Below are 144,179 nucleotides of genomic sequence, written 5' to 3'. Positions count from 1 at the left end.
CTCCAAAAAGCACGCAGGGAGTGTTTTCATAGTCATTGAGGTATGCAGCTATTCCTATATGATTAAATACCTGATCCTAACATTCAGTCATGTTACTAAATTATTATGCCCAAATCTTTGCCTTTTAGTCACGTATGACCTTTGTTTTATGCAGAAAAATTGCTAGCAGTATACAATAATTTTTTTTATTCACTCTTCTTCTGAAGGCAGAATCAATATCTGGGCACAGTGGCCCCTGTATTTGTCACTAGCCACTCTCCTCACCTTCCTCGTTGCCAAGATACAGCATACCACACCTTTCTCCTCTCAGTAGCAAAATTAGGTGGGATTTCATAGGGAAAACTGAAACCATGAGGCTATTACCAATCTAGGGAAGAAAAGACTTTAAAAAAATCTGGGGTCCCACGTGTGAGCAACCTGACAGCTATCTCTTCCCTCTTATAATGATGGGACTTCAGGTCCTTCACGGTGCAGTTGCAATCAGTTTATCATTAACTGAGAGAGGCTTTCTCAGGCAGGTACATCACAGGTCATTTGCCTTTTACTCATCAAAACATCCTTACATTGATCTGGAAACCAAGCAGCAGCCAGAGTGGCTGACAGAATACAGGTTCGGTAAGTTCCCAGGTACACACAGCCCAACAAGCTCAACATGTCCTATCCTGCACATTTGGTAGTGATGTGAAATTAAGCCCTGGAAGTTATCTGTGGCTTTTTTATTTTTGTGGCTATGAATAGAGAGGCTGTGCTTGGATGTAACTGAAAGTTACCCTGTGCACGTGCATGCTCTTTCCAGCCATTTCTGAAAACCCTTTATGCCGTCCAGAGCATTGTATCAGCTGTGCTTTGCTGAACAGCACCTTCCAGAGAACATTTCTTTAAAAGGAAAATGACATTGATCAGTTCTGTTACATTAGACATAATTTTTACTAAACATCCACTCAGCTGTCTGCTCTGTTCAAACCAACCGACTGCCACTCTCTTTAAAGCAGGGAAGTTACGCTGGAGGAACCAGCGAAAGAATTGCAATCATTGTAATCAACTGCAAAAAGTTCAGAGCCAGCTGGAGACTGATTCAACACCAGGATGCAACTTGTACATCAATCCTAATTAAAAGAGGAAATGGATTTGTTGGACAAATACAATGTCTCAGGGCAATTCCTATTCACAAATGATAACAACTACCAATTTTACAAATTGCCTAGTCTAACACCGCCATCAGAAGAAAGCTGAAAAGGGTAGAGTTGCTTGAAGAATTACATTTGAGCTAGGTGGAAAACTCTGTTAATGATTTCTCTTGCAATTTCTTTTATAGCCAAAAAGAACTGTCTTTTTCAAAAGTTTGGAAAAGTTTTGGACAGTTTTGGAAAACCAAAACTTAAAACTGAAAAAAAGAAAGTTGGCCTTCTACTTTTCAGTTGTTGATGAAGCCACAAAATTCCAATGTATTTTCACTAAAGTATTTCATACTGGAGACAAAAAGAAAAAGGTGGAGTGCTTCCAGTTAGCTTTACTGTCCAAGTCAGGAAGAGGAACTTTAGTCACTGCTCTGCTTTATTGCATAAGAGATCTAGTTTCTAAAATTCCAACTCTGGCTACAGGAAAATACCGACTGGGGCACTGTAGAAGAATAGAAACAGTTACCTGTATGAGTTCAAGCTCCCCGAGCTGTTTAGTCACCACTCTGCAGCAAGGACCTCGGCAATGACTGTTTCGTTCCCCGTTTCCCCTGTGCACTAGGTACTGCCCAGGCAGTGCCGAGCACACTTTTCTGAACAGCCCAGATGCCACATAGTTATTCCCCAGAGCAGCCTGTAAATGACAAGTGAGCAGTGTTCACATAACACGGGATCCCAGGAACTTCCAGCCTGTCTGCTAACCCACCTTAACAACAATGTCCAGTTAGTCCATGATGTTACTGACACCTGAACTTGTATGCCTCCTCCGATACGTGAATACTAACATCAAGAAGCAGCAACTCATTTGTTTTGGTAGTGCCATATCGTACCACATGCATCCCTCTGGTGTAACAGTCTCAAAGTGCAGCAGGATAATGCGTGCAGAACTGACGTGTGAGGGCACTGTCAGCTCTGTAGTAGTCCAGCAGTAGCAAAAGCACCCCCTTCTGAGAGGTTCTAAAGATATCCTTATTTATTTTGGCTTCTATCACTTCAGGATCATACCCCTGGATAAGATAAAAGAACTGGCATCCTTCTAACTCAAGAAGTAGCATTCATACCCTTGTTACTGTTTAACTGTGGCTCTACCTCAAATATTTCTTTAGCTGATGTGTAAATAACACTCTTCATCAGTTTATCTTCTATTTTTGAGGCTTTTATCTTAACTCTTTTAATACAGTTTCTGGGAAGTGTTTTATGTGTCAATGTGCAGCTTTGAAATAATAGCTGTCATATTTACTTTCAGGTTGAGAGTCTTCATATTTTGGCAGAGCATTATTTGTTGCTGCTATGTGGAGTTCATCTGAGCTAGAGGCATACTTGTCATCCTTTGCCCGTGCTGGCCACACTCTGGGAATGTCTGCAATCAATTAAAAACATGGTGCAACCCATTGCCTTTTTGGATATATATTTCTTTTTCTGGACACCATCCTTTTAAGTGGTGGCTGTCCATAGTATGCAAGCTGCTGTGTTGTTCTTGTTTTGATCCAAGATGGAGCTCTGTATTCTTTTTTACCTTAAGGAGCTGGGGTTTTCCTGACATTTTTGCATAGCACATCAGGCCTGCAGTGTCAAACTGTGGAGTTTACTCTGTAGACTGTGCCAAGTGACTTCCTTCCCCACTAACATGCATTAACCTGCACCTTACAAGAGCTTTGTTCAGCTTCACTCTGGATTTTCCAGCAGTTTCTCTCAATTTTCTTCCCAGCTCCCATTAGGACCTGGTCTCCTCTTAGTTAGCCCTCAAAATTGCAAGATTCTGCTTACTCTGAGCCAATCTCCCACATATGTTTCATTTTTACATGGAATTCAGGGTTCCTCACATTTCTGTACTACCACTTCACAGTCAGCCTCTGCTCTACTTAACAGAAAATTAACTGCAACAAGCTTTTCAGAACCAACCGCTGTCAAAACCAAGGCTACCTTCTGAATGTCTTCATTTCTACTGGCACTGCTTGCTTACAAACACAGAGCAAAGTGCCTACTGAATTTCCTTCCGTTGTCTTCCACATTTCCAGAGAGTTTTGGCTCTGATAGAGACTTGAAGTTCTCCATTCCTCTACTTAGGCTATTTTTATTCTTGGTACCATGTGGTGCTCCAACCACTTGGAGGCAAGGTGTTTAACACAGATCTATTCCATCCAGTGTCTCTGCTCCAGCTGCCTCTGTATTACAGCAAATGAGTCCTTCACAGATATAACTCCCCACATCTTTAACTGATTACAAACTATATTTGTGTAGGTATGTTCTTCTGAGGAACAGCATTTTCTGAGCAATCTACAGGCTGTATATCTGTGGGACTGTTCACTGTAACAATTTTCTGTTCTTGCTGTGTGATTTAACATACTGTAGCTTTTGCCCCATAGCTATTGCTTCAAAACTTGTTAGCTATTTGGGTTATTTTTGTAAGAATATGCAAGAAACTTCAGATTTTACAAGACAGTTTGCAATACCAGCTTATTTCTTTGCAAACAAGCTCCTATGAAGATTACTAGAAAATACAATTAAAGATGTTGGAACTGTAGCTGAAATAAATCAAAGTTATTCAAATGGATAGTTACAATCTACTTTTTTGAAACACGTTTTTGCAGCACACATTAGCACACAGCTCTTTTGTTGCTCTGGGAAAAGTGGGAGAAAAAATAGGGACATTTTTGACTGCAAAGATAAAAGAGCAATCCCAATGGAATTTGAATCACATATCCTTCAGGAGCTGTAAGAGCAAATAGGAGGCATCCTTAGCTGGTTCAACTGGTACAACTCCATAGAATTTCAATATTTTATCTCAGAAAGTAGTGACCAAAGCAAGAGAAAATTATCTGCTCTTTAAAAAGTCAAGGCAGTAAATAGCATGATATGAAAGCAATGACTCCACAAATCTTCCTGTAGTGATAAAGATAGATTTCATGCAGCTTTACATCCCCTGCCAGCAGCTGAGCTGCAAGTTACATTGCACGACCTGCCTGATGTATTTACTGAGAACTAGAGCTTCAAGTTCTTACAAAATGCTGAGCAGTTTGATGGGACAGAGTCTTTTTAAAAAGTCTGGCTGATAAAAATGCACGTGTGTTATACTTGTATACAAGTGAACATTTTTGTGTGTCCTGACCAGCAGAGGCTCTGAAACTGAAGATATGTATGAGAATCACAAGAGATGTCCTCTGCAGGTCTGGTTAGTCAGTGAAGACCATGGCTGCTCTAACACCAGCTGATGATTTCCCATACCAGCATACTCCTAGACAGGACTCCTTAACTTTGATAAGACAGCTACAGGTGCTCCTGAGAAGGTTTGCTGGGACTAGGCAGAATACAGAACTCTGTACATGCACATTTATCTACCAACTAGAAAAGTTCCTTTGTGAGCTCTTATCTTAGACTGAGTTGGATGGTATGTTTATGGTCTATGCTTCATAATTGCTTTAAAGGATTTCTTCATTTTTTTTTATCTCCTCTTGCAATACTTCGTAATTTCCATTGTTCGTAAACTATTTTATTAGGGCTACTTTATGGTTTTGTTTTATACATTGAGCCCAATGCTCATTTTTCTGAACAGCAAAAGTCTGGTGTTAAACACAGCCTTCACATTACATATGTTACACACTGCAAAGACAAAAAGAAAAGGGAATAAGAGGGACTAGGCTGACTTGAAGGGGAAAGTAACAAACTGCACAATGGAAATGAATATTGCAATTACCTTGCTCTGGGAGCAAGCTGGAGGGCAACTGGTATAAATTTTGTACTCAGCAGCTATAAAAATCTGTAAAATTGGTCTGTCGTGTAGCCCACCCCACCCTGAGCTGGAATTAGAGTCCTCAGTTCTGTCCTGAAGTTAACAAAAGAAACACTTCAGCATAAATATGTGACTATTCAGACTGATTGAACTAGAGAAACTACTGAAAAAAATATTGTCCAAGTGGTCAGATCAGAATGTAGTCTCTGTATCAAGAGCATGTTGTTCACATAGATTGGTGACAGAAGATGAAGGTGAGGTTATGTTTGGTTGGCTCTTTGCCAGGAGATTCCTCAGGCACAGGCACAACTTTGATGACCTGTAAAATGCTTGAATATTCTTTTCTTAGCAAGATTTATATTCAATGGAAAAGGCCTTGATGAGTTAGATTTGGCTTCCATGGGGTATAAGAGGTACTGAAGCACCTCCTTAACCTATGTAGATTTGCTGCTGTGGTGGGCAAGACCACCTAATTTCTAATTACACCTTTGCAAAACTGAGAATGTTTGTTACTAAGCAGCTTCTTCAGATGGTCACAAGCCTATTTAGCTGATTCATTTTTATTTTAGATAACAATACAAAACAGCTAAATACTCTCTCGTCCTTGAATTAAGGTCTTACCCTTTTCTCAAGAGAGTCAATAGAAAAAATCCCCATACACTTCAGTGAGTACAGATGGGAACCTCCCCTTGGCAAGTGGGAATCGAATCCTTTTCACTTCTGATTTACATTCTGTCCACTCTTAAAGAACCTGGCCTCAGAAGAGAAAAAGCATTATTTTCTGATGACTTGGAAGAGAGAAATATTCATACTTTCACAGCTCTATTGACTCACTAGTGTTAACAAACACAAAAAAACTTCAGTAGAATATGCAGCAAAAATTCAGAGGACTCCTACCTAGCAGATAGATTGAGCCACACAGTGCCATTTTACTGCACAAAGTTGCTACTTTTAAGGTATAGTAGTGATTCCAGCTAACGAGAGACAGCACCAAGATTGGATAGAGTGACAGAAATTACAGTAGGATATTCTTTCAAGGTCTCCTTTCCTACAGGTTTTCCAAGTAATTGATTTTGGATGAAAGTTAGTGAATTTGATATTCAGTTTATGAGAAATTAAAAAATAATGAGGAAAACCAACATCCTCTCCCACTATTAAATCACATGGAAACCTTTGGTAATGATTAAAGCTAATGTTCATGTTTTGATATCAGCTAGGCTGAAACATGTTGAGAGAAATTGTGAATATAAATCAAATTGAAATTCTAGGCCAAAGACCTTCATTTTTCATGAAATGGAGATTAAAAAATGCTGTGCAAATAGTGTCTGTCTATCAGTTTAAAAATGTCACATAGATTAAAAAATACATCTATTTGTCCCCCTGCAAGAGGCTTATAAAGAATGATGAATTTATAACCAAAGACACATTGCCCTAAACAAAAATGGGTCAGCTACTCAGCTGCAAATTGGAGAGCTCCAACAGAGATCTCAGAATTTCCCCTGATAATGCTAGAGCCAGCTCAGAGGAGTCTCTGCCAAAGAATTATGAGATGAACAGGTTGAGGGTCGGAAAATATAGAATAATTACAAGTACTTTCCATGTACTGAGACCCAGGGTCATTTGTGTGTCAGTCCTCAATACCACAGCAAATGGGTTTGGGCTATCGTAATGCTGATACATTTAGTGCACTTGGTTTCTGTTCAGAGGTATGCTATGGTGCTTGGGTAGAATATTAGACTTTTGTAAAAAATTATCTTAAATGGGTTCACCTCAAGTATCTAATTTTTAAAGGGTTACTGTAAACCATTAGGCTTGTATAGACAATCATTTGCAGGTGATGCAAATGGAAAATAAAGGCAGGCAGTTATAGAGAAGACCTGCATTAAAAGGGCTGAGAATAAACATTGCATCAGACATCTTAAATGTGTTCTGGAAAGATCATGCAGAACAATAGATTAATGACTTAAAATGAGCTTAATTAATTATTAGCCAGTAGGCTTCATGAAGGCTCATATCTTTGAACAGAATATAAATCATAAGTAAACTAGATGTAGGGCCTGCATTATGCTGAGAAATAAAACTAGAATTCATTTAGAAGCAGACAAAATTGAAAAGACATTGCTCAGTATCATCATTTACTTAATCAGGGACAACAACACAGAGTTAAAGCTGCACAAAAAATGAAGCCCAGCAATAAAATGTCAGTAATTCATGGCTGAAATACTCGCAGGATCTCCTTCACAGACTATGGCTTCTGCTTCATAGCTCACTTACAAAAACAGAGAGATGGAAACTTAAGCACAAATAGAAGAAACTGAAGTTCAAGCAAGAAATGTGAAAGAAATTCTTCCTGGCTGATGCTGAGGCTGGACTATTAGGCCACTCAGCCTGTAGTGAAACTGTCACTATGTCATCGATCCTCAGCAGTGTTGGGTTTTGCCCCAAATTGCAGTTATGAAGACATAACTTGCATGGCTGGTTAAGATAGCTTCCTGAAGGTCTGTTTCTCAGACTCCATGGGTCAGCTCTCCCTCTACCATACAGCTGCTAGTCTGGCACTGACGTTTAAGTAAACTAATTTGGGAAAAAGTGCTGAATAAATTAAAAGTTACTCTATCCAAGACCCGGGAAGCCAACTCAAGCCTGTCTTATCTTGAGAAATAGCCATGCACAATGATGGCCAATTCAGGACAACAGCATTTCTTCCCTCCTTTAAACATACAGTTTGACCACCACATTAAAAAAAATCTACTCTGAATGCACCATTTATATCCATCTTTCAGCATCAAACTCCCATTCCTGAGCAAGATGACAAACTTAAATCCTTAGCTTCATAGCTAGGTAAAGATCAACATCAAACTTCTCTAGCTGAAGTTAGCATGAGATGTGTTCCCTTTTATTTCTCATAGGCTTTGTCTATGCTTAAAAGATTTGCCAGCATACATATGGGTATGTCTACATGCTATTTTCCAGGCAGATGTGAACTCCAGCTGCCTGTGCTTTTCTTCAGACATATGTGAGACAGCTCCGAAACAGAAGCCATGTTGCTGTGGTTAGTGCAGAGCCCAGGCTTTTGTACTCCAGAGCATATTTATTCCCAGGCTAACTGCAGCTATGTGCTTTCTTCTTCAGAGAAGGCTCACATCATGCCACTTGCAGGACAGATAGAAAAAAATCATGATTTCCTGCAAAAAAAGCAGTGTTGACTGGCAGCATGACAAGAAATCTGTCTTTATGCAGTCAGAAATCTTACTACAGCAATCGATAGGCAAAGAAAGTCCTATTGCTGATGTAGGTTATTCTGTTGGGTATTTAAGTTTGCCTCCTGGCAGCATTACAGTTAACAAGGCTGGCTTCAGGGGACTTACCCTCAGGGATGGCTGTAGGCAAGCAAGATCAGCACAGTTGCAATAGGCCTCATGCTTTGTAGGACCCTGGGCTACGTGCCCTTTCATGTGAGCTCATGCCGTAGACGGCTCCAAATTTAGCAAGTGCTGCAAGTCCTGCCCTGACACACATCCCCTCGTTAATTATGTGCTCTCACACGAGGTAAACCCACTGACAGTCACCCATTTTGTCTGTTCAAACATACTTGGTCTGCATGTCCCAGCTTAAGCAGAACAAAGTGAATAAATAATAAATAGTAATCGGGGTTAGAGCACAGCTGCTCTGACTTCCCAGGTCTTGTCAGCTGGCTCTTCCTACACTGCCAGCTGACCCAGTTGGTTGTAGTGCATGTACTGTGGACATGTTTTATGAATGATGTTTTTGTTTGATTCTCCATCATCAAACCTGGGCAGACTACAATTACCTGCTAGACACAAAGTCTTTTGACTCCATTGTGAAAGTCTCCAGGAAATAATGTTCAGTGCAGTTCAAACAAAATCTTTCCACATTTGCCTCTTGTGTCCTTTCCTTTAGGTAGCTGTCTACCTACCTGCCTACCTCCCTATGTCCCTCCTTCCTGTGCACTCTTTCCAGTGACAAACATTTGTGAGACATCTCTTTCTGACAGTGGAAATAATGAAAAACCAGAGTATCTGGGCTTCAGAAGCATATTCATGTCATTTGTTCACACATATTAATATAATGATTTCCGTTTTGATGCTTGGCTTTTGGCTTTCCTCTGTCTAAGATACAAAATGCCAAAAGAGTGGCAGCTGAAGAGGCAGGGACCGCTTCATATAACAGGTCAGACTAATAGTTCTTGTCACATAGGATGGCTGAGACCATGTCTGCTTAAAAATGCAAATTAAAACATAGTGTACAATTGTTATTGCACACACCAAGAAACTACAAGGCACGGAGGGAACAAAGAGAGGTGCTGCTTCATAGCAGCACAAAGTGCCTCAGGGCCTGGTGGGGCACATAGGGTACCAGGCACACAAGCTGCCAGCAAGCTGCACTCATGCTTAGCACCATATACGATTTCCTATTCAAAGTACTTTACAAACAATAACAAAGGGAAATGTGTGCATGCTTGCATGCAAAAGATAGCTATTGTTGGGGGGAACTGTGTTTGCTTGCATGTAAAATAGAGCTATTACAGGGTGGGAGTCGTGTTTTCCTTTTATGAAGGAAAAGAAAATGCTTTTTCATCAAAATCAAAATGCTTCACAAGAGTATTTTCCAGTGAACTTTAACCTGCATAATCTCTCTTGTCCAGTGTGTCATTTTTGCCAAAGGGAGAGTGGAAGAGTCCGACTACAGAAGCCTCTCCCACCTGAGAAGCAGAAAATGGCAGCACAGCCACTCCAATCCAGGCTCCCTAAAGACTGGGAAGATCCTCCATGGACCTACCTGCCAGGAATGACCTTCATGCTTCACAAAAAGTCTTTGTAGATTTTGGATTCCATTCTGGTGAAAGGAATGGGAAGGAGAAGAAAAATCTTAAATTCTGCAGGATGGGAAAACTGTTTCCTAGCCAGCTCAAACCCAGGATACTGAAATTCCAACTCTCAGGAATTAGGTCATCTGCTGGATCTGCTTGATGCTAGTTGTAACTCTAGACAGGTATTGAAGAACAAAGGCATTGTAACAATTTATTTTGTATTTGCTCTCTCCCTCTGGATAATTAAAGTCTTCCCAGTGACTCCTGCTATCTGCAATATATAAGAGTTAGGAGACAGAAGATCTTCCATGACTAACCTAATCCTACCTTTTGGGTTTATCTGGGCATGTTCCTGCAAGATTATTATTTTCCTTCCCTAACTGAATTGATAGCAATACGTATGTTTCCAGTGGTGGTGAAACTTCTTGTCTCTGGCTATAAAATCCTGGTCACAGAAACCTCAGGGGGCTTGTCCTAAACATAAAAATGAATAGCCCAAGCTTCAGTTATAATTAACTTCAAACTTCAGTTATTATTAACTCCAGCTGCTGGTTAAAGAACATAAATATATGTATTTTTATATTAATTTCATGTTGCTGCTTGATATAGAAGATCAATGTAATTGCTGTAAATGTCTTTGCATTGCTTTAGTCCTATACTATGACAAATAACAGGTGTGCTTATAAGGATAACTTAAAACTTAAATATAATGGGGTGGATATTATGTCAAGCTTGCCATCTGCAAAGTTACAGTAAAATATTTTTAGTGTAATAATGAGAGCAGACTGGAGATCCTGGTCTAATCCATTTAGTCTCCAGTCAAATTCAGAGAATCAGAAAATGGTCATAAGCATCTTTGTGATTCCCTGATCTTTGCTCATTACACAGCAGGCTGGACCCAAATTTCAACTTAAAAGACATCCGAGACTGTTACTGTATGACTTTGACTGCAAGAAGACCATTCTGGCACCACAGGAGAGTGCACAGTACAACTGCAAGTCCCTCTTTGCCATAGGTACAGAAAAGGAACCCTGAAAGAAATGGTTTAAGGCAGCTTCAAGGTTATTTGGGTCTTAAAGACCTTCTGATTTAGTTGTCCTGCCTGTAATTCCTGTACTGAATACACATGCTGGCTGTTGTCCTTTTTCTGTGCATGGAGTTTTCCAAGACACTAACAGCACTGAGCAGTATTTCTAGACACCCTTTGATTTCACATTCGCAGTAGCCTGGAAGCGTCTTGACAAGGAATGGTCTTATCTCAATCTCTCAGGCAATCACTGACCTTGTATCAGCATGGAGCCGATACACAGCAGACACTATATGTCCTGCAAATGCTGTCAGCTGCCATAAGCCATCTTTATCCTCCCCGCAGCGAGTGCAGTATAGCTGGAACATATCACCCAGGCCATAGATGGCGATGTGGGTCCCACGCTAGTCCCGCTGCTCACTGAAAGCCAAAAAAGGTTACTGCACTTGTGAACTCCCAGTGCTGCCATCCCTGCTGGAGTTAGGGCCTGATGGACGCAAGTTTTTCACTCTGAAAAAGATGAAGTAATTGCTTGTACTCAGCTTGATGGAGCACAACTTTCTGATGCCAAATGGACAGCCAGTTCCCATGTAAGGGATAACTGACTGAACCCGTTAAAAAGAGATCAAATTAAAGATGTATGTTTTCTCCCTACCAAAAGTAACACACAGTATTTGCTTTCCAAGGTACAATGATTTTTAAAACAAGGCATGATGGGGTGATCATACGCAAGATCCACTTTTCATACCAAACGTGTCCCCTGGATGCAATGCCACCCTTTTTTCTCAACTTGATCTCTGCTCTCCAAATGCAGGTGGGCATTTGTGCCTGCAGTGGGCACCTGGCGGGGAGCAGCCGAGGCAGCCATGCACCAGGGAGTGGCAGGAGGTCCTTTATTTGGCTGTCAAGTGAGGGTAGGTGGGTCTAAAAAAAAGACCAAAAAGCAGTTACCGGCTCTCAGTAAATAAATTTTAAACCATGGGCCCGAGTTTCATGTTGAGCTTTGCCAGCATCCCTGGAAGGTGTGCGAGAAGGGGAGGCTGGGCAGCCCCGAGGCCACCTGCAGCCTGCGGCCCCAAGGCCAGCAGTGCAGGGTGGGAGGGAAGCGGGGCCAGGCTGAGCAGGTGCATGGCCAGGGCTGCTCCTTCCCCTTGCTTAGCTTGGGCTTTCACTTACACATCTCCTTTAATCCACTAACCATCCATGCACAAAAACCTCTTATCCAAGGTTAATTTGGTCCTTTCAGACTAAGTTAGTTGGCTTGCACACAGCTACAGGCGAGATTTCCCCTCAGACTGTGAACATTCGCTCTGCTGAGAGGATTTAGGCTAAATCATGCAAGTGCTGACAGCCGTCCAACATTTTTCCACAGTCTCTTTAAGTGCCCCCAAAATAATTTAATTTTCCCTCAGTTCACCTGGGAGGACTCACAGCTTGGCCTGATGCAGGTCAAGGACCCAGGGGCTCCTGGACCACCGCAGCACTGGTAAGCTGGCACTGGCTGGCTGTACCAATGCTGCAGGGTCACACTGCCGCAAGGCTCACTGAGCACCCCAGCATGATTAGCACATTCGTGCAGACCTCTGTACTGCTCATCTCCAGCTCCTGGATGCAAACATAGTTGGTTTTGAAAGCCTTTCTCCCCTGGGCAAATCCTGGAGATCAGCACCCTGCCTCAAGCCTGCTTTGGAGAAAATCACGGCCCCACAGCGAGTGGCCCAGCAATAGGAGGGGTGCGACCGTACAATCAAGATGTGACATGCACCACCCTGAAACCAAGGATCTAAAAGTGTGATACATATCCTGTTGGGTTTTGGGATACCTTTGTTGGTAGGGGAAGTGCCTCTGAATGTCAAACCAGCAGGTGATTTGCTGGGTCTTGTTAATTTTTGGTGCACACCCGGCCCTGTCCCTGCACAGGAATGCCTTGATTCATTACTAGTTACTGAAACAGTGCCCACCCTTAGCCGCTGAGCTTGTCCTTCACAACATGGATTGCACACCTTGCACTTACAGGTGTTGTTTTGTAGCCCTTCCTTGGTCAATAGCTGTTTGGAGTCCTCTTTCCCTCCTGAGCTCAGTGAGTAGAGGGCACAGAGCATTTGGCTGTTCACACCAAGGGCCCTAGTGACCCCAATCCGCATGGACTTAGAAATATTTCTAGTAATTCTTGGCACTTGTGTTCAAGTCTGGATTACTTCTGTTTTAAACTCCTTGTATAACTTAAAGCAAACACTATGCTGATGTTTCCAAGATCCCCTTTGGAAACTTTAGGGAAAGATGAGGAATGCTACAGAAAATGGGAGTAAATCAGGTTTCTTTAAGGAGAAAAGGCAACAATTTAAGAGTAACTATCCCAGGTAAAAATGACAATAACCTTAGTTTTCAAAATCAGTGTTATAACAACACTAAGATTCCCATCCTCTTCCTTTGAACCAGAGTTACTTTCCAGGCTCCTTAGGGGTTAGAGGCTCAACCACAGCCAGGAAATTCTTCAAGCCAGAGCCATAAATATTACTATATATCTGCTACCATAACATACAAATACAAATTTGTATTTTCAATACAAATAATGTATTGAAAAAGGAAAACCAAAATCCTGTCTGGAAAACCTCAAAACAGTTGTGATCTGCAGAACACTATGGGTCAGGCTTGAGAAGTGCCTGCAAGGGGCTAACTGGCTGCATAAGAGAAACACTGTTCCCCACAGCAGCAATTGCTGCTGCCCATTTGTCTTATCATGCCATTGTAGAAGATGCACTGAACCCAAGTCTTCAGAGCTTTCACCCCAGCTTACTGGCCCTAGATCCCATCTTCCACTTCCACCTATGGCAAAAGTGGCCAAAATCTTTGTGCACCCTTGAGACAGCCCAATTTGGTTTTACTAGCACTGCTAGGAGGTCACCTTGGGCCACCCCAGGATAAGGGTGTAAGGTAATGTATACCAGTGAGTAAACTCAATTATGAGTGGGATGTGGCCAAAGTGTTGGAGGGATGTGCTGTTTCTCCTGCATCCTGCTGACCAGCATCTTGAGAAAGTGTTTTTTCAGCTGTGAAGACACCACTTCAGACAGGAGGCTTAAACAGGCCATAGTACTGCAGGGAAGTAACTGGACTGGGAGCAGGCTACTAATGTGAACCAAATACCATGACAAATTATTTTGACTATTATATTAAAGCAGTTGGCCAGTTTCAGATCTGCTGAAATGCCGCAGAAAACAGGCTGGTCACAAACAGTGAGGACCTGACACTCCAGGGACTGACGCTCTGCCATCGTGAACTCTTGCACAGAATAGGTACAGAAGGCCCCCCCTCAAATCAGCAGTATTTTCTACTCTGTATTATTTTAGAGGCTGCAGAAGGGAAACTGCAGGTCAAGGTATAGAGAGGCCTTTCTCTTCTTTTTTGAGGCTGGTGACGACTATGCGGTCAGAACTTGTACATTTAAAATTCCCTTTTAAATACACTTTTGCTCATCCAGCCAGAAGCCTCTCATTCTGACATCATAAGGCACTGCCGCAGGGCACATTTTCCTGTCACAGTGGGAAGATTAGAGATGAAAGAGGGCTATAAAGAGTAAGACTTTGATGCAAAGAGGTTGAATTTGCTCTATAAGTTGAGTGATTAGGAGAGATATCTAGAAGTAAGACATCGATGTTAGATTACTTTCTTGGACCAGGAGCAAACAAGATATAAAAAGTGGAGCAGAGACAGTGGCAAAGTGAGACACACACGAGCACTAAATGCAAACAGGCATCCTCCCAGCTTTTCAACTTCTTATTCACCTGGCACAGTGGAGAGCCTTGAGTGTCAGAGCTTTAAGCTCTGTTTACACTGCCCACCCCTTCTGCAAAAATGCTTGAAACACAGCAAAAGAAAAATGAGACCGAGCACTAACCTTTCAGACGCAGATGAAACCTCATATTCCATAGCCTTGCCTTTATGCCCTTTTGACTGTGCATTAGGGAATGCCTCTCCCTGTTCACTCCTCTGTTGTCATGTGAGTAGCCCTGCTGGGCTTATAGCATATTCATATAAGTAAATCTTCCTTAATTGCACTTTATTGTTACTCTTAAGACACTTGCATAAACATTGTGTAATTTCTATAATTACACACCTAAGTAGTTAGGATGCCTGATTGAGCAGATTGTTTACTGTTATTCTTTTATAAATCTTCTTATTTCAGTAGTTTTCTTTTTAGTAACATGATAATATGTGCTTTCACTCTAATACCATACAAGATGCATGCTAGGAGGAGCAGATTGTTGACTGTTGTTTTAATAAATATTTTTATTGAGCTAATTTATATTAAAGTGATCTCTTCTATGAGCAGGGAAAAAATGGTTTCTAGAATGACTAGCCAACTGCAACAGACATAGTAATAGCCATCAGGTTTATAGCAGTACCTTCAAACAATCACAACTGAAGACATATGTTGTTTCACAAAAAAGCATGTATTATGAAACATGAAATTGCATCATGTTTAAGGTATTCTGCATACAGTACATGTTAGTGAAGTGAAAGGGCACATCTGTGCTGTACTTATTCAGATTACTATTTTATTCACTGGATGATGGCAATTTATTCATTGATTTCTGGATCCCAGATTGCCAAGAAGATATCAGATATCTGGCTGATGTTAAAAACAGTTGGACTTTGTATTTGAATCTCATTGTTTGTAGCTGTTTAAAAATCACCATTGGACAGCAAGTAAATTAAAAAGAATGAGGAAATAGAAATAAAACATCACATATAATTCTCTCCTCTCTGATCCCTGGGAGAGAACAATATGCACAGACTTACTCACAGGAGATTCCCCACACACTTCATTAAAACTGACGTGGCCTGTGCAGATACTCAAGTTGCGGTCTGGACCATAAAGTGAAGATGTTACAGGGGATGGTCATAATTCACATTTCTGCCTTGCAGTGCCATAGGCAGTTTGCCAGCACCTAACAAACAAATAATAGACATGGTGGAGGCTTATACCTGCTTTAATTTCCACTTTTCGCTTGAAGCCCAGGAGAGGGGAACTGTCATGCCTTCCTTCCCAAGCTAAGAGCAAGAGGATTGATGGGTACATTCTGCCTGACAAACAAGGTGCAATACACACTGCTCTGTCAATGTGGTAGTTGCCAGAGCACCAGTACTCATCCTGGTTTCACTTACAAATGTGTGGGCTGGGTAGGTGGGGAAGAATTGAGGCTGGTACTTCAGCCACCATGTGCCAGGGTCCTCCTCATGGTCTGCTTGGCCTCCGTGAGCGGCTGTTACCTCCCTGTCCCAGGGACCATATCCAACCGCCCTGCCTTGCAACCTCAAAAGGAAAGGTCCCAATTCAATTTTCACACCTGAGGGGTAACAAACCCATAGGAAACAGAACTCTGCCCAGAAGCAAGAGAAGATCCTACTTTCCCCCACGATTGCCCATTATCATACAACCTTAATGACATTGAACTCAGAGGGACAACACAGAGGGATACATCAAAGGGCCATTGGTGGTCTGTAAAACTAAGATTAAGACACGGTCCCCCTTGCTCTCATTGCAATGTGCAGTCTTTGTAAGGCATCTCTTCCAAGCCCACATAGCAGAACATGGCTTCACGTTTTAAAAACAGAAAGTATACTCCCAGCTTTCATTTCTGTACCTCAGTCTCCAAATATAACAAAAAAGTGAAGTATATTGAACTGATATTTGGAGCAGAAAACAAAAAGTTAATTTCTACTAGCATTCAGATATTTTTCTATGCAAAGTATTCATTTCATTGTGGTAGAAAGCATCAATGTTTTCTCAAGTTATTTTACTCCTCTCCCCCTTGGGAAAAGAACATGCAAAATCCCAGCTTTTACACACCAAAATAGTTCTTGATGGAAATATTAAAGGTAGAGGAATGATGTTTCTTCTGAGGCAATACACAACATTGTATTTACCTTTGCCTGATCAACTCCACAGAAAATACTGTTTATGTTTAGATATACCAAGACAAAATTGAACATTTTTCCATTTTTTTTCTGGCCTATGTGGTTAAGGCAATCTCAAAGCCATAGTGGATTGTTTCTATTAAGAGGAAAGAAGAATGGTATCAATCAGATAATGTGGAAAACACAGTGCCTTTACCACACTCTTCCTTTGCAATGCCAAAGCAACCCATCCACCACCAATGTGTTTCCAAATATACTCACAGCTGAACAAACACAGAGGAAAACAAGGGGATGCAGGGAATCGCAAGGCATCCTGATGCGCTCCCATGTGGGCCAGCCCATGGCATGGGCATGCTGTGGAGAGGAGCCCCAGGGATGGTGGTGGGCACTGAAGGGCAAGAGTTGGGGGGAACCTGCAGCACCAGAGTGGGCAGCCTCTGCCTGCCCCACTGATTTGGGCAGGAGCGTGCCAGCCTCAGCCGAGTAGCTGTGTTATTTCTCTCTCTCTCCCCCATATAAGTGTGTGCATGTGATTTAGCTTCTAATTGGTCTGACCACAGCAGGCTTTGCCTTGAGCTGTGGCTTTCTCCACTACCACTACTCACCAAAGCATTTAGTTGACCTGAACAAAAGGTTGCTCATTCATTTTAACCACATCTTTGACTGCTCGGTAGACGTTTGCTAGAAGCCATTAACATCTTTCAGCCTAAGAAGAGGAGAAAAAGCAAAACTCCTCCACCTCACTGTGGATAGATTGTCACAAGTCATAGTTACAATTAAGCAATCATTGTTCTGCCACTAGCAATGGCCATTGCCCATTTCCCCAATGACAGAGCTGTGACTATTAAAAATGTTTGCTGGAGGGGCATCTTGGAGGTGATCTAGTCCAAGCCCCTGCCTGTAGCACTAGCTCAGGTCAGCCATGACTGTGCCAAGGCAAGTCTTGAAAACTCCCAAGGACGGAGGTTTCACAGTCTCCCTGGGTACCATGTTACAGTGCTGCACACTCCTCCTAGCAAGGAAATTTAACTGTTACTGACTTCTTCCCTATGTTGGGAAAAAAAAGGTATGAAAGCTATGCCTGGCACACCAGAGATTACCTCTTGCAGGCACTGCACATTCCTGGTGATACCAAAAAGTGACGAAGCCAGGGCAGCGACCCCTCAGAGATGAGCAGGCACCCTCTCCCCGGTGTGACTGCTGGCATGGCCAGCCCACACAGGAACAGCACACGACGCCTTGCAGCTGTGTGGTTGTGATCTTGTGAATGTATTTGAGAGAGAAAGGAAAAAAAATTGGCATTATAGAAGGAAGAGTGTGGTAAAAGCCATAATTTGGCTGGGATTAAAGAAACCACTGGAAGTTCCTTAGTTTTAAATTTTGCACAGATGTCAACTATACTTGTTCCTACTGCCTTTAATTTAATGTCTGGAATATTGTGGTAATGTAATTCAGATGACATATGACTGGGAAACAGCCAGACCAACAGATTTGTGAAATTTTCTTTTTATGTTTAGATTTAATAAAAAAAAGATCTCTCATGTGTGGCTTTTCTACACAGCAGTGTAAGAAAATGTTCTAGAAAGCTATGAAAAATATCTACGAAGTGCACTTGAACATGCCTGCAGACAGACCAGAAGGCAGAGGTGCATTGTAGCAGTGGTGGCAGCTGCCATTTTCTTGTGTTTTCCCAGTTCAGCATGCCACAGCTCTTCCTCTTCCCACCACGGAGAAGAAGAGGCAAATGCCGGCATGCTCTGCCTTTCCAAGCATTTGCAAGCAATGCAATTCCAAGCAATGCATTTCCAAGCAATGCAATACCAAGCATTTCCTATCTCACCCTCATTATAAAAAAAAAAGGGGGGGGGAGGGGAGTGTGATTTTAAAAAAAAACCTCTTGGAGTGACCCTGCACAGTCCTTTTTAGCCTTTCAGCTCCTTCACGACTTATTATAAAATATATTTGGAGGGCATCATTCTTTTGGAAGAATAATACTAGTATATAAGAGAATTAAGACAAAATGAACCGAGTGCTGATTCCTAAAGTTGTTTTGTGTGCATATGAGATGATCTTACCATCACTGTGTCTCCAGTAAGGTCCTGCTTAGCTTGGAGCAAGCTATGAGTATGTGGTCCTGTGAGATTACAAGTTAAATTACCCTCTCCACAATGCATTTATAACTACTTTCTCTCTGTCCATGATGTTTTCACATGGTGGAGGGAGCACTGGTTCCCTAGAACAGTCTTCTGCATGCTGGAGGGAACATTAGCTTATATGATGCCTTGTGGCAGAGGTGCCCAGGCACAGCTGCTGCAGCACTGCCTTGCAAGAGCACATTTAGGTGAAATAAAACCCCTTGGAATGGTATGTTTAATACTAAAGTTTGTGGAAGAGTTTGAAGAATTCTTCAATAAATGACTTTAAAATGCCAATCTGGTCTCACTCTGCATGCGACTCGTATTGTTTGAGATCTATTTGCATTTGTTGTACTATGCAACTGCAATAATACAAATTTCTCCTCAGAAAACACCTTTGAGCCCTGTTCATATGAAGCAATAGACTCCTAGCTCTCTTCATCAGCTTTCTGAGTTAACTGCTCTTTCACTTGCTTTAAATATGAGTTTATCAACATATTTATTGCCAAATTCTCTTCTTTGATTTAAAAAAATACAGTAAATTATATGGTTCAAAATTTAGCTGCCAAAAGAAAACCATGGCAATCTACATGTATCTTTCTGCTGATCTCTTTCAAGAAAATTTAACAGACACAATGGCCTCAGCAGCTTTGAGAATAAAACTGTTATTTCAGGAAATTTACCCTTTCACCATATTACTGTAGGTCTACAAATGCATACATTTTTTGACTTGAAACGTTGACTCGGCTTTAATCTTAAAACATACGGATGTCATTCTCTTTTTGCTCAGAGGCACTGATGCAACTGAAGAAAAACATTAAGTTTCTGGAGGGAGGCCAAGCTGGATAGCGGCAGCATAGAGTATACAGTGCTTCCATTGACATCAGATCTGGAAGCAGATCAGATATGAATGGAAGACCCATAGTGAGTCAGGTTTGCATGTAAACCTCCAGTGAGTCTGGATTAGCTCCAAAAGCTAATGTGATATCCGTGAAAGAACTGCATTGTATCCACTTTCAGATACTTTTGCTGCAAAATCAGATTGGTTCATGGATTAAAATTCGGCCAAACTGTGGGGATAATTTTTTTAAATGGACCCATCAAAACTTCATTAAAGGATTGTTAAGGCATTACACAAAACAATTGGAGCTCAGAAATCCATGGTTAAAGAGGACACTGTGACATGCTTTAGTTAAAAAAATGAAAAAGAAAAAAAATAGAGATATTTTGAACTCTGCTTTCTGTAATACCAATTTTACCTTTCTACATTTGACAAACATTTATTTTCAACAGAGACTTCTTGTTATTTTCTTTTATTTCCTATTGGCAATTTCAGGTGGTTTTATCCCTTGGCTGTTGATTGATGGATTTATTAGTTTCTGGAATCCAGGAAGATTTTAGTCTTGAGATTAGTACAATTTAGAGTGAACAAAAAAAGTAATTCCTTTCTGAACAGCTTTCAATTATAAATATGTAGGCTATCAAGTATTCCCCTGCTTTTAAAAATATATTTACTCTTATTGTTTTATGAAATGTATATTTTACGATTACATCAGTGCTGTTCTCCTGCTCTCTCAATTCTTGCACCAAGTTTTTGAAAAAGAATAAAGCAAATGGAGAAGCCAGGAAGAAACAAAAGCAGCCCAATTCCCATTAATAAAGCAACGCCTTCTCTTCATTTTGTGGAAAGCAACATGCATGTCATGCTCTGCAAACTCAGAGCAAAGTATATAAAAGTTACCAGATCCTCACTTCTACTGGGAAATTAAGGGTCTTGGTTTTTACAACCTTGCAGTCTCAGAACTTCCTGCTTCCCAATTTCTTTCTGTTTCTGCTGAACAGGAAGGAAAGAAATACAAATCCATTCTCATTTTAATGGGTAGGTTTAAAGGTGCTCCTTACCCACTCAGAAGTAAGTCCCTGCTGTGCAGCCCCATCCTAACCCACCATGCTGATGTCTCCCTGGGTCTCTCAAATGTAATTTTGTAGACCACAGTGAACACAATATTTGCTTTTTTGTGTGTGCTGTACTTTGTGTCAGTTACATAATATTAAGGTATTGCAAAAACCTATTATATTTTATGGCATCAAGTCAAGTCCAGAATAAATTTTGCTACCTTTGCAAGAACCCAGTACAATTTAAATGTGTTTAAATGTGTTTAAATGTGTTTAAATGTGTTTAATTTAAATGTGTTTAATTGCATTCACTAGGTTAGATGTGAGCAGAAGGTATAAACTCATTTGCTTGTGTCCCAGGTCAGCAGTAAGTGGGTGAATTCTACATTGCCCCTATAATTTTGGAGGAACTCTTTCTGCCAATAATTACAGTTATTTATGGCACTATATCAAAGCTTTTAGGCTTACAAATAATTAACACTTCAAGCATCACATTGTGCATACAAGACATTTGAGATTGCAAGGAGGTCAGAGAGACACAGGTCTTCCATCAAGACCAGAAAGCCAACTCACCACTCTGCCTCCTCTTCTCAAGTTTCAGGTATACTATACATATCCCTTTCTGTACTTTTCTCTTGACCCGAGCTCTGGGGCTTCCCAGATGTTTTGCTGTTTGATGCCTATGTTGTAGCAAGGTGGCATCCTTGAAAGACATGAATGGAGACGCAGGATTTCTTGAATAATTTTGTTTTCATATTTTTGTACCATGCATAAGAATGTATTAACAAACAGAGATTAATTCTGTCCTCGGGAGTAGACGTTCAGTACCACATTTATTCATTCCTTTGTTCATCTTATGGTTATGAAAGAATACACTCCCACATATTAAAAGCATGCTAAATATCAGCCATGGTCCTGGTTTTAGAACCGTAGTTATATAAACTGGTTCTCGAATTCTGCTGAAACCTCTGGGAAAACACTTACTTCAAACAGACTCTCTCTTCAGGAAGCAGCAGGGCTCTCTGCTCTTTCTAGTTTGTGAATTTACTGGGTTCTTCATTCCCATCCACCTCCTCTCTTCTCTCCTGCCATTACTCATGGACCCAGGGGATCATTCCTGACATGCCAGTTGGATATAGCCTTCTCTTCCCTTCCTTGCAAGGGAACCTAATATGCTCTTGTTACATGCATTGCTGGGAAGTTTTTTAATGGTGCTTGAATTTCCAGGCTCACTGCAAATGCCACACCTTTTCTTCAGTACATTTGTGAAATTCAGCTTACTGTTTTTATAATGCAGCATAGACAGAGTCTGACACTAGAGTCTTTGCATGTGTGAACTTTCTAGGTAAATGCCAGCTTGATTCATCCCACAACTGAAACTTGTCAAAAGGAGATCCCAGTTTATATATTTGAGCAGTGTTATTGTTCAAGGAACAAGCATAAGCAATTCATCTCAATTTGAGATGGCAAAGAAATGAGTGAGAAAGACTAGCAACAGATGTACTTTTGTTTTCTTTGTGCAGTGGAAAAACAAAACAGAAACTGAATCCCTGAGTTATTATTTTTGTATGCATATTAAAAAAAAATCAGACTTGAGTCGAGGTTTTATCTAACCAGTACATTTCATGCATTAATCCATTCCTTTTATGCACTGCAGGCTAAATGATGTCTCCCTTCAGTTGTGCAGGAGCACTGTATGCAGAGGAAATGGTAACAATTTCCTCTTCCCTCCTCAGTGTGCAGGAAGCATCATTCAAATCCAAGTATAGGAATAACTAACCACTACTGATGACCATATTAATGCCAGAGAGAGACGGTATTATTAATAAAAGCTGAGGATGGCTCTACAGCTCCAAAAGCTTTCCTACATCCAGAGGAATGTCTGTGCATACATGACTCAATTCTAAAACGTGCCTTACTTTATCAATTTCCCAACACATGCTCTGGAAATATCCTGTATTGGAAAGGAATAATGCCTTGGGAGTACACATCCTTTCTGCCTACCAAGGCATTAGGCTACCATGTACGACCCCTACACGTGAGGCTGATGGGCATGTAAAATCCTTTTGACTGTAGTAACTTTCGGGTGAGTGTAATCTTGAGAGCTGGTCCTGTGATGCATAGTTATTTCAGTGTGTCTACTTACCTGCCTACTTTTGTCTCATGTCTGTACTTTTGTCTCATGCCCCACATGGGCTATAACATGAAAAATCAAAAATCCTGTTGGGGATAAACTTTCATTTTTCTCTACATCTGTAAGAGTTAGAATAACTCCACTGACACCTACAAACCACCACTGAGTAAAACTTGTGTAAATAAAAAGATTTGACCTTTGCAATCAGATACAATAAACTGAGTTAATCTACTGAAGATAAAAGGATAACTTTATTCCTTGGTACTAATTTTTAAGTCATAAAAAACAGTTAAAAAGTTGCTGTACAATCCCTTCCATTTGAGCTCTCAGAATTTCCAGTCTCACCCATTGTGTTGATCATATGAGTTATGTACACCATCCTGATGATATCCTTAATACTTTTATTCCAGAAAATACCGATAAAGGCGTATGTGGTCTTTTTTCTAGGCTCCTCTGATGTCTATGCCCTTTTTCAAATATATCACAAACTTGCTGTCTCCAATTCAAATGCTCTGTCACATTTTTCCTGTCTCTTCAGAGCCTCCTCTACATCTCATTTTTCTTTCAGGGCAGCAGCTGCTGGGCTCCTTCTTTGAGGCTCTCGGCAAAGCTCAAAAGCCAAACAAAATACACAGAAACCTCTGAACCAGATTTCCATTTTTCTACAGGACTATTGACCTATTGGTCTTCTCAATCTTAAGGGTCAATCACCGCAAGAATTAGCTCCTACCCTGTAACTTAATCATGACCCTTACTGTAGACAAGTTATTCCTTGTCACCATTCTTCTGGCAAGCACATAAAACCTGCTGGCTTCACATCTCTCCTCCCCACATCACCAGCCCCTTTTTATCGCAAACACCCATCTTTCCACAGCTGCATCCACAGCTGTAGGAGTGGGGCCTGACACATCTGCAGATGCAAGGTGGCAGGCTGAACCCTCAGGACTCACTTAATTCATTAAGAGCTGCCAGACATGGATACTTTGTTGTCAATAAGGGGGAATTCAACTTTGACATATAATGTTTCAGGTTGTAGACCTAAAATCTACCTTTAAATCCTAATCTGCTAAACAAGTAAGTTTACTTAAGTGTTGGGATTTAAAAAAAAACCCCACTTAGATATCACAGATGCGTAAATACTCACATCTGTGGATGTTTATGGGATTATAGGCTCAGGGCAGGAAGGCATAGGTCCTGACTGCAGCTGAGGTCCAGAATTCACCTCTCACTGAAAAAAATTTGGTCCATGAGAAGCAAGCGATACTTCTTATAAATGGGGTATATATGTTATTGATAACGGACTATAACAATATGTCCAAATACTACCAACTGCTGCAGTTTAAGAAGTCATAAAAGACTTGTAAAAACAATTGAAATGCCAGTTCGCTCAGGGCATTGCACATAATCGGTGTGTCATCCAAACAAGTGTGTTTGTCATTAAACGAATGGATTTTCTCAGGTGAATTAGTATGAGCAAATTCATTGATGATACTGGTAACATCATGTTCATTTTCATACATGAGTGTAACACAGGGTGACCAGGTGGTTATTTCTAAACGGAGGTTTGCAAACACACACTGAAATGGTTAGGCTGCAATACCAGTTGTTGATCTGAGGGATTTCTGTTGACTTCTCCAGAAAAAAGGAAGAAAAAAGATGGATCCAGGCATCAGTCCTTATAAACACAGTTTAAACAATGTGATTTCACAGTTGCTTAAAAGTCACGGAGCAGCTGCGTTGAAATTGTAAAATCTGCAGTTTTATTATGCCAATGACTTTCTATTGGCCTCAGTCATAAAATAACATACTCCTCACTGAAGTTCTCTGCTAAACAAAAAACACATCCAGACTGACTAAAAATCAAACTCAGACAAGCAAAAAACAATTTGGCCTTCATCTCGCCGGGCTCAATTGGTCCAATAATAAACAATTTTATTTTTCTTCCTCACTGCTACTCCTACTGATAAGTACCTTATTCCCAATGGAGAAAATAAAGCACTGAAAAGTAACTATTGCTCAGAGGAATTCACAAATAGTACTTCATCCTCCTGCAGGAGTCAATGGCATGCTGAAATTTTTCTAATTTTTTCTGTTACTATTTTTGTACAAATTTCAAATTTGCCAACTGCAAAAGAGGATCTGCTGAGGAGGTTTCTCGCAGGCAGAGAAGACAAGCGAGTCCTCATCATTCACTACTGCTTGGGAATTCAGGTGATGGCTTTCAAACAAACTATTGCTTCTAGAGTAATAACTATTTTTAGCCTCCATCTTCCGTGCCCATGTTAGAGGGTACATTAAGGTCTAGTGTACTGTATACTTTAGGCAGAATAAAAATAGGTTCTAAATATAGCGCTTGAACGCAAAATAGATGTTCCAGATAATACTTCAGGCAGTGAAACTACTACAACACTGTACTGCTTATAGGTATAATGTCAGGGAATTGAGAAAAACAGCCCTTTTCATGATTTCCTTGATAACAGGTAATGTTTGAATCACATACTTCAAAACAAGGAAGACATAGGTAGGAATATTGCCCTTTGCTCATTTAAAGATAATCTTCTAAATCTGATTTCTTTGTGCTTTTTAGCCTTGATTTTCTAATATTGCATGTGTTTTTTTCCTTCTTTGTACTCTCTGACAACAGTGACTTGTCAAATATTTGAAGGACTGCATGCCAGGATAGATGGGGTACAAAGCCTTCTTGAGGAGTCTGTAAACAATCTACCATGATTTGCATCAAATTATACTTGTATGAGATTGAGTCCATTAATTTTGTATTTGTAATAGTATTTACCAGCCATATGACAGGATAAAAGATAACATGGTACACTGTGGCTATGATCAGAGTATCAAATATTGAATCAGTAGGAAGCCCCAAAAGACATTCTGATTATCCATTTACATTTCTTAGTTTTAATTCAGTCTGTTGTTATGCATACCCTTAGATTTAGAAAACAGTGAATATTAATCTTCTGAAAGCATAAATAAAATTGATCTCTGTGGACATTATCTGATGACTCATCTGTTGGACTACGTAGAAATTCAGTTACTATCAAATAAATTTTATTTTTGGAACAGCTACAGCTAATGCAGTCATCATGCTGACAATGACTACCATTTAACCTTAGGGCTTATATTAAATTTACAGTGGAACTAAAACCATAGACCACAGTCATTTGACAGACTACCTAGGTACACAAGCATTGAGCTGAATCTAGATTTCTATGCACTCAAAAGGACATCGAATTGCTACTGTTCGGCTTTCAGGGTTAGTAGCCTATTGAATTGGAAGGGGCCTTTTTACCTCTGAGAGATAAGATTTCAGATTGCTTGCAGACAGCCTGATCCTCTTAAACTATTTCTGGTTTTATATTTGGATGGCAATGGCAAATGGATTATCACATTCAGGTCAGCAAGAATTACTCAGCCTTCTGTCTGAATCCTACCTTGACCTTCCACTTCAAAACAAGCACTCAAAGACTGAGAGCACCATACAAGTCCCTGCTTTGAGACCCACATCACAGATGAGTTACACTCCCTCAAGCATCATAAACCTGCACTGTGAAAAAAATGACAGCTAACAAAATTGATTTTTTTAATTATCTGATGCAATGTGTCACATAGATTCCCAGGCAGTTCACACCTCCCAGAGCTGTTGTTTCAGGTATGTGGAAACACGACTATGAATGCATTAACTCTCTGAAAATTAGTGACTGATGTGTTTCTTACAAAGCCAGAGTTGCCAATACCAAAGGTGGCAAATGGGAAGAAACGCTGGTAGGGTGCACCACCATGTGTCTCCATTTGATCTCTGTACGGATGGAAAAGGAGGTGATCACATGGAGCGCAGGATGATTCCTGGAAAGCTGCGATAAATCACACAGAAGATGATTCAGAGCACTCTGCTGCTGGAAATTGATGCTTCACTGCATTGCCTTCTGGATTCTCCATTAGCCATACAGGCCACCAAGGTTTTAATTTAAGTATCCAAGCTCTCACATACTGTATTTATATTTGGCATGTAAATTCTCTTGGGCAAAAATACTGAGCCCAGGTTATATAGACTGTGATAAAAGGCAAAGGTTCATCCCAATCATTTCTTTTTAAATTCAGTAAAGCTTCCAAAAATTCTGGATGGTAAAAAACTGCCAATGATGATAATAATAAAACTACAATTTATTAACAATTATAGTTTTCAGGTAAACTGGATGTTCTGAAATATCCACATCTTTATCAGAAATGCTGTATGATTTGCCTTCCATAAAACAACAGACAGACATATCTTAGCCAAAGCATGCTTCAGCTTCATTTTGAAATGTAACGTTTCACAGAATTAATCTCTCTTTTGTGTTTTATTTTCAATAATCAAAGAAAAAAAGCCATCATACAGCAATGGACTGTAAAGCAGGCTGTTATCTAATGCACTGAAACACAATGCGTGATTTGTGTTTTCTTTAACTGATTTAAATCACAGCTGAATTGCAAATTCCTCCTTGTCAGAGATAATGTAAAATCTGGGCAACTCTAGAGTTCTAGCAAACCTGAACGTTGACCTTGCACATCTTTTCTTTCCCTTTTTGAATGCTCGTGAACTTAATTTGAGTGTAAGTGTTTCAAGGATCAGTCTGAAACATTGTTTTTGAACTCAGCTGGGTCATAGGAACTTTCTCAGCACTCTATTCTAATTTGCAGTTTTGCTATAATAAAAGCCCCAAATATATTGCTACTGTCTAGACATTTTATCTGAAACAAGTGTCCTTTGTAGTCTCAGAGGACTTTTCTATTTTATTTCCAGTAAATCAAAGTCTGTGAAGAGCTTTGGTTCTTATTAAGACATACCCTTCACAGTCCAGCGACTGCCAATGGAGGCAAGCCATTGACAGTTCATTTACATATAAGTGATGACTTCCATCAGGTAGTTGGCTCAAAAATACAATGGACATTTAGAGCATATCCAATATTTCTTGTTCTTTGATGAGCATCAAGTGCCAATTTATACATAGAAACCGACTATTGGAAAGTGAAGGCTTCTCTTCACTGACCTTACACTGTCTTTTGCAGATCCGGAGTGACATTGTCATTCCACTAAACTCAAGTTCATTCCTCCAAAGAGGCATGTAGAGCAAGCTGGTATCAAGAAACATCAAAACAACCGTAAGTTTCATAGAAAAATGCCCTGGCTGCATTAATTGGTAGTGCAAGTCACTGCATTTACTGTAAAGCAGCCAGCAAGGTTTGGATTCGGGAGGGGGCTGACCCCTGCCGTGCCACAGCACCCAGGCCAGGCAACGCAGAGGTGTGGAGCTGCTGCTCCTTTGAACACAGCTGGACAAACAGCCACACTCTCCCCTGGGGCTGGAAGGAGTGAGGAGAGAGGGCAGCTGCCTGCCAAGGGTAACCTGGATGCCACTCCTAATAGTGGATGCTAATGGATTCACAGCTGGAACAAATACAGCTTGACAAGGCAGAGGGAGGTGACCAGCCTGCTGTGGGCTGCAGCTGCTCGGGCAAACGCAAAACTGGGTTCAGTCCTTGATACGGTTTTGCACTTAGATGCTATGGCGAGTGGAGGAGTGGAGGAACCAGTGGTGAACGGTACCCAAAGGTCTGGCAGTGATAACAGATGACAGATGTGTCCTCACTGTCTGGAGAGGATGAGAGAGAATAAACCACCCAGGTTAATGTTAATTACTTTACTTAGGGTGTTCACTATTGGAAAGCATTATTTACAAGGTCAAAATAATTTTTAGAAAATAATAGAAATATAATAATAGAAAATCTTAGTTAATAATAAAAAATAATAGGAAAAAAGAAATAATAGAAAATAATAATAATTAAAATATTGAAAAAGACTGAAATGGGCAAAGGGGAACACATGTACCCTCCTTCTAGTAGCTGGACAGAGCCAGAGTACATGTCCCACAGTAGCACCTATTCAGAAGATTATTTTTGACATTTGTGTTAAAAAGGATGAAGGAAAGAAGAGAAGAAGCCTTCCAATTGCCCTACTATTTCCACTGAGAGAAAGCAGGCAGAATCCATGCAGCAGCAGCAGCAAACGCTTCAACTCTTCTCCAAATTTTCCTCTGCACGCAGGTTACCCTCAAAGCTGCAGCATCAGTTGTTCATTGAAGTTGAAAGCTTATACCATCAGTCGAAGGCTTATGCCTTCAAACTAATCAGGAGGAAGTTGGTTTACTGATAACCTGGTAGGTAATTTTTAATCTCAGAAATTATAATTGATTGACTTCCTTCTGCCAGATGCTTAAGCACCTTGTTTTGGCAGAAGGGGCATGAACAGCTGGGGATGGACAGTTGGAAACTCCTAAAAGGCATCAGCTGGCAGTGGATAGACACTTCTCCCCAAGCACCACATCTGTTTTAGAGGGTCCCCATTGCCTCTCACCTCCAGGTGGGCTGGATGCTGAACCAGCTGCTGGTGTGCCTGTGTGGCAATGGGGAAGAAAACCCTGTGAAAATAATATCCTTTAACAATATTCTTGCATCAGTTGTCAGCTGTGCTTACAGGACAAAAGAAACAAGCCCTGCCTGCAGTCCTCAATACTTGCTTCCATGTTGCACAACTGATTTATGCCAGTTTCAGGGACAGAGTTACCACTGCACTCACTGAGAAAAATTAGAGGTGCCATTTACTCTTTTAGGTCCCAAATTCTGAAATATTTACTGAATTTTTACTGAAGGATGTTACCTCTCCATTTACAGGAAGACTGTCAGAATAAAGATTTGTCCCTTATACAGGTTAAAGAAAAAAGACCTAAAAAAGAAAACCCACTGGCTTATATGTTGCCCTAGGAAGGTTGGTACAATTTTACATTTTTCTTATTAATTGACTATGCAGTAGTGTTTTGTTCTGTGAATGCGCTATGTACACTGCACACTGATTTACCCTATCATATGCAAATTGATACATACGTTTTAAAAAATGGTCTAAAATTATGTAACCTGTTGGATTTTCACACTTATTTTTATGTCCTCATTAAGGAGGTCTTCAACATGAAGGAGTCCTGCTTACTCTGAGATGTAATATTCTTTCCCTACAAAAGAGTCTCTCACTGGAACTTGATTTCTAAAGACTTCACCAGCTACTTTTCATGCAGTGGCACGAGAAATCCTGATCAGAGAAGTGATTTTCTTTTCCACTCTCTCATTGAAGAAGTTGCTAATGCAGCTGACACTTGAAAATCAGTTTTCTTTGACTTTTGATGGGAAAATGCTGCAATAAAAAATAAACATTTATTAATTAGAAGTATATCAGAAGTTTAATAATTAGAAGTTTGACAACAAAGGCCAATAACATTTCAACATTAAAAACCCCAAATTCTACATTCTTGGGAGAAGACTGATAAACGTCTTTTCCCAGCTGAGATTATTCAGAAAACCTAGGATGAATTTTGAGACTGTTTCAGGGAGACCAAGCTCATATTCTAAATAAAGAGATTATTAGCCAGAGTGACTTGACCTGACTCTCTTTACGGAACCATGTTGCATTTGCAAGCAAAGCTCAGTTCAAGTGTCCAAGTAAGACATGAAATTGCTAAGTTATTCCTAGTTTCAGTTACTGGATTCCCCTAAGTCACTAAGTTTGCAGGCCATGTAGAACTGTTTTCCATGTGATCAAAGAGAAATTACCGCTGTTTTGGATTACTCTCAATTCTTTATAAAACTTTTCTTTTTTAATTTATAAACCTCATAATACATCCTCAATTTGGCCATGCTATAATATACGGCTTTTTAGTTTCAGCATTTGCTAACACAGTTGCTCAGTAACATTTTTTAATTTTTTAGAAAATGAAAAGTTGAGCCAGATATGTAAAATGCAATCCCTACAAAAAGAGAAAGAGCAATTTTTAACATTTTACAAAGCAAAATAATGGAAAAGGAAGATATTTACCATGTGGTCCTGTAACTTCAGCAATCTCCCTATTTTATTTATTCTGGCCTGAAGTGGGGCCTTGTTTTGGTGTATAGTAGAGGAATGGGAGAGCTTGTTTAAGAAATTTTTCTCATCCTGACCAAGCCAAGGAAGAAAAATACCACCAGCACATGACAAGAGGAAAGACTTATTAGCACTCATCAACAGGGAAGAAAAATAGGACCAAAAATACACTCCTGTACCTCAGCCAGTTATACCCATAGGAGGATATAAGAGTTGACACAGAAGCTCCGCAGTACTAACACTTTACTTCCCCCAAACCGAACACTTTTTCGTAATCTTTATGTCCCCTGAAGAGACACTCCTAAAATGGAAGTGAAAGGGCAGTGCTAGGGAGTCAGGTATGACTGCATTAGGTACACAAGGTCATGCTTGGCATGCTTCACCAAGAATAGAAAAATACATACTTTTACAATTAAAAGGTAAGTTCACAGTAAGAGGAGGAAGAAATACTGCTTTCTGTACTGCATTCATAAAGCAGCCCCTTACCAAACTCAGCTTGTTGCACAGAAGTGCCACACACAGTAAATACTCATTTGAAAATAGGACCAACACCATCCAGAGCTATGTTCTTGGTATGTATTTTGGCTTGCTTTAAAGTAAAATAAAATAACATATATTTAGCTTTAAAATGGCACATATTTGGCACAGTTTTGATGAATAGGAGTTTACCATGTGGATATTACTTTCTACAGAAAATAGTCTATTCAAAAGAAATAACAAGAGCAGGATGCTTTCTAATATGTTCCAAAAGTAGAGAAAACAAACACACACACACAGAGACAAACAAACAAACAAAGGACTTCGTTCTGCAAATACTTTCACATGTAAGAAAACAGCACTTCGCTGCCTCCACGCCAGTTGTTATTTTTGCAGGAAGGAGGACCGATTCACTCCTGACAAGACTAGGATTAATGCCATCAGAGCAATAGGTAGTCAAATGACTTCTACAGACATAAAACTTTTTCTTTTTTCTTTTAAAACTACCTGTCATTAATACAATAGAGGATTCAAATGATGCACACGGACACACACATGCACACCCCCATTTCATGCATTTAACCAGTACCACACCATTGAAGAAGGTTAGGGCAGCAAGTCCCACAACTCCCATTATTGCTGATGGTGAACTTGCAAGGTGAAATTGGCAGGAGGCTTTGTGTTGCAGACAGACTTTGTGGGGTAGGTTAGAGACTAGGCAGCAAATGAAGACCTATTTAAAGAGTTTTCCTTCCTGCACCACTCTGGTCAACACAGCCAACACCATGTTGGCCACTGTCTTACTCCTGCTGTGTCTCAATGTCAGACATGTTCCTTATGAATCCTCTTAAAAGATTATTTGCACCTTTAACATTCTGACTGAGCAATGCAGTTCTCAGTGATGGTCTCCAACTGGAAAATACAATTGGAATTGCTGGAGAATAATTATTAAAAGTATAGAAAGAAACAATTGCCAAGAACATTTATATTATGATTTCAAAGTCCAACCAAGCTTCTCCTCCATTAGTAGTGAAAACAAGGAGACAGGAGGAGAATAACAACAGAAGGGATAAGAAAGAGAAGCAGCTGGAAGAAATAAGCAGGAAGCCCTAGAATGGAAACCCTCTTGGCAGGATCTGTGGAAAATATACCCATATCCATAGAGCTGAACTGTATAAAATAATCCATTACCAAATAAAGATTTAAATAATACACACATTTAAACTTTGCTATTACCTATTCTGCTCAAGTGAAGAAAAAAAATGGACCTTTGATAGTTTAGAGAACAGTCCAAATAAGAAGAGTTAAATGAAATTGATTGGTCCACTTGGTCTCTTCAGGTTTTGCACATGGAGACTGTCTCACCAAAACTCTCCTTGCTGATAGAGTACTTGTGGCTTCTCAAAGCCTCATCAGCAGTGAGACGTGTTAGAAGTGGGACTGGGTAGTGGGAAGTACAAGAAACAACACCAGAAGTATTTAATTAAAAAAACCCTAAGAACCAGCATGTTGTTAAACCAACAAAAAACTGACCACACAAAGTATCCTTCACGATTACTCCTCCAGATATGTATAGAGCAGATAAACAAAAAGCTGCTGTAAACCAGCTCTCCAAGATAAATCCATGCTACCTAAAAATTAACTTGTAGTGTTCACACATGAAGCTGTACAAGTATACCACACAGCAGAGGCAGCCACTTTACAACTTCTTAATGACACATTGAGATGAGATACTGATACTGAATATTTTTCCTGTGGGCAAAAAAATTAGGAAAGTCTAAAACAGATCATTTAAGTGAAGTGGGTTTGATGCGTCCATTTCTGCAACTGTTTGTTGCTTTTGGTAAATGCCTCCAACACACTTTGTGACTGTGGTAGCGCAATGTAACGGATTGCCTCGGTCATCTGCCTCAGTTTCCTCATCTCGAAAGTTAGGATAATACTGAACCCTTTTGCAACCATTGTCTACTATTAATCATCTACTATTTTTTTAAAAGCTATAGAAAAATTGTGTATCACTTGGTGTTGAAAGTGCAGCAGCAAATATACATGCTACATTGGTCAGCATCAGAGGTACAGCAGCCTAATTCACCCTGGACAAAGTTACCCTGAACTGAATAGAGGCAGAATTGTATGACTTTGTCACACAGTCGGGCACAAATCTAACTGCAAGTTCTAGTCACAGAAGAAAGATTAAGAACTACAAATGATTCTTAAGGGAAAGCATTTTTAGGTAGTATCACAAATACAGGTATTCAGATTTTGCATAGCTGGCCACTGAAAACTGCTGAAATTGAAGATGAAATCAAGCATGACCTGGAACACTGGAAGGCAAAGCAAACACTTTGGATCTTTCCACAAAGAGGAAGCTATAGGCTGAAATCTTGAGTGATACCTCTCTTGAGCTTCCTAGGTATTTCTTGTTAGCATGAATGAATCATATATAAGTTGCTTTTCAATTTTAAGATATTATGTGCATTAGAGAGGCGTAAGTCACCTTGCCTGTTTAGATGGATGCTATTGCATCTGTTTACTGCCATTAGAAATCAAAAGTACAGTTATAGTAATTAAAAAGGACTATGAAGACATGCCATTTTACCTTGGAACCACTGGTGTTCCTGTAACTACTTAGGATGATAACTATTTATTTTTATAACAAAAATAATGTCTTGGTTTTTTGCTTTTTTACTTCTTTCCTTTTTCACTTCAGCTCTTTGCAGAAGCAATGGAGCTATAAAAACAGCCCCAGTCCTGTGCTGGCTCAAGTTAGCAGCAATATTGTAATGTAAATTTCTGTTGCAAAAAATTCATTAAAAGCAAAGACAACAGCTTGACTTTCAGATCACAGGCAGAGTTACAGGGCTGGCATGTAAAGAAAAAAAATGTCATATTCTTATTGGATATGGAATTCTTTAAGATAATACATAAGGCAAGCTGTAATGACATTTTCGGTCAGTCTCCTGAATATTACTAATAATCAGACAGTCTGCTGTTTCACAACCTTGGCTGCAATTTACAGTTTCACAGAGGCAGATTTCCCAACTCACCACACCGGCAACACAAATAAAAAGTGAGATGTACAGAAGGATGTGAACAATGGGAAAAAGCAAAGAATTCTAGCAGAGAGGCAGAGATGGGTGAGATTAGAAAGCTTAGACCTTTTGTCTACTTTTGTTAGCTAAATTTGGGTTTGAGAAGAGAGGGCTGGCCCTCACCCATGAGGAATGGCATTGCCCCACAGAGGGTCAGGGGAAAGGCTGCCAGCCCATGGAGACACAGCCTCACCTTGACTTCAGAGCAGCACCAGTGACCAAAAGTTCAGGAGTGTTGCCTGCCTCCAATGAAAAAAGGTTCCTCTACCTTAAGCATGTCTTTTAAACTTGGCAAATCCAATGTAACAGCACTTGGAGAAAGGCAACTGGAGTGACCTGAGTCTCTGAAAGCTCCTGAGAGACAAATATGATAATATTTTAGAGGAAGCCTATACTTAATACTATAAACCAATTTCAAATTCACAAAGTATGAATACATACAGTGTTATGTATGTGATGTGAAGTCATGGGATCCTCTTACAATATGATTCTGTGATTCTATGATCCTCTTAAAATACATGCAATTGAGTACCAGCTCTCTCACTGTCCAGTTTCCCTAATGGGTCCAGTGATTACCATGTATATAAGATTGCATTATGATCTAACAGCTTGGAAAAGCTGGTGTCTCAAATTATTCATTATTATTTTAAATCCAGAAGCACAAAAGCTGGAAGAATGTAATTTCAAAATGAGTAGAAGTGAAATGAAAAGAAAGCAACAAACAATAAAAGACAAACAATACTGAAATATTAGCTAAGTTACAAACTTGAAAACAGTCTATTCTATTTTCTTTACATATAATACAAAGCTGCTTCATCAAGTCTCCATTAGGACTTCCCATATCCTAGCTACAGTATATGTATATTGATATGGGATTGTGTTCCGTGCGTTATGGCTGGTTATATATTTCTCAAAAGTTAATCCACTTTGAAATTTATTAAGCCGTAAAACTAAAATTCTATTAACCTTAATGGGATTTACATGAGGGAATTCACACTTAATATGGATGCAACACTGGTGATTAAAACTGTTGCCAGGAAAAAAAAGACAGGCTTAGTGTAGTTAAAGCAAAGCCATCACGTTTTCTATTTATGTAGTCCTTCACAAGGGTAATGCTCTGTGTATTAAGGAGAGAAGAAAAAGCCACAGACTGGTTAGTATTTAAGCTTCTCAGATGCCAAGTGAGATAACAGCATTTGCCAATAAAGGGTGGTCTTACTGGTGTGGGACTAATAAACATTGGTAGAAGGATGGGAAGGCATTATCTTCGGTTTTCTTATGAGTCCTGAAAGTGCTATTGCTCATATTTTCTACTGTATAATACTGTACACTAACACTGCTGTTGGAATATGTTCCCTGTAATATAATATACATGTAATATAATGAATACAAATTCACATTCTCCCTGTACCAGCCATTCCTCACAACCGAACTAAAGTAAAACTCCTCAGATTTTTCTCAAGAGAATATTCATCTCTATTGTTTTCAGGGTAAAATTAATTGTGGACTAGCCTCTAAATCATCTAGTTAACACACAGGAGATGATTGACTTAATTTAGAAAGGCTGAGTAAGCTCTGAGTATGTGATTCTGAATTCAGTTTTCCATGAATAAATTTATCCGATGCAAAGTACCAAAATGTGAGATTGCTGAAGAGCTGAGATTTCAATGGGAGAGAACAGGAGGTCCTGAGTTTTGTTCAACGGGGACCACTTACTTGTGCAGCCCTCAGAGTGAGGGCTGCACAAAAAAACATAGGGACCCTGGGGCTTGATGCCTCACCTGTGCCAGGGAGGAATGGCATTTGGAGCAGACCCTGCTGCAGGAGTGACAGCAGAAGCTGGAGAGCATTTTGGCTCCTGCAGGTACAACTGTAGGACTCCCTGGGCTTTCAAGCTTTGTGGGATGACACACAGTAGCGGTAACAAGCAGTTAACTCTTCTGAGGATGGCCACAGTTAAGAAGATGGCTTTGAAGTGGTTTCATGAGTTTCAAAGTGGCACATCAGACACTTTTTGGGTACTCATGTCATAGAAATGTTGAATTATTTGTCCTGGCACTTTGTCTCAGGAGTACGTTTCACTCAAAGCAAGCAATGTTACCCAGGTAGTATCTTGCCCTAGCAGCCTTACATAACAGTTCCAATGCAAACATTTGTAATATTGAGGTCTAATCTTCTGCAGAATAAAGTCAAATAAAAGCCCTTGGAACAATCATGAAGGAATTAGAAAAAGAAAATCTTGTGTAAATTACTAGAAACATCTCAGACTTCACAAGGTTCCTAATTTGGATTCCCTGACATAAAAATAGCAGCCTGAAACAAAACTACTGAAATAATGCTGTAGTACAAATAAATTGGTACTTTTAGAATAAACCACATTGTAACTGCACTTGGATATACTGACATTAACATGCAGCCTGAAATTATGAAAAAGAATCACTTCCTTTCTTATGCTACTTTTTTTTCGTTAGGAATTAAATATTCACAAAATAAAGCGTTTCTCATGCTCTTAGCATCTTTGCCCTTCTTTGACAATGCAACCCTTATACCCTAACACTAACATAAAGCTTTCTAATATGGATTTGCAGCTAGAAGTCTGGTTTGTTATTCCATTCATGTCATTCTGCCGAGAAGTGTTTTGAAGACAGCCATTTTAAAGCCCGTAAAGTTGAGTTCCTCTCTGCGCAACATGATCTGCTGTGTCAACATTCTTCATTAGCTAAGATAAACTATGCAAAAATCTGAAAATGAAATTAGACGGTGCAAAGATGAATTTAATAGTAACTATCTTCTGAACACAGAGGTAATTTGATTTTGGTCTTACAGTAAGCTTTCTTATACGTAGAATCAGAGCCAGGCTACATACTGTGAATTTAAGCCTGGATCTTTTCTCTCCATGTGGGTAGAGGGTTCATTTGCAAGGGCATTTGCATTTGAAGATTTGGGGCTTCTGTATTTTGGATTGTGTTCTCCTTTTCATCACATAATTGCAATAATAGAAGCATGACAGAAAGTGATTCGTCTTCATCCATGTGTGCCAGGAAACTCGAAATGGTGATTGATTTTGGTCATAGCAACTGGTCTTCCTAGAAAAAAGAACAGGAAGCACAGGAAGAAAGTCCTCAGCCAATGTTTTAATAAAACGTCTCAGACTGGACAGGCAGGTACCCAAACCTTCATTTGAAAAACCACTCGATACAGCATGAAATAGAAGAGATTTTTTTTTTCATAAGCCCACCAAACTTAATGGAACCTTTCTCTGACATCCAAAACCATAGGATCAAGGCTCTTATCTGTAAGCAGCACCCTGTCAGACCAGTGATGGCTTGGAGCCTTTCGGCATCGCAGCGCAGAAACGCGCTAGCTACTGACTGCAACAAACAGGCAGGACTAGGCATGAACCCACTAATGTTTTCGGTACTGGCTGCCAATGCAGAACATACCAGCTTCTTGTCAGAGATATACACACTTGTTGATGGCCTAGATCGCGTAGGCAGGTGAAGTGCCTGTGTGGTGGGTGAGGTCTCCATTCACTCGCTGCTCTCGCAGACAAGCATTCAGGTTCCCACCAAATTCCTTTAATACCTAGTCCCATGTTGGATATGAACAGCAAGTTGTTCCCCACAGTGGCTGCACTCTCCAACCAGGGGTTAGAAATAGTGCCTACATGCCTATCTGGTTTGGAAAAGCAGATTAGCCATCCCACAGAGCTTTCTCTTGAACCATCTAACATGCAGGGTTAGAAAACTGAATACCTCTGAACATTTATGCCATAGTCCCTTGCGCTGCACTGAACTTCACACTGAGATCATTGAAACAAATACTGCATTGCTCATCTTGTATTTCCATTTTTTGTAGTGATATTGAGGGATATTTTACATTCAAATGCTATCTGTCTTGAATTAATGAGGATAAGAAGCATGCAGTACATTGCTACGTATTTTCAGTAGTCCTTATGTTGTTTTCACCCTGTGAATGTTCTTGAGGGGAAATATACCACAAGAAAAGACATATATGAAAGGAAAAAGTAGTTATACTGAGTTCTTTCTCCCTTCCTACTCATATATCTGTCTTTATTCTTTCTGCAAAATATCCACATGGCTGATGGGCCACACGAGAAACGAGTGAGAAATATTGAGCAAGAAAAAAAAAATTGAAAAGGTTTATTTCTCTTAAAAAACTGTGCTGCAAATGGAGAACAGACACCATAATTCTTTCTTAATATTCTAAATTCTTTACCGTCTCCAATCATACTCAGTGAGGACACAGCCACTGCATCTGTACTGCCTTGCTAATTTGTCATGCTACACCATGCTCCAGTAACCAGCTTCCCCAAATGTCCAGATCAGGCATCAGTCTGGATCAACACATATCCAGTCATAATTTCCTGCTGCTAAAACCTACATACCAGGAAATGGAGATGTGAACAGGTTCGTGCACAGGGATGCAGGAATTCAGAAGACCAGTAATCTGGACAAGTGTAGATAGGACATCTGTAGGTTGGCTGTCCAAGAACAGTTTATCTTCTGCTTTATTTCCTGGTTCACCAGTCATGTTTATATATATGTGTGTGTGTGTGTATGTGTGTGTAACATCCACACATCCACACATAAATATGCATACATATAAGTATACTTATACAATCTTTTCTTCTCAAGTTTGAATCTATATTACCCTCAAATATACAATTAAATTATTATAAGCTTCACTGTATTATTTAAAATACTACTTACAAGTTTCTATATATTTCATTGCATCCCTTTTTAAATAAATTCACTAATTTTTTTTCACATAGCATTGCAATTAATTTTAGTTGAATATTCAGCCTTAATGGAATTAATATTTAACAGATTTCTGCAATCTGTCCAAGACTGTTTGCTAAAGAACAATATTATTTCTACTGCTGCTTTTGAAGCAAGAATTCCTTGAACTCTGAGAAACTGAGAAAATTAGGATTTCACAACAGAATAGTAGATCATGTCCTCATACAACGCTCCTGAAACATGCAAACATACCCACACATCTGGGAAGCTGCTACTATAAAATCTCTCTCATGCAAGTAATCCTTACTCAGCCTTTAGTCAAATTCCAACCATTCAACAAAACTTGTAATTTCCTGAAAAGTCAACATTTTCTTTCAGAGAAAGTGGCCAGGCAGTCAGGTGATGAAATCAAAATGCTGAAATAAAAATGCTAAATAAAGAACTAAAGGGATAATGCATAATACTCAATTAAATCCCTTTGCATTTTTATCCATTTTGCCAAGACATATTTTTCAGTAACTTTTATATCTGAGAGCAAAAAACTCCTCATCAGTTGAAAGCCAGTACATAGTTAGCAACAAAGACATTTTTTGTCCTATAAGGATTTACTATTTTATCAATGGGTGAATCTTGGGAAAACAACACTTAAGTGTTCTGTCAGAATTAACTGACCCATATGAGTAACCATAAATAAAAATATTTTATGCTTTTGGGGCTTCTAAATTTTATTGTTCTCTGCATTTTCAGCTCTCATAGACACAAAAATTTATCTAGAATAATTCTGCTCTGAGAAGCTATGAAGATTAAACACTATGATGTGTACATTCATGACATCAGACATCCACTGTCAGAAAATTGGAAACTTCTGTGCAAACTGCAGAGACTTGTGGCAGTTACTTCTATCTTTCCTGATCTTTCCAGAGCAAGCAAAGAAATGGCAGCACAGCACAAAGCCTTCTCTTCTTTGCAGGCTTATTACTACTAGTTGATGGAAAGTTTTCTTCAGAATTACTATGATGGTTATAAGCCATGCATGTATGTAACGCAACCAACTAAAAATATATTACAATGGGTTTCCTTGTTAAATCACAGTAACTCTCTCGTCTTGATGCACTCTGTTTATTTGAGCAAAACTCATACCGTTCCATTTATGGTCTGTATTTAGCCCTACAAATAAGGTAGTTAAAATAATTTTGATACAAAATCTGTAGAGAAATTTAGGATCCTTCCCTATTAACAGGAAAAACAGAAGGTAACGTTATTTGAGGAAAGGGGACAGTCACTGGAAATGCAAATTGGACAGTTACTCAGATGCTTACTTCCATGAGCAAGTGTATTTTTCCCCTCTGTCATGCCCCAATATTTGCTGTATCCTGGGCATGTTCTCCAACCCTCAAAAAGTAGACTGAGAGTAGAAACTGAGTTTTTCCACTCATCATTATTGAGTAAGCCTCCTGAAACCTTTACTTCATCCTTGCCAAAGGTGCAGCAGGGACCCCACTTCTTTCAGGACCATCACAATATTTTGAAGTCTTTCTTTTTCTATTTTCCTGTGAGCTCACAGAATCACAGAATGGTTGAGGTTGGAAAGGACCTCTGCAGATCATCTTGTCCAGTCCCCCTGCGTAAGCAGGGCCACCTACAGCAGGTTGCCCAGGACCATGTCCAGATGACTTCTAAATACCTCCAAGGATGCAGGCTCCACAACCTCTCGGGGAAGCCTGTGCCAGTGCTCAGTCACCCTCACAGTAAAGAATTGTTTCCAGATGTTCAGACAGAATCTGCTGTGTTTCAGTTTGTGCCCATTGCCTCTTGTTCTACTACCTTCCCAGGAATGAAGGTAAGGCTGGCCAGCCTGTAGTCGCCTGGGTCCTCCTTCTTGCCCTTTTTGAAAACAGGAGTGACATTTGCTTTCCTCCAGCCCTCAGGAACTTCTTCCAATTGCCATGATCGTTCAAAGATAATTGACAGTGGTCTTGCAATGACATCAGACACTCCCTCAGCACTTGTGGGTGCATCCCATCAGGGCCCATGGACTGACATATGCCCAGTTTCCTTAAGTATTCCCATACCAGATCCTCTTCCACCAAGGGTACGTCTTCCTTGCTCCAGACTTTCCCCCTGATCACCAGGGCCTTGCATATCTGAAGGCCGTTCTTCCTAGTAAAGACTGAGGCAACGAACGCATTCAGTACCTCAGCTTTTTCCATGTCCTGTGTCACCAGGTCTGCCACATTCAGCAGTGGGCCCATGTTTTCCCTAGTCTTGCTTTTGCTACTTATGTACTTGTAGAAGCCCTTCATGTTGTCTTTGACATCCCTCATGAGATCCAGCTCCAGGTGGCCTTTGGCCTTCCTCACTGTGTCCCTGCATACTCAGTCGGTGTCTCTATATTCCTCCCAGGTTACCTGTCCCTGCTTCCACCTTCTCTATACTTCCTTTTTGTGTTTGAGTTTGACCAGGAGCTCCTTGCTCATCCATACAGGACTCCTGGCATTTTTCCTTGACTTCCTGCTCTTTGGGATGGACTGCTCTTGAGCTCGGAGGAGGTGATTCCTGAATATCAATGAGCTTTCTTGGACTTCTCTTTCCTCTAGTGCCCTGTCCCATAGGGCTCTTTCAAGCAGTTCCCCGAAGGGGCTTTTTCTGCTCTTCTGAAGTCCAGAGTTCTGATCTTGGTTTTTTGCCCTGCTCCCTCTTCTCTGGTTCCTAAATTCCACCATTTCTTAGTCACTGCAGCCAAGGCGGCCTTCGACCTTCACATGCCCAGCAAGCCCTTCCTTGTTTGTAAGTATGAGGTCCAGCAGACCACCTCCCCTCATTGGTTCCTCTATCACTTTTGTCAGGAAGTTGTCATCAATGGTCTCCTAGAATCTCCTTTTGCCCTGCTGTGTTGTCCCTCCAGCAGATATTGGAGTGGTTAAAATCCCCTACAAGGACCAGGGTCTGTGAATGCAAGGCTACTTCGAGCTTTCTGTAGAAGGCCTCATCTACTTGTTCTTCCTGATGAGGCAGCCTGTAGCAGACACCCACTACAATGTCTCCCATCCCCATAAGCTCTCAGTTGGCTCGTCACCCATCCCCAGGCAGAGGTCCATGCACTCCAGCTACCTTCTCACATAAAAAGCAACTCCATCCCCTCATCTTCCCAGCCTGTCCTTCCTAAAGAGCCTGTATCACTCCATTGCAGCACTCCAGTCATGCGAGCCATCCCACCATGTCTCCATCATCCCAACAAGATCACAGCCCTGCACCTGCATACAGATCTCTAATTCATCATGCTCATTCCCCATACTGCATGTGTTAGTGTACAGGCACTTCAGAGAAGGACCCTGGCATGTGGATTTCCCAGAAAGGGTCAGGGACATGGTTCCCCATAACGGTGCCTTGCAGGCACTTCCTTGCTTACATACAAATGCTTGAGGGGACTCTGCTTAAGCCCTGTTTTGTTGATTATGTGTTCCCTTCGTTCACATCACCCCAGGCCCTTGCAGAAGACCCAAGCAGCACAGTACAACCTTGTCTTTTAGCTGCTGCAGTCCTTTTTTACATAGGCCCTGAGTGAAAAGTCCCAAAGCCTCTGGTAAGGACACTGTCAAACTACTTCCAAGCCTCACTCAAAAGATCTGCCTTGCTACTACATTTCAGAGCTCTACCCTGTTCACAGTAGTCACTGCGTCTTTGCAATAAAAACTCCTAATGCCCATATGTGGCAAGCATTTGCTGTTTACATAGCCATTAGCCAATCTTTCCAGAAGATTTATTTCTTGCATGCCATTTTCTTTCTCAGGTTACAAGTGCAAAAAACAGAGGCCTGTAGTAGTATGTTTTAACAGGCAAAAACTCAAACATGAAGTCACAGCCACAATTTTTTTCAGATGTGCTTTTCAGCATAGTCTTAGGGCAACAGAAAAAGCAAATTTTCTTTTTTTCTGCTTTCATGGTAAGATTTGGTTTAAAAGATCTTTTCTTCAGGCTGATATCTACATTGAAAGCAAGATTTAATCAAGAATTACATTGCTTAATACTGCTTTGCAGAGCTTTGATTGATTGATTCAGCCTTCCCTTAGTCATATGACAAATGAATGGAATAAAGGATGAATAGTGTCCCTATCTGGTTTCTCCATGCTCTGTGGTGTTCATGCCAGCCTTAGCAAAACTGTTTTTTAAGATCAGTACAAAAAAAAAAGGTCAGAGCCTATCACAAACTACTGTATCAAAGAAATATGCAAATCTTTCCTTGTTCCATATTCTCCTTAGCCTCCCACTACAATTATTAAATTACAGGGTATTAATAGAAACTAAATAAAGCACTCTGAAAAGACGAATTCCAAAGATGCAAAATTCAAATGCCAAATAGAGAGCATGCAATTAGGTTCTTAAATAATTCTTATCACATTTCATTCTAATATTAGCACTTCCAAAAAACAATAGAAAACTGCAATATTCCCAGAGACACTCCATTGAAACAGCATAGTGAGGCACAGAGAAAGAATCTTGGTGAATTCTTATATTTTGATGTTATGCACAAATAACATTTATCTCCAGTTACAATAGTAAAAATCATTTTACACGCCAAAAAGAATTTGTAATATTTATATGGTGATACTGAGAAAAAAATTGTAGGTTTTTTTTCTGAACCAATGCAATAGCAAAAATGAGGCTTTTCCATTTCGATTTTTCAGAGAGCATAAATTAGCACAAAATTTTACTTAATTGGGCTCTTCAAGTAAGTATGCAGCAGTGAGCATTAGTCTCTCCTCATTGCTTTTTAAAACCTTTATGTCTATCCAGGTCCCATAGCCTTACAGATTTTAATGGCCTTAATGAAGAAAAAGAGCATTGTTATTCAATTTGACTCAAGCAGATCTCCATTCAGAATGACAATGTCGCCATTCACAATGCTATTGTTAGAGTTGTGTTATCCTTTCTATTTTAAATCTTGTTTTTCAGGAGGTTTTAACTTGCCAGTAATTTTTCTTCCTTGAATCTCAGGCTTAGCAAATAAAGTTGGTCAGCTGGTTGGTCAGTCAGTCTGTCTGTCTGTCTATTATCTACACAATTAATCTACATTCCTGCAGTACACAATGCTGACTGATAGAATCATCTGTTTGGTGAGTTATTCAGAATATCACTTTATAGAGCTCAAAATCACTCTTGTTTGAAAAAGTGGGGTTTGGCAAATGATTTACCCACCATACAGTCAAATTAATTTGGATTTCCTGATGACAAAAACAATCTAATTGAATAATTGCGGGACTAAGGTTTAAATATTTGCTTCTTACGGCTTGTGGTTCTTTGCATGTACTAAATCTCCAAGATTTTTCTCACCCAGAATGGGTATATAACAAGGTATCACAAACTGAGCGGACATTTTTTCTTTTGATTTAATATCTTATAATATATTAAGCAATTTTACCACATTCAAGAGCATATTCTCTATTGGAGATGATTACATACCAGAGCAAGTTCATGAAAATCAAGTTTACATTTTGTACAACTGCAAATGTACAAAGGGCCAAATCCTCATAATTCAGATTGCCAGGTTACATCAAGGAAGGCAAAGGGAATACAGGTCCCATCTTTTTTGCTAAGTGAAAAAAAAGAGTGAAAGCCATTGCATTTCAGGAGGAAATCCCTAAACTGTGTATCATTTCTGATAGATCATCTTGGCCATTACTCAGTTCCTTTTGAGAATGGTCTTGCAGGCAGCCCCAGGAGACTGAGCCTTTGGTGCACCATGTGCACCAGGTCTGTGCACCATAGACATAAATATTCCATCTTCCTCTTTTTGTATTAGAACAGCTTTGGCCTCAGAGACAGGGGACCTTCTGTGATTGTGGATGCCTGATTACCATCCTTGAAGAACACCAGCACATCTACAATACAGCTCAGCTCTCACACCTTCTACATTCTACTTTCCAACAGGATTTTCTTTAGCTAACCCAAACAGCCCATCTGCCTTGCATGCAGTTGGAATATGAAGAACTTTTCTGTTTCATAAATCTGATCACTACACTGTTGCTCCTACATATTAATGGTGCTAGAACAGCTGCCTCAGATTTAAATCTCCTTTGCTTCCATGTGCTGTATTGGTAACCCTAAAATGGATTTTCTACTTTCTAAGTAGGCTGTGATCCAAACCAGGAATTGACCGTAACTGGGAGTGAGATGCCATCTCAGCATGACATCAAATATTCACTTTAGGGTACACAGTTTGCAATAACATACACCAAGAACTAGCTGGACCAGGAATGAAAGTTGGGTATTAGCTGAGCATCCTCAGCAGTGCAGCTCTCAGAGAACAAATTATTATATCTGGAAGAAAATATTGCTTTCTAAATGCTGGACCAACTGCTGGGAAAAATTGGAAGGTGAGAGGAACAGATGGTTCTCTCTCAGACCAGGGAAGACTGAAGAGAGACAGTAGGATTGAGAGCAAGTGAAAAAAAACAATATCTGAACTCCCCTTCCCTCTTCTTAATGTCTTCCCCCTCTTCTCTCGGAAGAACAAAATAATGCAAATTTGGAATGACTAGTATGAATGCAGAAGTCACCAAAAAAGTACCAGAGCCTAGAGGAAAAGCTTTCAGCCCATGAGAACTGCACTCACAGAGTCACCCAAAATGCTCCATAAGTGAAAATGTGTTTCTGGAAGAAAATAATTATTTATCGATTTAGGCTTACATCCTTGCTCTGGAGCTGACATCAGAGGTCAGATTAGATATAGACTTCTGCATCCTCCTTCATTTAAGAGGTGCCTACAATGGAGATTTAAATAATCTCTTCTTCCCTGAAAATTATTTTTAATATCAGATAACCAATATATCAGCTGTTTTACCAAATAATGTTTCTATATATGTAGCTGTATCAATTACATATACCTATGAAGGTGGCTGACTTGATTTTCTAATCAGAAAGTTTTTTAAACATGATTCCTTGCTCTAAAAGGAGATCACTTTAAGATCACCATTGCAGAAGTGAAAGTTTCCCATTTACTAGCTGGCAGTATAGTCAGAATATGCTTTGAGCTGACTAGATGTATTATCACCTGTCAGCTATTTAGAGCTCCTAATAAGTTAGAAGATAGACCCGCACTGAGTCGGGGAAAACTACATCTGCTTCCAGACATCAAACTGACATTTCCTGGAAAGAAAACGCCCCACCTGTTCACTATAGTCTTTGGAGCTGCCAGTAGGGCAAGCAGACATTATTTTCAGGATAACCAACTGAAAACAGATTAGCGAATATTAAAACTTTGCCACTACATTATTAACTCCAGTATGTTACTCAGGATTGGAAGCATTTGTATTAAATATGGCACCTGCTGGAGACTATTCAAGAGAACAAATCAGATACAGGAATAAGGCCAGTAACAATGACTCTGGGGGGAAAAAATGCCCTGAAATAAATGGATTCCTATTTTCCTAGTACTTCGACTAGAAACTATCTTCTCACTGGTGCTTAGCAGTTTCTTATAACGTGGCCAATGTTTTATTGATCTATGAGTCTATTAATCCCAGAGCCTGGTTTTATGTGATGTAGCAATGAAAATAACTGCAGGTATGCAGCTTCTTATGTCTCTGTGGATAGTTTGTCATACTCACCAGCCATTATTGAGATGTCATCAGGAACTCAATCAATCAGATCACTAAAATCATTGGTTCAAATTTCTTAATTATATGTTCTGAAATGTCTTTCCTGCTGATAAAGGAAGGAGTTTGCTAAGCAACAGTTCAGCATTTCTTCTTGTGATGGAAACCCTGAGAGACATTATAAATACTAAAAAGTGGAATGCCTGGGCCATAGAAGATATTCAGCAATGTGATTCCTGTTATATTAAGAATTTCCATCAGCATCAAGTGAAATAGATGTAAGCAATGTTTTGCCCATAGTACCCAAAGCAAATGCAAGCAGGCATTTTAGCAGGATTACAAAGCATGTAGTTTATATTGATTTCAAAGACAGACAATTCATTCACTAAATGTTTTGCATATTTTTAAATGATTTAATTTTTAAACATTATAAAAAAACAACATAAACATATTTGTGAAAACTAGCACACTAACTAGTTAGATCAGGCAAAAAGAATACAAATAGATGTATGGTAACAAACAGTAAATATGTTTCAAGAGCTGACAAAGTAGGATTTAAAGAATTTCTAGTTTCATAAAATATAACTCACCTCTAGGGTTTTAGAAATCAATCTTGCCAATAGATTTCACATTCTAAGGACTGCAAGCATGAATCACAGATTTGACAGTACCAAATTTCTTGACTGTACACATGAAGCTATATTTGTGTTTCATTAATTGAAAAAGTGTTTTTGAAAACAAAAAGCCTCTCTAGTACAATTACCTTTCTCCCCAAACCCCACCTCACACTAGCCTTGCTTTTCTTAAAATTATCAGGAAGATACTAAGCTATCTCCAGATATCTATCTGGGAAGGGTAGGTGGTAATTGTGATGTTAAAAACCAATTGTTATTTTGAAACCCTGTCCGCTTACAGCTTCATCATTCTGAGTATCATGTTCTTTAACTGTAATATTGCAATTTTGGTTTCTAATGGATCTGATTTCAGGGTTACACTTATATCATTCCCAACAGAATTTTGAAATACAGCTCTTCTTGATGTGGAATTCCAAAGCTTTTAAGTTATTAAAATTGTATGACTTTGTATATTTGCTATAGCTATAATACAGTGCAGTAATTTCTTTGAGGCAATTATGGTCCTCTGAAGTCAAGACTTTGTTGCAACCACTAGAGTCAAACCTAAATGCCTTTTAGAATTTGCTCAGAATTTTCTTCTGCTATCTACCCTGAACTGAGAAAAATGTTAGCAAATCAGTTGATTTACTGATTGCATATCTATGCCAGTAACCACAAAAGATGGAACTTAAATTTTCCTTTTGTATGTAATGTTTTAATATAGGGACTAAAAGATAACATGGTGTTCCTACTCCACGAGTTCGTCATAAAGAAATGCATGCATTTTACTATTTTATATGAATTATGAAATTCTTATTCAAGGGAGCTCTCAAACAGTAGGCAAGAACTATAACAAAACCCACATATTTTGCTAGTATTTCTAATGAATGGACTAGTAGTATAGTTAATAAATGGGACAATTTAATGATCTTTCCTGTTCAGGAGATTTAACTAACTTTCCAGCATTCTCGTTAATTTGCAAGCAAAAATTATTTTCACTCCTTTCTTTAATACCACAAATTTCTGCTCTGCCTGTAACTGTTGGGACACAAATTACCTCCAGAGTATTTGCAGAATAGGACAAATATTTCTTGTTCTGCCATGAATTCATCAACCATGTTTCTCAGAAATTTAAATCCCTAATTCAAGGGCAGAATTCCAGCTAGATTCATACTGGAATCCTTTATGATCTCTTTGTAAGACCCTTGCAGACCTCTAAGATATCTTGATTTTATAAACTCTCTAACAGAGGCTAACTTGACTCTGGATTTCGATTAGGATTCATGTTCTTGGCCCACTAGGTTGATAAGTAACTCCATTTAATCATGTAATTGCAAATTAAAAAAAATTCTCTTTATGATACTATTTGATTATCATTCCCTAGAAAGGATTGTGTCTTGCTTCATGATAGCAGCAAATGCTATCATGTTGTTTATCACAATCCAGTGATAAACAGCAGTTAAGAAAAGAACATACAAATATTTTTGGCTGTTATCTTTGATATTTTTAAAATTGGTCTTGGTTCACAATGAAATAATACTTCAGTTAAGTAGAACTTTGAAAAAGTGACAGCTTGATTAAAAAAATTCTCTTTTATTTTGAAGGGTTTTAAATTTGTATTTCAAATACATCAAAGGAGATTTTTAAACAAAAAAGTATCACTGAAGAATACTGACATCTTTCTCTCAGAGGATGGAGAAAAAAGGATGCTGACTACTTCAGTCAAAAATAAAACTATTTAAAAAATCAGTAGCTGCGCTTTCCTTAAACAATTTGATGTGATAAAATAAATAATAATTATATATGTATAATGTTCATATATATTTATACATAAATGCATGTATGTATGCACATATATATACAATCCTCTATTTCTCATTATTAAAGTCTTTGGGAAAGTTTGTTCTTAGCAGATGCATTATGTTGTGTTTTTTTTCAAAAACTGAAAAATAAATGCTACACTAATACCAGTCCTCACAAGTTGCAATGAATTATGCTTTACATTTAAGAAATATCAGTTTAGTCTAGTAGATGTAGAACAATTTAGAAATTATCCTCAATCTATACTTCTAGGATTCTAGATAATCCTAGAACACTTCAAAATGGTTCAGGCTTGAGACTGTGAATACACGCCCAGAATAATTTGAGCACTTAGTGGCTTTTTTCCATAATTCTACCTTGGGCATGTCTCTGCATCTTTTGAGCAAACTTTCAGATGAACAGGCTTGAGTAATGCAAAGCCTATTTGAAAGTCAATATGAAGTCTTCATGCTCCATTATTTGTGTTTCAGTGGGCTCAGTTAATCAAATCAGGAAACAGAAATAGAACTGTGAGATTTAATTGGCTAGTCACAAACATACATACCAGGTCAGATTTCAAACTCCGACGTTGCAATGTGATCGATGAAATTTTTGAAAACTGCAGCCATTCAAAGAACCTCTTAAACACAAAATTAGATGAGTGTTGACTTTTCTCAAATTATTGGATATATTTCATTGCTAAATTATTACCTACCCAAGTGCCACATTCACAGAATTATATGAAAATAGGACTAGAAGGGATGTGACATCTCCCTTTTGCCTTCTTCTAAAGAAATTTCAAACACTTTTTTTCACTTTTCGTGAAATAAAATTCTTCCTTTCTGAGCAGTCAAGCCTTCATTTCTAATATTTTAAAAGGACTTATAGGCTGAATTTTACTTCAGATTCCTTTGATATCCAACACAGCTCAGGAAGCAAAGGTGTTCTCTGATGTGAAATGCCACATAGTAAAAGAGGCACAATTCTCACTTGAAGTGAGGCACTAAGATGCCACTACATTATCTACAACTTCTACAAACACTTGTGTTGATGTGCAGCTTTTCTGTCCTGCTGCATACCCTGCAAACATTAGAAAATAAAGATCTTGCAGTAGAGAGCTTGAGCTGTCATTTGTGAGTCCAAATGCTGCATTGCAATATGCTTTTTTAGAGACAGCTTTACAATTCCCCCAAACTATAGCAAGCCATACTGCCAGACTAAGACAGAGGAAGAAGCAGCTTTGCAAAAATGCAAAGGAAAAAATATAAACATACAGTAGATATTGCTAGCCTAGCCCACTGGGCATATATTGTTGGTCACAGCATGGATCTGACACTGTGGGGTATATTTACAGCATGGGGTATGGAGAACTATACACACAAACAATCATGAGAACAGTATATTTTTTCTTATGTGAAATGCATTGAAAATTGACTCTGTTGGGATGTAAATGGGGAATTGGATTGTTGTGGAAATTCTACTGGTTTGCGTGCTTTTTAAGTGTTGAATTTTCTTTTTAAGTGATCAAAAGTGTCTTTGAGTCACAACAGTCAAAGATGGCAAAGACCACATATTGCTCTAATTCTGGTCTTCATGACATCTTGCAGAGATTAATGCTTGAAAGATATTATTAGAACTTTTTATTCCTTTATCCTAAACTGACACCATATGAAAAGCTTGCCATGATAGCTCTTCAATATCTTCTCATTTTATTTTTGAAGCTCTACCATGTAAATTAAACTGGGAAAGTCACATCAAAGCTAAAAGAGCTAATATGCACTACATACAGACATTTAAACACCTGCCATACCCTCTCTTGCTCAGGTAGTAGAATAATCACTCTACCCATTGAAGTATGAGTGCTTCAGCCTTCCGTTTTACCTTGCTTCCTCTCTACTTCTTTCTTTCCCCATGGAATTGCTGAGTCCATGTTTACAAATCTTCTTCTCACGTACACGATAAGACTGAACAATATTACAATTCTCCTAATCTGTAGGACATAGTACTTTCAGGGCCTTCTTATCACAGTTTAGTCTAGCAGAAAAAGGAAAGGTTGATGGAATTGTGTCTGTTCTGAATATCACCAGGAAACCATCCCTGGCAGAGATTCTTTACACCCGTGAGATAGCTAGCAATGAGTAAACAGACTGCTGTGGGTATACACCAGCAGGTCATAAAGGACTGATCCACTTCACCACTGAACGTTTCCTTTGCCTTCTAGAGGCTCTGGTAGTAAACAGTGGGTTTCTAAATTAGTTTCTCAAGGAAAGGCTTCTCTTCAAAAACCTTTTGCAACCTTACTTCACCATTTGAATTAACCACACTAAGCCCATTGCTGAACTACCAATATTGATAATTTCAAGGTATATATATCTTTCCAGCAAGCACAATAACATTACATTTTTGTGGTATTGCTTCTTTTTTGCAGTAAAACATTGGAAAAAAAGTCTTATTTTATGGGAAAAAAAAAAAAAAAACAAACAAAAAACCCCAGACATGTCCTGGTTCCATAGAGGAACAAGACTTTTGTAACAGATAAAGTAAAACTGTGTCCTTCCTTTAAAACTATTAAAAGGAAATATTGTACCACAAGCCTAATAGAGAAAAGCTGACTCGTTGATAGTGTTATACAGCTTAGTATTTATTTCAAATTGCTCACACAGCAAAATAAAAGTATTGATCAATCACCCATGCCATTATTTAAATATGGAAACCATGCCTTCTTTCACCTAAAAGCACTTCAGAAAAGTGAATTTGAAATACTGTCCCATTTTCAAATATCAGAACTGGGATATACGGAAAGTTGAAATGCTTGCAAAACTTACCACAGTGACAAAATCCAATGTGAATTAAACCTTGATGTCCTGACTTTTTAATCAGTAAAGCAATCTGAATACAAGAGCTGGCAAATAAATTGAGTAGGAAGATGCATTTTCATGTAGTCATTTTTCCAAGGGGAAATTAATATTATCTTCCATTTTCCAGTTAAAAAATACAGTGAAGATTACTCATCCTTAAAAGAGATGTTAGCACACTACTTACTGGTAATGTAGGAGCAATAATAGTTGACAGAAGTGCAGAACTGTTATGAAAACATGCCTTGTATATCAATGATATGAAAAAAAACTATTGTATTTCAAAAAGTTTAAAGTCTTAATTTCTGCTTATTTAAGCATATGTAGAATTTTTATACTTAGATTAGAAATTAACAGTACACTGCACCAGAATCCGTAATTTACATATATGGTGTAAATACATGCCTATGGCAATTTTGAATTAAATTTACTTTTGAATTAAACACAATCACAGTTGAAGGATTATTTATCTTGGCTTAGATCTTTACCAAATAGTAAAAGCCCTGCCTACAGATGAGTTGGTAAGTGGGTGTTCACTGTTTCACAGTTACCCACTGAAAGCTCAATGTATCTCAGAAGCCACAGAAACAGACACAGTAAGCAAAAAAGGGCTGTATGAATCTTGTAGTGTTTATGAGTATTAATGGTGGAACACACAATAAATTTCCAGGGCTATCCAGAGCTAAAATGCTTATCGGAAGAGGAGTCTCTGAGCTACAGAAAGTCCTTCTTCAATAGACTAATCTCTTTTCAAGGCAACTACTGCATCTCTCTTGTCAACCAGTTTAATAACTGCTGTAACTCAAGAAGATGCAATACTCTGGTCACTGAGCAAAAAAGCTTGAAAGCCCTCCAGAGGTAGATCTTACCATATACATCATAATCTCATTTGAAGACCTATTTTTGTCTCCACCACTATTCTTGTCTATATTATAATCAAAATCTGACAGACCAACATGCTATCAAAGATCTGAATAAGCATTTTAAATGAAAAGTCATTATCTAGAATATTGACTAGCATGAGGAGAGCATTTAAATACTTCAGGTCTTGGCAGACTTCAATAATGTCACAAAAATGGCACCTGTCTACCAGTGGCACCTGTCTACCAGCCTTGCTGCATTAAAATCAATGAATTTATGACTATTCCCAGCAGACAGGGATCTGGCCCAAAGAAAGTATAATTCAGCATATCATAGTACCAGTTCAAGCACAGTTAAAGTCAGTGCTAATGGTACATCAAAAACAGGGAAAAGCTTTTGTATGTTTGCCTTAAAAGTACCCTTTATGTCTGCAGGTAAAAAAAAATCATTTTCAGTCAGAGGCTTATGGCTGTTAGAGTCATGAATTATTACTTACGAAAATATAGTAATGAAAAATTAGTTTAAAAACAGATCCTGCAACTTAAAGTTCTAGTGAGATAGAAAGTTATTTTTTGAATAATAGTTTCTTCAGCACAGCAGCTGTCATGAGGGCACTTGTGAAAAGTGATGGGAGAAGGAGACTGTCTTGTTAACACATCAAGGATGAGCACAACTGTCTTAATTTCAATTCATTGCTCTTTTCATCAGAATGCAGCACAAGAACATTGAACGCTGTCTGGACAAGGGATGGTACCCACTCTCCTCTGCCACTTATTCCTTCTTTCCACCAATCTTCTGATTTATATACACATTTGAAAAATAATCTATGCCTGCAGAGATGGATGTTTGTCTTTCAGTGTCCTTAAATTCCACATTTTTGTGCAATGTAGAGAGTGCTGTCTTTGGGCCAACATCCTAGAAATAGGTTTAGAGCCCAAATGAACTGCAGGGAATTCCCATGAAGGTGTGGGAGTAACCGACAAGATTTTGGCCTTGAGTTTCTAACATACAGCTTGGCTGCTATTACCTGGCAAAGTAAGGGGAAAGGGTATAAGAAGTGCAAATCATGGACCATTTTCCATACAGCCTTTAGTCTGATGTTTTCTCTGACTCCAAGCTTGTTACAAGGAAAACTCTTCTTATTCTGACAGTAAGGAACCAAAAACCCAGCCTGCTACACACTTCATAGTTTTGTGGAGGGTTTTAATTGATGTTTTTCCTTTTATTTTCACCTCTCTCCTGCTCACACAATCCCTGACTGCAGTCATCATCCCTTTCTCAGTGGAATCATGCCCTGACACACGCTAAGTGTATCAGCTTAGAGTTTGCAGTAGCACTGTACCCTCAATGCTAGCACAACCTGGAGAGGCATCCTTCTCTCCTCTATCCTTTTCAACTCCTCTCTTCAGCACACATACTGTGGATTCTTTCTGCACATCCTGATTCATTTGCATGTAAATGTGGAGTTCCTCTGCCTACAATTCTGAGGCAAAAGTGGCAGAAAAACAGCTCTGCCCCTGAATTTGAATATTCAAAGAGATGACAACTGAACATACCCTTCTTAATATTAACACACATAGAAAAAATGATACAGGTTAAGTGTGAGGCTCGGTTGCTGAGTTAGTAGTTTTTGTGTTGGAAACTCCTGAAAACTAAGGATTTTATCTTATCCTATGGAAAGCCAATAGGTAAACTAACTCAAATTTTGGAAAGTATACATAAGTTCTTCGGCGGCAGGGGTGGTGGTGGTGGTAAATTTGTTTGTGTGAGATGTATATACCATATATACAGGTTCTAATAGATGATGTGGAAGGTGCATGCCCTTCATTACGTTCATAACCTTCTGAGAGGTTGACATTTTTACCTAATTTATTGGATTCGCCTTTTCCATCCATGAGAGAGCGCACCCATGGTAGCAGCACTGTAATTAGGTTCTTCACTTTTGCACCAAGAGGAGGAAATAAAGTGAAAGCCTTTTCAATTGCTTGATGCTTTTTGGTGCTTCTTACAGCAGCAGTGGAAGCTGAAGAAAATAAAATAATGTATAATGACCAACATCTTTCCTCTAATACATATATAAATGCAATTGACATTCATGGTAATAACCTGTACAGACAGATTTCCTTTTATTAGTTAACTGAAACACATTAGGATGGAACCGTGAACTTCTGCAAGTTAAAAGGTTGAGATATATGTAGGTTTATAAGCTGTGGAGCTGCTGGATGTGATTAAAAAACAAGACAAAGGTGTCCAGTTTGGAAAGATTTAATTGATTACTGTTCTAATACTTCAGCTAGTTCAATGTGCTGATGTGTTCTATAATGACACTCACTAAATAATACGGTTCAATCTTTTCTGAGTAGAGTCCAGTGATAAGCATGACTAAAATTTCAAAGGTATTCAAAACTTAATGGGAGATGAATGTGTAATTATTCTTCAGCCCCTTTGAAAATCTCAAGTTTGATACTTACTGTTTATCGATCACAAACTGTAGCACACCTGAAGACAGACCATTAAATTACATGGTTAAATGAAGTAATTGTTAACAGTAGCCAATCAAAAAACAGAGCTAAAATTTAAAGTAAGAAACTATTCTCACCACATTTTATACACTGATCTTCAACAGCAGCTGATCATAACTTATTTTTAAAAATGGAACAATGCCAACATGAAAAAGGAGTCCATAAAGGAGTCTGATCCTGTAAATGTACTTCATGCATGTACTTCTGCTGCACTCAGGAAGCATGAGTCCTCATGAGACCAAGGAGCTTTGGCACTGCATATGGAGGGCTCACTTCCTTGGAAACTATAACATTGTTCCTGACTGCAGGAACAGTTAAAGCAATGTAAATTTCTGGATATGACCTTTTTGTAGCAACAATTAGAATAACCTCTCTAGAAGCATGTTGTGGGTGGGAGGGGGGGCAGTTTTCCGTTCTGATTAACATCCAAATGCAACCCATGTCCAGGACGCTGACACTGACGCTCAGGGCAAGAACACCTGTTGCATCCTTTAGAAAAGGGAAATGAGCCAAATGCCTTATAGCACTGCATTGCTATCAGTCTTGTTCTTTAACTGTTTGGGCTATATCTGAACCTACATCTGGAGGTGAAGGGATCTATATTACACAAGGAATAAACTTCAAGGCAAATTCAGCACTGAACTTCCAATGTTTTGTTGTTACAGTTCAATAAAATCACTTTGTGTTACATTCATTTATGTATAAGATAAAGTGAATGTCACACTTTTTTGTCATACCATTTTTATTTAGCAGGTTTTTTTCTATACCCATTAGTTAAAAAATTTATAACAAGGCAAATCATTTATCAAAATGAAAAATGCTGTACTCCTTGAGCAAGGAAAGGGGAGTCTAAATAGAATGTCCCTGCTCTTAAATTAATGGAACCATCTTACATTTAATATTTTCTCTTAAGTAGTTATGTAAGCACTCCAAGATCATTAATGAAGGAGTACAGAATCACAATTTACAGCTGAAGGACAAAACTGCTAAAAAAGCATTTCAGAATCATGTCATCGAGTGATACAGTCTAGGAAAATAAATGTAAGAATCATTGATCTCTGATACCATAATTAAATGTACACAATACATGTCAAGGAGAAAGGACAATAAAGTTCATTAAAACTTGACTTGGAACCCAAGACGCAGGACTAATCAAGCAGATGTACTAAGGAAGGGTCAGGTTTATAAACAAGAAGCACTTTCGTTTTAATAAAACAAATTTTAAAAATAGATTTTTTGTCACTATTCCGATTTTAAACAAGAGTAATGGTTAATAGTTATTATTTATAAAGACAATTCATTTGTGTGCAACATCCCCAAATGTACCATTGGCCAGTTCATCTGCTGGTATTGTGATATGTTACCTTTCTGTCCCCTAGAATCACTGCAGCAGTTCGGCTGTACTTTGTAAATCCAGCTCTCACTTGCCTTCCAGACACTAATACACACATTCCTAGATTTATTTCTAAAAAATCTGGTAGAACAGATTTGCCCAGACTTTCTTAAGTAATGCAATAACTGATCTTTTAATATACAATAAATTTATTCCAACAAAAGAAAATTCACAGAAATCAGATGGAATTTATCCCAGCGAGCTAATGGAAATTGCAGAAATAGTGTTGGAGCCACTGGCTATTATTCTTCAGAACTAATGGAGAACAGCCAAGGTTCCGGAGCTGGGAAATTACAAACCATATTACCTATTTTGAAGAGAAAAAATAAAAACCAGCCAACCTACCAGAGAAATTACGGAACAGAGAATTCAAATTTGAATTGCCAAGTTAGCTAGCAAAGCAGTCAGTTTGCAACCTGCTACAAAGGCATGCTGAAAGGTGGGTGATAAACAATAGAATAGGAATTGGCAAAGACAAAGCATGTCTATGATATAAGTATTATTGAACATGGGCCTCCTGCTTGGTGCTATTGCTACCACTCAACTCCTTAGTACAATCAGACTACCTTAAGACACTTTCACATGTGCCAGCAAGTACAATAGTCACCTTTTATCAGACTTCAGGAGCAACAATCTACTGGTCTAATTCCTCATTGTTTCCCAGCACTTGGGCAGAAAAACTTTATTTTCATAATGTCCCTTTATACCATTCAAACATTCTACAACATTAGACCACCTTGCATTTGTCAAAGACTAGGCTTTAAATTGCATGCTGAGTACATTAAAAAGACTTACAACATATAACAGAAGATAGAACATAGATCTAGCACACTCATACTGGAATATTCCTATATAGAGATTAGGCCTACAATCTCATGAGTTACAAAAACTGTTTTAAGAACCAATTGCCAGGTTTTGATTTGCAGTGTTTTAGGAAGGTCATTTCCCTGCCAGTTACAAGAAGCTTCTCATGTTGAAAATCAAACGATAAAAATAGATTCCCCTTTGTTCCCACAGGACATGGGAACTAGAAACCAGCAAACACAGAAACACAACAGCCAGGTTTATCAGGAGACACAAAAAAAATTGGTTCCCTATTTAATTTAGCCCTAAAGTACTTGGATAAATAATGAGTTCATCTTTTCCAGAATACATCACAAAGTTCCAGAAAATAAAACATTTTCTCCATTTTAACAAACATACATATATCTCTTTCACAAAATCCAACAGTTGAACTCTTCATTTTTAAAGCTCCTTCTTTACATGAACATACATGCCATTTTATGAACAATCGGACAAACCATATTACTTTTGCTTCTTCATTACAGATAGCCTGTTTTCTGGCATGTCATAACTTCCTGTATATGCCACAAGTAAATTCTGTATGTAGGCACTCAGTCTGGACTAGGGACTCAGATCCTAACTCTTGCTGTGCTGATATATATGGTGGAATAAAGCATATAGGGAGTATGTTTTGCAAACTGATGGAGCACAAAAAATTCTTTTGCTTCTTAAAAGCGAGGCAGATAATCCCAGGCATAAGCAAGGTCACAAACCAAAAGGAACACAGATACCTTACTAAGCTATTAAGAAGTGCAAATTCAACTGGGCAGACTTATGCTGCTGCTAACTTAACATCTTTTACCCCATTCCACAAGCAGTGAGTGACTATTCTCCTTGCAAGGACTACATTTGCTCTGTAATTCTATAAAATACAAATGCTTTCTACTACTGGAATCAGGTCTGTATCACCTGACTATAAAAGTCACAGCAGCATGTTTTACTTACATTATTCCTTACCGCTATTCAGAAATCTGCTAGTTGTTATAATTCATTTTGAAGACTTTACTTCTGTAGCTACCCTGTATTCAATGAGAATATCTAAAAAACGCAGAGATATGTATGCTTATCACTTATTTTAATACATAATAATAATAATAATAGTAGTAATAATAATAATAATAATTCTTTTTAATGTAAGAGAAAATAATAGGGTAGAATGGTTAGAGCTGATTAGAATGACCAATAATACAATAAACATAAGAATGCATACATTACCATTAGTGCTGCATCTGTTTCGAAAACTATAGTGATGTATTTGTAAAAATGTAGCCATTGTTGCTTGCTTTTTTTTAACTTTTATTTATTATGTTGTTTGTTATTATTATGGAAATTTAATTATTTTCATCCTAGATGTTAATTTTTCTTAAAATATTATGCCTTTGCTATTAGAAAACACAGGTTTACTTCTGAACATTCGCCCGTATTTTCTGAACTATGATTCCAATCAAATACAAGGTATTGCCATTTTTCACTAATACTTGTAGTTATTCTATGTGTTATTTGATTCAGAGGTAAGAAAGCAATCCACATCTGGTACCTCACACCACATGCCACCTTGCATTTAATTTGTAAACAGAAAAAAAAAATGTGGCATCAGAAAGATCTACTAAAAAGAAATGAAAACAGGAATGTAAGAGAGATCCAAGCTAATTAGAATAATATACAAGAAAAACAGATGCAGGTTACGCTAGAATCTCAAAAGTGCAATTTCTTAATGGTGTACCCTCAGATTTTATTTTGCTCCCCTCCATTTCTTTTCTTTCAGTTTTTCAAGTCAAAATGTAAAAAATCTGTGGAACCAAACAGAATCCTCAGTTAATTTTAAATTATTTTAGAATGTTCTTCTATGGGACAAAAATAAGACCTTTAAAAGCTTTTGCTTCAAAGTGGAGTAGCATAGTACAACTGCAGCTCTTCCTTGTCCACTGGGCAAAAAAGCAGCAGCAGAAATAACACTACAATGACCATGAATCCCACATATTGCTTGCCTTCTGTAAGTATTTAGAAATACATTCACAGAACGAAGGACCCCAAAAAATAATTACCTGATAGTGTTCGAACAGAAATCTAAGGAAATGCACAGAATTTGCCAAGTCCAGACCAGCGGTCCAGATATGCAGAGATACCGAGAACATAGTAAAAAAAGAAAGGGGGCAGGGTACATTCACACTAAAAATGTGGAATTTTTTTTTTTCTCTTATGAAATTACCCTTTAAATCTGAAACCATCATTAAAGTTTGGATTCAGTGTGAAAAGCCATGCATAACTCTAAAATACGTTTTCATATTCCATACTACGAGATGGTTGGAACAGATACACAATACTCCTCTAAATGGATTGTGTTTCTGAAGCTCTGTTAGAATAAACTTTACATTTATTTTCATCAACATAGCAGACTTGTCTCATTATCCAGATTCATATTTGTTTTCCAGAGGATTTCAATTGTAAGTATTTGGTAGCCAACTCTGAAAAAAAGAAAAAGTGCATTCATCGCTCCCCTAATATAGATATATGACAGCCTGAGGTGCAATAAAGCTTGTAGTGCCTCTGATTTAGGAAGACTCTATTAATAACAAGTGGCAGAGCTATAAGTTACATATACATATTTTCTCAAATGACTGTCAACCAAAACTTTATAGAATATTACATACAAAAGAACTGTGTTCTGATATCATTACTAAGGCTGCAAAGTCAAGCACTACTCAAGCATTAGGAACCCCTTTTGCATGTGCATTATGATGAGGTCCTTAATTTCACAATCCACGTGAGCTCTGTCTCCTTCACTGCACCAAGCTGACGTTGTTCACCTTATGAGCAGCTATTTGGTATTTTGTTTTCTCCTTTTTCAGTATGTTATCCCAGGACTAGATTACCATACAGTACTCATGCTCTGAGCTGAAGATGGAATTAGTAATTTCCTCATGAGCTTCTTCATGGGACTCATCACGAGAGTATCAGATGTTCAGAGACATTAACAAATTTACCTTTGCAACAGCCTAAGGGAGAAATGGGTTTTATTATGGCCATTTTACTGCTTAGGAGCTAAGGCACATAGGATCAGAATTTTCACAGCTAAATAGGTACCCAAAAATGCATGAAGGAGCCTAATAGTTTTCCCAAAAGTGCTAAAACACTTCATTTCCAGCACACAGGTGCTTTTGAAATTTCTCCTATGAGACTATGCCCATCACTAGCCATGCAAATAGATTTTAAAATCTGACCAAAAGAGATTAAGGATGAGGGCATCCATGAATTGTGGGTTCCCACTCTCAGACATCTTGGATCTCATCTTCAGTGTATTTTGCATTCTACTAACGTTTTATATGCTTTAACACAAGCTTCAAGCTGCAGCAGAAATCTAAACATCAGTTGTAGCTCTGAATCCTCAGAATTTCTGTATATCAGCCATCACGATCCCAAGTTAGGCATCCAAAAATACTGAACACCTCTGCAAACACTTTTACATAAATGAACTATTAGCAAAAAGAAACTCTGTGGAGATGCTGTGGGCAATTTTCAAATACTCTAACTATGTAACCATTCTCTCCCTGCAATTCTCATCATCATTTGCTACGTACCTTCTAGGTTCTGCAAAAAATGGAGGGAGTCTTGACTGCAATCCTTTTTGCCATAAACTCTGAATGTCTTGTACTGAATGGGGCAGCAACTTCTCACAAATATGTACATGATTGTGCAACTGAAGACCATTGTGCTGTGTATATACGTAGAGGCCAATTTGCATATGCAGTGCAGCTGATGTGCAAACTATAAATCACTTGACTTTGCAACTCCAACAGGGTTCTTTTAATGCTTTGTGGAGTTGTTGGGGGGTTTTTTGGTAACATTGAAGACATTATAAAGAACAAACAGAAAAAAAGTGCAAGACTGCCCTCAAGATTTAATGCACTGACACTCCAGAGTTTTCAACAGGCATCGAGCCTTTTGATGCCCCACATACATGCAGGTGACCATTATCATAATTTACATGACAAGAAGGCAGAAGTCATGGCCTTGCCTTTGTGTTAGATGTACCCAAACCAAACCTCAGGCTTCCACAGTCCTCAGAATAAAACTGCCACTTCAAGTCACTTCATTTCACCTATAAACATCAAAGAAATCCAGTTCTGTATCTAAACAGATAGCCTTTTCTTAAGATAATCAAAGATTTTTTTTTTTACTGCTTTATTTTCTTTGACATATATGAGTTACCCTGAAATAAAGTTATATTTGTGGTAGTGATATAAAGTCAATAGAACTAGCTCCACACATGGAATCCAATCCAAAATCCAAGACCTTCAGCGATTTCTTCATTTATTTTTGTCTACTCTTGTACAAATAACCTGAAATATTCCATCATATAAATTCTTATATTACACTAGAGATGAGCTGGCTTTTAATGATTACGTAAGTGGTAATCCAGAAGTGTATTTCTACTAGCTGTTGTAATTATTACATTAAATCATCAAACTAAGATCTGTCATATAATAGGACAACAAAACTTGAAGGACATCAGAGGACATTTTTGTTCCTGTAAAAGTATTTTCTTATCACATCCATTGCAGACATAAGTGTCCAGAAGAAATAATAAATGAAGAGTCATCATGGAAAGCAATAGAGACTGCTGAATGCTCTAATAAATTTCCAGCGTACTGGAAGGATACTTCAATTGTTGGCTAACACAGAAACAGAGAGTAATCATAAGCATATCTTCACCAACACTGAAATATGTGTAAGGACAATAAAACTATATATATTCTTTTGTTCAACATCTTTGATGGAGAACTATCATTTAGAAATAATACATAATAGCTCTATAATGTATAATATATAATTATGTAAATAATTAGTATAATCTTGAGATGAGATGAGGACTATTAGTGGCAGTGGATACTTTGAACCTTGCACATTTAGTCAAAAAGACCAATGACATCCAATCAAACTTCTTTAAAATGAATTGCAACAAACAATGGCAGCACAGCTGCTATTAGAATTATAATTGAGTTTAGGAGGGAAACAGCAGCTGAATGCAATGCAGATAATTAAGGAGCAAGCTTTTGTTAACACTATCAGTAGGGTCATGATTCTGCAGATTGTGAACTTATTATGGCTGAACAAACTAGTCTATTTTTATAAGAAAGGTATATTTCTGCTTTTTATACCAATAAAGTATACTCTGGCACCAAGATAGCTGATCACTTATTTATTTAAGCTATCCATTTAGAGAAATTATAAGCATTTACAAAATCTAAGATTACCATGGAAACCTTATTCTTAAACACTGAGGATTATGGGAACAATTGGTTATACAATTGGATGGGTAAATAACAAGCCTCTGAGTATGACAAAGACTGTAGCTACAAAATTACATTAAGTAATTTATCTCTTTCAGGCTAATATACATTTTATGTTAACCCAGCACTGAAAGGCAAGCAAGATACCTTCCGTGGGTAAACAGTGAAAGTAAACAGTGAAAAGAAAATATTTTAAAACATACCATTTATGGTATGCAGACAGAAACTGCATAAATGCAAGTTCTTGTGGTCCTAACACTTAACCCAGGTGTTAGGGGTGTGTCCTAACACAAAACCCAGGATCGGGAATCACAAAAGTGGTCTAAAATTTGTATTTCGTGTTGTGTGTTGACTAACCTTGGAACAAAGGTTACCCATGTAGAAAAGACAAACAAACAAGAATCACCAAAGGATTCAAAGTCACTCCAAGCTTGCAGCTTGGCACCACAGCCAGGCAATGCGAGATGCTTGACCATTTGTAACCACGAGTCAGGGTTCCAGAAATGGAAAGGAGGTCATTACAATGCCAACAACAACATTACGTGCTGTTAGCAATATTACTGTTATAATATCATATTGTCATAATAACTGGTACTCTTTAAACAAACTGAAGAGTGTAGGTCTACCAAAGATGTTATTATCACCATTATACTAGTAACCCCTTTAACTCATGTAGCATGGACTCAGGTTCTTTGGTTTAAGATAATCCTGCTGACAACATAGGTCATTTCACTGGCAAATCTAAATTTGTTAGGGACAAATGAGTAATCCTGCTTTGGAATCTCATTGACCTCAATGTGTAAATAAAGCAAGCAGAATGTGTCTGACTGGCAGCAAGCCATTACCGTGCTATGTGCAATAAAAACACTAATATGTCAAAGTGATTTAAAAAATATGCTTTGATATCTCGACCTGATGAAAATTCTATTTTTGACCCTGCAACCTCCTAAAATAATATAACAAAAAAGTTTTAAAAAATATTTTAACATTACTAAACATTTGCCCATGGCAAAGCCATTTGCAGGTTTTCCATTTCTGGTTCTGAATCTTCTAAGGTCTTATTTAACCTGACTGTGGAAAGAGTAGGCAAAAGCTTGTCCTGATTTGAAATTATTTTTATCTCTGTTTCTTCAGGAAATCCACTCCTAGCCTCAATATAGAGAAGCTTAATTTGGTCATTATTACAATGGAACTCAAGTGTGCTTCAGTAAGACTCAAGAATGGTATCATTTTTGCCCATTTCCTTTTAAGGGAATCTGGAAAAGAACAGGTATGAGCTAGGAATAAAAACATGCTCTTCTGCTCATATGCACAGCATGTTGTGTTCTCTTTACTTGCAGATTAGCTCTCGTCATATGTCAGCAGAAATCTGAAGCACCTTTCAAATTTTATAAAAAGTAGTGTTGATAATTTACTAAAACTCTCCTAATACTCTCTTCATATTTGCAGTGGGATTAAATGCATGGATGTATATCTAGAAACTTAAGAGACAGAGACAAATGGAGGTGAAACAAACTTACAGGTTTTCAAAAGCGTATTATAATGGTGACTACTCAAGCCAACATCTGTCAAGAGTTATGACAGCAGAATCTGCTTATACCCCGACTTTCACTCTATTTACAAAGGAAATTTCAGGGGAAAATTTCACTAATATCATCTATACCCTAACTATAGATAGCAGGTTTGGTATCCTGCATTAAGATCCCTGACTGCAAGTGGCAACCGATATTTTCAAGATTCCCATGGTTAAGGACCACTTCCTAAAAGGATTCTAAAAATAAAAAGAAATTGGAGTCCTGGACTTCCCTGTTGTAGGTAAATTCTGGAATACTCTTTTGAAATTGATAGTTTTTCTAATTTATCTTTTAAAAAGTGCTGTATATTACAGCTGAAGAGCAGCCTGAACGAAGAACTTAAAATTTTAGGAATTCCATATCTAGTAAATATAAGGAATTGTGAAAATAACTAATGGACTAACATTTATTTTCTGAACATTTCAGAGAATTGGTGTGATTCAGATGTGAATGAGGCGATGGCATATAAAATGTAAAGCTAACCTTTTTCTAAAGGCCATTGATAAATATATTTTTTAGCACCTTTTTACTGGAATATCTGGAAGCTTTCCTCAAGATGATCAGATTTCATTAAGGCAACAGTACTGGGGACCTGTCCCTACAAAGCAAGGCCTGTTTTCCTAATCAGCCTCTACAGTCATCATTTCACAGTTTGCCACTTCAAGGACTTGGAGCCTAACAGAAAATCAACACTATCTCCTTTTAGCAAGAATTTTTTTCTACTAATTTTAAATTAAAGACTGTTGCTATGATTGTATATATTGTTATGATCAACACTGAAGACAGCGATGCAAAGCAACAAAAAAGCTAGAGTTCCACTGCTTTCCAACTTCATTAGATATTGCTGTAATGTAAGGCTGATATATTTGAATACTTTAACATACAAGGCCCTCTGAGAGAAATATGCTGCTCACCAACCAATTAAATCAGCTAGCTTTGAACATCTTTAGTGTCCTTTTCTCTCCAATTGGATATGGTTTTTACAGTTCTTCAACGATAATAACAATTTCAAATCCTTTGCACAAGTTTCACTGTTGGAGTGCCTACCAGAGGCAACTGAGCAACTGAGCAAACCAAACCCTCTTCATTCCTGCCACAAGCTCCTAGTGTCTTCTCCACAGTACCATCCTAAAACAGCAGAGCATTCAAACAGACATCTCCAAAATTCTCCCACTGAAATGTCTTCTACTTTTATATGATAGCCTGATTCAAAGTGCAAATGTTTCCTGTTTACACTGAGCACAGTTATGACAAAATTAATAGAAATTCAGCATTTCAATAAGGAAGTAATTTTCAAAAGAATAAACAGGAGTGCTTTTTTGCCTATGCAAAAGAGAAAAATAAGCAGTCTTGCTAGCTAATTAAGCTTGTAAAACTTAATCTGCTATAGTAGAAGCATGCACAGCAGCAAATGGACTTCTTGGTAGAGGCAAAAGTGCCTAGAAACAGAATCAACACATTGGCAGGCTCTACCTAACAGCTCACTGCCTACCTCAGCTGGTCTGATGTCCCATCATCAAAGGATAGGTGTGTCAATTGTGTCATTAACAATTTTCTTAAAAATGTCTCTCTTCAATTAAGAATGCAGGTTTAGGTCTCTCATTCTTGCAGGGACAAAAATCCATGGTAAGAGTCAACAGAAGACAATTTCAGCAGTGGAAAATTCTGGAGTTTTAGTTTTCTTCCTGTCTTTTCTTTTCCACTTTTTTTTTTTGAGAACTTTAAGGGGCCATGATTGAAAGGACTATCATATTGTGGATAATTTATATATGGAGGAAACCTACTTCCTTTTTGCACAACTGCAATGGATGTCCTAAGGCATGGCATTAGCTACTGGCATCCTAACACTGGATGGTCAGGGCACAGGCAGCATTTCACTTGAATAAATATCAGTGAAAAAAGAACTTGGTCTTCAGGATTTTTATTACCATGAAAGCATGATTTCTAATAATGCAGGAGGGATAGAAACAAAGCCTGATTTCCTTTGCTGTTGTGGAAATCAAAAATAGATTTACTGATAAGCAGAAAAGGTTTGCTGCAAAATAACTGACACATGATTAAACATGGAAGCCTTCTTAATGCAATCTGACAGGATGATTTTTCAGCTGAAACCCAAGTTTACTCCTCCCTTTCCTCCTGAATAGCAGTTAGTACTCATTTTGGACTGATCAACAGGTCATATCTGCAATTTCCTTTTTATTGATGAAAGCATTCTTTCCATAGTGATGTCATTGCTACTCCACAAAGTGGTTAAGAGCAAAGCCTGGAATTCAAACCTCCCTGATCATTGCACCATACTGACACTGAGCCCTTGATGGATGTAGTGGCCTGTAAAGCACATTTGGAGGAGAACGACTTCTGTGTGGAAGTCTTACAGTACAAAATTCAAACCTACAAGAGTAATGAGATATATACAGTACTATAATATTTGTCAGTTATATATCACTTTACTATTTTAAAACACTTTATGAATATTAATCAAGCAACCTCTTTAGTATCCCAGAGGTGGGGTAACACCTACTGTAAGCAATATTGTGCTATGTTATGTGATCTATAACTCCACATATAATAAATAATTTAATAAGATTTGCTAATGACCTTGAATTCTACTCAGATTTTCATCCTACCTTCAGCTGCATGGAGCTGAAGCCCAGAAACTCAAATATATTTAGGCATGCAACTTCCATCAATAGTAGTGCAGGTGAGGCAGATAACCTTTGAGAATCTGAAGGGAAATACTTTCATGACATGCATTAAAGGACAGGAACAGCATTGTGTTTCCCTTTTTCTTCTTCTTTGTTTTTTTTCCCAATGGGAAAATTATGTGGCAGTTTTCAAAATTATTTTTCATTTATTTATTTAATGTCTGCTGTGCTTCACATGTTTGATATTGAGGCAAGGTTAATGACATGCAGCTTGCATTTGGAGTTGAAAGTGGAGATGTTTAAGGTGGTTTCTAGATCCTGTGGAAATCTGGTAGATATTGCCAGAATATACAAGAGATTAAATGATGCTTATCAAAAATCAACGTATACTAATTTTTCCGATCTGTGCAAATTTGCTGGGTTCACAACACAGTAGAGGTAATGCCTGCATTTCATATATACTAGCTACCCAAATTCAAGGTCAAATCCTAAATTAATTCTTGAAGCAAAACTCTCAGGTAGTTTATTAATGTTTTGGCTGTGGTAGCACATTAGGTTTCACCCTATGCAATGATTATGTATGAGCCATCACTGAAGTCTTGTATGGGATCAAGGATGCTTGGTTGATTCATTTAATGCCATTAAGGTGTTTCCATTTAAAAATACTTCTAAAAACTGTAGCTGTAATTAAAGGCAGGACAATGGTTACTTCTCACCATAGAGCAGCATAAGATGAATTGGATCAGTAAAAAGAGATTTCAAATGTATTTGACTCACATTTTGTAAGAGATTTCTAAACTGAATGTGTGCTAAAAAGAGATATGAGAGAGAAAACTGTTAACACAAGTAAAACATCTGATTAGGCCACAGGGGAACCACAGTCAGAATCCGTTTCTTTTGATGATTTCTTGTGTGACTGTTGGTAAATCCCTAATTTCTCCATGCCTCCATGTTCTGGTGGTAAAATAGGCATAAAAACTCATCTTTCTTCAGGGAAGTATTGTTGAATTCAATAGTGCTTGTGAGGCATTCACAAACTATTAATATGTAGGGGTGGAGAAATAAGATTTTCCTCGACATTTTTTTCCCCTCTCATGACTGAAAGCTAGGCTACATCATCCAGGAAATTTATTTATGTCTGGAAGCTCTCAGAAGGCTTGATTTACAATGCGAGTGTAGCTGAGTATAGTGCATATCTCAGTTATGAAGCATATTGACCAAGGAAGTCATTGCAGTTGAAGAAAGAATTAACTGCTCTGTTGGAGAGCTTCATAAACTCGTTTGTTATTACCGTTGCTCCACAGAGCCCCAAATGTCCAGCACAATCTCCTTCTGACTGTATTGTCTGCTGGGAACTCGAAAGCTGTTTTCCTGAATGATGAGTCTTTTTTTTTTTTTTTTTTTTTTTGCTATTTAGGCATTTATTTACCATGGTGGGTTAATCTCATCTGGGGAGGTATAGAAACTCAATAATGAGTGCTACAGTATATAAGCTAATTGCCAGGATAAAACCAAATGAATAATTACTTAACTTCAGAATGAGGCCTGGGGGAATTTTTCTTTAATAAAGGTTTAATTCACCAGTGATAATGAATGCAATCTCACATACTACTGAACAACACCATTAGCATAATGGCTAAGATACAAAAACTATAATTAGAACAAAACAGAAATGTTAATTACAGCCACGAAGGTACCAAACAAAAAGGGAGTTTTCCTTTACCTGTCAAATGGGTTCCTGCTTATGTAGCTTTAGTAATCCCTGTGAATGGGTCATCAATTCTGCTTGAGTGACTGACAGGCAGAAATTAAAAACTGAGGCTTCCTTTGCCTTTTGATTCCAGAGAGTACTGCGATTCACACAGGAGACTTAAATAGTTAGAGTACAGGTGAGGGCAGTAAAAACTGTACCTCTAATCATAAAGCTTAAAAATTAAGCTCCCGTGTATCCGAATCCCACACTTCAATTCCTTTTCACAAAAAGGCAGGCCCACCACGTCAGCTCAGGAATATTAGATCTCTTCCAAGTTTATTTACTACCCCCAGACGTACTTGCTCTACACAGCACCGTGTAGCTGGACAAGGAAACGTGGCAGCCTGTTGGCTAGGCAGCTGCTGAGAAGTTTACTGATAACAAGCAGCTTCATTTCCGGCACTAACAACAATAACAAAAGCTCTTTGTACATAAAAATTTGCACAAACTCTTATATCTTACTTAAATTAAATCTGTGAGATGTCCTCATGGAAGAACACTCTTTTGTGCCATTTCTGCTGTGCATTTTCTGTAATTTCATGCTACACAAATATTAAATTTACAGATTCAAGAACTCAAAAGTTATAAAATATGAGAACTAATGTTGCATTTTTCCCCCTTACAGGACTTATTCAGTGTATAAAATGGACACTAAGTGAATGGGGAGCTATTCAGTTTTTCTTTTTATCTTCATCCTTCTATGTTTGATTCCAGAACTTATTTAGCACACATCATCAAAACCCTGCACTGAATACAAAATTACCAATTTCTTCATAGGCTTTTTTGTGGTTTTCTCAGCTTTTTTGTGGTGCTCTCAGCTCTCACTATAATTAATCTATCCTCCCAACACCTCTAAGAAATCATATAATTGAAGCACAGAGAGATGAAGGCCACTTTGCTATATATTCACTAATTTGGATGCCTGCTTTGATACAACTAAGTATCCTAGGAGGGAAAGAAGTTGTAATTTATGTAGCAGTGCACATGTTTAAAATACAGCCCCTATTAACTTGTACTTTACATGTGAGCTTTTAGCATGTCCATAAACAGAAAATATCTGTAAAAAATCTGCAAAAACTCTGACTGAAGAAATCTGTTGATGATCCCATTAGAACACGGTGGTGAAGGTAGGAGAGGAGCCCAGTGCCCCGCAATGGCACTCGGTCACCTGAACCATGAGACTAACCCTTTCACCCTAACAGCTCTGCACCTTGCACAATTTCTGCAACAAGTGAACAGGCAGTCAAAAAAGGGTGGGAAGGAAGAAAGAAAAATAATAATAACCTGAGAAATTAGAGATATTTTTGTTATTGTGTTTTCTAATTTCCTTGCAAATTGGAGAACCTGGGGGCAGACATTGGTGGGAAAGACACTTCTACTGTTCATCTAACACCGTTGCCTTTAAAGCTAATGAAGGCTGACTTAAATACCTAAACCTGAACTGAATTCACAAACCTGGCAGGGAATAAACCTGCCTCATGATGAAGCCAGTCAGTGGCTGTTCTGTGAGCACGGGCTGACAGGTAGCTACAGAAAGGAGCTAAGCACTGAGTGGCAAATGTGGCACTTTCACTAAGATGTCCAGGAGAGGGGTTAGCGAAAGTGCCTTCTGTTCTGGAACAGGGAAGCAGTCAAAGCACTGATGCTAAAGCATTGATTGGCTAAACCACCTTAGGGGGAGGAGGCTCAAAGTCCATCTCTTTCAACAGATCTCTCAGCACCTGGCTATACAGGTTACGATACCTTTCCTGTTTAAGCTGGACAACCTCCGCAAAAAATATTCAAGCTTCATTAGATGAAATTGTGGAAGAAACAAAATCCCAGAACCATGACATGACTTTTTAATGCAGTAAACAGGATATTCCTGTGGGTGGCAAGAAACCTGGGTTATGTTTCTGTTCATGTACTTTATCTGGTGACTATCTAACCTGAAATGCATAAGAACAATTATTACAGTAGGGACCAGAAACCAAATGCCTCTTCTTCCTAGTCCCTTTCTCCCCTAGCCGTGAGACTAGACTCCTGCTGCCCCTAGATGTTTCTCTAGTCTAGCGATTCATGGAGTTCTTTCTGCCCAGCAGAACAATTTCAACAGGTAATACAGTCCAACCCACTCAACCAGCCTATATCACAACGATTATGAGATTAATCCGAGAGGCTGGAAACACATGTTTGCATCTTTTCAGGTTAGGTAAAGCATTGGAACTTGAAATACCATGTCCCAGGCAAAAAAACCAAAGTATGTTGACTGGATAAAAGGAAAAACTTATTGACCATGAGGGCAGTCAAAGAGGAGAACAGCCTGTCCAGGAAGGTTGTGCAGTTTCCATTCCTGCAGGTTTTCAAGATCGTACTGGATTAAATGCTGAGGAACCTGGTGTGACCTCATAGCTAAGACTTCTTTCAGCAGGAGGTGGAACCAGAGACCTCCTGAGGTCCCTTCCAACCTGAATTAATCTATGTTCTCACAGGAAAAGTGGGTGGTGGCCTTCCTCACCAGTTACTCTGTGGAAAAGGCAGTAGTTGAAACCATGCCTTAGGAGGACCTCAGAACTACCTGCAGTAGGCTAGGAATGCTTACCAAACAGAGTTCTCCACTCTTACCCGTCTGTCTCATTCTTTCACAATATCTAGAGAAGCTATTTACAGGCAATTTCCACATATAGTTCTTGTAACGGATTTTTATTTTCTTCTTTTATCTCAGTCATTCTGGTATTAAAGACATGTTAGCCTTAGTAAGAATATTTCTGTCTAAGTTGATTTTTACGTTTCAGAAAAGACTAGTTTTTAATTTTGGACAGGAGTGACCTATTAGGCTAAACTGCCCACTCCATCAGAATGCTGTGCAACTTTAACAGATTTCAATTCACTCTGTTTAAATTATGATGCACAAAGCTAAACAATCTTCTAGTATGAATTTGTCTTTCATGCAAAGTAAGGTTTTCTAGAAAAAAAATGCTGTGAAACTAACAAAAAAGAACAAAGGAACAGCTGTAAGTCAAGAGTTCTTATGCCAACACACTGTTCAGCTGGGTTCCACATTCATTTCCATCCCCCACATCATGCTGATTATAAACTTAGATGCAGTTCTAATGTTTTCATTTAATTCATTTTTTCCATATTTTAAATTCATTGTATTTAGCGAACATTCAGTTTGAAACATGCAATATCAAAAGAAACCCCCGCAGGTGCAGGGAATTTGAATAATCAGGTCCACATAATCCATGAACCTCAATCCACTGAAGTCTCCCTGGGATCATTTTAAATGTGCAAAGGAAACAAATGTCCAAATTACTCTAAACAATTGTGAGATAACAGATGAAATAAGGCAGATGATTAAAATATTGATACTTATATTACAGTAATGCCTTCAGTCCCCCACAGAGATACCAGCCCTATTGTGCCAGGCACTGGACAAGCATACAGGATGGTGCTTTGCCCAGAGGAATTTTCAGTCCAAACCTTGATTTCCCATCAACATCCATGTTGTAACACAAGGTCAGGAATAGTCAAAACTCAGTGTTGGGAAGAAACAGAAATATGAAACAACTATTCAGGTTGCCCAGTAAGACTGTAGCAGAACTGGGCATAATTCCCAAGCTTCTCTAGTTCCGTTTTTGTGCCCTGCTTCCCAGACCTGACTGTAAACTAATCCTTTTGTATGTTCTTCTGCTATCCATGGCAGCTAAGCACTGACTGGCTGCAATACATTTCCCAGTTTTGTAGGTGCTTCAATTTTCCTCAGACTATTGCTGTGTGTCAGAATTACTTATGTTACTGGATTCTCTACAGTGCAATTTTGGGATGGTTCTTTTACTTTTTTTGCAATAATGTAAGTTTTCAAATTCACAGGTTGGCCTACCATTATCTGACGATGTCCTCTAAGGCACTACTACATTCCAAAGATTAAGAACAAATGGGGACATGCCAAATGAACAATGTGGTGCACAGTCTTTTAATAAATTCATCTTCTACGCTCAGATTGCACAATTCATTTGATGTATTGTTGAAATATAGCCAATGACTTAATATAGCCCAAAGAGCTGAAGGACAGCTTTCTCCTAAAAACTGGCATAGTCTGAAAAAAGTGGCATAAAATAAAAGTTGTCATCTAACTGAAACCTTAAATTCTATCCTTTGGTATGTCGTATGACATACATGCTGATGCACTGTTGAAGATATAGTGGTGGAAAATCAATAGCTGAACATCTGCAAGCATCCATACCTACATTACAAACTTGACTGACATCTTGGAAGTGGAATATTTAAGCAGCCGCTCTTGACAGTTTTATCCATGGGCCTTAAAGTGCTCCCAGTTTCATATCTGTTATAACTGTATGATCAAAACTGACTATTTTGTGCAATGGCAATTTTTATTTTACCTATTTATGTTTTTTTTAAATGAAAATTCCTCTTTCTGAACCGGGTGGAAAAGAGAAAATCTTTGCTGCATGATAACAGATATGATCTTGATTATTCCAAGGAATGAAGTCTTTTTAAGCAAGGACTGCTTTATTGAGGTGAAGCAATATTATGCATCCCAATCTTTTGCTGTCAGCTAAAGGCTCTACAAGTTAAAATACCAAGTAGAGGTTTATTCAAACCAGATTTGAACCCGAAGTCATCTGCAATAGTGCACATGTCCTTCTCTGCATCCACACCTGACAAAAAATAGCACAGGTGCAGAAAAATAGTTGATGATACACCACGTTCCTTATTTATCAGAAGAGTTTCTTTAGATATGACTAAACTATTACTTCTTATTTGGTGTATTGTTGCAGTATATCCAATGACTGAATATAGCACATGCCCAGTTTGCCTGTAATGCAACTAATAACTCTCTCTCTTTTTGGCTGGGTAAGTAAGAACCCAAACAGCTAATTTCCTAACTCTCTACCTGTAAGCGAGGAGATATATATTGGTTTTTAACCATGTCAGGCCATTGCCATTTTTATTTACTCAATATGCCAAACAATTCCATTTACACAGTGCATTTTGTTACAACTTTTTCCTAGACTTTTTCAGCACTTTTTGTTTGGGGATTCAAAAGGGAGAGTTAGGATGCTAAGTATTTTTGGCTCTGAATTATTTCATAACAAGCAAGAATAGAAAACTATGATTCCTCTCTTATCTCTATATTTGTTTTATTACACAAGACACTCTCCTTGACTTGGTACTAAGCACTTTTGAAAATCAGGCAGGTTCCTAAATATGGATTTAGAAGTCTAAATTTAGAGGTTTTAATCTGAATTGTGTTTGCCTGCAGGGTACCCAAGCTCAAATTCACCCTTAGTATCAGGGAGTGCAGTTTCTCTGGCTTCACTTTTACTATCAGTGAATAAGTTTATTCAGTCTTGAGAATGTACTTTACCACCTGTCAACATAATTTTTTGGTTGTGATGTTTTTTATAATGAAGCTTTACCACCTTCCACTAATTTCCAAGTGAGCCCAACCTTTTCTAGAACAACCAAAAGCTTTACAATTAGCTGTTGCTGGTTTATTTCTTTTCAGCAATGTATCTTGCATCTATACTGATTGCTGGGCTTTGGAAATAGACTGAACATGTATTTATTGACTAATCAAAAATACAGTAAAAGTAGAAAGACACAGCAATATTTAAAATCTAGCTGATTACCCTTTGGTGGCAGATGACTAACAGCTTACCTCAGCAAAGCAAAAATTGCTGCCAAAGGTTTCTTCATAGAAATAATCCTTATTTATTATCCAAGTTCACAGCTGTATACACTGCAGGCAGTAACTAAAAACACTTAAAAAGCACGATGCTAAAAAAACAAACCCCAAGCTTACGTGACTGTGATGCTTATTAAAAGTCCAATCCTTCCTCATTAAAACCAACAGGAGGGGTTCTGCCAATGATTTTAGTAGTAAAGGAAGTCATCTCAGGCAAAATATTCAGACAAAGTCATAAAGCTGCAATCTGCTCATTAGCAGTAAATGTGTGATTCTCTCTGGCATGAACAGGAAAAGTGCTAAACAGCTCCAAGAATTCTTAGGTTACTCAATAATCTCCTTTCTTGAAATAATAGGACAACAATAAAAGCTATTTTCTGCCCCCAGTGCACACACACAGCCCCAGCTGTCCGAACTCTAGTATTTCTTTCAGAAAAAAAGTGATTATACACAGCTGTTGTAATAGCTCTTTTTGGGCTAAATCAGCAATCTTTACATGGAGCAGTATTTTTATAAGACCTATTAAAATCTCACTTATTATTAATAATCACTATTCAGTTTGGTAAAATGTATGGAATAAGACCAGATGAAACAAGTAATATTCACTAAGCAATTCAACCACTTAACATTGTTTGCCTGGAGGGAAGAACACAGGGAAATATAGCCTACTACTCCTCTCCTACTATGCACCCCATCTTCCCCTCATATGGCTTTTATTTGTCCTTCCTATGCTGCAGTGTGCAACATTTTCATACAGTTTGCAGGAGTCAAATACAAAACCAAGCAAGGTTAGGTGACAAAATACCAGCTAGTGATTTGAAACACTGAACTGAGGTAGAGTCAAAGGTTCTATTCCTTTCCTCTCATGTCGCTATTACAGAAAATAATTGTCTTTAGACAAAAAAAATCTGATCCCACTTTTCCTGGTACTGGGTTTGGGAAGGATTTTGTAAAGGACACCCATGGTGGGTGCCTGATCCAGCAGCTGAGCCTCTGCGTTGCTCACTGTCTCATCACTCAGCTGCTTCACAACGACCAAGCCAAAACATGAAAGCTGGGAGCACTAATGAATAGCGTCCCCTGCACCCTGCACAGGGCCTGTGGCCCTGTCAGGACTGGAAAGGGGACTCTGCCACTGAAGATCCACCTGCTGGAGTCAGCAAGACAGGGCAGAATGGAAAGCTGAGCAGTCTGGATGAGCAAACAAGCCTCTGACATGAACTGAAGAACAGAAAATGTTGGCAGACTGAGCATGGAAACAAATTTAGAATAAGGAAGCCATCTTGGACGCCTTTGTCGGTTCCTTGAGGTTAAACCTGGTGAGAGCCTAAAAGCTTCCGTGCCATAAGGTCTCCCAAAAAGGGAACCATCTGAGGGCGTAGCTGATGACCCAGTCCACTCAGAGATCCCGCAGAGAGCTCTGAATGAATTAGCAGGCTGACATATTACCATGCAGCAATACCAGCTCAGCTCCCAGAAGCATGGTGACATTTGTGTTAAGTCTGGACTAATTAGCCATGTCTCTCAGCAAGGCTAATCAGTCCAGGTTCCACATGTGGTATTGTCCTGGTTCAAGAGCTAGCCCTGCAGTGCTATAAACTATACTCCATCATGCCGCAAAAGCAACCCCTGAAGTAACACACACACAAGACATTTAAGTAACACTACAAACCATACTAAAAAAAAATACAGGAATCAGTGCAGGTTGTGAATGAGTTGTGCTGGGTGTATCACAAGAGAAATGTGCCATACAAAGATTACCACAACAGGAATCAGTAGCTTACGAGGCATTTGTTTCTAGGCACAGCAGTATTGCCAGCCTGGAAGCCGTTCACCCACAAGCCCCCTGTATAACTAGAATTAGACATGAGAGTAACGCATTGGTATAGCTGTGCGTGCCCTATGCTTACCCAGGCCACATCAGTCCAATAACGCAGAGAATTTAGAGATAACCGTTGCGGGGAGCAGGTCCCTAGTGGGTACCATTTGGCATCATGCCAAAGAACCGACTGGGATCCCTGGGGCAGTTAGAGCCCCACAATTTGAAGATTTTTTAAATTTAAAAAAAAAATTTAAATTTTTAAATAAATTTTTTATTATTGTACTGATCTCCTGTCCTGTCCCTTCACTCCAGTTATCTTTCCTACTAATTTTCCAGTTCAGGTTTTCTCTTAGCCTAGTTTTTCTGCTCTCTTCAATGCACTTCCCGCCTACGTTTATAATGGTCAAAATGCCATTCAGTCCCACAACTCAATATGTTGCAGTAGCAGCTGCAAAATGCTGTTCAGAGGTTTATGGCCAGTATTCAGACCTTCTGGTCATGCCTCTGATGAATCACAAACCTCCTTAGTTTCTTGCACAGGAAGCCACTGATGAACCCAGCAAGACTTTGCAGTTGCCTACACAGCAGCAGTATACTTCCAAAACTGTGGATATGCCAGGAATTTTTAATCCTTTCAATTCACCTCCTAGGTATTTCAGTTGCACTTTTGTTTTTGTATACATAGTGTAGTGATCTCTGGTGTATAAGTAATTCTTCATATAATATAGATGCTTTATTTGCGCATTCAGTTTTACTGTGGCTAAATATACAACAGTTAGCTCAGGTAAAGAATACTTTCTATGTTACAGTATGCATATAGAAAAAACAAATTCCTAAAGGGGAAAACTATTAATTGCTGAAATAATTCTGAGATATTTTTTTTCAGTAGAATTCTGGAGTACAGAACATCTACATTTTAACTGTGTTGCTTAACAAGCATATGCCTTTCAAGTACATATGTTTTCTTAAAAGGTAACTATAAACAAAAGGACTCTGGGAGAGTAAATTCATATTTGCCTATTCTGTTATTATAAATTATGTGATCTTTCCAAATAGAAGCACTGGAATAATTAAACTAATTTTCCAAAATTATTCTAGTATATTCAATTACAGATTTTAATTATTTTGGAGAAATAATTCACAGTGTTAATGAAAGAGACAGTAGTTAGAATCATGGCAGAGTATGGGTTTCATGTTTCTGCATTCCATAAGCCTTATTAGAAATGTAAATCAAATATTTGATGAATACTAAGAGCCTATTGGGACATTAAAATGAATATTACCATTGTGACTCTGAGAATCAGGTTGAAGTATAACAGAAGTCAGTTAAGGTAAGTGGATTTCAGTGCCAAAGGGAACATTAGCTGTTTTAAAGAGGCCTCTAGAGTATTATCCAGCATTAAATATGAAAAAAATAGATGTTTAAATTACACTTAGATTGTGACACAAACCAACAAAAGACACCAGAATTTCAAAGTTTCAGCTGTTACTTCATATAAATTAACCTAATCTCCCATGTTGATAAAAATTAACTGAGGACAGCAGGGTGGTGGGGAACATGTAGGTGGCATATGGGAGTTAACTCTGAGTCTCCTATGTTATCCCCTAATCATTCACCTTTACAATTAAGGAGAACTTTGCCACTGCTTTTGAAGAGAGCAAGTCCTAATGCTGGCTCTGGCTTATGTCTTAAAATATGATTTTGTATTTAATGTTCTGTAAAAGCATCCAAAGCTCACCATATTCTAGAAAGGGCATTTTGACAGCCTGAAAGGTTAAACAGCTTTCAGTAATTAAGCCAGTTCTACATATTTATATTTCATACAGTATATAGTATTTTGAAAACTGTGCAAGCTGAAATTTATTCTTTCTAGGAGATATCATGCTTTAGAAAAGGGGTAAATGGAGAAGATAGATGAGCTACATATCCTAAGGCAACAGACAAAGGCTGTGTCAGGGAAACAGCTATTACAGATGTTATTCCACCTCAGGTTTTCCACAAAGCACCATGGCCCATTACTTCTTGTGAACATTTAAGAAAAGATCTACCTCAATTTTATGTTCATTTAAAGGGATGGAGGAGCTAGACCAGCTAGAAAAAAAAGTATAAAAATTCTGTGTGCTTTACTACCTCCTAATTGGGATATACAAACACTATCAGTAGTCTTGGGGTGAGGAGACAACTATATGCCTTCAAATTTGTTTAGGCCATGGATGAAGTCTGAAGATGAATTAGGAACATGTTTGTATTTGACAGAGCCAAGGTTATAAACAGTGATCCTCTAAAACTTAATGAAATTTCTACCTTTAAAGGTGGCCAAAGATAAGCTACTATGCCAAATTTTTCACTATTTGGCTGAAATTTCATGCAGGTGATAGTTCTTGTGAAATTTTAATTATGTATGAGCTGAACTCAGAAGAATAAAAGAATTTCATATTGTTCCAAATTGAACTTTTGTACTTTTTGTACCAAAAAGTCAATTTACCTATTAGGATTCATATTCAGAAAATTTAGGGTAGTTATCTCCATTTTCTACATTCTTCCCTTTCCCTGTCATTTCTATAATTATATCTGTGGCCAGTACATTTCATGAGCTATTATGGTAAGGTATCACTGACAATGTATTTAATAACAGAAAATGTACATGTAGATTTCCTCTGCATGAGGTATTGCTTGAACTACTCCATATTCAAGGCAAAGGAAGAAGCAGTGTAATAAGCATTTTTCTTCCTAGTGCTTTGACAAAAGGCCTAATTTTGCCCTGGTTGATCCAAGAGTCCACAGTTTTGAAGGGTACCAAATCACAATCTGTCACACAGTCTAAACATAGCTCTACGAGCTTTTGAAAATCCCATTTCTTCTATGTACAGATGTTCCATATGAACTTGGCAACATAAAAGCAGTCGCTTATATTTTAGAAATTCAAGTTTACACATAGCAACGGCTTCCTGGTCATTTCTGAATGTAAAATTTTCTTTTCCTGTATCATTATTTTCAGCAGAAGATTTGTTTACAACTGCAGGAAACATAAGATCAAGCTGTGAAAGTATAAATAACTTTTAATTGTTACCCAGGTGCAATTTTATTTTAAAATGGCAAAGACTTTATGCCATGACAGACAGCAAAATTAAGAAAAATGCAACTTCTGTTCTGCATCATGCAATTTCAAATGTTTACATGTGTCTTCTTTAACTCAAAAACATACCATTAACCCTGTTAAATCAATACAACCAAAACAGAGTTGTTCCCACTAATTCCTCTACAGTGAGATTCTTTTCTGACTCCTCATTGGAAGAAAGTGCTGGAAAAAGCAGTCCTGAAACCACCAATAAAACAGAATATTGTCAAAATACTTTCTCAAAATAGATTGCCAATTTTCTCCTTTACCTAGAAATATTGATGAAATTGATAAATCTTTGTAAAATATCAGCATTTTCCAGTGACTTTGCTGCAATTGTTTCTACAGAATTTAATGGAATGGACCATAAGTAAAGCTGTGTAACACACACGCTCCTTTTTTTTCCAGGATAAAGACATTAATAAAAATCTTAATTTCTAATGCTTAGGTTTTTACCTAGACTCTTTCTGTTACATTCAAATAGACTTTCAGTATTGGAAAAACAAAATAGCAAAAGCAGCTTTAGTAACTGTATTCATTATACTATCATAAACTTCCAACTTAAGTTTTACAGCAATTTAATCTGATATCATGAACTGTTTTAAAAAAGGGATGTAAGTGACTTAAGTCATTATTTAATTACTTTCACACAAATATTTAAGTCAGTGTGACAGTATTATGAGTATACTTAAATGAGAGTTGCCCATGTCTTTGAAACCTATGGCCAAGACCAATTATTTGGAGTGATGAGTTTAATTTGAATTAGTTTTTCTATTGATGTCATTGGCCTCTAGATTAAATCCTACAATTGACGGCCTGTCTGTATATTTAGAAGAGGATACACTTTGAAATATCTATTTGAGACTTAATAATTTAGTCTGGAATGTTTTCTAACAGAGTTACAGATATATCTATCATTGTATTAAACTATATATACCATGATTGCATCTTCTTGGATAAGAAACTAGGAAATACAGATATAGGTATTATTAATTTTTCTTTTTTAATTTTCCATTTAAAAGAAAACATTTATTAATATAGAAATGCAGAAAACCATCATTTTTTATAGTTTTCAAAGTGGCAAAAATATATTAAGTGCCGTTTTTAGCTGACAGTGTTGACAACTTTCTTTAAGAAAATGCAGTCTGTTGATGGGTATCCTAAAGTATTCGGTCATCTACCACACAGAGATTTATTAGATGCTGTCTTGAACTACAGCAGAGAGACATCTTGGATCTTATCCTCCACATATGTTCTAGAGACTTTGTTTCAAGGAGTTGGATGGTTATCACAACATTATAGAAAAGGCATCCAACGAAAGGGGTGCAGTTTCAAACAATGGATTCAAAATAAATTACCACAAGTATGCAGCTTTCAGCACAACTTAAAAAAATTAAAATAATAATTCATGAACCAGAGGAGAAAACTCTAACAATGATGGTCATGATGATAGATGTCCCCAGTGCAGAAACATAGCTTCTTGCTGGGTGACAGACAATATTACCAACACTACACTAACACTCAATTTCAGATAGAATAGCAGAACTGAGACCAATGTAATCCCAGCAAGCCAAATATCAGAAAACCAAAAAGTTACTCATCATCGAAACTGACAACCAAGTCTGTTTTCTTTAGGAGAAACACAACCATTGATAGCCAAATCACATGCTGGTACAAGGACTGGTAATTCTCTAGGAGAGTTATATGGTTAAAGAGGATGTTTTGTGTTGGTTTTGACTGAGCAGATATAACAGTTGATAGCCAGACAAGTATTTAATCCTTCTACTGAATAGAATGCAAAAGATAATTTAGAGGAAAAAAAAGTAATTACTCACTAGATGGAGAAATACTACTTTATATAGAGTTACTACAACAACAGAATGCAAAAAGATCATAATCCGAAAGGAAAAAAAGGTCTTGATAAGTCTTGAGACATAGAATGCCTAAATGATAGCATTCACATAACTACAGAGCTCTTTAATTACATTTTTTGTAGCTGTGTCATTTTTAAACCAGGTGTGAAAGAGGCAGAATCTTAACCTATAAGCTCAAGATATTTGTCTGGACATGAACTTAACAGAAACGGTTTATATGAGCATCAATTGTTGATATCACAAATGGTTGATGTGATGATATTGCACAATATAATTTTGCTATAGAATTCTTTTTTGCTTTAGGTTTGAAGGGTGGATGAGTTGTTTTATAGAGGGCTATTCTTCAAAAAAGGAAGCATATCTATGTCAATCAAATGGTTAAGTTTATTCCATCTAACCTGAGAGAGCTTTAAATGCAACGATGGATTACAGGAACATGTGACAGGACATTTTAAATAATAAAATGTTGTTACTCAAATAATTTACATAGCAGCAGAAAGCAAAGACTAGGTTTGCTGAAGTAAGGAAAAATGTAAGAAAATATCGCAAATAAAGTGTCAAGCATAAATAAAGATGCTTGACATGCTGTCATGCAAATAAAGATGACAGCATAGAACAATCCTGTTATTTTTAATATGAAGTTGTATAGACCAATTTTACAGTTAAACCCATTTTGCTGTAGATCTTATTTGTTCCATTTTACAAGGGGGGTTTTTTTGCCACTGCTTTCAACTGGAAAAGGATCTTGTATAATAACACAGAGTTAATCAGCAAAGTAATTTTAATGGGGCAAAGCCCCTATGCTCCTACTTTATTACTGATAAATTGGGATTTGCATAAAAAGCGCCAAGTTATCGAAACTTAACAGGAAAATAAACAAACCAAAGTTCAGATTTTAGGGTTCTCTTAAACAAATTGGGCAGTTTCTCTACTTTGACAACTATTTTTCATCAGAAAAAGCAAGTCTGATTTCTATTTAAAAGCCTTTGTATCCTACTCAGTCTCCTGCACATATTCACTACTGACAGAAAGAATTAAGGGACCATTTTTTCATGAGTAGTACCTGTCTCAACAGGCAACAAGAACTAGCTGAAGTTGAGTACCTGTGTGTTAAGTACGTGCCTGGGGGAGAGGAGTAAGTATGAGTGTGTATGTGCATACACATATGAAAGACAGACAAAAAAATAAGCTGCTCCTTAGAAATCACCTATTTGATGACCATGGGCATAAGAACCAGTTCTAAGCCAATTTTAAATGATTCAGGCCAAATTTCTAACACCAATTCAGTATATGATCAGAGAAAAATAATTTAAACTCTTTTCTTTATTTCACCATCTAAGAAATGAGAATAATATATACTTATCTACAACACAGCAGTATTGGAAAATTTATTGTGCTTTTAAAGTATGGATAAAAATCACAAAAAAAAGATGAAACTCTAACATAATCCGTAAACTCATACATAAACTGGATATTAGAATGATTCTGCCTTCATAGTTATCCAATAAGACGTTTAAACTCTTTACATTCATTGCCCTGTCAAGAGATCTTGGAGTATGGAAGCAGCGATTATTCACATTTCCTCCTGTGTAGCAAGTGATTTCTGTTCACTGGATATAGATCTTTTTTATTTCAAGATATATTATGCAAGTCTTCAACTTTATTTTTATGTATTCTATATGTACTATACATACATATCCACATATCTGTATAGATGCATTGTACTGTGCATATACTAAAATATATTGTAAATACTATAATATATATTTTAATAGTTACAGTTTAGTAAGTGATAGTTAAGTCAATTTATATGGTCCATCTCCCCACAGACAGCAAGGAGTTCTTCAAACTTTAAAACCTAATAAGTATCTTTCTGATCAAGAATACTGCAATTATAAATCTTTTCATGTATTATTGGAGAATAAACCTTCTTAAATCATGTAAAAGACATATTTGTAGCAATAAATGATGAACATTTAATTTATTTCCCACATACTGCTATTCTATGCTAGAATTTGTGAATCTCTTAATAGCTACATAATCTTTAAGTTCGTATTTTCTGCTGACTCATTTTTTCTTATTATGGATCAAAATATCCTACTCAAAGGGTGGATAAATACTTTCCTGTCAAAACTGAGATGAAGTATAAAGTGAGGTCTCAGAGAGGTCTGTCCTGAGTCCGGTTCTATTCAATATTTTAATTAATGACTACTACGATAATGGAATAGAGAAGACTCTTATAAAGCTTGTAGGTGACACCATGCTGGAAGCAGTTACAAGCACTTTACAGGAGAGCAGTCAAATTCAAAATTATCTTGATAAATTGGAGAAATGGCCCAAAGTCAATAAGACAAAATTCAATAAAGACAAGTGCAAAGTAGTAAACTTGGAAAGAAATAATCAAATACTCAAAAATGGAGGAAACTGTCTAGGCAGCAGTAAAGACTTGTGCTATAGAGGACAACAAACAGAATGGCAGTTAACAACACAATTGCAAAAAGAGCAAATGTCATCCTGAGATGTTTTAACAGATACACTGCCATTCAGGCATAAGAGGTAATGAACCTGCTCCATCAGTATTGGTGGGCTTTCAGGAGCAGTTCATCCAGTTAAAGAACTAAAGTCAAATTCTACATGAAAAAAAGTTTAAAAAGCTAATGCCATTAATACACAAGTGAACTTGATGAGTTCTCTTAATGGAAGGCACTTCATTTTTTACTTCATGTGGATACCAACATGCCAACAGTCAGAGATTTCAACAGGTGAATAGGATCTTGTCACAGCGAAGAGAAAACTTGAGGCCAGAGACAGATGAGGATGAGCTGGAGACAAATCAGTGGGTGCACACTACTGCAATACTTCCATGTTTGTCCATAATAATGAAACGGGGACTGCCTACATGTACCAGTCGGTGATTTGGAAAATCTCCTAGATAAAGAGTCCGCAAATGCAAAATAGACAAAGCAGAATTATGGTTATTTATTACCATTTCAGGGTGGCACAGATGTTAATTTACTTACACCTTTAAAAAGGTTTTAAAATGTGTGTGTATTGTATCAAGGGAATTAATTGCACTTGATATTATTGCATGAAATGTATTAGCAAACTGAGCCACTAATATTTATATAAAAATATAAATTGCCTGTAGTGACACTAATGAAAACACAAACTGCCAGGTGGAAAGGGATGTGGTCTGATGAAATTGTCCTTCTGGGCCTGAGACAGGCCAAAGTGCTAAGACAGAAGACAGGCAACTTGATCAAGCCATTCTATTGCAGTGATCCTAAACGGTGTCATTAGAGAGAGCAGGGAAAAAAACATTCTAAGTTCAGTCAAGAGGTTACACCCCACAAATTTGTGATAAGCACTTGCAATGAAAAATGCTGGCCTAGGGAAGGTCCTTTCTCCCTAATCTTCAGCCAGATGGTCCCAGAAGCAGTCAGACCAGCATAGACACTACTCTGTGTTCCACCACTGGCCATACACTGATGGATAAGTACTGCAATCCTGTCGTACTTCCCACTCATAACCTGCTACTGGATTCACTGTGATAGGTATCATCCTTCCTATATTTGGGGGTAGATAGATACAGCTGGCATAGAAAACTAGTCAAATGCAAGGGCTTATACTCTGCCTATATGGGTGTAGAGAAGTTCTATAATTTAAATTTAAAAATTCCCCAACTTTCTTTAAAGCAGATTTGACAATGCATCATTATTTGTACTATCTATTAGTATTAGGATAGTGCTCAGGAGCACTAGGCACAGAACAAGACCCTCAGTGCCAGATTCTAACACGGACGGAGCAAAAAGCCAGTCCAAGATTTTATAGCTTAGGTATAAGAGGAAGAGACAGACAGGAGAATATAAATAAGACAGCATCAGTCTGGATGACAGGCAGCAGTGTCAGCATACTACTAGTTCAACTATTGTCAACTATTCTGTAGACATTGTAGCAAAGGAGAATTTTAAGGAGAAAATTTACTTCTTCAGATAGTTGCATTGTTGTTGCAAAGTAGGTTTGTAGAATAATTCTAAATATGATGCAAAAAGTGAACAGACTTGCAAAAACTCTCTTCATCAACTAAGTAGGTCATTTGTTTCATTTAGGTATCAACTTTTTTATCAAAACATATTAATAAATCCATAATGATGTTTTGGACTATTATTACTGTCAAAAAGAAAGAACATTTTAATCATGTTAAAACAAGGTTGGTGGCTGGCCTAGGGTACTCTGAGCTGTGTGGGTAACCCAAATTGAATTTCCTGTTCCGATTTGCCAACCCCAGGAGGAGCATACTGATGATATGCTAACAGCAAAATACTTAAGCAAATTAAGTTCTTAAGCACAAAATTTACCTTCCTTTAAAAGGAAAAAACAAAAAGAGAAACAGTCTTATGTTTGTATATATGTGGTAGGTTAGAAAGGATGCTTGTGGACAAACATTGACTAGATAGCGTTTGGATCCAGCAGGGATCCTTGCATGCTTGTTGACAGACATTCCAGATGTTGTGGGAGTTCTTTAACCTTTTAAACTCATATTAATCTGTAATTCGTTTGGGATAGAATCAGCAGTCAAGAAGAGGGGTATACTATACATATTTTACTTCCTTTTGCTGCAATTGATAGTAAATGACCCACAGTCTTTAAGACCTGAAGGGATCATTAGATCAGATTCGTATTTAGCCTTGACCCAGCAACCATTATGTAGGAAATGCAAGGCTTTGCAATAGCTCTATTAAGACATTCTATTAATTCACCTATTCATTATCACTAACTCACTTGTAGAGTTCTTCCATGGTGGAATTTACATTTCTTTATGTTATATTTGGCTTACGTGGTCATAAGGATAGCCTACATCTGCCTCAGGGCTCATTACCACATAGGTGTGGAGAACATTATTAAACAGTACAATGAAAGAAACTCCCGAGTATTGTGTTCTGCCAGATGCATGAGAGCTATTACACCTTTGTTCCTATTACAGTATTCATAGCTTCCTGTTGCTTGTCCTGTAAGATTTTGTTTAATGAAAAATAAACAGTTTTAGGAGGCAATTTCCCATCAGTGATGCAGGAAGCATATTTTTCTTCAGAATGTGCACGGTACTCAATGCAGAATGGTCCTGCTCTATAAATAAGGCTTTTCTGGCATGACTGCAACAGAAATTGCTATTAGGTGTTGTTTCTATTTAAGAATTTATGCATAAGATGTCACAAATATGAACCACAGTAAGGAAGAATGGAGAGAGAAAAGAACTGCAGGGTGCATTGGGGAAAGCTTCAGTCAGACAGTGCCATTTCTGAGATTAATCTCCAAAAACATGAGAGCTTTCCAAAAGCCCCAGTCATGGAACAGCCCAGTGGGCCAGAAAAATGATGAAGGTTCAGCATGAGTCAAGCTCTGAACCACAGGTTGTGACAAGGGCAGTGTGGGACTGCTCTACTACCCTCTATTAGCTTCATGCAAGGAAGCATTCCCCAGGGACCTCCTGCATCTCCCCTCCCTGTCTGCAGCTTGAAAGGGAATTGGCATTGACTTTAATGAAGACACAGTGCTTTGACATGTCTGTTAAGAGTTCATTGTTTTGCACTATCATTTGTTGTTTCAAATCAAGCCAGACCAGTCTGCAACCTAAAAGCTCCTGTAAAAAACCTTACCTTCCACTAATATATGAAAATTTAAATATATGAAAATTCTGGACACTTCTGTACTTAAATGAAGACATGGTTACTACGTCCCTGCAAATGTAGAGCAACCAGCCACGAGGCAAGGCTGATATAAATTGGGATGGCTTATAGGCAATGATTCAAATTCAAGTAGAATATGGGATATTTCATAACCTTAGCCTAAACATTGGATATTTTGTATAAATACAAAACTAGTTATCAAGATCACAAATACAAAAATGGAAAAATCTGGGTTTTAGCAGACGCAGCTCAGAAGGGCCAATTGCAGAGAAAATCCTTACTGTGTTTACATTTTATTTGAAAATACTCCAATTATCAGGATGCTGCAACTGTGAACAGTTTGCTTTAACAACAGATACCAGGATCATCTCACAACGATTTACCTAGCCCAGTCTCAACCAGCATCAATAGCAGTAATTCCAGGGACTGCAGAATACATTAAATAACAAGATATTACTGCTGGACTTTTCAGCAAATCTAGAAGCAAAATAACTAGCAGTCCCAGTATCTAATCTACATGCATGCATAGTTCATCTGAACTCAATGTAAATATTTACCTGAACAGAACATGTAGCACTTCAAATCAATCAGAGAAAAAAAGTAAATTTAAACATAGGCTACAATAATGCTTTCTGAAAAATATTTAAAGACGTATTTTTCATAACAATTAGGTATAATTTCAATGGATACTTCAAAGCATATGGCCAAAATTGATTCGTTCATTACTTCTATTTTTCCTATTTTATTCAAATAAAGTACAGCAGTGTTGCACTGAAGTTTTCTCCTGACTGCACAGTGGATGGCATTCTGCTTTTCAATAGCAGAATGAAGTAGCAGCACGAATTGGTTTGAAATATGATTAAATAGCATCATTACTTGTGTATGAAATCTAAAAATCACTGCACTATGACCTTAATTTTAATTGGCTTTTTCTTGAAACCAGCAGCTAAACCTCACCACTGATAGAAAACCATTCAATTATTTCCAGTCAGTTGCTAACTCCTCAGTGAGCAATGTGTTAGCTAGTAATGCAGTCACTTATTTTTCCTCACACTGTGGGGAAAAAGATATGTATAGATACATCTAGAGAATCATCTGCTGTTAAATTCATTTGACCTAAAGGAAGCTCACTTTGTTCCCCAGAAGTTAAAAAGCAGATTTCAAAAGGAAATCACAAACATGTTTTTCTGTATAAGCCTCCATTCAGCACCCATAAGTCTGCTCCAGGTACCAATGCCTTCTTTAGTTCCTGACAGTGTCATTACTACAGTCTTGTTTGGTCAAATTACTGTATTAGCTTTGCTTGTATAAACACAGAGACTCGAAACAGTATTCCACCTAATATTTCTACATTTTGTAGGTATTTTATAATGGAGAGTCTTCTTTCCTATTTTGACAGCAAGCTCTTTGTTATATAATGATGAATATTAGCATTTTGCTACAAATATTCATGTTTTATTCTGATAATTTTATCATCTTATCTTCAATTCTAACCTTTACATCAAATAAGCAGATCCCATACAAATCAGATTTGTAGTTATGTACGACTGATGTGATTAAAACTCTCAAGAGAACACGTAAAATAAAAAGTCTTCAAGCTTTTCCTGCCTAACTTATTGTTAGCCAAAGACAGTACTCATCATTTCATTACTGGAAATGGAAAAGTGACAGGACATTTAACATCTGGGCACTTAATTTCACAGGCCCTGTTTTTTCAGCAATGTTTAGAGTCATTTTAAAAAAAAAAAAAAGACAACAGTAAAATGAGATGAAAAAATTTGCAAGAGAAAATCTGAATCTTTTTTTTTCCCCTGTGCTCAGACTAAATAGCCGCAGGAACAGGGTCCCTTTTCTTGTTTTAACCTTCCATGGATTGGTCACATGGCCATACAGGATGCAATGTTCACCCAAAAAAGCTCAGTACAGTGATTATCAGTACATGTCTCCACCATTCTGCCCAGACACATACACCCCCCCTTCCCCTTATCTTTCCAGTCCTGAATAGGCAGTCTGGTGGTATGGTATGCTCTGCACTGGCACAGAAGACAGTTGCATCAAATCAGTATTCAGCAATTCAAAACATTCAACCAGTTGCAGTGTCTCTCCCGGGCAATTTAGCAAGGTTATACTCTGTTAATAACTTATCTTCAGAAATAATGACATTTGTATTATAAAATTGAGAAAGAGAGGGCACTTTACAGATAAGTGCCATTTATTCAAAATGCTTCCATGTTAGTAATCATTTTATGGGTGCCCTTTAGATACAGGCACATCTCCATGTTTCAGCAATTATTCATCATTTACACATTCATAATTTGGGAGAGTTTTGAACTCAAAATGAATAAGAAGCCTACACACTGCCTCAAATGGCCGAACAAGCCTTGATAACACTTCATAGCTAAGAGACTCTAAATAAATTAAATAATCAGTAGGGAAGCATGAACGTTTCCTAGTCTGTCTGTGAAGACAGTGAAAAGTAGCAATAGTCTCCCAAATCTAGGATATAAGACAGAAATCTGTCTCACAGTCACAAAATCTCCTGTTACCATAGTGATGGGGACTGAGCAAATGACTAAAAATACCTGGTCTTATTCACACTGTCTTAGGAATGTGACCTAAATGACATGTAATACATGATTTTCCATGAGAAATTAATTGCATTTACTAGGAGCCAACACTGAGAAGCAGATTATGTGCAAGTATGATGTGTGGTCAGACACTCAAAGAGCCCACCTTCTCAAAGATACAGCTTGAACAGAGAGCTGGCTGGAAGAAAGCATACAAAAAATTATGATAAAAAGAAACCACATGTAGGTTATTAACAAATCAAAAGCATCAATTAAATATGGGTTTCTCTCACTAAATAAAGTTGTACTTTAAAAGGCTTCTTTGGAATTGCTGATACATAAAATTAACCATAACCTCCAGAGAAAATCACTGTCCGCAAGAATCTCCCAGTTGTGATGACTGTCAAACTCAGGAAGACACAGAAGTAGTATAAACTCATGTTTAGACCAGCTTTGGTTCACAGCACCTACATGTCAGTACAAACCAGAAGTGTGCTCCAAAAGTGTGCTCCAGGAGAAATTGCAAGTGGCATCTCCCACTTCAACTTGTGAGGTGCCCAGAGAGGCTGCCTCCATAATTCTCACCCAGGAGCTGCTGCTGCTGCTGCTCTGCACTAAGAGCGGAGCATTGCAGGCTCCTCCACTGACAGCCCTGGGAAAAAGAAAAGCCAGAAGGAAGATGAGACTCTAGATTTATTTGAAGGGCTTAACCAGTTACAGTTTTCTTTCTATTTTTAAAGGGTAGTGATCTCCCTCCTATTTACAGTACAGGTTATCTTGATTCGTGCCTTGTGACATCTTATTTGTCAACAAGTTTGTTGGGCTGAGTTGTTTAAGGATGTTGGAAGACAAGCACGACTGACTTTACAAAGGGGGAGACATCTGCAAGTGCAGACCTGCCACAAAATTGCTCTACACCCTCTTAAGTGTATTCCAAGATAGTATGGGATTATATTCCAGCATTGTTAGGCACAGCGGAAGTCTAGAAAATGTACTTTATTTCAAGTATAATGATAAAATGCTCCCTTTAAAAAAAGATCATCAAGATCAGGTAGCGTTTATCCTGACTATGCTTTTAGGAATAGTAGCTTCTTTACCCATGCAAGGAAAAAAACAAACAAACCAAAACCCCAAAGCCTGCAGCATCTGTAGTTGAAATTTTGTACCATTGCAAAGCATTTATAAGAAACCACTTACCTGGACAGACCAGCTGGAAGGCACACTGTATTCCACTAGCAGGTATTGAACATCCACAGTCTCTCAAAAATTCAGGGACATAATTTCTGTCCATCTTTTTGTCAAACTCTCTCTTGGAAAACATTGTTTTATAAACTGAAGAAGAGAAGCTTCTGTCATATATATATTTACAGTAAGTTATTAGGCACTGACTTTTTTTTGAAATATTTTCTTCAGAATCTTTTCTTCTTTTTTAGAGATATTTTCTTCAGAATCAACTTAATATGCTCGATAAACTTTGCATGAAAACTTAGGCCTATGCAGAGGTCATATGATGGGGTAGTTTGCTGCTGACTTACTCTTGCAGTAAAGTGAAACTCACACATCATCCCTATCGAATGCAAAAGGGAACAGTTAGGCTGAAAAACATCTCTTGCCCATATTAGAATTTCTCAACATGGAAAGGTGATGGACTTTGCAGAACTAGGCTGGTAGAAAGAGGTCGAGGTAAGTAGATAATTATAGTGGTTAATACTCTTTTTTACTTGGCAGATAAGCTCAACCTATGTAAAGCAGTATATGAAACTGCTCCCCCTAGGGTAAAAGGCAAGGGGAAAACTTAAGAGTGCAAGACATTGTCCCCAGCATTATTGTACTGGAATGCCCATAGATGCCTTGCCGCAGCTACTTAAAAAAAGAACAAGGAGGACTTACACCAGTAGGCTAACAGTCAATTATTTTCTTGATAAATTTAATATATTAAATAAAATGGGTTCAGTCAAATAAACTAACTCAGAGATAGGTGTTTTGTGATTTATTTTGTACTGCTCAGGGAAGGAAAAGTACAGATTAAAAATAAAAAACTTCACAGTTTCTATACTTTCATGTTCACAGAACATTTCAGCTGACTTACCTAGCTCACAGATTTTTGCAGAATTGGTGCAATTCTGCAAATCTTCCTCCCTGAGAGACAGAGGATACTAGTCTAGCTGATTTACTACTAATTAACAAAACCACCAGTTTTCCTGTAAGGGTTAACAGCAATAGATCACATTACACTCTATGTTATGCATGAGCATCTATAACATGTCTTTCTGTCTTCATCAAAGCAGAGCAAATTAATGTCAATTTCACATTTCAGAAAAGCAGCATCTGCCTTTTAAGGCGAGTTTGCACTCTAATCTTTGAAGGCCCTAAAGACAAAACAACAAAAAAAGACAATACATTGGGCTGCAACATCTTATTACATCTACAAACAAAGAAGTTTTGAAGGTATAAATTTAAGACTTCCTATTAAAGCATCAGTGACTCAACCATCAACCAGCATTTCATTACAATATGAAGAGTAGTACAAACTTTTCAGTCAGCCAGCATTAGGAAGTATGTTATGAGTTATGCAGTCTAGGAGGATAACTTTTTAGGAAGATATGGATTATGTTTTAGGAATTACTTTTATTGATTTTTTTTCTAACATATGGGGAAAATCAAATTTTTTATATATATACATTTCATATATTTTTTTCCTATGTGATGTTATGAATATAAGACCTGATTATAGAATTTAGAATTCAAAACTGAGACTATACCGTGAATCTTCAGATTACATGATTTGCATCAGTAAGATACTTGGAGGGAACTCAAAGTCTATCCACTGAATATTTTCAAATTAAGTATTACAGTCTTCCTACTTTATACTGAAGTATAAAGCTTTATGAATGCAGAAGTAAAGGACTGAATGGAAATGGGAATCAAGATATAAACAATTAATACATATCAAGCTCAAACGGCATAAGAATCAATTAGAACCTAATTCCAGTATTTAATCAGTGGTACATTTTTTTTCTCTGGAATGCTAATGCCTCTTTAAAGGAGAGAAGAAAAAAAAAAGCAGTACACTTCTAACCCTTAGGTATGCAAATGGTCACCTAAGCCCAACTTGCAGTATTGTGTTTTGATGCATGGTTGAAAACTCATACTAATTCTCTTTTTCTCAGGTTTTTCCCATCAGAAAAGCTATTTTCTAGTGTATGCACTCATCTAATCTTAAACATCCTCTGTGATGACATGGCCACCTCTTATCTGGAAGAGGAATTTGAAAGGCAATGGGTCAGACAAAAAGGAAGTTTAGATTAAATTTTGCAGTTTAAACTGCTTTTTATTTTCCTTAATATCTTCCTATAATCCTTGGGGTGATAAGGACTACACAAATAGAAACATTCAGAGGAATGCAGAAGGCAGTGAGCAGAGCATCTGGAGCTAAAGAACAGGCAGTTTTGGTATCAGTCAACTATTTCCTCTTCTTTCAACACTTCTCTGTTTATGTATCAGAAGCAGGCCTTGTGTCTGTGTCTTCTTGATTATGCCTTCAAGCTATTGTTATTTATGCTTCTCCTGACCATTGCTGTTTATTCTATTGTGTGTGTCCATGAATTTTCTACCATACAGCTGAACAACATCTATCGTGTCTACCACACTTGCTTGACTGTACAGTGAGCCATCAAACTGATGAGGAAACAGGGGAAACAATAGCAGGTATAAAAACTAGTTCCATTAATAAAATATATAATACATGGATCGCTCAAAAAAATCTGCAAAGGGATCTTCTTTAAAGAGGCTCTCTAAACATACAAGTTATTTATTTCATTATGGGAGATGTTTAAGTGCTATTAATTTTCCACACAATCCCTCAAAAATACAATAGGGCAATAATACTAGGAAAAAAATCTTGGCAAGAACAAATGAAAAGGATAAAGTGTTAAGAAAATTATGATAGTCAGTTTTGCACATTCTCACCTACTATCTCATTACAAATCCTCGTTCCTGACAGTTTGTGACACTGCCCATCATTTAACAGTTAACACAGTTACAGTTTAAGAACCGCAACACAATGACACAAATCACAAAGTGCAGCATACAAGAGAGAAAATAGTTAATGGTAATAGTTAATAATTAATCTCCTCATCAAATGACCAGGAGAATCTCTTTATCCAAGCTAAACCCTACAGTTCTGCAGTGCCAGAATGACATCTTAGAAATGCAGCTGTGCGTATGGAGACATGAAATCTTCCTTGCACCAAAAATCACTTTAAAATAATTGTGTTGCAGACATGGAATATTACTTAAGAATAGACAGACCACTGAAATTGAAATAAAAGATAATTCTATTTAAAAATGGGATGACTTACATTTCTTCTTGTCCATCCAATCCTCTAATTCAAAATAATGAAGTGGTGTAGAGAGATCCAAAACACCAGCTCAACATTTAATGTGGGCTATCATTTTACGGTAGTACCTTACCACTGCTTGTAGGGATGGTCCATGACTTGTAGACTGTAATTACAGATATGTTTTACTTTCACTGCTGTAAGAAATAAGTGAAGGGTGACTAAAGAAAAAGATGAGGAGGTGGAACTAAGAGGTGTGCAGCGTATAAGAAAATCTTAAAAGAAAGCAAGAACAAATTCCATTCCTGTAAACTTATATGGACAGATACGGAAAAACAATTACTCCATAGTGCTGATAAGGGATGATCCTTTCCAAAGGTGATTCAATAAACCTATTGGATAAAACTATTCTGGGATAAACACATTTTGTCCCAAGTTACACAAGTAGATCAGGAACTATGTGAAATACTATCTGCACATAATCAGAGTCTTGGGGGAAAGACAAGGTTCTGTATCTCAGCAGAGGAAAAGTGGAACAGTGAAACTTGGCAAGGTGAGAAACTGTGTTCAACATTCATTTTTTTGATTAAAAGTATGTTGTGGGAGGAAAAATACATATTTGTTTTCTACAGCCCAGGAGGAGATATCAAGAAATGCTGTCTCACCTCATCATTAATTATATCAGCAGCAAAACCTCCCTCTCCTTCAGTATATAAAGCGAAGGAATATTTTTAAAGGTTGATGATTACCATATAATATGACCTGATTTTTATTACCCTATTTTAGGATTCTGGAAAACTAATAAAATAGATTGTTTAATGGATGACTTAGTTCCTACTTGACCCACTTATTTGAATTAGGTACAAGTTTTCTTATGGTATACTTCTTAGAAAGGAGGCTTAGACATCACCAGAAAAATGCTATCTTAACTGAAGTTATGCAGCCTCCCTTAGCATTCAACCTGCAATGTGCATAAGGTCTTTTAACTTGGTATAAACTCTGAGATGGAAGGCAAAAGTGCATATTATGGCATTCTAGTATGTCATTTCTCAGGAACTGGCATTTAATTTAGCAATGCTAGATGACAAACATGAAAAACAGTCATTATACTATAGAATCCATGATTTTTTTTTTTTTTTCAGTAATTGAAACTTAAAACAGAGTGGGAGAAGAAGAGTGCAATAAAGTCTGTCAGTTACAGCCTGTTTCTCTACCTGAAAAACTGCAAGCTCCAGAATTAACGGTACAATATGCATGTACACCAAGACTCTCTGAAGGCAGAGGAATCAAATGTCACACAGGCCATTCTCTTCTAAAAACTAATAGAGAGCCTTCCTGAGATCAAGCGATGGAAGTGGGTCCCAGCAGAACACTTGCTATCGCTGAATTCTCCCTAACCTTGAAGGTGCAGAACAGCCATGACACAGACTAGCTGAGCATGGGGTTTTTTTCATAGCAAATAGTAATAATCAAGAATTCTTACACTACTAGAATATAAGTGGTACGTGAATTAAATGATCAAGACATTACCTTAATCTTTACTCTCTTTAATGCCTTGTTTTCAATCCACCCTCTCACATATCTTTGAATGCAAATGACTGCTTTAAGTACTTCTCTACTGCTAGGATGCTTTCTACTATCAGGAGAAGCTTCAAAGATGTCCAGGCGAGTTACATTTTTCTTCACCTTCTTCTGAGTTTGAAGGTCATGGCGTTTGTCACTAGAAATTGAAGTACAGAAGATTTGTTTTTCAGCTTGGTGGACAAATGCTTGAATCAAAATTCTAGAAGACAATTGTAATGTGCACCTAAAATAATTACAGAATCACATAGAATCCTTTTATTTACATGAATAGCTTGAAAAGATTGAAAAGGAACTGTTGGTCATTTACCATCTACAATTACAGAATTAGCATCCAAATCTGCTTGCCAACCGTTCTGCTGCAGCTGCATAGATCTGCACAATGCCCATGGCTTTGTAAACTATAAGGATTAAGTTATTATTTTAAACATTGTTAACATTTTGAATTCCTATTCAACTGTACAGTTTTTTACAAAATGGAGAACACAAAGAGTCATATTTTGTGTGAAAATACACTATTTAAAAAAAAAAAAATTTGAGTAAGACCAAAAAAATAACTTACCTACCAGCTCTTACAATTGAACTGATAACATGAACTACAGCAGATAGACACACTGAAACCTTTAAATGTCTCTTCCATCCAAATGCTAACTTCTATGGATTTTATTAATGTGTATTCATTAAAGTTGCCAGAAAATTTCCCCCCCAAAAAAAAGATTTTACAAGAACATAGAAAAGTATTGAAACCTATCCTTTTCATAAGAATACACCAGGAAAGTCTGTACTGGAGATTTTCCTGTCAAAACAAGATAGCAGAAACACCAGAAAAGCCAAGATATGCAATAACCTGAATTGTACATGTATTTTCTACAGTAAAATTACTAAAAGTAATTTTAAAACCCTGAAAGCTCTCAACTTTGTCTTGATACAGAATGAGTAGAAAGGAACTCTCCAAAGTTTCATCTCTACAGTCCTCCTGTGTGATTATTTGACCATGTCCCAACTGAGGAAATGATCAAAATATATATGATAAATAACCAAAATGCCAGTGTAACTGGCAGAAAAGTAAACCAAAACATAGCTGAGGATTTTTCATCGACCACATTTAGCATTTAGACCGTTCTTTTTTTCTGAAGGTACAATTGTGAATAGAAATAGTCATTTTATAGTTAAGGTCATAAGTAGCTGTGTGCTTTAAAGTCAGTTGTAATTTTACTTACCACATCCAGATTGTGCCAAGACTAAACCAATCTGCTTGAAATATCATTGAATTGAGAGGAAAATGTTTTTTGATGCCTGGTCTTAATTAAGCAAGGTGCTAGTCAGATAAAATGCTTGAGAAATTGAGATACGAGTATTTCTCAAAATCTTGTCTTTTGCTGGTTTTTTTGTTTGTTTTTGTTCTTGAGGTTATAATATATTGGGTTTTTTAAAAACCAAATAACTTAGATGATGAATTTCAAACTGTTTTTTTTTTCTGTTATTCTGTAGCACTTTCTCCCTCTAGCCAAGAGCCTGCAGGATTTCTCATCAGACCATCTTCTTATAATTAAAAATATCATTTGCACTTATTCATCATTCCGCTCTATGCCACAAAGACAAATCTGTTCCATCAATCTTGATCTCTCTACTGGATAAAAAATGTTCCAGGTATTTCGTATAACCTCACAGTATGGGACCACAGTTTCACCACTCACTTATAATCTGGTACACCCTCTAACCTTTCCCACTGAACAAAGAATTGAACCCTCTATCAGCTTAATTCAGCTCCATACTAGCAGAGGCTGTGCATTTATTATTTTCCCCAGTGATTCTATCAGAGAACAGTAGCATTTTAATTTGCTTGTAGGGTTTCAAATAAATTGCAGTTTCATAGGTCGCAGAGGGAATGAGTGGACTCATCACCACAACTGTTTCTAGACAGGTCTAGCCAGTTTGCAGGTGATGCCTATCTATTCTGAGACATGAGAATGTGCCAAGTATGAGGATATCCAAGGGCTACATCTCTGGACTGATCAAATCCACTGTCTTCGAAGACCAAGGAACAACATTATGTCAGATGGACAGGACAGGAAATACCTGACCTATTAGATACATGGTTATATAGAATATACACAGTATTTCTATAGATTTTTTTTTCCAAATGTTGAGAAAAATTTTATCAGAGGCAATTATCTAGGTTGGGAGGGCAGGTCCCATTGTGCTATCTTACAGGAAGAAAAGTTTGAAATGTTTTCTTAACATTGTTTTCAGATTTATTTCAGATTCTAGATATAGTTTGACTTTTCAAGCAAGATCCTCAAATCACTATGAAAGTTGAGGCAGAGGTAGGTTATTTGTGGAAGGCAGGGCACATGGATGGAAGGAGGGAAAGCCCTCCTAAAGTCAACAAATTTTATTTTTTTTAAATGAAAATGTATTTCAGAACAATTCTGATTTTGTAACCATTACATTCTTTTTTAGATCCATGATAATAAAAATGATATGAAAGATACGGACAAGTGGCTGTTTGAAAGATCAAGTGTACAATCAAATCCTCACTTAGGTACAGCAGCTGTCTGCACTACAGATGTCTTTGTAAAATCAAATTCATGCTGCAGATCTGATGGCAATGCATTAAATGGCTCTTCCTACTGAATTATACATGTAGCAATTTTTTTTATAACCTCACAATTTAATTTCATGCAATTTACATATTCTGATTAATAGTGCTGTGTAAAGATATATTTAATATGCTCTGGCACTGCTGTATAAATAATGTCTTATATCAGTATTTTGTGCTGTTCTTAAAAATTAATTTATTTTAAGGTTGTGTTCAAGTTACACTGTTCTTTCTCTTACATGCCACAAAAAATGCATACTAAACTACCTCTTGCTTAATGTGATTTCTCTCAGTTACATTATCTCTAATGATAACTTTTACAGGAAAACTTGTTGTTTTAATAGAAGAAAATAGCTAAACAGAAAAAAAAGTGGGTTTTATTTAATACGTGTTTAGAACATACTAGAGCAGAACAAATACCAAGCATGATGTTTCAAAAGGAATTTCTATCAAACCAACAGTTTATCTGCATTAATATATATTCCATCACTTACAAATTTCGGTTCAGATAATGCTACTAATTAGTTTTGGCTGATATTGGAGTATTTTGTATGCCCCATTTATAAAAGCTGTTCGCCCATCTGTTAATAGGTTGGAAGTGATTAAAGGACACTTATTTTGGCTGTTCCAAAGGCCAAATCATTTTAAAGCTGCAAATATGTGACAAAATCAGCTAAAGGTTTGCCAAGTTCAGGACCTGATTTTCCTAAAGAGTTGTGGTGTCTGCTTCCTTTCCCTCCTGCCTAAAGTATCTATGAGTTTTCAGTATATAAAAGCAAAAAATCAGCCTACTATGATAGGCACACCTACTATCTATCTGTTTAAACAGAGGTTTTAATAAACTTTGAATGTTTTCCAGATCTCTAGCTAAAAAGCATTTCTGCTGTTTGTAATATTAACTTTGAAGCATTGCTTCTGAGATCTTAACTAAAATGTGCCTTACAAGAGTACCCAGTATCACTGTATTTTAATACCTGTGCCTTCTCTTCCTGTCTATCATTTCACCAGTGTGCATAAAAGAATAGGAAAATTACAAATAAGTCAATATGGGAAATATGGGAAAAAGAAGACAAAAAAGAGGGTAAAGAATTTGAATGAAAAGGACAGTCATGGACAGTGAACTGGGAATCAACAGCAAACCAAACACTCTAATGGCAAGAGATTTATGTGTGCCATTATTGAGCGATACAGATTTCAGTTCCATCTGCGGAAGAGTATTTCAGTCATATGTTTAACTTAAATGAAGACAAGAATTAGCCTTGTACAGAGAGCTGGAATAACCCCCGTATACCATTTACATCCTATGGCCTACCTGAATGAGTAAATCTCACGTATTAAATTATACCCTGCTTTTTCTCCATATACTTAACTTGATGCTTTACAGTACCAGGACAGAACCCAAGGTGACCCTTACTCCAGATGAAAAGTAGCAATGGAGTTGTGAAAAGAGTATTCAAACAGATATTCTAACCCTGGTTTGTCTGCAAACCCCTGAATATTTTTTTTTCCTTGACTGGATTTGAACTGTAACACCAAAGGGAAAACACCAATAACTAACCCTAGACTTATTTGCTTCATCTGCAAATTTAAATTTATAGAGGAGCAACATAAAGTGCTGCCGACATACATTAAAGACATATCACCTGCTTTGTACCACTTTAATGGAAAATCTGTCAAGCACTTTCTTTAATGATTATGTCTTTAAAATTCAACAAATGAAAGGATTATCACTGAAATCATATTAATCTGCAAAGGATTAACAGCCTACTGTTGAAAGACTTCATGAACTGCAAAGGGAGAGGATCTGAAAGAAAAAATGCAAAGAGCTTTTCACATAAATAGTGCAGAAAGATTATAGAGGTTGAAGCAGCAAAAGTGAAAATGGACTGAAACAAAAAATGGTGATGTGAATCAAACACTTCAGCATTGAAAATAAAATAAATTCATAGAAAACATGCTATAACCTGTAACATCCTTACCACCTGTATACAGTTTACTCATTTTCCTTGTAAGTTTCTGTGACCAGTTGCGCTCTCATTATCATTCGTAATTTTAAACAGATTTAGATAAATTATCTGAACCGTCTTGTTTAGAGAATGAAACAGAATTTTACTGAACATTCTGAACTTAATGAAACACTGAGAATGAAGTATTGATTTCCTACTGATACAGTCTTCTTTAAGGGATAGAAAGACACACCACCACCCCAGTTTATAAAATACTTTATCTTCAACAGTACACAGTTTAGCTTTTAGAATTTCAAGAAAAAAATAGATTGTTTTATTTCTCTCTTATATTTTCCCTGTCTGTAGAACATTAATGAAACCATGGCCAGGCATTTCTTGTTATTTAATGGCCAACAGAGTTCATTTCATCAAACGTCATTTAGTATTTATCCATATTCATGAAGACACTTAAGGATGTGTTTGATTTTAGCTTTAGTAGGATTTAAGGATATGCTTAAAGTTAGGCATATACTTAAAATGCTATGCTGAATTTGGATGGAGGTAATTGCATGCTTACCTGAGCTAAAGTTAAAATTAAGCATATGCTTAAGTGTTTTGCTGAATACAGATGGAGTGCTGAACTGGAGCCCAGTGATTACTCATAAGTGTCAGTATGTTCTCAATCCAGAAATTATCACTTTACAAATAAAATCTGAAGATATGCATATACATAATCAATGTATAGCTGAGTAGAATTTTGATGACCAGCTAATTACAATTCATGCAGACATAAATTAAGAAGATGATGAAACACTGGTTAAACTCAAAGATACATCCCAAATTATTCACTCAGGATGTACACAGAAGACAAAATACGACAGTGAAACAACATGGAGGAATAAAGGCAAGCCATAAGGACAAGCACAACAACAGCTTTCAATTCCAGTTGAAGACAGTTTTCAACTTCAGTGGACCCAGTTTAGTTGGTCTCAGGGCCTGATACTAAAATTTGCCTAGTTTCCTGAGGCTGCAATGATGTTAATGGGAGATCAAACAAACAGATCTCATTCATCACACAGAAGAACCTAGAGTCACCATTTGGAGGTTTTGCAACTTAATGACATTGAGAATCTATGGATTCTACTTGGAAATAGTGTAAATGTATGACTGAGACCTATTCATGCTTTCTAATGCCTTTGTCAGTTTTCAATACTAATTTCCAAAAGAAAAACTTTGAAAAATAAGTTTGAGAATAAGTAAATCAGTTTCATCTGCTGACATTTTTACAGAATATGAATAGGAAAAAAGCACCTCATATTCCTCCTTTCTGACTTAGCACTTGATGTAATGGTCTTCTTTTTGTCGGCTTGGAAGTCTACCATAATCTGGAAAGACAGAAGAAAGACCTAGTCAATTAGATAGGTAAAATCTAGGACAGCTTATAACTGCCATATATTTCAAGAACTGTACATATACTTCAAAAGGTTTTAAATTTAGATAGGACTTACTGCTTTACTGAGCAAAACTAAAAAGTTCAAAGAAATAAACCCAACCTAATCAGTAACAGAAAATGTTAGGAAGGAACCTTGCAATACTTTGCTTTAAGTTCAGATGTACAGGTTCAAAAAGGGTAAATACTGCTTTCTTCTTTCCATCTCCTCAATGACTACTCCCTGTCCTGCTACCTTATAATTCTAACAGTGTTTTCATTTAATGAATTATGAAAACACAAAACCCATAAACATTTGCTATCACTTGGATAGATCAGGTTGTTTGGCTTTTGTTGTGATGCATTTCTGATCTGGCTACCTCTTAGAAAGGATACCATCATCTGTAAAAGACTCAGAGAAAAGAAAAAAAAAAACAAAAACAACTTAATATATAACTGAAGCATGTAACTATAGCCTCCTCAGATGTCCTTGCCATTTGAATTCCTGTGTTCCTGAAACACAGCGATAAACAAAGCATGTTAAAGAACGGATATCTAACATCACACCAAAATACCACCCATCCCAATATGCTCTTCCTAACAATGGCCAACAAAGGAGTATAGGCAGGCATAAGAAACATGGCACTGTCAAGGGTGATTCATCTCCATTATAGACTTCTGATTATCAGCAGTTTAGTGACTGAGCTAGAGGCAGTATCTATACCCTTATGTTTAATAGCCACTGATTAACCAATCAGACATCAATTGTCTAATCCCTTTTTGATCCCTTTTCTATGTTCAAACTTTGAAACACCTGTGGCTGCCAGATCCACAATTCAGTTATACATTATATGAAAAAGATTTTTGTATTTTTGTTCTAAATTTGCTACCTGATGGTAGCATCAGGCCCCTCTAGTTCTTGAGCTAGAAAAACAATATATATTATTATTTATTAGCCTTCCCCTAATTTCAAGATTTTTATTCCTGATCTGTTACCTAAATTTTATGATACCGAATCAATGGATGGTAAAATGGTATATGATATCCATTATTAGTAAACACAGCACAAAACATTTTCCCATCTGATGATTCCCAGCTTATTTAGTCTGTTTTATGACAGAAACTATTCCACACCTCTAGCAATCCCATACACTACCTTCTAGATTCCTTTTCTTTTTAGGACAATATGACTGGCATGCGGTATTTAAGACAGGGGTGTACTATGGATGCAGTAAGAACTCTATCCCAATCAGCAGCCAGCTACACAGGTACTTTGATACTCTTAGTAAATTCCAATTAGCACTACAGCTGGTCTCAGGAGTCTTCCTATCAGTTAAGGACCTGATGCATTCAATCAGCTGAAGGAAAGACTGCATGCCTGACAGGTGATTTGCTCCTATCCACCTCATTAAAAAGTGAGTCCTATTGGTTGCATGTTTCCACATATTTTTGGCTACCTCATGTTTCAGATCCTGCTCCCTAGTCTCATTTACTCAAACCAGAGACTCTTATTCAACTGTACACTAGCCTTGCCTATTATCTACCACCTTAGACCCTACCATGCTCTATGGACTTCCTGATACTTCAGCCCAGCTCCTAGCCATGCTGTTCTCCCAACATTTCCACTGATTCTTCTTCTGACCTGATGTGCTTGGCTTCTGTCACTAACTCCTGACTGTAGCCTCTCTCCACACTGCTACCTGCCTCAAGGTACACAGACATGGTGATATTTTCTGTTCAGCCCTAAGTTCCTTTCCATACCCAACCTCCTACTGTGTTTTGTATTCCCTTTGGTTAGCAATTTCAGACAACCAACCACAATGATTCCAGGTTCCTGCCTGTGTGAAAATGCCAAATTTAGAGCTCATTGAGGTGTAGGTGTATAGAGTGATTTCCTCCACCAAACGTTTTCATTACTTTTTCAATTACCAAAATGTTTTGATGAACAAATAATAAAAACATGATTTTGTTTGAAAAATCAGATGTGGCACATGCTAGATTAATGTCGGCAACACATTTAGTACAACTAAACCACTCTTTCAAGCATTTTATTTAGCAAGCCTACCCACAAAACCTGAATGCTAGACACTGATTATCATTTTTTAATAAAAGAATGCAGGTTTTAAAGGTTGCAAGTCAGTGCGCTGACTTGTATTGCAGATTTCAAGCAGTGAGGTATGAGTTACCCAACTGTTAGAGAAAAACATTCTTCTTAGGAGGCTGCTACTGCACTTCAAGCAATTGCTATTGCAAATAGAAGACCTGGCTTTGCACATCCTTGCATATTTTAGGATCATGAGCCACCAGTGCAATTAACTGTTATCTGGTGGGAGAGCTAAAATGCATGCACATGCTCAGGAATAGTCTTATTTAGTACCTCATTTTATAGGTGCATAGTTCTTTGGTCATTTATTTATTAAGTTCTGTGTCACCACTGAGTAGTCTTGTCTAGTTTGGTTGGCTTTTATACTAGCTTGCTATATTTTGGTCTTCGCTTCTGGTTTTGATCTAGGCATTTGAGTCCTGAAGTTGCTCCTCCCAGAACTAGAGTGGCTAAAGCCATCATCTTATCAACCCCATTCATCCATTTGGAAACGCTGTCAGCCATGTAAGGCATATACTGAAAGGCAACCTACATTTTAGTTCATGAGGTCTAAAGCCAAGCCAATGCCTAATAAAGTCACCATCTATGATTTAATATGAAGATTAAATTACACTTCTTGTGCAATTGAGATGTGACTAGTTATTTTAATGCAGTCTGGATGTTAACACCAGCTGTCTGAGAGAAAACATGAGAAAAGAGTGGACATAGAGGTGTAATAAGCATACTATCTGCATAAGACCTCAAGAGTCATTCTCCAAAAATGAATTTCTGGGCAAAGATCCAACACTACAGTAAGTGACTTTGCACACGTCTGGGTGTAAATGTATGAGTTCAGAGAAGATAGATACTTGATAACTTTCTAAGTTACTTCAAATGTATCTTAGTAATTCACACGAGATTTCCCAAATGTATCAAGACATTGTCCAAGGGACTTTTAGGTCAGCCAGCTGTGCTTATCAGTATGTGATTCTGATTATGAGCTGACAATAGAAACTATAATCCTACTACGCATATGATCAGCATGTGACAGGACCAGATCTCTGAATATTTCTGATATTCATGAATCAAGTTTCAAACACTTACAAGTATTGTTCATTTCAAAAATGAACATTTTGAGAAGATAAACCTTTGATTAGCAGACTGCTACCCATAAGGCTTAATACAGCTGAGTGAAAACTATTTTTCACCTTACTTTCTTAAGTACTAAGTATTCTTTCTTAAAGTAAAGACCTTTTCCACCTTACTTTCTTAAAGTAAATTGACCACATAGCTTGAAGTATGTTCCCTTTTAACAATAAGGAAAATCATATCATCAAACCCTGAAAAGTGGGAGGTGAGAAATACACACAAAGGTTCTTTACAATTTGCACTCGCCAGGCTATTTGATACACTGCTATAACAAAGGAGTCAAATGGCTTTATCTTCTCAGAATCTTCCACATAAAACAGTGCAGTGAAGCATGTGTTTGACTCGGAATGAGCTGTTCCCACTTCACACTATGATGAGCCACTTGCCAATTGAGTTCAATCTCCTGCCTCCCACTTGCAAAAGGAATGTAATTGGCAAATTGGCACTTGCAAAAGGAATGTAATTGTAATTTAAAAAAAAAAAAGAAAAAAAAAAAAAAAGAAAAAACAAAACCCCCCAAACTATCTCATCTGAAGACCTCACATAATATTTTTATTCCACAGCCTTCTATTTGTGCTGGTCCACCATCTCAGTGTGTAGCTACCCTTCGAACAGCCATTCCTCCCTCTAGATTTCCAGTTTTTACCTAGGGCCGTCCAAAAGTTCACAATTCTTTTCCTTTACTTCCCAAAATACCATTCAAGTCTCCAGTATGTGGTCCAATAGGACCACATGTGCTTTCATGTGAGGCTACCTCCCCGCTTTGAATTCAAAGTTTTATTCTGCCTGAGACAAGGGTGGCCTGCAATAAAGACCTTGCTTCCACTTCACAAGCCACCTGTTATCTTCTTCGCCAACCTGCCAACTCCTCTATTGCTTCCCAGTCCTGCTGCTCCCCAGCCCACTGTGCCATCTGCACAGCAGGAATTCAGAGATAAACTTACAAAGTGTTAGAAGTCTCAGCTTTGTCTCAGAGCCGGTGCTGCTTTGTGAGCAGAATAATTATTCTGGAAGAAAAGCAACTTTTATTTAAGAATAATGTCTGCATGGAAAGCTACTCCAGAATCAGGGATAGCAAACTAATTTATTCCATTCTAGCTCTGCTAGTCTGCTGCTTCTTTTGTACAGAACCCAAGATCTATTTGTGAATACCTTAAATTTTCTTACTAGGACAGGATATATATGGATGTAATAATTACATTAATCTACAAAAAGAATGAAAAATTACTCAAAATATCATTTAAAAATTTCCAGCAACTTCTGAAAGTAACATTTCCAGCATTTCTGAAATTGGAGAGAAGCTGAAATGCAGGACTCTGATGACTCAAAAGACAATTTAGATTTCTGTCCCAAAGTTTAAAAAAAAAAAAAAAAGAAAAGAACTTTTGCAGTAACACCACAGATCACTGCAGCCCAGAAGAAATTGGACTAAGAGTGTCATATGAAAGACTGGACGAGGTGACTAGATTGCAACCAGAGAAAAAATTCAGCTCATCTATTATAGTTAGTGGTACCATGCCACAGAAACTCAAGACCTTAGTCTTGGTCCCAGTGCCCCATAATGCTGGACATTGCTTAAATACAATAAGTATAGAACAATTACTACCTCAAATAATTCACAATTGCAGTAAAAAATCAAGAGGCAACAGAGGAATACAGACAGATGAAGTAACACAAGGAAACAATGAAGTGATTTTGATCAGCATGACACAGAGTTGTCACAGTACATCAGTAGCTTAATGGTTGTTACTTTAGAACAGACAGTGCGGTAAAGGTTAATCTTAAGAATAAATATAAAGTGCATTAAAGAGGTCGTTTTGGACCATCTACAAAGAGTTTCTGCCAAGCTTACAAGGTAGCACAGGAAAAACACCTACAGTTGCATGCTGGAACATTGAAACTGGCATCATTCATCAATGGGAAGAATAGAAGCTGATCATTCTATTGTGAATCAAAAATGATAGAGTGGAAAAGGATGTTTCATATTTTGTTCAATTCAGATTATTATGGTATTCTGTCTAAACTGGTGAATTTGAACCATGGAACCACTTTGCATAATAAACAGTAGAACTCTTTATCAGCCTTGAATCATAATGCAGAAATGGGTAATTCACAGCTAGCTTTGAAAGAGCTTTCGATTTAAATAACTGTCTCCTATTTTAGGTCAAGTGCAAAACCCTACTGAAGTGCAAATTGCAAGCAAACCAAGCTATCTCAGTTCTTAAAACACCACAGCTATATTCGATCTCCTCTCAAAGAAAATAAATCAATAATTCAAAATAATGGCATTCTGGTGATGTAACACCTTGTCTATAACCCATTCTTCCTCACGTGTCTTTTCGGGAAAGATTTCATTAAGCATATTTTAAAGTTTAATGAACAACTCTCACTTTTTTATTTCTGTTAATTTTTCAGAGAATACATGAAATCCATTCTGAAACAACAATACCCCTTGTGTGTAAATGTAAGCAAAGCTACAGGCACTTTCTGAGCACACTCACTGTTTTATCCAGATTCCTAAGCTACAGTGATCTCTGTTGCCTTTTCTCATTAAAGAAAATGCAATCAGACATGGAAGTACTCTGCAAGGTGATTTTCTTTCACATGAAACATTCAGTAACAAAGATGTCTTTGTGCATGACATGCTTTCTACTTCTTCTTCCCCACTTCTTGTCTGCATTTTAATCCAAGTTAGCTTTTCTTCTTGGTAGATTAGACATTGTAGCTGGTTTTAATCAAATAAAAATGCCATGAAGCAAGCACATAAGTTTACATGGTAACTTACCTACCAGGAACATGGATATTGCAAATAGAAAGCTGAATTGACGTTGAAAATAATTGAAAGGATGCACCCCAGATTCAGTTGTGAAAACAACGTAACTGCATTGGCAATACAGGCCTATCATCAAAGCCTCTTTCAAGAAGGTAGTTTAGCTATGTTTATCTATACAAATAGAGTACTGTCCTGTCTTTGGACAACGTGTTCATTAAGGCTCATTCATAACTTCACATGACATTTAAAGATTTTGAAGTTCAGTTTTGTTTTGTTGCAGAACAAAATCAAGAGATTCTACACAGTGGCTAAGGCGTTCACTTGTGATGCCGGAAACTCATATTGAATGAAATGCCCTGAATGAATCAGCAAAGTGATTTCAGCTTCACTTTTTCACAGCCTACCCAAAACCCCCTCTGCATGCTTGGTGTCATGAGAGGGTTAGAATTTCTGTTTTTCTCCTTTCCTCCCCACAGCAGATATTCTAGGCCTGAGAAATTCTTCTTGACAAAAATGCCCTTGAAACTCATTTCTGGGGGGAAAACATTTCAGCTGTAGAGCTTCAGGATTTGCCTAAAGTCAGGTTATATTTCTCAGTCATTTGCTCCTTGTAGAAGAAATGTTGGCTTATCCTTGCTGAAAAAAACACTTTTCAATAAGCACTACACAGTAAAGTCAACCCCTGTTCCTAAAGCAAGTGTTTGCAGTGTAGCAGGAGATACTCTGACTCCCTAAATTCCATAAACTCATCCTAGGACATAGTTTCTCAGCAACATCTGCTCATGACACTTAGTCCTTCCTTTTGCTCCTTCCATGGAAGTAGCATTCCATGCTTATCTCATCCTTAACACCAAGCAAACTTAATAATCAAGAAACTCTTTATTTAATGAAAGATAAGGTCAGGCATTTTGATGCAAGATTAGAAACAACACACTACAAATAAATATAAAATGCAATTTTAATTTAGACTTAATGATCAGGTGCCTCTCTAGGCAAGAAGTAACCTGTTTTATCTAGAGTCCCCTAGATACTTCCATGCTGTCAAAGCTGAAAATTTATTGCATTCAGCAATAATTCTTCTTCTGAACATTATTCTTGATCTAAAGCTGGACAAGGACACTAATTCCACCCCATCCCATCTGATTTTTATTTATCTTTTTTCTATTTTTTCCCATAATATTTTTTAAATGTGGGTGTAGTCTGTAGACTTTTCATTCTTCCTCGGGAATGCTTCCTGAGAAAGGTTTGCACATCATCAGCTAGCAAGGGTTACTTCACTGTCATTTCATACATCTACAGGATTCTTCAGTTAACACATTTATTGCAGCTTAAATGATCTTAACATAAATTCCTAAGACATTCCAATTGTTAGAATACTCTTAAGGCTGAATGTTACATTTTGCTTTTAGTCACTGTCAGTCTAAGCTTGTGGCAGAGACTAAATATGACATCTTTGGGCATGCCATTAATATTGACAACAGACAGGAATACAATAGTGTCATTGAACTATCTCTAGAGACATGCTGCCACTGTCCCTGTCCCAGTAATCTTGAATCATTTTAACTGATCAGTGCTGTTTAACAAAACTTTTAATGAAATATTACCAAAACAATCTTATCTTCGGTAAGTCTACTCCATACTGTAAACTAAATTTTAGACTCAGTGTCTTTACTGATGAATGTCATCCAAGAGATCTTTAGACAATCACACTTTCTAGTACAGTTTTCAAACCAGAAACAACAATATGAGTCACCAATTTGCAGATAATTTCTGAGAGGCCACTTGTAAAATACAAAGTTTAAGATGGAGAACAAGTAAATCTCAAAATACAACCGTGAGTTGTTCACTATGCATAGGTGCACAGTTATTTACACTTTCAAACCTTTTTTTTTCAAATACAATAAAAAATTAATTTCTTGGGTATGCAGTTTTTTACGTTAAACCAATTCTAACTCTGATTAATTCCTAGCTGTGGTTTCTCATTATCTGTAAGGTGGATAAGGAGCTGAGTAAAGGATAGCCAGTGCTGCATTGATCTAAACAAGAAACTATGGGCTAGCAGGAGATTACTGGTGGATTTCCCCGAAAATCTGTGCCACTAGTGAACATAATAATACTTCTATTAGTATTCAGCATAGAATAAGAGTGTACCAGTGAAGTGACACATAGTTGGAGTACACCACCAATAAACCTGGAAGATCTAAGTGTCGTATAGGAAAAGAAGAACTGGATGATATTGTAGACTGTTACAGAAACAGAGTGACAGTAAAAGTGCAAGTTTATAAAATGATTAATGAGAAGAAATTCTATACAAGTTTTTTAGTTAGAGATAATGGTGGAGCAGGAAGACCTGGATGTCTCAGCAATTTCCAGCATGACAATAAGCCATAGCTGAGTAGAAGTAAATTTGATCCTAGAAATATCAGACAAGGAAAATCTTAATGCAACTCTGTGAATTGTTATATTCTGTATCACTGTGGTCACTCAGCATTCTAGCAAGGTGAATTCTGACTGTCTATAGTGCAGAGAAATGGCTGTTAGGACAATTAGGGCAATGAAGTGTGTCTCATATGAGAAGAAAAAAGTAGTTTCACCTTTTTCAGCCCAGAAAGGCAAAGGCTGACAGTGGACACAATTGATTCAGGCAGGAGTGGGTGTAAAAAGTCAAGGAGGGAGATGAGCCATAAAACCAAATGGCAATGTTGACAAAATAAAGAGTAAGTACACACTGGCCTTGCCTAAATTTAGGATGAAAACTAAAGGTTTCTGACCACCAAAGGAGGCAAGAGCTGTTTTTCCATGGAAGTAGTGGGAGGGGAAAAAAAAAAACCACATTAACTAGGTGAAAACTAGTGCTTAATGAATATCTAAATGACATAGTCGCCTACAGCAAGGTCCTGGATTCATTAGGTGAAAGTACCCTTATCAGACCAAAGTCACTTTCTTTGTGAATTAACTGACTATTAGGACAATTTACAAAGAGAACTGAATGACAGTACAGAAAGAAAAGTTCTTGTTTATACAAAGGCTAGGTTCATAGTGTTTTCCAAAGAATACAGAGAACAATTATCTGACTGTATCTATCTAAGGATGACTCATTGTCGTGGTTTAACCCCAGGCGCAACTAAGCCTCACACACCCGCTCGCTCACTCCCCCCATATGGGATGGGAGAGAGAATCAGAAGAGTAAAAGTGAGAAAACTTGTGGCTTGAGATAAAGACAGTTTAACAGGTAAACCAAAAACTGTGCCCGTAAGCAAAGCAAAACAAGGAATTCATTCACTAATTCCCATGGGCAGGCAGGTGTTCAGCCATCTCCAGGAAAGCAGGGCCCCATCATGCATAATGGTTACTTGGGAAGACAAACGCCATCACTCCAAATGTCCCCCCTCTTCCTTCTTCTTCCCCCAGCTTTATAAGCTGAGCATGACATCATATGGTATGGAATATCCCTTTGGTCAGTTGGGGTCAGCTGTCCCAGCTGTGTCCCCTCCCAACTTCTTGTGCACCCCCAGCCTACTCGCTGGTGGGGTGGGGTGAGTGGCAGAAAAGGCCTTGACTCTGTGTAAGCACTGCTCAGCAGTAACGAAAACATCCCTGTGTTATCAACATTGCTTCCAGCACAAATCCAAAACATAGCCTCATATTAGCTTCTATGAAGAAAATTAACTCTATCCCAGCCAAAACCAGTACGCTGATTTAAAAGTAACTATCATTATAAGACACTTTCAGGGATAACATCTCTCAACTGAAGAAGGTGCTAGAATTTCAATGGCCACTATCCAGAATCCTGTCCAACTCAATTTAAGCTATCAAACCTTCTCTTTCTTTTATACTCTGCTTTATTCACAGATGGAGGCTCCTTTTTAAGAACAAAAGAAATATTTAAAGAAAAAAGAAAACTTCCACTTTTGTTTCTTGCAAGCCTTTCAGTCTTCACAAGTGTTTTCCAACAGGCTAAAATATGTTTAAAATCATTTTATTAAACAGTAGGATCTATTCACTTCTAAGGTCAAACAGAAAACTTTAAGTAGGGAAGTTACCTCCAACAGCTGCTTGCTACTTTAAATGACTTTTAACACTTAATCTTTGTACCTCAAAACCATATAGGTTCTAAATCTTGTGTATAGAATGTGTAAAGTTTTGTTAAATGTTTCTACTGCTTTCTGAGCTTTACATCATTTTAACTATATGAATTTGAGAATCTGTAATCTTTGCAGTGTTTGGTATTTTTCATAAAATATTTGTTAAAATTGCTATAAAGGTATGGTAATTTAAATTATCCAGTTTCTGCCTTATAGTACATGAGCCTAGGTCAAATAATTTCAGCTTTATTGGCCCACTGGGAAAAAAAAGCTTACATTTCTGGATAGCGTATTGTAAAAATCAAGTTGGTGAAACAATGAGATAGCCATGCCATGAAGATGCAAATACTGGAAATCAAATATCAGTCTACCTGTCCCTCTTCTTAAAGAAAGGGAATATATATAGATAAAGTTATTTCAATTTTGACATTAGCCTGTGTTATCTGGCACATGGTGACTATCAGCATTTAAAAGTCTGTGTACTCCAGAATGTACTGTTTGGTTTAGTTTGAAACAGGAATCTGTTCTTTATATGATGGTCTGTATTTAATGTGTCATATGCATGTACATAATGCAATAGACTTACATTCATGGCAGTTCTCCTCGTGGTAGTGCACCAACACTGAAGTACTGCTTTGTCCATAGTAATGAGTAGAGCATGGTATTCATAATAATGTAAGGATATCTGGTAAGCTAAGAATTTTCTGGACCCAAATCTTAGCTACTGCTCCAACTATAAACTTTGTTCCCCTGTTTTGATAACAAAATTGTTTATATTATAGATTGCTGATGTAGAAAGCAAAGTTCAGTACTAAAATGCAAGAATTTCTAATGTACACAGAGCTGATCCTTCCCAACCAATGCTCGGTCATTTTACATACCTCCTTGCCCTTCATGCTTTTTTGCCTCACTTGACTGTACTCCTTCACAGGATTTGGTGCAATCATGCCTCTCCAGTCCTGGTATACACTACCTGTTGGGAAGACCAGTGTGTTTTTGAAAAATATGTCGTTTATCCAAATTACTTGACGTTATTTATTTGTACTCAATCTATTGAATTAGTAGTTTCAGTTCCCAGAAGTGGAGTTGACATGTGCTTCCTACTGGGTCAGTCAGCAGTTTCCATAAATCACTTCAAATATTCTCAAGCTCATTGTCTAGATCAATGACAACAAAACTAGTAAAATCTCGAAGTCTGCATCTCATTGCATAGCTTTTAATGCAGTCCCACAAGTATTTTCAAAGGAAAAATAAAAAGCCTAATTTTTATCCAGATATCTTCCATAGAAAGGCATAAAAGCAGCTCTACATTCTTCCATCCACCTTACCATGGAGAGAATTAGCATAGTTTCCTGTTCTTCTCTTCAAGCATGTTGGCTGCAAGACTTACTGCTCTTTCATCTCCTGAAAATTACCTGACTAGTACACTCCTTTTCAGATCAGGGCTGAAACCAGGAACAGGGATGCTTTTGAAGGTATTTTAAAGAGCCAGTCTGATTTCTTATCAAACTACAACTCCACCACAGTCAGTATGAGTGCCTTCTGCCATATCACAACTTAGTTCCTGCTCTACTGTGATAATATTCTCTATCTTCAAAATATTCTGAATGGTAAAATACGCACACTACATTATTTTCTAAGAAAAACCTTCCCTATCAGCTTCAATGGCATTGAATTCCTGGTTCCTATACAACCTTATTCAATGAAAATGTATACATTACTTAAAATCATGAATTGCCAGCTTACATTGTAAGATAAAGTACTTAACTATGAAGTTCTCAAAAACAATTAGATCATCTAATGTTTTTGTACAAATGAGCGACTGTAAGCAGTTATTCCACCAGATGATAGTGATTGTTATGTTCTGTATATAATAACACAAATTTGAAATGGTAACACGCTTAACCCATACTGCAATAGTTTTGATACTGATGGGAGAAAGAATTTTCTGCTCTAGATTTTGAAAATAAAATACAACCTTGACTTTGGTGAGTACACTGCAACACCAGGGAGATCAAAGGAGCTTGATACCTCTTGCAGTGGATGTGACCATTTCAGAAAAACAGAATCAAATTTGGCTAATGAAATGAAAATCTTAATCGTGCCAGTTTTGCCCGTTACATACATAACAATAGAAGCTGCCTTACTGAAAGAGGTCAACGGTCCTTCTTGTCGAGGACTCATTCTCCAAAAATAGCACACCCTAAACACTTCTGAGAAAATTTTAATTGCGAACCGTATAGAGAAATCTCCAATCAACAGAGCTCCTTCTCCTCTCTAGATTGTCTGGTCTTCAGTCATGAAGTTTAATGTCACTAGCACATTTTAGTGTTATAATTAATAACGTCTCTAGCTATTCTTGATATTTTTACCTTTTGGTATCAATAATTTCATAAAAAAAGACCTCAAAAAGTAATTGCAGTTTTGTGAAAAGTATGGGGATTTATTTTCTCTTTTAAAAATCCCTTTTGTTTTTCCATTAGGAGCAAGGGAGCACATGAAGATGGAATTTCCTGGTCCATCTTTTCTTTACTACTCAGCATGCCTGAGACATATGTATCTGTTTAAATGTCCCTATCTTGTAGTATAGTCTACAGCTTTTTCCAGGTAAGTTTTGTCAAGGCCTTGGACTGTAAAAGGGCCATCCTGCTTCTTCCACATGCTTTTTGGAATGCTGTGACCAGGACTGCACACTGTATTTCAGATGAAGCTGCATCGGTAATTTATGAAGAAACTTTATTATTCTTTCCGCATTTGCCATATTAACCCTTAACAACATAATACACTTTATTTTATTCTACTGGTCATGACACTTACATTTAATAGCACATGAGAGCTTAGCCTTCTACCCAAAACCAACAAAAATTCTGTCAAGGATTCACCGATGATAAAAGATGAAAAATACCAGGGAAAGATGACCATGTGAAGAATGCTGTGATACAATGCTTAAGACTCAGGCCATGCTCATCTCTTTTCCTATTCTGTCAAAACTTTCTGCAACCTCTGCCAGCCTAGGAGATGCCATCGCTGCCAGCTAGGCCCAGCATTCTCTCTAACATAACAATTTTAATTCCTGCAGGGAACCGATAGTAGTCTCACAACTGCTACCAGGAGAGATGAGTTTCCTAACTAGTAAGTTACTTAGGACTGAATGATTTCCTAGACTTTATTTAAAAAAACCACAGCAAATTCTGCTCTATATTTGATAGAGCAGGCACAGCATACAATTAGGAAACATGCAGCTAAATGATGTTGAGCTAAGCCTCTACATGCAAACAAGAACAGGACTTAAAGATACATCTCTTTCTTTTGCACCTTTTATTTATTTGGTTAAGCACGTTTCTGTTTCATGGGATGCATTTTACAACTTCTAACTCTGCCTGTGAATGCCTAACGGAATCCACTGCAAAGTTCAGTCATTTAAGTCCTTTCTAAAAAACTCGATCATTTAGGAAATACTGCAGAATGTTGTCTACTGTCTGTATTTGCATTGATCCCTCCTCTATGAAGAGAAATTATATTTGAAAAATGTCTGAGACACCTAGGTATGAAAGACAAAGGAGTCAGGTAATGATCACAGGCAAATATCTTAATGCAGAGACATTCAGAGATCACAACACATAGGGGCTCTCTGCTTCCATTGTTTATTCCCACAGCTTGGGAATACGCTTTTCTATTATGCACAACACCATTTACCTTGGAGCCTGAGAACTTAGTAACTATCAGCAATATCAAAAAAGATTGGTGAGGAAAAAACAATGAGTTTACATCCCTTCGCAATTCCAGGGACCAGTGAGTCAATATTCAGTTTTAAAAAGAAATAAACAAATTAATATTTTTTATACCTTCCCAAGTTCTCTGACACTTACTGAACTTTATCAGGTCTCAAATTAACTTCTCTTCTGAATTGCCATTGTGCTCCATTTTGATGTCAGGCATTTTTATCTAGCCCTTTCCCATAAAGAACATTTCTGTAAGGTCAGCTAGGAGTGCTTCTAACCTTCATGGACCCTTTTTAAAGTCAAAGGTTGTTGCGGGAATCCTGTGAAAGAGACATCTATGTGATCCAATAAAGAGGTGAGAAAAGCCAGAGTTTAAACCAAGCTTCTCACAAAAGCACTCTTTTTCCCAATTACCATTTCACTCCAAAAATGAGTGCGTGGAGGGAAGAGGAGGAAGTTGGTGAAAATTCACAGCTAGCTAATGCTTTTTTAAATAGGACACTCATTTTTAACCTATAGTACTTACAAGCAATTATTAGCTAGAATATAGAATTAGCAGTTCATAGTTTACATGTATAATTTAAAGGGGGGTAGTTTAATAACTTCATGTTAGAGAATTAATTCAAAGCATTTAAATTTTATCTATAAAGTCAGTCTATGAGTGCTTTGAAACAGTGAACAGGAAAAATAGTGTCCAGGATCTAGAAATATAAAACAGTCATATGACGCATGAGGTTGAAGTTTGTATCCACTTTGACGTCTTTTACACTGCCAAGGTAACATGAATAAGATTGTGGTTCATCAGAGCACCAAAATAGGAGATTGCACTCCCTGTCTACATTGCAACTGCCATTACATTTATTTTAAATAAAGTTGCAAAACAAGAAATAAGTATTTTCTGTACGTCTCCAGTGGCTGAGGCTGTAATAGAATTAGGATATTTTTATGCAAGTTTATATAAATTTGTGTAAATTTTTAATGTATATTTATGTGTATGTATAGTAAGAGATTATATACACATACAAGAATTAAAAGTACAACTTCAGTGCAGCAAGAAAGTATGTAAATATTCCAGAATGAACATAATGTTACGATGTCTTTGCAATTCTCAGGTAATATAAGAGCAGTCGAGATATCATTAGAAATTCATAACATTTAAAGATATAATATCATGCTAATAAATTCATTTGTTATGAACTATTATTGTTTTCAAAACTTCATCTGAAAATATTTTCTGATTAACTTTTTTCCATGACTTGTGATTTGTTTGGGGCAAACTTTAAAAGTATACAAAAATTTAGCTGTCTGTGTAATGGGATTTTGAGCAATCTAAGACCTTAACTCCCATACGGATCAATAGAACAATTAAAACCTGATGGGTTTTCCTAAAACAACCAGTGCTCAGATTGCATTTTGACATGCCAAAACATTAGTAAAGTCTGACTTTTTAGCCTCAGTTTTGGTATATTTTGTGAATGCATTAATTTTACTTGCCTTTTTTGATATGCAGAATGCAAACTCCAGAATGGGAACTACCTGTGCCCACATGTAGGTACAGCAGCTACCAAAGCAAAAATTACTGTTTCTGTTCCCAAGCTCTTTAACCTCCAAGCTTCAACCTTTGTCACTTCTACTCTCAACTTTCACCTTATGCTAGCTTCTTCGGACTGCTGCAATTTTACTTTATGGTTACCTGTGTAAACTAGATTTAACTAACACACCATGACAGTGCTCATCTTCATTTTCCCTTGCAGATATATACTTAGGCTACTTCAGAGCTTGTTAAGAGTTTTAAAATGCAATAATTCTGGTTTTGTAGTCTAAACAGTACAGAAATTCTCAGTCTATTTCTTTTATTTCTACTGATTCACAACTTTCATTTCATTTTTACTGATTTACATGTTGTTGCAGACAAAGTACTTGTAACACTGAAATTTTTCTTTCTACTAACCTCTTTTTCTCAACAAAAGGAGGTCTGTTACTCTTCCTAATAGTGCAATTACTGCTGGTAGCACACTTCCAGTGCCAAGCGGCCAGTGTAAGATGTAATGATTCATGGTATAGAAATAGCTATTGAATCGGCACTAATTGTACTTTTGGTGTCAGGTTCAGCAGCAAGAACAAAACCAATTCCCGCTACCCCACAGAAGTGGAACTGGTCCCTGCCAGACATGGGATATTTGCTAGAATTCATTTGTTGTGTATCACAGCCATGTTTTTAAAACCTGGTTATTTAAAATAAAAATATATTCTGCATTTCCTTTCATTAAAGTATTATGAAACATCCTTCTATATTCTAAACAGAGATACATATCTAGCAAACAGTTTAGTATGTTTGGAAAAACATCAATTTGTTTACTAGAAATGTACCAGACAGACTGTGTATAGAGAAGAATAAGGCTTCTGCAAGTGCACCGACAAAGGGTTGATATTACAAGTAATTAGCTTGACATTTAATAAATGACATTTCTAAGAAGTGCTAAAGCTGACTTAACAAGCAAACAGAACAACCTTGTTTTGTTTAGAAAAGGTAGTTGCATTGTTGCACATTTTATGTAGTGTTTTTGCCAGCTCATGTTGGAAAACATCTACATGCATGAAATACTTGAAATACTTGAAATAAACATGCCTTCTGTAAACTGAACTTTCTAATATGGTGCTCTCTGCTTAGCACAAACTCTGATAAAATGTCCTGTGGTAAAGCTGGTATATACTGCAACTGATCAGGCCCATACAAGACTTACAATAAATTTACCCTCAATTAAAGTTGTGTGTTTTTTCTAAGCATGTTTCAAATCATAAACAATTCAGACTGCATTTTACATTTTGGTCAAAAAAAAGCAGAAGATATGTTGAAATTATATGTCCTTAAACTTTTCCTAGGCTTTAGAACTGAATTTGATATTGGCAGGTAAAGCAATTGCTTTGAAGAATCAAGAATGCATGTGGTAGTCCAGTTATCCAACCCAGAGGATAGGTTTGTTTGCATGCAACACATTTCAAGGGCACTTAGAAAACCACAGTAATTCAAGAAATACATCTGAAATTTGGTCTCATTTCCTGCTTGTGTTAAGAAGAATATTAAGTGTTTGTGTCATGACAGTCTCATAAGCTTTATTTTTGTGCATTAGAAATCTTGAAATCTCTTCCAAGTGCCTGTAATATCAGAGTATCATTCACCCAGTTCAGCTGCTTGGTTAGCACATCCACACCTCACCAGGGAAGAGAATGGAGTCTTCAACCCAAATGGCAGAAATCTAGTTATAAATAGGGTTCCCATACAGCATTTGCAGACAGCATTTTTTACAAGCCTGGGGGTGGGGGGGTCGAGGGTGTTTTGGTTTTTTTGATGAAGAATTTTACTTCACTGGTTAAACATGAGGTAAGGCAGATCTACAAAGCTATCCTGTTTAAAAGGAAATGTGAGCAAAGCCACTGACACTTTTTTTTCCCTAATGCCAGAGTTCAATGATGATGTGGTCTACTGAACCAAGCAGTGGACCTGTCTCAAGACAGGATTCGCATGTATTAGCACATACACAAAAGTTTGTTTGAGATCTGGAGTATATAATGTATAAAAGAAAGACAAAATGTGAAATGCTAGAATGAGTGAAAACAATGTCAAATGTTCTATCCTCTATATTCTTAAGATTTTGGGACAAAAGGAAACATATGTCTTTTTCTCTTTCCTTACTTCCTTCACTAATTACTTTTATAATCTAAAAGAAAAGGACTGTGAGCTCCATAAACATAGAAAAAACCTAAGGGGATAAGAAAAAAATATTTTTTGGCAAAAACAAAATAAATCCTTAGAAGAGTGATACTTTCTCAAGAAAATTTTCATTTCTAAAAAAAGGAAAAGCTTAATAAAATCAACAGTTCTTAGTTTGCAGCAGTCTTGAAAGAGCAAAAACATAACCTGAAAAAATAAATGAATATAGAGTTTTCCATTGCAGTGTACAACCAGTGCTTGCAAATAATTAATATATTATGCCGCTTCAATGGCTCACCTTCCCCAAAGCAATATTGGTTTTATAAACAAAATAGAAGTTAAACTAGCACGCACCTGAATACCTTGGGGTCCCTCACTGGCATTGCACTGGCACAGGGACATTGATGGAAGACGGCCCTAAAATGTCCAGTTCAGAAAAGATACTGTGTCTTCACTGACACTCCTTGACATCTCTCCTGCAGGTCTTTTGTTGCCCCCTACTACTCTCTAAGTCTGATCCCACAGTTAATCTTCTCCCTTCAACCCCTTGTATAGCTGATCCCCTCCTAGCTGATCCAGCTTATTTCCAGCCTCCCAGTGATATCCTATTTCATGGCCTTCCTTTACTTCAGTCATATAAACTCACTCTCTGCCCACAAGGCACTTCCATGGGCCTATTTTATTGTAGTGAAAATGCAAATAACAGGGAAAAGAATCTTGTATACACATGAATGAATTATGCTCCCTCAGAAAAAGCCCTTTGAACTGCAGTTTCTCTCCCTTCTTCCCCACCTCTTGTCACCATGGGTTATTTTTCAAATGTGCTTTCACAGCAGCTCTTCATTGAAGTGAATGGTACTACTTTGGGACCTTGTGCAGTAGTATTTGTGCAGTAATTACTATTGTTCAGCCCTGTATTTAATAGGCAAGTGAGAGGACTACTAAAAATATAGCAGCACTCATAAAGATTGCCTACAAATCCCTTTAGAAATACATACAAAGCTGTAGTCCCAAACAAATCCTGTTCCATTCAGTGAAGCTCTTCTATTAAACTGTAATGCAAAAATACAAGACGAAGAAGAAATAATACTGGGTCAGAAGAAACAGAGGAAAGAATAAAGACTGTAGTTCAAACAGCTATGGCCTTGGTTGGGAGAGCAAAAGTCTGTTTTATCACTGCTGTAAACTGTTCTCATTTTTTCAATTGCTTCAAAATCAAGCTAAGTCTAATTTGCTCTAAACAGCTTTTGATTTTATCAACAAAGAATCAAAGGGCCTGAGCAATACGTAGCGTGAATATCTTTTGTAAAGGTCAAATTGTTTTCCTGTCTTAGAAAGTGAAATCTCCTCACCTTTTTTATTTTATGATTCAAGCTGTATTTGAAAATGCAGTTTATTTGCAGTGCTATAGCTCTTTCTTCTCCTTTCCTTCCTGCAAACTTTATTTCCAGCTAACACTGTCCTTTATGAAATGAAATGTTTTACATGCTTTCCCATTAAAAGCCCCATCAGTTGTGTATCTTCATGTTATTAAACAAGTATGTTTTTTTCTGATAGATGTATGACCATGGACTGTGATGAATCAAGCAAGAAAAATAATCGTTTCCAGAGTTTCCTGTTGTAAGATGGAAGTGAGCCCACAAAATGTGCTAGATGGTTTGAAATTATACTTGTAACAGTGTTAATTACCAATAGCCCCATCATTTTAGGAGCACATAATTCAAAACCAGCTACGCTGGAATCTAAAAAGGATAACATCTCTTCATCTGACACTATTTTTTTCTTTTTGACAGAAAAATTGGCCATTTCTCTTACACAATAAGAAAAAATTAGGTAAATGTGCCTGAAGCAGACAGGAGTAATTTGATTGTTTCTTAAAAACCCATTTATATTGAGGACTCAAATTGAATCCCAGCCTTGATTTTTTCCATTCTACTCAGGTGTGACTGACTACAGATTACCTAAAATGGTGATACAAAAGGGAATTAGAGCTAGACTTATGCTTCTGCTGAAGCTCAGCAACTAGCCAATGTCCCTTTGTAGAGGAAAAAGGGGGTGCAGATGTTTTCATACTGAGTGAACTCAAGAGAGAGTGTGATTCTGCAACCCCTGTTTAATAGTGAGCCCAAGCAACATACTAAGGCCTCCAGCTTTTGGCAGTCCTTCAGCTCTGAAGATCAGATTTTCAAAACTGTTCAGCTGTCATAGATAAAGCAGTACCATCCAACACTTGGCCTTTCAGTTTCTGGCCTCTATTGCACCAAGTCTTTCATTCAGAAAACAGATTTCTTATTAGCAACATCTGTTAAGCCAGGGGAGGAAAACTGACTTTCATTGTAAAAGTTAGTTTTCATCAGGGCATTCAGAAGTGCTAATATTAATGTATTTTTTCATATAGGACCTACCTGTAGAAAACATAGGCTTGGCAAATATTTATAGATATGTGGCTTCTGGGATTCTATTTTCTTTCCAGTACCAGGTCCGTCATAGCCCAACTATGAATATATATATACTAACAGTGACTTGGAAAAAGCACACTATTGCAGCTCATTAAAAGAAAGGTGAAGAATCTGAATCAGGCTTTGTTGTCCAGTATGAGCCATTCTGGAGAGAGCAGTATTACCTTATTGAGTAAATCCAACCATAAAAGATGGGTGGTCATGCAAGTGTTTCAATCACAGCATTATTTTTTCACAGTATAAATTAGATGGCTTATTTGAAGCACTTCAACTCAACATTGAGAGTGCTGCTAATATGTTCAGCGAGTCTTTCTTCAACCATGCTTTTGCATGAATGGGCAACATGAGCGTTCTTACCATCAAAATCGGTCAACGCTTTTCCATTACGATGCTCTGTTTTCAGCTACTTAGAGGAACTTCAGCTATTGAAGCTGAAGTTTTCTTTGCTGAGCATATGCATCTTTAAACAAAAACAAAACCAAAACCAAAAAAACAAACCCCAAAACAAACAAACAAAAAACCCAAACAGCTTACTAGACAAAAACTGAATTCCAACTTGCCTCCTTGTATTCTGCTAGAAAATCATTATTCCATATGACAGAAATAGAGCTGGGCAACTGAATGAAAAAGTTGAACTAAGTTCAAGCCAGTGCCTGATTGTGACTCATCTCTGTTCATGAATAAGGATGAACCAAGTCAATGCAAGGTTTCTGGCATTATTTCCTTATCACCAAATATGTTTGATTTCTCACATATTTGTCATCAGCTCCTTTGGCTTGGATTGTTTTTGGCTGATAGAGATAAGCTAGACCCTAGATTTAACTCACATCTTTAGCTATCCAGCTCATTGAAAGAGAAATATTCTGCATTCTATCACCTTTATATGAGGAATAACTTATAGCAGCAAATAAAGAGAAAAAAACAGCCTCACAGTTCTGTTCAAAAGATTTCACACTTTTTCTGAGATAAGGAGGAATGAAAAACAGGCTCCAGGTTAACCTGCAAGCCCCTTAGGCTCTTGCAGGCCACAGTGGACTACCAGAAGAAAAGAATCAGGGCTACTCCACAGTTTACACTACCTTAAACCCATCTAGTTCCTCTGTATCCTATTACTCATATGAACTTTATTCAACGAAGGTGAGTAGAAGACAGCAAAAGAAGCACGTCTACTCCTCTTGCATCAGTCTCTCCTCACTTGCCCACTTCTGCTCTTGTGGAATGTCTCTCCAGTGTACTGGAGGAAGACTGCCAGCAAGAAACACCGACAAAAATATGTGTTGCCTCTCCATCATGCAAGATGGTAGTATGAACCTTAAGAGTGTCATGGAAATACTGTAAGGAGCTATGTTAATAAGCTCAAAGAACATTAGTGAGAGTTATTCTTCTTATTAATGTTTTAAAAAAGGCAGGTTGCTAATTATTTGGCATTAACAAACAAACAGATCATATTCATTCTGTACTATCATCAAAGTATCTGTATCCACTTTGCTGTAACTGTAAGCAAAGTGGATCAGTAGATCTTAGGAGTACATATGTATTTTTATGTATGCCTTGTGATATACACACAAACACTGATGTTAATGTGCAAGAATTGATGTTTGCCTACAGCCTTAAAGCTCTTGCCTCATATTTTTAACTGAATGAATTATTTAGCTTTTTAACAGTGTATCAAGTCTCTCCTACAAGAGAAATGACAATATTCATAATTTAATATGCAATTTAGACTCAAAGGATACAACCAAATCTGTACAAACATTTACAGAATTGGTTAGTTTTTGTTCCCAGGAGATATGGAAAAAGCTCTGGTCCACTGACTTTACAAGACAGCTGGACTAATGTCATTTGCTAAATACATTTTAGAATTAATCCTGACATTTTTAATCAAATAATTTACTGTTTTTTACTGAAGACTTAGGTATTCAGCTAGTTTGACAGCTGCTTGAATATGGTTTGAGGAATATTGGCATTAATCATTGAATAAATTATAAGAAAACATATTTTTCTTGCAGATTCCTAGCCATTTTCACCACTATTTATCAGTTCCTAGCTCGTAATGATAAAATTCACTAAGCCTAAGGAAAGAGTCACTTTTATCTCAAAAAGAGGGATAACATGCAGTTTGTGTTCTTTTAGTATATTTTAAAAAAAAACATATTTTTACAAATGCATGGACTTAAAAGCTTTAAAAGCATTAAATAGCAGATTTTAAAAAACTTTTTCTTTGAAATCAACATTTTTGCAGATATTGCGAGGATATAATTATGAGGCTTTTTTATAAAGACATGTAACAAACATCATCTCATAGCTGAGCTGATGCTCAGCTTTAACGTTCTCTACCTACAGTACAAGTGTACAGGTAGTACCAATAAAATAATCAGTCATTTTGTTTTAAAATATGCTGTCAAATTATGTTGCTCTCTCTTTTCATTCATGATCCCAGCACTGCAATCTAATCTGCCAGCATTTACATAGGGAAATTTGGACACATCTAGGGCTTGCTCACATATATGAGCTCAAAGAACCAGAGTGTATGTTTCTGACTGATAGATCCAAATAGGACACTATCACAAAGTAAAATCAACTATGTTCTTTAAAAAGGACAGTTACAATATTTTGCAAGATTGTCTCAAATTTTTCTGTTCCACTGAATAGCATCACAGCTTTCTCAGTGACTCCACAGAGGTTTCTACTCTTCATTGCATACAGCGATGTGCACAGCATGAGCGGTAGAAGCAGGATACCCAGCCTTGTTTGCCAGCAGATCTGGACCAGCTAGGAAGGAAAAGTAATCCTGTGCCGAATAGACTGTAACAGATTGCTTCCTCCTTGTAATGAATGGAGGACCAAAGCACAAACTGTAATTGAGAGCTAGCTCCCTGCCTGATCTGATCCGGAGGTGGACAACTATAGGCTGCTGCTGAGTCGGTTTAAGGCAAGTTGTCATGCTGCAATTTAAACCTAAAGAACAACCAAACAAAGGTTTTCAGAGCCTTTCTTTGCCTTTTTAAACAATATTTACAAAAACACATTGTGGATATAGTCTAAACATTCCCGTTCATTGAGACAGCAGTATCCTATTGATAGTAGCTTAAATCAGTTCTTTTTTGCCTGTTTGCATGAAAATTTAGATTTTGAAATGTGTAAAAGACCTAAACAGGTCTCCTAACATTGGAAGACAGAATGGATGTTAACTCATTCTCAATACCTTATTGTTTCAGAATCCATTGGCTTTTCATAGTCTTATACCAAGGCTATGAATAGTTGAAATAGCCTTATATCAAGGCTTTTCATATCTCCTTATACCAAAATTATAGAGTGCAGAGAAAAAGGGAAGATCAGAGCAGACAGATCATTTTGCTGCTAGCAACAGCCTACCTGGGGACTTTTAAGTGCAATAGATTAAGAAAATGTTTAGTGATTGTCATGATTCAGAGCCCAGTTAAGTCTGTGAAAGCCCTAAGAAGCATTTATGGCAAACACATTTTTATTGTTTCTGTTTATCAAGGAAAACTCGGGTCAGATAACTGTCTTGTTTTCACAAGAGTCAGATCTTTTTATCTATTTCTCAGTGCCCTTTGACTGAAAGAGATGGAACTGAGTAAGTTCCTTAGGTCTAAAAAGCATTGTCTCCAATTTTGCATCAGGAGCTTTTACTGCAGATCTCTTTTCAGTCATATTATTTTTAGTGAGTTTCCACGAAGGAATAGGAGTTCAGGCTCTCAGCTGGCCCTTATACTACAGTGGCTTAGGCCAGTGAAAAGCTAATACAAGCTAAACTCAGGATTCAAGCAGTCAATGCTGGCAAAGGGAAGACTCAGATGAGGGTTACAAGATCCATCCTGCAAGATGGAGGTGTCAAATAATGAAGGCTGAAGCAGAATTAGGCTGACTGTTTGGCAGCAGGAACAAGCTGTGACAGGAGGCAGGACAGAGGGATACATATCCAAGAGTCAGGATCAAGAACCAAGGTGGTAGCAGATAGAAACAGGTGTTAGGTCTCAGGATCACAGACCAGAGCTACACCCAAGTGCCTGATGGGGAAACCTGACTGATGGGAAAACCATCAGCCAAGCTTTCAAGCCCGTATCCAAATCCCTGGGGGACAGACGGTGGCCAGGCCATTTGACTGTTGTTTGGATTGACAGTGATTAGGTGCTCAAGTATCCAAGTAACGTTTGGAAGGGGTTTGATGCATGCTAGAATTGCTCGAGACAGGAGGGGGCACACTTGACAATAGTACTGTCAGTCAGCCAAAGTCTTGGTACATGCTCATGTATACAAAGAAATATGTGTAATAGCTCACAGGAAAACAGACACCTTTCACTTTGAATTTAAAGGACAGAGCATAAAGGTTTCAAGTAAGCCAGCAAAGCCTATTCAGTAGGAGGGGATTAGGAGATAAATATGGAGAGTTGTCCCTGAGATACATGGATTTACAAAAAAGTCTGAAATTTAAAAAAAAAAAATTAAATTTGTCTAGCATCAATGCTGTAAACCTTTTGAAGTTTTGTAGAACATCAGAAAGAATACACTCAACATGAGGAATTTTTAAAAAATACCTCTCCCTCCAAAAACTCAAGATAATTTTTCTTTTCTAATACTCAGTACAGGTTAATCAGATTATATCTCCTGTCTGTACCGGAACAGAATTTACTCCTCTTTACCTTTCTGTGTGATCTGAAACCCAGGAATACCATATGGTCTATAAGAAGCACAGGGTAAATCCAAGGATCTGCTTTAAAAAAAATTTTTAAAAAGCAAAATTTTATCTTTTCTCTATCTCTACAAGCTTACATTGTAACCTAAAGTCTCATATTGTGTAAAATATTATTTCAAAATATGTTTTTAAACACTTAAAAGTCAAAATTAACCATTTGAATAAACACTAGCTTTTGGGTTGGGGACTTTTTAATACTAGAGTTTTTAGTTTCTAAATTAGCTGTTCTTATTAGATGTGCTTAAAGTCATTACAATCTAAAAACTGCTTTGTGATAATAGGAAATAAATTGATTACTTCATTCTAGTTCTTCACAGAATGACTTCTGTCATTGTGACTGTAATTAGCTGCCACTCATGTTGGTATTGTGGGTATGGAAGTCAAAGAATTAAAGTAAACAAATATTTTCTATGGTAGCACTGCAAAACACAAATTTGTCCATATTGGTAAAGAAGACTGGGCAAGTGGCATTGCCTACAGATATGCTGTAGCTGTTATGTGAATAATAGGTGTCAGTGAGAGAAGGAGAATGACTTCTGTGAAGCTTCTTTCTCTTTTGGATGGGTGGGAGCAGGCTGGTCTGGCTTTTGCTTCTTCATAGTCATGCCAATCTGTCTGCTCATCTGTTCACGGGCTGCTCTGTGGAGTAATTCTGTCAGTTCCAGATGTTTCATTTATTTTACCATTAAAACAATGTGGTGTGTCGCTGTCATGGTGGGTAATTTTCAGAAATAAAAATGTATATTCTATTTGAAAAACCAATTACTGAAAACTACTCACTGTTCATGAGTACCAGTCACATATTTTCTGAATTTTAATTCAGTCATGGAGATTGTGCTTTTGGCTCCAGTAAATATATAAATACATTATATTAATATAAATAAGCTTATCTAATGTGTTTTAACCTAGCTGCTTAACTATGGTTAATTTTGCATAATGTGGTATGCATAAAACATACTTATCCCAGGGAACAAGTTTGTTCCCATGGCCAGTTTCTAGAACTGTTGCGAAGTAACTAAGAGCCACAGGAGCCTCCATGGGATACGCACAGCTCAGTTTCAGCTCTGGCTTGGAAATAAGGCTATCAAGAATTGCCATAGTCAACAGCAACACAAAGTGCTTTTAAAACTTAAGAACTTTTTTCCACACCTGCTGTGCAATGATGGTCACAAGGATCCAGATATTATCAAAAGATCAACAGGAAATTAATGGGAGGGAAATCACTATAACAAGTCATGTATGTAATTGAGCTTGGTATTTAAGTATGCCAACTTGTAAAGAATGCATTTTTTTTTCCTATTTTATTTAATAGCCAAATTCATGTTGATGAAGATCTAGGATACAATATGTATAGAAAGTTACTAGAGGCTTATCAGATTTAATCAGTGTTAAAGGTATTTAACCTTTTGCTCACCCCAATACCTTGTGATACCCACCAAGAACAGTTATCATCCAGAAGTATAGTGCCCAATTCTGCTCTGTTACTGAGATATGTTACACTTTCCAAAGATAAAATCCAGATTATATGCTTCAGTTTTAAATCTCTCATGTTCTTAGTTTTAAATCTCTCTATAAAAACAGTGTACTCCATGAGTGATCATGAGGCTGATCTTAAGTTGTTTGTGAATTCCAAGTGTGAGGGAAAGGTAACATGAGATACTGACGCTGAAAAGAGGTTACACTGAAAGCAACACAAGATGAAATCGCAACTATATTTTATTTTTCCTTGGGAGTGTCACCACTGGAACCTTACGTAAATTCACAAGGATCTGGGGAGACTAAATGAGCTTTCCTGGAATTCTTGAAGAATCTTAAGAGCCTGATGTAAAAGAAGGCAAAAGAGAAATTCTGAATAGGATTTTCCTTTGATTTTGAGTTTAGCGTTCATGTTCATGAACTACTGATGACGGTGGGCCACTATCAGTTGTATTTTCTGCACTTCAATAGATACATACAATTGCAGTGGATGTGCATGTGCCCTTAACGTAGCTAGGCAATGTGTTCATGTTACTATCTTCACTCAGAAAACACATAAGAAGGTGCAAATGCAACCACAGGTGTGGTAGATTGTAACACGCACACACAAGGATTTCCAGTAAACAGGGTTGTGTCTGCAAAATGTTGTCACAAAGGTGGAGGTAAACTCAAAGTAATCAAAAAAGAAGCCCAAAAATTCAGGATTATAGACCTCAATGCAAAATCCATTTGTGCATAGCCATCCTTCCCCCCTACTTTTTCTGCTTTATAGTGGTTGTCTTTGTTTGTTACTACCTACTTCCTCCCCTCATTATGATTCCACTTCTCTTCTCTATCTAGGTGCACACAAGAACTGGGGGATGGAGAGGGGATAAACAGTGGAAATACTTCAAAATCATCAAATAAACATTTTAGTAAATATATTAAGGTTTGTTCTTTTTGAATGGAAGCAGAAGCAAATGAAAGCTCTTCCATAAGCTATAATTTTGTCTTCCTTTGAGGATACGTGGAAAGAAGCAGCCAAAGCTCACCAATATGGCTAAACCATTTTCTGTGAGCAGCCATTTCATTGTGCTCATGCAAGGCAAATATAATTACCCTGCTAAAGAGATAAAATGATAAATCTCTAAAACTACACACTTAGATCTCTATATTCTCCTACCAATATTTTAATCTCAAATTGAAATTGAAAATGTTCCACTAAGAATGTTTCTTAAGGTGCTAGAATTCAGATGATAAAAGGAAGTTATTGTCAACAGTTTTGAGGCATTATTAGAAAGCTGTCTGAAATGGCAATAAGGATGATTGAGAAATCTTTAAAATTATCAAAAGCATAAAGCAACTTTTGGGAAGATTCAGGTCACAAAATATGAGCCAAGATTGCAAATAAATATCCATAATGGGTTAGAGTGTGCTCCATTAGTCATGTTGGTGGGTGGGCATGTGTTTGTACACATAGTCTCATCAGAGCACATGGGCTGCAGCCATGAGTAAATACTAACCAAAACAGTTAAGAGCTGTGCAGCCCAGGTCTATGCAGATTCACAAGAGGTGGTGCTACCACAAGGGAGAAATGTGCCACAGAATGATTATGCCATGCTGATTGGAACAGAGCAAAAGGAAAAGCTGATTTTTGGGAGCAGAACTGGGTCAAATCTTCCACTGCTGTAAATGACCACCTTCCTGTTTTGGTCGAGGCAACCAAAGACCTTGTTCTTTTTGTAGATATGGTAGGTTATTGCATAACTGATGTTTTAAAAAGGCAAAATAGGTACTCTAAAAATTATATAAATGCATATTTAAAAAAAAAAAAATTTACAGTTCAGTAGCGTTTTACTACATTTCAGTAGTGTTTTAGTTTGGGTATAGGGCCTGACCAGAGATCACAGGATGTAAATATGAGTTTGACCACTAAAATCAATGGGAAAAAAAATCAGGAGTTTGAACTAGTAAGTTTATACATATAAAAAGGAAGGTTCAGTTCTTCTTACTATAAGAACTAAAGCCTTTAAAGTATATCATTGGAAAGATAGCTCATCCTGCACTTTTCAGTGAGATCTTGGGAATAATCTATACATTCAAGAGGCAATAGTGAACTCCATAAAAATAAATGTAAACAAGCAATCAAACAGAACTTTTATTCCTAGATTTTGTAGAACTTTATAATTTCTCAAAGAATTTACAGTAAGAAATTTACAGTAAATATATAACCTGTAAAAAGGCAGAGTCAACTTCTTATTTGGCTTTGAGAGGAGAAACAATTAATAGTCAATTATGCCAGGTCTTACCTGAGAGATGAGAAATTTTCCTTTTTCTCATTCTCCAAAGCTCTACTCACAGAGTCAATCCCGGACAACAACTCAGTTATACTTATTCTCTCTATGAAAAAGGCAAGTGATATAACAAAGATTTAAAATATATTTATTTCTATTCATATAAGCACATCCAGCTCAAGACAGACACAAAATCATCATGTTTTTCTACAAGAATATGAGAAACTTCTCCAGAAAACTACAAACATATGCACATACTGCAAACAGACATCTTCTCCAATGTCACTCTGCATTTAATTTTGGACTCCAAACCATTATGCAAGTGGACCACACACTCCACATAGCTCTCTGTTTTATATTCACAAGCACAGAGAAAACTAAACCACTTTTAAGCATAAAAATTTCTTTAGAAAAGATCTTATTAGGAATGTACACATACAGCAATTGTCTTAGAAGTACCAAAGATAGCAAAAACATTCAATAGCTTTCAAATACGTACACTATAAGTACTGTTTCTTTCCCATCGCTCCCTTCAGAAGCATTCCTTAAACAATAAAAATATTCCCTCTGTATTTACTTCCCATTTACTTTCCCAAATTAACATATTCTATTTTTTAAAAATGTTTTACATTTTGAACTGTGTTCACACACAAAGACAGATTAATTTGGAAGCTTTCGGTTTCTTTTAGTACCCATGTAATCATATGACAGTACATTATGGGCGAGGTAGAACTAAAGATGCTCATTCTTCCAAGCTCCACCATGCCAGTTCAGCACACTGGCAAACAGATCATTATTCACGTCTCTTGCAAACACTCATACTTTTCAGAGAGAAACAAAACACTGGGAAGAAAACAAATGAAGTCCCTTAATATCAGTAAAACAAAGTGGAATACAAGTGTGAACTGTAATTTGAAAGTAAAGAATATAGGGGGATTCAGAAATCAGTCGATTCCAACTCATCCTGTGAAATCCTCTCACCTCGCTGCAGCAGATGCAATGCAGTGCATGCAACTTGCACCCAGTAACAGCTCATTCCCGTTAGCCTGGCAATATGCCCATATAGTCTTACCACACTCAAGTATCAAACAGAAAAAAAATACCACCAAAGCATGTATCTCTATTAGCTGGAGTGCGAAACCCAGAGTAGCAGTGCTGATGTCTTGATTTGTACCTGCTTAGGAATATAAAGTTCCCTCTGATTTATATTGTACTTTATAATATATCACTTTGAAATCAAAGATCACTCCTCTTTTGCATTAAAATGTGTATATGTTGATTTAACACAGGTAAAAGTTTTTTCAGTTTCAGTGCCATAAGTAAATTCACACACTCCACGGGGGGAGTTAGGCAGGCTGCATATTTTTGGTCTTCTGTTTATTTTGGTTATTTCCTCAGTTTTGTGTTCAATACATTTCTGCATTTTTGCAAACTCTGTTTTAAACAGAATGACCCTAAACCCATTCTCCTCTGAGTTGTGTAACGTTCAGTCTCTTTGTTCTTGTGATTATTAACATGTCATTAGCTCCTCAATCAACAGAGAATTTTCCTTGGAGAATATGAATTTCAAACGCAGAAACCAAGCAGAAAAATTCTCTCTTTGGCATAAACCTTTCAAGATTTCTTTATGTATCATCAAGTACATGGAAAGGCTTTACAGGACATCTGTAACTTCTCCAGCGTGCAGTACACTACTGTTCCAAATGCCAGGTACACATCTTTTATGAGAAGACAATATTAGCATTAATCCCATAGCTTTTCCAGCTGATATTGTCTTCCCTCTTTGCATGCAAGTTTGCAACATCTCTCTCATATTTTGGCACTTTCATTTCATACTTCACAGTTTTATTAGCACTTTGAGCTTTGAAAGATAGCTCATTTATTTGCTATATCTAGATGCCACAAAACTTTGAATACGCTATATAAAGATGTAGAGCAAGATAGTGATGGAGTAAAGTCAGACTTTATTCTGAAAGCATTCCAGAAATCAATATACTATAATTGCCCTTTGTCTAGAGTAGCAAAACCAGCAGTCCTGCCAGACTGCAGATTCATGTCCGACAATTTGCGCATTGTATAGTTTGTTCAAAGATCAGCCATTCTGATATTAACACACAAGATATGGTGTCAGGTGATGACAAAAGTTCCATCAAGACTATGTGTAATTGTTCTTTAAGATATTTCTCTTATATAGCCTCTATGCAAATACACATTTGCATAAGTACAAGCAAGAATGGTTGCAGGCTTCCATGCTAGATTCCTTTTCAACCTAAAGGAGGGGTGTTTTAGGTCACTACTGTTCCCTGAGATCTGCTCTCTCCTTTTCTCACTATCTATTGTCAAGCCAGCCTTTTCTTCACCTCTTCTCCCCCTCTGTATCTCTTCTCCCCTCAGCCAGCCATCATGGTAGGTGGCAAGCTGAAATAAGTGGGTGTGCAAGAAGATCCAGAAGTTCTCAAATCCAGAAGCATTATTGTCTCTACATGAAGGTAGAAAGTGAAAGGAAGGGTTTGGTCATGACTTGGCGTGGGGGGACAGAATGTGTATCAGTTACCTTTGAATACATGGTGCAAGTTCTAAACAAACCTGTATGGTTCTGATAAAAGTAGGTCTGTTTCTGCAGCATTGCTGCTGTTCTGCTCAATGAAATATTCAATAATAGTAATTCTCTTCCTTCTTGCAATGTGCAGGGACCTTACTCTCTAAAAGTACAACCATTTAACAGCCAGAAACATTGGCCAAGACTAACGCTAAGGCAGAACATGAAGTCATAAACATGCACAGATGTTACTATTTGAAAACATTAAAAAGGGACTGAAGTTCCTGAGCACATCCCAAGTTGTGTTGATTTCAGCAGTAATGAGTCATAAGGGAAGAAGATACTACTAAAATTAAATGCCTGGGACACTTTTCTTTGCCACTTACATTTAGAAAAAAAACAACAGTGTCTTTAGAAAAACTTAATGGGGAGGAGAGCACTCAGAAAGACTGACATTACCAAGGGCTAATATGAATAAATCTTCTTGCCTGTATTTATGTGGTTAAATAAATACAATGCTAATGCATTACACATTTCTGATGATATCATGGAAGGCTCAGGAGATCTAATTTCACAAGTATCTAAAAAAGGTTAGTGCTGAAGGTTACAGGAAGTTATGAAACTGATTGTTTTAGGCAAAAGTTTATTTAACGGAATTTGGGCAGTTTCATAAACATAGCAAAGAAAGTGGGACTACTCACACATTCTGTGCCAGTCTTGCTCTGATTAATAATTGCATTGAGTCTACTGAAATATTCAGTTAGGTGAGCAAACACACTCAGGAGGTCTTATTTTTTTAGAATTTCCTGAACTTTTTCTGAGTTCACTTTAGTAGCAGCTCAAGCCTACTCCAACATGCAGAAATAGGGATTTCATGCTGAGCATGAAAATTTACCACAGTGTGCTAACACAGTTATTCTCATGCTATCCTTTCTGGAGCTATCTTATCCTTGTATTCCAGAAGAAAGGGCTCCCAAATTAAGAAAATATTAAAAGAGATGCAACCCAATAGCTCTGTTCACTTTGGCAAGTACAATTCAAGGTTTCAGAAAGCTTTCCTTAGGGGAGAAAGTAAAATCTCTGAGAGCTGTCTTGGCCCATTATCTAGTAGAGAACTGGAATTTTAACTGAGGCAGAGAAGAGCTAATATTGCCCATTTTGCACTTTTACCAGTACAAGAATAAAGACACACAGAAAAAGAGATAATTTAAGCTATGGCTGTGTTACTAACTCAAGGAATAGGGTACCAAAACTGGAAGAAAGTATGAGTTCATGAAAAGAGAAATTTCAGATTTTTTCCCCCTTTTTTGTTGTTGTTCAGAGATTCTTTTCTTCACTTTTCTCTGTTGTTTAAGGATTCTCTTTGTAGAAACAACTTTGCCCCAGACACTTTCTCTCCAGAAATGCTCTCATTTTCTCTCATGCCTAGAGAGAACTACTTAACCACACATACTTCAATAAGAAAGCAGGTATCAGTCAACATCTCCTTGCTGGGCCCAAACTTTGCTAATGAAATGAACCAGTGCACGCTCCATGTCACCTTTTACAAAGTGGTCACTTACATATTCACCTACATATCACAGTATCAGTCTCCTCTATTTATTGCTGTTTGCTGGGGTTTGACTCTAGATACTTAGGTATCTAAATTTAGATAAATACATTTAGTTTTAGTTATCTATCTAAATATATAGATGGATACTTATGGAGAAGCTGGTTTGCTTCAGCGTATTTGAAATGAGGTGCCATCCACCAAAGATAGGTACACTCTTTCTTGATGGGAAAAAAAAGTAAGTAACAAATCTAAATGTAAAAGTGGATCTTTGGGGCTTCAGAATTGCCAGGTGGACTTTCTCAACATTCTTATTAAATTGCAAAGATCTTTTTTTTCCCTCAGAACTTGCCAAATTTCATAGTACTGTGGGACTTGGGCCACATGTACAGAATACAGATAAAAGTCTATAGGTTAAAGATAACAGGAAGCTGGATTTGGTTTATATCTTGCAGTATTTAGTGGCTTCATTCCCTTTATTTCTAAACAAACACTTGACAAGGCCAAAGGAGTAAAGCTTGAAGGCATTTTCCCCAAAACACAAACAGTTTTCTCAACGTTGAATGGCTTGAACATTTGCTTTACAGAAAAGGAAAAATCAGACTTACATATATTTTCCTTCAGAGATATGCATCCCACAGCCCCTTATAACCCTATATGAGTTTTGTTTTACCTCAAGGAGAACTAGTGAAAGTTGTTAAACTTATCAGCTGGCTAGGTCTGAAAATGCTGGAAATATTTCTACGATGTCTATTACAGTAGTTTTCTTTTTTAGCAGATGGCTAAACGAAGCCAGGACATTCTTGTTTAAAAGGGTATTAAATTCCAGTCTTCAAAGCAAAATCAACACAGAGATGTGTGGAGAATGTGTCCCCTTCTGACATACAGAGTTCAGGGTCTTCAGTGAAAAAAATTCTTTAACTTCACAAAAAGTGAAGTTCCCTTCCACATCATGGAATAAATAAATTGAGCCCAAACCAGGACCAATCACATGACATCACACGAATGCCACAGAACAGTCACATGATTCACATGACATCTTGGTTCATTTTCTTCCACTCAGAGCAACTCAGAGAGTTGTTGTGAGAAAACGAATAAGGGTCATATTCAACATAAAAAACTGTTGACTGAAAAGACACCATTTTGATGGAAACTGGAGTTTTTAGTAAATTAGTATTTTATATCCAAATTATCTGCTTTCAGCAGAAAAAGTTACTTGTGAGAAATAGAAGACAACAACAAAAAAATCCTTTCCAAGATTGTGTTCTGTTCAAGATTTTTTTCACTGTGTAGTTTTGCTAGTGTTTGTTATTCCTAAACCAAGCTACACTATGCTTACAGACTGAGATTATAATATAGCTCATCAGCTGCATAAATCTATTAATGGATAGGAAAACTACCAACGTCAAGGCACATGAGTATGTGGCCTCATGACAAAAAAGGCAGCAGTGGGCAAACAGTAAAGTGCTGAATTTCCTCCTCTTTAAAAAATTATACATGAAAGGAAAAACTTCTCACCTTCTTGCTCCATAGCGTACTGTGGAGATAGGTAGATGTAAGCCTTATAACTTTTGACAGACTTCTCAGGGAACGTAGGGCTGAACATTACAGAAAGTGGTCTGTCAGGTAACTTGTACAATCTTTTTTCTAACCAAGAATCTTGCTGAAAAATTCTCTTCCAGCTTGCCTTTCCAAAAGCTTTGGAAGAGTAAGTCGTAAGAGTTGGCATTATTTTCCAAAATAGAAGGAGCACTCACAGGAGTCTGAGTTGAGCCCCAGCTGCAATAAGGTATGGAAAGTTGCTGGGAAGATACAGACCCATTGCATTTCTGTTGATAAAGTGAATATGTATGTTACTAAGATGATGATAGTTTTTAATTATTTCTTTTGCACTGAATTATCTCCAAACCCCTGATATTAAATAAGATAACAGTGAAATAAACATTTAGTTACCTCAGAAATGTCACAAGTCCAACAGTGGCATTTCCCTTCATTTCCCTTATGAAGCTTCTTCTGACTGCAAAATTTTTATATATAGGCTAAGTGCCCAAATATGAAAATCTTTGGCAAGAACCCATCCATCCTTGACCTAGAACTTTGAGATTAGATTTTACACCTATTTAACAGCTGGTCACTTAGCATTGGCCTATTTGATGCAAATAGTCTTCCCTTTAAATAACACTCATTTCCATTTATTAGAGTAATTCAATTTCCTAAGGACAGCCTAATAATACAGCTGCCCCATTATGCCATGGATGAATGTAGTCAAATACTTGTAATTATATTTTAAATATGTTACTGCTATTTAGTATTCTATCACACCCACAGCATGGTTGGTAGCTCACAGATGTGAAGTACAGAGATCCCTGTCTTATCTAGAGAACATACAGCGTAGGTCCCTGTTCTAACAAGATGCGCTATATTGGTGCATTTTGTAATACTCATGCAGGTAAAACTTCTAGGGATTTAATGAAGAAAAGTTTAATTGACAATCATTTTACACACATATCTATAGGTAGTTCAGCAGAGGTGAATTACACAGTATTTTAGAAAGTCGTCCTTCCATCTAAATTCTGAGACTGGTTTTGCTGCAGGCTGTAATACCACAAAAGAGGGGTGCACTCACAAGGATTCACAAGGCCTCAACTACTCTTATCAGTAGGTGAAAATATCCTAAAGGTCTTTTATAACTAAGCCAGTTCCTCTTGGAACCAGTAGGAAGGGGCTGTAGAGAAAACCAGCCTCTGTGCTGGAACAGAGAGCACAGACTAGACTTGAGAAGGGTAGCAGCTGAGCAGGAAAAAAATCAAAGGGAGAAAGGTTTTGTAAGACAGATTTAAAAAGAAATGGGTCATGTGTATCAATGCATTCAGTGTCACAGAATTTCTAGCTTCAGTTAAGGACATAAACAAGTTCCCACTTTGGCGTCAAATGACATCAAAATTCTCCCTTTTCTCTCACTCTCCTGAAAACAAAGTGTCCGTGATAAAATGTGCCCAACATCCCATCCACCCACCTTAAATTCTCCCCACTGTACATTCTGAGATAGCCCTGCAGTGGCTTCCTGGGCCCCTATCCAGGGACCCAGCAGATAACACGTATGCTCCTGCCATGGCCACACCACCTCAGAAATGAGTACCCCAAGCACAATCCTGGGGAAGGACATCCTCGCAGCATGGCTTCCTGGCTGTTGTGGTTTAGCCCCAGTCAGCAATTAAGTACCACACAGCCGCTCGCTCACCCTCCCCCCCGGTGGGATGGGGGAGAGAATCGCAAGAGCAAAAGTAAAAAAACTCATGGGTTGAGATAACAACAGTTTAATAACTGGAACACACACAAAAAAATAATACAAATAAAAATTGTAATGAGAAGGAAAACAACAAGAGAGTGAGAGAGGAAGAAAACCCAGGGAAAAAAGGGGATACAACTGCTCACCACCCACCATCCAACGCCCAGCCAGTCCCCGAGCAGCAATTGCTACCCCCCGGCCAACTCCCCCCAGTTTCTACACTGAGCATGACGCCATATGGTATGGAATAGCCCTTTGGCCAGTTTGGGTCAGCTGTCCTGGCTGTGCCCCCTCCCAGCTTCTTGTGCACCCAGCAGAGCATGGGAAGCTGAAAAGTCCTTGACTAGTGTAGACATTACTTAGCAACAACTAAAACATGAGTGTATTATCAATATTATTCTCATACTAAAATCCAAAACACAGCACTATACCAGCTACTGGGAAGAAAATTAACTCTATCCCAGTCAAAACCAGGACACTGGCCAAGCCTGGTGTGTAACCCGTCCCTGCCTGGTGATGGCAGATCTGGGCTGCCCCGCTCCTCTCACTGGGGTGGAGGGATGGGAGCTGCTGGTGGTCCCACAGCAAGCTGCTGGCTCCTCTCCTTTGGGAGCTGGTGGCCTGCGCTGCACCCCAACAAAAGCCATGTTTGTGCTGCTCTGTGTGGTGGCACATGCTTCTCCAAGCTGCTACAAGCAAGTTGACCACATCCTTCCACAGCACAAATACAGTAGGCTAATGTGCTCAAGCTATGCCTGGACTGCCCCTCTCTATCTGAATATATGTTAATAATTATTTAATAGTCATGGGTGATGGAAGGTAAAGTAAGCAAGGCAGGTAACTTTTAACCAGTTCTATGACAATTTGTATCATCTGAGACCTTCCTCAAGAGGTTTATTCTTAATCTGAATTTGTTGTAGGCTCCTTGAAGCTTGTGACTTCCTCCCCCACCAACCCTCTGTTCAAGATGCAATAAGAGAGACTTTGCATTCTCCTGTTGACTTCATCCTTTTGAATGGGCAACATTCCTTCCTTTATCCCTTCTTTGGTGCCCAGGTGAAAAAATTTTCAATGGTCAGAAACAATGTTGTCTTCTGCTTGGTAACTTAGAGGTGCTGGGTGATATTTACCCTTTAAGAGCTTGTTGGCTTAATGATGCCTATTTGAATTCTAAATCAGGAGAATCATGTGAGTTTTCAAGTATTTTAATAAAAATCACCACAACAATGCACTGTTTGGAGAAGGCAGCTAACAGTTATTTGGCTGTATGTGCTAAACACAGCAAGTAGTAATATTTTAAATATTTTACGATGCTGATGGGGTTTATTCATAAGTCAAGAGAATCTTTTCTAAAAATTATCATCTGCATCCTGGGCTAGTCACTTTCCAAACTTGTGTACAGATGCAATCCCAAATTCAAAGCACTTACAATCAAAACCAAGCAACATTAAATGAGAGAGAAAAGGAAGAAAATACAGCTATCCTCAACTGCCTTTTCCCTGAACATTATGAATTAATTATTTTCATGAGACATTTAATTTGACACCAGCTTTAGAAGGGATGTGCAAAAGGGAGTAGTTTCCTATATAGCTTGTCTCAAGAAGGATATGATCTTGTCAGGCACAGGAGAGACACAAATATAGCACTAATCAAATTTGTTTTCATTACAGAGGCTTAGAGAGTACTGATGGTGTAGTAGAGGTAAAAGTACATAGGACAAAAGTAAAGCTGTGGAAGAAACTCGAAGATAATGAATAGAAACAATATAATTTAGCAAGAAGGAAAGAGACAGTAAAAGGATTGAAAGGGTATGATGAGCGATATAGATGATCTGGAGAGATACACAGTCTGGAGATAGTAAAGCTGGAGGCAGGAAGACTACCAAAATGGGTGATGAGAACCAAGATGGTAGTTGCAGGACATGGGTCAGAAATAAATCACCAATATAAAAATGGTAGTGGATGCAGTGCAGAGGAAAGCCCTTTAGGGACAGATAGAAAGCCCCTGGCATTGTCACAGTGTGAAAACCAACAAACTGAAAGAGATGCTGTAGAATTAAGCAGAGAGGTAGGTAGAAAATTAGGAGAATGTTTCACCAAACCCCGCAAAAGATACTATTTTCAAAGGAAAGATTGAATTGAAAGTGTTAGTGGCATAAAGAAAATAAAGGAGAGAAAAGAGTGGAAGACATTCCAAGCAATTCCAAGATTTGGCTAGCTGAGAGGAGTTTCGGGAAAGTGTTGAGACAGAAAGCTGACTAGAAGTGACTCAAGGTGCAGTTACAGAAATGAAGTAAATACTTCTGTTTGCAGAGCCAAGCCAATGAATCTAGATTTCTAAAGAGATGGAGCAGTGGAAATTACTGAAGGAAGACTTGTCTGCATGTTATAGCTTGAGGTATTGTGTATAGATAGATAATTATGTGGCCCACAGCATCTATAAACTGCTTAATCAGATTGAACCACTCTTTTTATAGTATATTTTTCTATGGAAAACACCACCACGTATTTAATTTCAAATCATTTACCTGTAGAAAAAATTATCTGTGAATGCATGTCACTTCATCTTGTAAATGCCCGCTACTTCACACTTCTTGGCGTAATTTCTACATTTACTCACGTCGCATAGTTTTGTTCATTACAAATAAAAAATTAATTATCACCAAGATAGTGCTTGCATGACAAAAATTAATGTGCAGTATGATAAAGAATGATTTATCTATTCTCCTTACAGCTGCTTATACATTTGAACTATTTTGTGAGCACTAGGTCCATTAAGTAAACGTTGTAGTTGAGTCAATAGCTCCTTCCTCTCCCAATCCATCATTAGCAGGAAGGTAAGTCCCATTGACTCCAGCAGAAAACAGAGCTAGACAAACCCAAATATTTTTTAAGATCCTGCCCGTCTAAGAATTGGAAATTCATGTGACTCCAGTTTACAAAATGCAGAGGCACAACAGACCTAAAACAATTTGCACAGGCTGATAAATCCAATTTACACTGATGCTGACCTTCCTCAGCTCAGACCATGTTCTCCCACTCCTACTGCACAGCTAAGCTGGACAGGGTCCTGCATCATCATCATCACCATCCTCATAGTTTTGAGCTGGTTTAACTCCCCAAGCCTGCTTACCACAGATCCAGGTGAACACTAATATTGATACAAAACATGTAGCTCTGTGCAGTGGGAGGGAAAAAGGACTACAGCAGCTTTGACTTAGATCAGCTTACTCTGTTTTGGAGCTCCTTCAATAGGAACAGGCCAACAAGGAGACAGAGGTGCCACCATCCCATAACCAAAACACCTGACACCATTTTCTAGCTTCAGATTTCATTCTTCATGGTCCAGCAGGGACATTATAATGCAGTAATCTTCTGCAAGCTTAGAATGAACTGCTGTTTTAAAATTTAAATCAGATTTTGGAGCTTATATCCTACTATTAGAAAAAAGGATTGTGAAATGTGGCTTTCTTATCTTCCCCAAAAGTTTAATTGATTTTATGGAAATGGAGGGTTGTACCTTGAGTACTCTGGCTACAAGCTTTAGAGTTTTTCTTGAGAGAAGAAAATTGGTTAATTTACTGTACTTACATGACTGTAAAGCATTTGGCTTATTTCCACACTCTGAGTTACCACATTCTTGCTGATTTCTTGGAGTGAGGGGTGGATAGTATTAAATACAATAACTTAAATGGTATTTAAATTATTAAAGTTTATTTTTAAAATGATTAATTAGTTATTAGTTATAGCTGCTATAAATATATTCTACATTCCTCTTCAGCTATAAAGGAGGAATGCCTGTCTAATCACAGTATTTCTAATATGGGCTAGCCAGTATCTAAGTCTTAAGTCCTAAGTATCCTTTTCAATGATCTGGAAGAAAATACAAAGCCATTGCTGGTAAAACTTGAAGAGCATGCAAAAACTGGTGGAGTGGCAAGTAATAAGGCAAATGTTCTATAGAATGATCTGTCTCGATTGGTTAGGAGCCTTCATTTGAACAAGAGAAATTTTAATAAGGACAAATGGAAAGTCATAAATCTAGGCACAGGGAATGCAAGTCATATTTATAGGAATGGACACTGAGAAAAGTGATTCTGAAACTGTAGGTGGGTAAGAAACTGTCTGTGAATTCCCAGTGCAACGCTGTTGCTAAATGAACTAATTTGATCCTTGGAAAAGTAAAGGAATATTGAAAAGAAGTAGATGCTTTTTGTTATTTCCATATTCAAAAACTGATGTCACCAATGCTGGAACACTATGTTTAGTCTGGCATTTGCATTTTTAAAAACATATTAAAAAATGGAAAATATTCAGAAGTCAATTAAAGCATATTTTGACACCTGAAAAATCTGTCTTAAGGCCAGAGAAGGTCAATATACTTAGTTCAATCAAGAGAATGCTAGAAAAGTATTTGCTCGTGTTGAGAGAAGCTAGAGTAAACCAGCAGAAAGTGTGGAAGGCAATAAGCTTGAAGTCTCAGATGCTTAGAGGAACATGTATATGTTATGTATATAGAATTCATACAAATAGATGGCAATCAAACTATTTAACAGCTTTTAGTTATGTACCTGCAGAAGGTGTTTTCCCTTGTTTTCCATGAATACTGCTCAATATAAAGGGTATCATTGCTCTTCAAATGAGAGATTGGCAGTGTTAATTTCCAAGAAATCAGGAAAACAGACAACATCAGAGTTAAGGAAGAGATATTGTCTTATCACCACTCATGTTCAGACCAGGCAGAAAAGAAAGAATTTTAGTCACCAGCTGAAAACACTATGAGGAATGTGTTTTCGTTCATCACTCCTTCAAAAAAAAGGGACAAAGGAATCTGGATTAGTCAGTCAAAGAAGGATTAAGACAAACTCAGATCTGAAAAGAGGATGAAACAGTATATGGAGACATTAAGTGGGGTTCAGATGTTGGGGGGGGGGTGTTTTGGGGTTGGGGGTTGTTTTTTTTTTTTAAACAACCACAGCATTGGAAATAAAGAAAAATCCAGAGAAAGTTGAAAGGACAATTTCTTTAGAACCACCTCACCAAATAGAGACAGTATCTCTAAAGAAATCAATAAAAATTGAATTGCTTGCTTGCTTGCAAACCAAGAACACTTACTGTGTTACTCCCAACAAACAAAGATTCAGTAAACCTTGTGTGTCAACTATCAACTTCTCGTTTCCCTATTTACAGTGACAGAAAAAATCTTCTGTAATAACAGAAGAAGGTTTGTGCAACAAATCACAGTTTGTATGTGCCTACATGGAAAGATTTCAAATAGTAACTGGCTTTTTAATCAGACACAGGGAGGTGCAGCAAAACCCAACATGTAGAATTAAAATGAAGTGCATTTGTTTACACTGAAGGTACCTGTTGCAAGATAAAACTCACCAAGAGGTGTTAGATTTTCCATAATCTGAAATCTTTAAGTCAAGATTGGATGTTAATCTAAAAGATCTATTTCAAAAGTTATGGCAACATGCAAGAATTCCTCAACTGTGTTATGCAAGAAGCTAGTCTAGATTATTTTTCCAACTTTGAATTCATTGAAACGATGAAGAATAGAGGGAGTCCTAAATCCCACTGCAACAGAAAAGACAAGTTGCACCAGGGAGAAATGGCAGTGTATACAGACAGACCGTATGCTAAATGAATCCTCATCTGCTGGAGAGGGGTAGGTGACCTGGCATTTTCTGGCTTTCTTGAAAATTTATTTTATAAGAAGAATGGGGGGTCTTTCATAAAACTCAAAAGGGTAAGAGGGGCATCAGAAATTAAAATGAACATCCATAGGTTTTCATATTTCTTCAGACTGCATCTAGTAATTCCAAGGACATTCATAATTAAGCAAGGTTATAGTATTTAATTTTCAAAGTACTGTACATACATTGACTAATCACCTAGAAATGCTTTTTAATTTGTTAGACTTGCAGCATCAGCTTCATTTTTAAAGGTTTAAATATTGTTTATTATAAGCCTGAAGTATTCTGTGTGATGCTTCCAAATATTTTTTTTTTGTGTCTTTAAAAGATTCTCTGTTATAGAGAACAGTATGAAATATTAAGCAGCAGTAATGTATTTGAGATTATGCTGATTTTATTTTGTCAAATACATGTTATTGTTTATTGCAATAAATAATAATAACAACATAGATAATTTCTGCAGGGAAAGAAAAAATATACAGAGAAGAAATCTATAATTATGTAAAAAACAAAATGTAATATTTTCATGACAGCAGGTTCCATGATAAATAGCCAGTAGGAGGCAAATTGGAGGGAAGCAAAGGAGGCGAGAGAAAAATTATCAAGTTATTTAGATGTATGACACAACCATTTTCTTCCCGAATATGGACTACCATATTTGAAAATAAGGCTTTGAACAACATCTCTGTCTCTGAATTTAAAGCTTCATGGGTTATTTTTCTCAAAAATCATCTTAGAATTACAGCATAGCTGAAAATAATTTTTCAAAATGTGAAGGGGAGTGCAGAAAATTCACCTTCAACCTTCACATTGTGGCAAATCCAGCTAAAACGAATACTACTTTATGTGACTGTAAATTTTGCAGAGCCTTTACTTCTCTCTTTTCCCAAAGATGTCCAGAAATATAACCAGTTCCCTTATCCTCCTATCTGAACAAAAAAGTAATCCTATTTTCTTAAGACATCAATTTTTACCTCTTTCGTGATGATTTATAAGGTTGCAGTTTTCCTTTTATTCTGACAGACTTCTGTATTCTCATTGCAGCTGACCTCCGAATGCGCCATAGGAAGCAGAAAAGTTTGATACCATCACTGCAGGGTAACTTCTT

The 144,179-nt window shown here is 37.5% G+C and overlaps 1 protein-coding gene across 1 annotated transcript; it reads right to left on the bottom strand.

Moving 5' to 3' along the window:
• Positions 1–29,950: 29,950 nt before the first annotated feature.
• Positions 29,951–138,020, bottom strand: IQCM (IQ motif containing M). The gene is given in 12 exon segments (XM_072863407.1): positions 29,951–30,087; positions 54,732–54,890; positions 90,847–90,981; positions 94,011–94,155; positions 95,520–95,709; positions 101,430–101,503; positions 112,519–112,610; positions 126,195–126,265; positions 130,012–130,102; positions 135,603–135,804; positions 135,806–135,913; positions 137,922–138,020. Coding segments are annotated over 12 exon segments (1,464 nt in total). The 3' UTR covers positions 29,951–29,989.
• Between the last annotated feature and the right edge of the window lie 6,159 nt (positions 138,021–144,179).

The sequence above is a fragment of the Ciconia boyciana genome, chromosome 5 (genome assembly GCF_034638445.1).
Source record: "Ciconia boyciana chromosome 5, ASM3463844v1, whole genome shotgun sequence".
Taxonomy (NCBI): domain Eukaryota; kingdom Metazoa; phylum Chordata; class Aves; order Ciconiiformes; family Ciconiidae; genus Ciconia; species Ciconia boyciana.
This window is presented reverse-complemented; position numbering and strand designations above follow the sequence as displayed.